The following is a 144,179-nucleotide window of genomic DNA, read 5'->3' on the forward strand; positions in this document are numbered from 1 at the left end:
CATCATCTGGCTAGGTGATCAGCATCTAGATCCATATAAATCTAAACATACCTCAATATGTATATGTCTCCAATATACGAAGGAATATGTGCTAGCTAGTCTGTCAACATATCTAGTTACAAATCTTTTTTCAACACGACTAGTTAAAAAATTCTTATTCCATTAGGTCTTACTTCAAATGATATATTTATATTAAAATTATAAAATAAAAATATATTCGGTTTAAAACAGTAATAGTTATTGTTAGTTATTGCTATTATTATTTAATTTCTTGTTATGGGCACTTTTTTTGCTAAATTAAAAATGAAAGATTGGATTATTTAATTTGGGGTTAAATTATATATAACTTATATATAGTAATATAATTAGTGCAAATAAATTTTCGTAATTGACTACATATTATTGCAATATAAACTATTAAAATATTCTTAATAAAATCTAGCTGAAACATAAAATTATTTATTTATTTCTTAATATATAATTATACAAGCTACCGCTTCCACCACAGATCAGCTTCAAGGCAACTAGGGTGTAATCTAGTCGAGCCACGGCGAACACTGTCTGGCTAGGTTCGAATTCGATTAAAATAGTTCAGACATGAATTTGAGCTCGAACTCGACCGAGCCTTTAATTTCAAGTTCGAAACTCGGCTCGTAAAAAGTTTGGTAAATTCGAGTTCGGCTTGAAAACTCGAATAATTTCACTAAATATTAACAAAAACTCAAAATATGATCCGTTTGACTCCGGTTCGATTCCATAATAAATAATATATAATAAAATATTAAATATTTATATTAAAATATTAAAAATAATAGAGACTCGATAAGGCTCGCGAACCTTACGAGTTGAGTAATTTGAAGCTTGAGCTCGGCTTCATTAAAAATTGGAAAAACTCGAGTTCGAGCTCGACTCAATTATTTTCAACCCGAATTCGAATTTTTTACGAGTCGAGTTCGAATTGTTCATGAACAATTTTGCTCATTTACGTCCCTAATACGCCCCTAATAATAACTAATCATTGTTTCCCGACCCTCTTTATAATATTATTATACTTCACTATTTGTGCATTATACAGTAGCAACAAATTATAGATTTAAGTGATTTACATGTAACAGCTGTATAATCATTTATGATTTGATTTAATCATCATATAAATACACTTAACCTAAAGGTTTTTGATTTTATTTAATTATCACATGAATCCACACTTAACCTTATAATTCTGGACCGGAGTATTTCAAGGAGGTCATACACGAAATAAGGTACACAAACTACATTTTATTATCAGATAAAATATAAATTATGATGATTTAATTTACCTTTAATCACTAACATTTCTCTCTTATATATACCAAGTTGTAGTAGAACCTCATAAACCCAACAAACTAGCAACGATCGAGTTATAGCAAGATAAACTGATTAGTGACCCCCTTTTTATCATATTAGCTACTTTTAAAATGTATCCAAGTAAACCAGATCTTAAGAACATTGGGGCAGAAGAGTCTTTACAAATGCTGCTCTAATTGTTCATATAACTATTTCATCGCAATACATAATAAAATCAATTAGTGATATATGATCGTAAAATACAATTTTTCTTAATTTTTAGGCGCGAATAGTCACCTAACATATGTTGTTTCGTATTGAATTATCTTATAATATTATGAATAAAAAATTTACAAACTCAACAATCTCAAACGCTAATTTGCAATTTATTAAAAATTATTGATAAAACAAATTCTATTCGAAATATGTTAAATTATGAATATATAACATTGATTTTTGTAAAAATTGACCCTCTAAAATTTTGGGCCCCATGTGGTGACTGGCCCCGTAGATATCCACTATATATGTATTGATTATTTCTCTTTAAAGAGGAAAAGATAAGGCCGAGAATTATATATAGTGAATCGAATTCCTCCTATATACATTTGATTCCCCAGCTTCCTCACCTTCAATTCTATCCTGAAGGAATCATACTAAAAGTTAGAAGAACTTTATTTTTGTAGTTCACATTATTGATACGCCTTCTATATATAGGGCTTTGGTTAGTAGCAAGATAAACTGATTAGTGACCCCTTTTTATCATATCAGCTACTTTTAAAATGTATCAAAGTAAACCAGACCTTAAGAACATTGAGGCAGAAGGGTCTGCCATGTTGGATGAGTACCAATATGTAGACAACTACAAGTATCAGCAGCCAAAAAGCCATGTTTATCAGATAATTATTCCCGTAGCGGTTCAGGCTAAGAAGGAGGTTGTATCTATCGATTCTTACCAAGCTGCGCAGAGGTATGGTGGCATTTTGATTGCTGAACATCGCAAGAACAAGAAACCCCTTGTGCGCTTGCCTATGTTTCATAAATAATGCATGCCTAGCAAGCTGTGTTATCAAGTATTGTCTGTATCGAGTGTGTTATGTGTGTAAGTGTGTGCTGTGCTGCTCAAATAAGATTATGTAGCTTGCTTCCTTTATGGTCTTAATGTAATTCAGATGTAAAATCAAGTGTCACTGGTACTGATATTGTGGCAATGTTTATCGTGGTTAGTTTATAACTAATTAACGTTAACAGTTCGGGTTACTGTAAGAACACAAAATACAGAAATAATATTTGACCTTAACTTATAGAAAGCCTAGTAGTTTATAAATTGGCTTATTTAAATATGTTGTGTAATAAATTTATAACAATAATTTATAGAACAATATTGTTTGACTCGAATTCATATTCTTTTGGAGTTGAGAAAAGAGATGATCTATGTATTTTTCAATAAAAGATTGATTAATCGTGGAGAATGAACATGGAATTGGTTATAATTAGAGCGGTTCACGAACCGAGTTGAGTCGAGTTTTGATCGAACTGAGCCGAGCTTTAATTTTTTTTCTGACGAGCCGAGCCGAGCCGAGCTTTCTTAACGAACAAAAACCTGTGTTCGAGCTCGAGCTCGTTAACGAACGTGCCGAACACGAGCTTTTATCGAACAAAATCGAGTCGAGTCGAACACGAGCCGAACACGAGCTTTCTCCATCAAAACGAGCCGAGTCGAGCCGAGCCGAGCCGAGCTTAATTAAAAAATTCTGGTCAAAACACCGGTTGACTGTTAAAATAATAAACCAAATACTTTTATTTTTTTCTAAAAATTTTGTCATATCACTAAAAAATATTGATCTTAACATCCGTACGGTTGGATCATTCATAAATATTTTTTAAAAAATCGAAACATTAATACGATACTAAACACTAATTATAAGTATTGTTCAAACAAGTGGTTGATTGTCAAAATAACAAACAAAATAAATTTATTTTTTCCTAAAATTTTTATCATGTCACTAAAATATATAGATATTAACATCCGTACGGTTGGATCATCTATAAATATTTTTAAAAAAATCAAAACATTAATACGAGACTAAACACTAGTTACAAGTAAAGGTCAAAACACCGGTTGACTGTTAAAATAACAAACCAAATGCATTTAATTTTTTCTAAAACTTTTGTCATGTCACTAAAATATATAGATCTTAACATCCGTACGGTTGGATCATTCATAAATATTTTTAAAAAAATTGAAACATTAATATGAGACTAAACACTAGTTCTAACAACTATTTAAACAATTGGTTGATTGTCAAATTAATAAACAAAATAAATTTATTTTTTTCTAAATTTTTTATCATGTCACTAAAATATATAGATATTAACATCCGTACGGTTGGATCATTCATAAATATTTTTTAAAAATTGAAACATTAATATGAGACTAAACACTAGTTACAAGTAAAGGTCAAAACACCTGTTGACTGTGAAAATAACAAATAACAAATCAAATACATTTATTTTTTCTAAAAAATTTGTCATATTACTAAATAATATAGATATTAACATCCGTACGGTTGGATCATTTATAAATATTTTTTAAAAAATCAAAACATTAATATGGGAGAAGTAATAGTCAAATCACTTGTTAATTATTAAAATATCAAATAAAAAAATTAATTTTTAATATCTGAATTTTTTCAAATTACTAAAATATATATTTTGACATTCGTATAGTTCAATAATTTAAAAATATTTATAAAAAATCTGAATAAAATTCATAATAATTAAATATATAAAAGATAATTTTTTTTTAATTTTTTTTCGAGCCGAGCTCGAGCCGAACATGCCAAAAGCTCGGCTCGAGCTCGTTTTCTTAACGAACACATTTTTGTGTTCGAGCTCGAGCTCGAGCCCTTAACGAACCGAGCCGAACCGAGCCCTTAACGAGCCGAGCTCGAGCTTGTTCGCGAACGGCTCGGTTCGCGAACAGCTCTAGTTATAATGACGTCATTGTGCATATTATATATTATATGCTCTTAATATTTGTTTGAATCACCGAGACATTTATAATAATTTCATTATGGTAGCTGGGAAAGAGCTAATTTTGGTTGATCTGAAGTCAATTATTATAACATTTTATTATTTTGAAGACACTCACTACAAGGGCTTTACCGACCGCCAAATCGGTAGTTATAAGACGGTCAGAAAAAGCCCTGTTTCTTGTAGTGAGTGCCATCCTCTTTCTTGATGGCCAATGTACCTGAAACGTGTACCGATAGCGCAGAAGGGTAATAGACGGCCAATGTGTCCGATATATTGATAGCTGTGGGGGGCAACACTGTGCCAGTAAAACGATCAAGTAATTGTCGGTCTAGATAATATATATACAGGAAGCTGAACTGCGTTCCTATGATAGAAAAGAAGAGGAAGGGAGGAATTCTCGACCTTTTCTCTACTTAAAACTATATTTTCGTCTTGACGTTTCTGCAACTGCTGTTTAAACGATCTTAAGCATAGTTGCTAGATGCATAGAAGGTATCCTATAACAGCTATTATCTATTACTTTCGAATTATTAACCTTTTTTTGCCTACAATGGATATGATTATCAAAAAAGGTGTAGCACATATTGATGAACTCCTATTCTCCTAACATGTTTATTTTCCGCGCATGTTGCATTTTGTGAAAGCATTGCAATAATGCACACTCCACTGATCCACTAATGCAGAGCACTGCAAACACATTGATAGGCAATAAGTAGTTCCCCTCTTTCAGTTAAAAAGGTTAGGGAAAAATGTGTTTCTTTAACCTCCTTTTGGCTTCTTTTTTCCCCCTGTAACTTATTCAAATCTCGCCCTTCATTTCCTTAGACATTTCTTCCTGCACCGTTGATATTAATCTAAGTACACACTTCAATAAAGGATCTCGATTTAAATCCACATTTGATTGCCCAAATTTCCTTGGATTTATACAACTCTTCTGGACTATAAATATATGGACATCTCTCCTCCTCTCTTTACTCCATGCATATCTACAAAGCTCTCTACATCTAAGTATATCTGTAACAGAACATGATCTCTAGCTCGACTGAGATTCGACCATGCATAACTGGACTATATGGCAGCTGGACTGACTGATTTTGATGGCTGGCTCCTGCCTCGGCTCTTATGGAATCGTTTCATTGATGTTGTTGTTTGATAGATCTAAGAACTTGAACCCGGGTTTAGAGGTATATTTTTGATCATATCCTTTCGCATCAGCTATTATCATATCACCATTTGCTAAAATGTAGCCCAAGTAAAGATTACTTGCGTTATGTCACTTGTAATCACGACACTGGAATTTTTCCAAACAAAGACTTGTGTTTTCTGCGATCTGATTTTGTCCAACTTGAGTACTTGAGTGGATGAGTTGTCGAAAATTTATGCAGAAATTTATCGTAGAAATTATCCTTTGAAATTTCAAACTTATTTATCTCAACAATTTGATTTGAGCAATAATCTTTTCCCTTCCGCTAAAGAGCAAATATTTTTTCTTCTGAGTATAGTATACTCCGGTTCTTTGCCAAATTTTAATACGGATGTGGGACTACTTGTCAATTTGAGTTCTAAACTTGATACAGAATCAGATAGTAAGAAACATACTTCTCTTCTTCCACTAATTTTAGTGTCATTACAAGTGAGATTAGTGATCGCTTATTAAACATCAGTAGACTCGTGAAACAATTATGGATGATGCGAAGGATATGAGCAAAAGACCACCTCCAGGGTTTCTGTTCTCCAAGGATCTATCAAACAACAACATCCATGGGAAGATTCTTGCTTTACTAAATTTAGACCGAGTGTGTAATCGAGTTAAAAGGATCCTGTCAGTCAATTGTTTAGTCTCCTTCCACAAAGTCTATAAGGTTTAAACTTTCTAAGCTGCTGGAACCTCTCCTTCAATAACTTATCAGGAGATTTTGATTATGATTCAGATATTGATGAGGCATGTTGTTTTACACTAGGATAAGACCTTGTCTCTGGGTAATATTTTTTGAGATTTTGAACTTCTTTGCATCTCATCAATTCTTGGATGTATATCATCAAGTTTTACTTTGTCAAACAAGTATTTAGCGATAGCGATTGAAATCGTTACATAAGTAACAGGTGAATTTTCTACTTCCCTGCTCAAATGCATAAACATTATAAAGATGTCATCTTAGTCTGGTAAAAAATTTATCTCCTTTTGTTATCTTAATATTCAGTATATTCAGGTTCATCAGTAGCTTAGAGAAAGAGGATGTTGTAACAAACTTATTCGTAACAAACTTTATCTCCTTTTCTAATTCTAAGGATTGACTCTATCCAGTTTATTCGTAACAAACTTTGGAGAGAGAGATGCCAGCTAGCAGTACACGAGGGCATCACAGTCAGCAACACCCAAAACAGCATTTTAGCCACTTTTATCAACAGCCCCCCTCAAGTGAGGTGTGGAAAGAGAAGCGCACACACCTAACTTGGACAACAAAAAATGAAGTTGAGCAGAACAGAGAGGTTTAGTGAACAAATCTGCAGGCTGGTTATGACTGGAGATATGATGAGTAGAGATAAGGCCTGCTCTAAGTTTTTGACGAACTAGATGACAGTCGATTTCAATGTGCTTGGTACGCTCATGAAAGATTGGGTTTGACGCAATATATAGAGCGGATTGATTGTCACAAAAGAGTGGAACAGGTGTGAGGTTTGGGATATGAAGTTCAGTAAGTAATGCCACCAGCCAGGATAATTTACAACACGTATCAGCCATACTACGATACTCTGCTTCAGCAGTCGACCGAGAGACAGTTTGTTGCTTTTTACAGCGCCAAGAAACCAAAGTACCCCCAAACATAATACAGAACCCAGTAAGAGATTGTCGAGTCTGACCACAACTTCCCCAATCTGCATCACAGAACGCTGTGAGCACTGGATTACCTTTTGAAGCATAGAACAATCCTTGAGATACAGTAGTACTCAAATAATGAACAAGTTTAAGTGCAGCATGCCAGTGAACGGATCTTGGAGCATTCATGAACTGAGCAAGAACATGGACAGGATAAGCCAGATTAGGACGAGAGATAGTAAGGTAAATCAGACGACCAACCAAACGTCTATAAGCAGTAACATCACTAAGAAAAGGACTATCAGAATCTTTAAGTAAATTGTGATGTTCCATTGGAACAAGAGCAGTCTTAGCACCAAGATAGGCAAAATCCTTTAAAATATCAGCGACATATTTTTGCTGATTCATAAACAACCCTGCCTTAGTTCGAATCACTTGAATGCCCAAAAAATAATCCAAAGCACCTAAATCCTTGATCTTAAAGTGACTACTCAGAAAATCTGTGACTCGAGACATCACACCAGTGTTATTGCCAGTCATAAGCATATCATCAACATAAATGAGCAGCAAAACAGTAGTACCATTTTTAGTATAAAGAAACAAGCTTGGATCACCATTTGTTTGAACAAAACTGAAAGCCAACAAGGCAGTGGATAAGGCTATGAACCATTGTCGTGGTGCCTGTTTTAAACCATAAAGTGACTTAAGCAAACGACACATCAATTTTTGATTTGGATACTTGGCCAGAATTTCAGCAGGAATTGTATAACCTAAAGGCACAGACATGTACACTTCCTCATCCAGTGTTCCATGTAGAAACGCATTTATAACATCAAGTTGAGTAATGGACCAACAATATTGAGCAGCCAAGGCAAGGAGAAGACGAAATGTAGTCATCTTTGCAACCGGAGCAAACGTTTCAAAATAGTCTATGTTTGCTGTTTGAGTAAAACCTTTTGCTACTAACCGAGCTTTAAAATGATCAATTTGTCCATTTGGTAAGTACTTGACTTTATATATCCATCTGCAACCAACTGCATTCTTGTTAGGAGGAAGAGGTACCACTTCTCATGTATGATTTGCCTCAAGTGCAGCAAGTTCTACATTCATTGCTGTGCACCATTCTGGAATATCAACAGCTTGCTTATAATGTTGAGGTTCATCAACTAAGATTATTGAATGAGAGGTAGAATCAACTGAAGATGAAACAGTTGCCATTTGCATATTAGAAATTTGATTTGCTGAAATAGAACCACACAATATAGGAGGTAGTCCAGTATAGTCAAGAAACTTGGCAGGTAGATGTCTCTGTCTAGAAGGTCGAAGTACTGGAGCCTCATTTATAGGAGGTAGCACATCAGTAATCAAAGAATCGGTAGCTGATGAAGGTTCAGTAATCTCAGCAGACAATGCAGAATCAGTATTATCAAGCACAAGTGGAAATTGAAGTGGCTCATCCTCAACAAACACAGATGAATCGGGAAATAAATGTTGAGGTGGAGTCACATCTATATCTTTAAATGGAAAGATAGTTTCAACAAACTGCACATCTCGAGAAACAAAAATCTTACGTGTATTTAAATCCAAAACCTTGTAGCCTTTCTTACCATATGGATAACCAATAAATACCCCTTTTACAGACCTAGCAGCAAACTTGTCTGAAGAATGAGGTAGCACAGCAGCATAGCATAGACAACCAAAAATGCGTAGATCAGAGTAATCAGGTACACAGTCATGTAGAATCTCATAAGGACTCTTATTATTCAAGGAAGGAGAGGGAGTTCTATTAATCAAATAAGCAGCTGTTAATAAACAATCTCCCCAGAAAACCAATGGCAGATTAGCATGAAAACGTAGAGCCCTTGCACAGTTTAACAAGTGCCTATGCTTGCGTTCTACTAATCCATTTTGCTGCGGTGTGTAAGCACAGCTGGATTGATGTAGAATACCGAAGGAAGTAAAAAAGTTGGTTAGAGAATGGTTCATAAACTCAGTGCCATTGTCTGTTCGAAAAGTTTTAACAACAACATGATACTGATTTCGAATCAGTGTAACAAATTCTTGAATATGCTGAGAAACAGAGGATTTATCAGCCACCAAATATATCCAAGTTGTCCTGGATTTATCTTCAACCAAGGTTAAAAACATAGTACAGGTTCCATGAGTCTTAAACCTATATGGACCCCAAAGATCTGCATGTACTAAATCAAATAGTTGAGCACTGGTGGAAGTACTCAGAGGAAAACTTAACCTGGTTTGTTTAGCAAGGTAACAACTATCACAGACGTCAAGCACTTTTTTATGACAAGTAACAGGTAACATTTGAACTACCTTGGCAGAAGCATGCCCAAGTCTAGCATGCCAAACATCAGAACTATAAACATTTGTAACAAAGACATCAGACACAACAGTAGAAGCCATACCACTAGATTTGAACGGCAAAGCAGTGGAATGAGGATCACTTGTAAGCATATAAAGACCCCCTTCTTCTTTGCCAAGTTCTACTGTTTGCTTCCAATTGTGATTTTGTAGATAACACTTAGCAGCTAAGAAGCTAACTTCATAAGAAGAATCTTGCAACAGCAACTTGGAAAAAGATAGAAAATTGTACGCAAACGAAGAAACACAGAGTACATTAGACAAAGTCAAGAACGGAGTCAGAATCAGACTTCCAACATGACTTACAGCAGCTGTAGCTCCATTAGGTAACTGTAAAGTAACAGCACAAGGATGTACATCATATAACAGATGTAAGAAAGGTGTAATGTGATCTGTTGCACCTGTATCTATAATTCACTTACTCTGTAAAAGTGTCTTATCCAGCACATGAATGTGATTAACAGAATGTTGCTTACTACAAACCATCCCTGAAAACCTTACGGCGTTAGCTGAGGTCATCCAATATGTAGCTTCAGCATCACTGTGTTGAGTAGACTGTATCTGAGGTGATGTTACAGTCAAGTTTTTCTGTAACATAGTAATGAGTTGTCTGCACTGTCCTTCAGACAAGTTTAAACCATCAGAAGAACTTTGTAATCCTGCAGATACAGTGTTAGAAGAGTCATGCACAACGCTGGCCACAACCGACCCTCTAGGTGAGAGCAATTTTGGCTTAGGTTTAGGCTTCCCAAACATTTTATGCCAGGCAGGAAATTCATGAATGCAATAGCATTTATCTCGAAGATGACCCGGCATATGACAATAATCACAAACCATTGAAGTATCACCAGGCTTCTTAACTGAATTTTGAGAGCCTCTAAGCTGTTGCTTAGAAAAATTTGATTTCACTGCCATAGCAACATTATCAGCTCCAAAACTAGAAGAGTTATGTACCTCACATTGACTTTCTTCTTGAAGTAACATAGAGTATGTTTGACTTAATGATGGCAAAGGCTTCATCAACAAGATCTGTCCTCTAATGCCAGTGAATGTATCATTTAGTCCCATCAAAAACTGAGTAAGTTGAATATTCTTATCAAATTCATCAAGCTTGACATTAACAGTGCAGGTACACTTATCACAGGCACATCGAGGCTTAGAATAAAGACACTCAAGTTCATCATGTAAGGTACGAAACTTAGTAAAATAAGCACAAACAGACAATGTACCCTGTGTGAGATGAGCAATCTCTTTCCGTAAATAAAACAATTTTGGAACATTACTTTGAGCATAACGAGGCTCAAGATCTATCCAAATATCACAAGCTGATGGAATGTAAACAACACTACTCCTAATATCAGCTGAAACAGAGTTCAACAACCATGAAGTCACCATGTTGTTACAACGAGTCCAATAAGGTAACATAGGTGATGTAGTAATAGGTTTAGTACAAGATCCATCTACAAAACCTAGTTTCAACTTTGATGATAAAGCAATCTCCATAGATCTACGCCAATGATTATAATTATTCTCACTTAAGATAACAATAGTGATTTGCATACCAAGACTGTCTGATGGATGAAGATAATACGGATGATGAGAATCAAACGCAGATGACCTAGCAGTAGATCCAACAGAATCAAACGTAGATGACGTAGCAGTAGATCCAATAGTTGCAGAAGAGTATGAAGCAATAGTACTCATGATGAATTGAGAGAAGAAAACTTACAGACAGTGAGGAACACGATTCAAGCTTGAGCTAACAGACAATAATGGCGTCAACACGTCTTTTTGATGCGGAAAAAAAAGCTATCAAAGCTCTGATACCATGTTACGACTCATGTACTTCATAATCAGTAACTCAAGATATCAACAATGATCATTAAACTGATGATTTCATCAATAAAACTCAAGATATGATAACGATGGTACTAGAGGTTTTTATGTTTATCTCATAGAGAAAACCCACATTATTCTCAGGTACAAAAACAAAAAGATAACAACTAAAATATATAGAAATAAAATCTCTAACTAATTCTAAGGATTGACTTTATCCAATTTATTCGTAACAAACTTTGGAGAGAGAGATGCCAGCTAGCAGTACACGAGGGCATCACAGTCAGCAACACCCAAAACAGCATTTTAGCCACTTTTATCAACAATCAGCCTTATCTTTTGTAGATTAACTCAAAAAAATTGATTAATTGTCAAGAAACAGAATGATCTAGATTATGTGCAAATTTAAAGGAAATTTTGTGAACAAAAGATGCTGGGTGATTTTGTTTTAATTGTTAGTGACACAACTGCATTATGTATCTTGTTTAATGGCAGAGATGTAGCATTGAAAATCTACATGATGAATGATGCCTAGTTGACTATTCTAATTAAATGGAATTAATTTTTTTTAAATGCAATGGCACAATTTGATCATATAGTAAATCCTATGTAGATGATTAAAGTAATCACATAATTTCTCTTAACTTCATGATTAAGCAAAAAGAGTCCCACTATCTCCCTCAAAAAATAGGTTAGTTCTTTTAAGTGTCAGCATCCATTTTGTGTTGATATTATTATATACTTGTGTAAATATCCATTTGTTCTATTATCATTTGAAGTTAAGTAGTGTGTTAAATTATTTGAGTGGATAAAATTAAATTCTTGTTGACTGCTCAAGTACAAAGATTTGAATTTTTGGGCATTTTTATGGCTATTTTGCCTGATAATTATGGGTTTAATTCCGGCAAAGATTGTATATTTCCGGCTGGTGTAAGAGTTCTTTTTGTGGATCATGACTTTACTTGATTGAAGATTATAGAGCAGATGCTCACAAAATGCAAGTATCTTGGTGAGGAAGGCCCTTACTTGATTTAAGTCTTTACTGCTACAGATAACTTAAATACGTATGTGTTAATGTTATTAGAGAGTGGGCAAATTTATAATGAGTAGTGCAAGATTTTATCGTTAATGGCCTCATTGTCAGGTCTGTGGATAAGGTTATTGAGGATCACGGATGTGCAGGCCTGTTTTCCAGTTAATTGCAATTAAGGTGCTTAAGAATACTGTATACAAAGTCACTGACCTAGCTAGAGGTCTATCTAGTTAGCAAGATTGTCTTTTTCATATGGGCGGTTGTTACTTCTACTGATGTGCAGAAGAAATTGGGAAATGATCTCAGAATTGACAGATTGATTTATGCCTAAATTTGCTTTATGTGTACATTTTAATGCTCTAAATTGTAGTCTGACTTGGTTCAGGTACTTTAGGAGATCCGCTTGAATCATCTCTTCTACCTGTTTATCTCTATGACTACACCCTGGAGATTTTCTTAAACAAGATCTCGATTATCAGAAAGACTTGAGCTACACAAGTCTGCAACTGCAAGACTGCAGTAGATTGATGTTGCAGGGTGACAAAAATATAATATGAAGGTTAAGATAATAAGAGGTTTTGGGAGTAAACTGAAAGAAACATGATATTGATGCTAAATTATAGTTCCAGATTAAGATACAAAGAGAAGACCCCTGAACTATATAGACAACTATACAGACTAGGGGACAAAAGATCTTTAAGAAGATAAAACAACAAGCCATAACAAACTATCCTAATAGAACAGAACACTAGGGACCATTAACCAGCAACTATGTTTGGAAGAGAGTGCTCATTAGCAGGGTTAGACTTATTGCTGCTAACAGAAACTTTCATGTTATCATTGCATAATGTAACACCCCCTTCAAGTTGGATGGTGTAAACAAGTTGCAGACATTCAACTTGGAATTAAAGAATGCTAATTGGGATGCACCAACGGCTTTGGTAAACATATCCGCAGGTTGCACTGATGTAGGAAGATGAAAGGTGGAAATGATTCCTTGTTGAAGTTTTTCTCTAACCAGATGGCAGTCTATTTCAATGTGTTTTGTTCTTTCATGAAAGACTGGGTTATCTGCAATGTACAAGGCGGATTTGCTGTCACAGTAAAAAGGAACAGGAAGTTGTTGAGGTAATTGGAGATCTTTGAGAAGAGCAAGCAGCCATGATACCTCACAACAAGTATCTGTCATTGCTCTATACTCTGCCTCTGCAGATGATCTAGAGACAGTGTGTTGCTTTTTGCATCTCCATGAGATCAAAGACGATCCAAGCATAATGCAGAAACCAGTTAAGGAATGTCTAGTATTAGGACACCCTCCCCAGTCTGAGTCACTGTATGCAGACAATTGAAGAGATTCAGAGGCAGGAATAAGAATACCTTGGCCAGGAGATTGTTTAAGATATCTGAGAACTTTATATATTGCTTGTAGATGATCAATTCTAGGACATGATAAAAATTGAGACAAAACATGAACAGAGTATGATAAATCTGGCCTTGTAATAGTGAGGTAGATTAATCTTCCTACCAGTCTCCTGTAAGTATTGATGCCTGATGCTGACAGAAGGGGAGATTGATTGCCCAGAAGTTGATGATTTTGCTCAATTGGAACCACAGATGGTTTAGCAGCAGTAAGACCAGTGTCCTTTAACAGATCAAGAGTATACTTCCTCTGATTGAGGTAGAAACCTTGAGTTGATCTAGCAACTTCAATGCCCAGAAAGTATTTCAAGGGACCAAGATCCTTGATTTGAAATTGAGAGTGTAGAAACCTTTTCACATTAGTAATCAAGATGTTTGAAGAGCCTGTAATCAGCATGTCATCTACATAGACTAGCACAGCTACAAAACCACCATCTTTTCTTAAAGTGAATAAACTATTGTCACTATGGGATTTTTGAAAGCCAAAAGATAATAGAGCAGTAGAGAGTTTGATATACCAATCTCTGGGGGCCTGTTTAAGGCCATAGATAGATTTCTTTAGGAGACAAACCATTGGGGCAAAACTGTTGGATATAGATTGGGAAGACAAGATTTTAAAACCTGGAGGAAGTCTCATGTACACAGTTTCTTTGAGGTCACCATTTAGGAAGGCATTTGCAACATCCATCTGAGTTAAAGGCCAATGTTTGTAGGCTGCCATTGCTAGAAGTAATCTAACTGTCACCATTTTGGCTACTGGTGCAAAAGTCTCAAAGTAGTCAAGACCAGCAGTTTGGGTGAATCCTTTGGCAACCAACCTTGCCTTATACCTTTCTACAGAACCATCAGGGTTATATTTCACTTTGAAAATCCATTTGCAGTCAACTACATGGTAATGAGGGAGTTGAGGGACAATGGTCCAAGTATTATTGTTTTCTAAGGCTAGGATTTCAGCTTGCATAGCTTTGCACCAGTTGGGATTGGAAACAGCTTGAGAGAAAGTATAAGGTATAGGTATTTGGGAAGTGGCGGCAACATAGGCTTTATGCGAGGAACTGAGATTATCATAAGTTAGATAATTCTGAATGGGGTATGTACAAGCAGCAGCAGAACACATACCTTCACCTATCTTGAAGTGAGAGAGATTGGTGCTGTATGTGGGTAAGGTAGTTGGTAAGCCAACAAAGTCCTTGAACCTGTGGGAAAGATGTTTAGATCTTACTGGTCTGGTATGCATAGGTTCTTGAGGGATATGACTATTTTCTGCAGAGTCAGATTCATCAGTATGATCTTCATGAGAGGGATTTTGATTAGAACTGAGAGAAATTTCTGTATGCTGCATAGGATGAGCATCAGATTGATCAAGAGATGGACTATTAGGAGGATATAGAAAAGTTTTGTCAAAAGGATTGGATGTGTTTGTTTGAAAAGGAAATTCAGTTTCAACAAAAGAAACATCCCTGGACACAACACACTTTCTAGAAATCAAATCAAGAATTTTGTACCCCTTCTTGGCAAAAGGGTAACCAATGAAGACACCCTTGATGCATCTCTGACTAAACTTATCATGAGTTGGGCCTGTGACAGTGGCATAACACAGGCACCCAAAGACTTTAAGGTGAAGGTATTTAGGTGGAGTATGAAACAACATTTCATAAGGGCTTAGATAGTTGAGTTGCTTGACGGGAAGCAGGTTGACAATATGGGTAGCAGTAAGAATAAAGTCACCCCAGAAACTATTGGGCATGTGAGATTGGAATTTTAGAGACCTGGCAATGTTTAACAGGTGTTTATGTTTTCTTTCCACTCTCCCATTTTGTTGAGGAGAGTAGGGACAACTGGTTTGATGCACAATTCCAAGAGAAGACAAATAAGAGCTCATATCAGAATTAACAAATTCTGATCCATTATCAGTTCTTATGGTTTTTACAGTGATTTTGAATTGATTTTGAACATAAGAAACAAAGTGTTTAATCAGATTTGTGACTTGAGTTTTATGAGCAAATAGAAACACCCAAGTGGCCCTTGAGTGATCATCAATAATGGTCAAGAAATAGGAGCATTTATTATGAGTAATTTGCTTATAAGGACCCCAGACATCTATATGAACAAGATCAAAATTGTTAGGACTGTAAGAATTACTATTAGTAAAAGTAGTCCTGTGTTGTTTGGAGAAATGGCAAACATCACAAACTTGATTAAGATCAGAATGAGTTTTAACAAAAGGCAGCTTTTGTAAGACTGCAAAAGAAGGATGGCCCATTCTAAGGTGCCAAAGACTTGAAGTATCAGACTTACTACAATGAGTACTGTGAACCATAAAATTAATAGGGTTTGTTACACAAGTAGTCTGAATAGTATTACTAGAAACAAAAGTAGAACTGGAGTTTGGCTTGAGGCTGATAGGTTGCAACTTGTAAAGACCTTCATGACAATCACCAATCTCTCTCTCCTTCATCAGGGTAAGGTCCTGTATCATACATTTGGTTTTTGAGAAAGATACCACACAAGGAGAGTGAGATGTTAGTTTAGCAATTGAAATAAGGTTGCAATGAAAGGTGGGAACACAAAGCACCTCGTATAAAACTAAGTTAGGAGCAAGAGTAAGATTTCCAATATAAGTAATATTTTCTGTTTCTCCATTGGGTAAGTGAAGGACTGAGTTTATAGGTTTAACATCATGTAAAAGATGCAGTTGAAAGGTTATGTGATTTGTGGCACTGGAATCAATTATCCACAGACTAGAATCAGCTTTATTAAGGAAATGAGTAGTGTTGACCATGACTGCAGAACTAGAGAAATTATTGTTCATATAAGAGAGTTTAGGTATACCAGATAGCTGAAATCCGGATGATGAAGGAGTCATTTTGTCTTGGAGCATCTTTACAATCTGTTGACATTGTACTTCTGAGAGAGTGATATTGCTATCCTTGGAGCTGTTTGCAGAATAGTCAATTGGAGGTCCTTGAGTTCCTTTGGCAGAGACTTGAGCTACTGCTTTGACATCAGTGTTCATTGGTCTTTTTAATTTTGGCTTGGGTTTTCCATAGAGTTTATGCCATTCCGGGTAGCCATGAAGATAGAAGCACTTGTCTTTTAAGTGTCCTGGATTTTGACAAAACTCACAAAGTACATTGTGATCATTAGAAGCTCTTTTTTGCACATTTCCAGTTGGATTAAAAGGTTTGAATTTGTTGTTGAATCTCACATTCATAGCCATATTCTCAGAGATAGGAGGAACACTATTAGCAAACTCTCTTTGAGATTCTTCTTGGAGTAGCAGAGAGAAGGCATGATTTAATGTAGGAGTGGGTCTCATCATAAGAAGTTGACCTCTAACAGCTGTGTACTGATCCCCCAACCCCATCAAGAACTGACTTAGTTTGACCATGTCTTCATACTTTTCCAGTTTCTGGGCATTCTCACAAGCACAGTTACTATTAACACACACACACTTGGGTATAGGAGATAGACAGTCAATTTCAGCCATAAGGGTCCTATATTTGGTAAAGTAAGAAGTAATAGGCATGTTGCCTTGATGCATCGAAGCCAATTCTTTTCTTAACTGAAAAATTCTAGGTAGATTTGACTGAGAGAATCTAATTGCTAAATCATCCCAAATCTGTTTTGCAGTAGAAAAATAAGCAACACTGTTTCTTATTTCAGTAGATATAGAGTTTAAAAGCCAAGAGACTACCATGTCATTACATCTAACCCACAGAGGATATTCAAAAGTGTCATTACTAGGTTTGACAAGAGAACCATCAATCATTCCTAGTTTCATTTTGGCAGATAAAGCAATAGATATAGATCTACTCCGCTGATGGTAGTTTTGCTCAGTAAGAAGTTGGGTTACCAGAGGAATACCTGGGTTATCAGAGTTCTGAATGTAGAAAGGGTGGTTTGAATCAATAGTGCTCACCATGGTTGTGGATGAGCTTGAAGCATTGGTCGAAGCTGTACCTGAGATTGTACTAGCTCCAGCAACAGCAGCAGCATAAGAGTTTGCCATAATAAAGAAAGCAAAGCTCTAAATATCTTAATAATACTTAAGGTTTTAACGGAATTTGGTGAGAACTGGTATGGAGGTATGCTCTGATACCATGACAAAAATATAATATGAAGGTTAAGATAATAAGAGGTTTTGGGAGTAAACTGAAAGAAACATGATATTGATGCTAAATTATAGTTCCAGATTAAGATACAAAGAGAAGACCCCTGAACTATATAGACAACTATACAGACTAGGGGACAAAAGATCTTTAAGAAGATAAAACAACAAGCCATAACAAACTGTCCTAATAGAACAGAACACTAGGGACCATTAACCAGCAACTATGTTTGGAAGAGAGTGCTCCTTAGCAGGGTTAGACTTATTGCTGCTAACAGAAACTTTCATGTTATCATTGCATAATGTAACACAGGGAACTATGGAAGTAATCAAATGCATTGTCCCCCTGCATACATGCAGTTTTATACTTCATCCTAACAAGTTGATTTCACTCTAATAGAAATCTAAATTCATTCATTGATTTGTTCTTTCTGAGTTGTTTTTTTATCCAAAATATCTGCTCAGTTGTGTACTCTTCAATGCAGGTCTCTCATATTGATTCAATATGCACACTGATATAAAACAGACATTAGCAGACAGTTAATATAACTTCAAAGCATAGCGGATTATTTTGTCAATTAATATAACTAATGTGATTGATGTAACTTATTATGGTTACACTGATGAAAGTGTCAATATGATGTTTGATCACAGATGATGCCAGAGAATATGAGTATTAGCTGTAGTGTGTTTTGAAAGTACAATAAACAGTTATTCCTTCACTTGGATAGAAATTGGGACTTGAAGGTTTCCAAAGATAATCCTTTCTCAATGTATTCAATATTAGAAGGGTTGAATGGCCCTTTGATTCTGTCTATTGACTTGATCTCAGCCCTTGCTGGAAGTATACTTCTTGATGGATCTGGACTTGTACTGTGGCTCAAGCTTGATGAGAATCCCTGATAAATAAAGTAAACAGCCATTGACAGTGTCATATATATTCGGAACATAAACACTTAAGAAGAACATCGACAACCTAAAAGAAAACCACACGATAATCAAGGGCACTGGTTAATGCGGTGGATATAATCACATAAATTACGATGAACAGGGACGTTGGTTAATGCATACTCGCGATAAAATCAGTTTCGAGAAATAAGAAGACATGCAGAGAGCCAATGTTATTGGCAGCTACTGACCTTGAAGACAAGAATTTCAACTTCCTGATCATCCACCTCTGCTTTTACAAGAAGTGCTACTTCCCTCACACACTCACTGTAATATTCCAGCATTGCTATATCTTCATTGTTCCCGTAACCAATTCCATCTCCCTCTTCATCATCATCATCCTCATCATATCGAATTCTCCTCCTGGCATGGACAACAATGCAGGAAGCACATCGAATTTTGCCTGATTTGTACAGGCCAAACGACGAAATGCAAGGAGATTTGCAACCAAAATTAGCAGCAACATTATTACATGAAACTGAAGGCAAGAAAAAATCTGAAGATGACTTGATGCTCTTCAACATAGGTACCAAGTGAACTGAACACTGCATAGATAAGGTTTCCATTATAGTGCCTACAAACATTCAATTCATAACCACTCATTTATTTTGCTTGTTTATTACCACAACTTTTGAATCGTGCAAATTTAAATATTTATGTCAAAAAATCCATGAAAAATGTGAAATTCCTGCTTCTCCAAGCTGTAAACTTGAAAAAGAATCACAAATATAGAACCAATAATTTGTTCCTATTTGTAAAAAAAATTGTTCAATAATACACAAAAAATGTGAACAAATATACAAAATAACTTTTATCATTTTTACTCTCTTGTACACATAGTAGAGCAAATAATACTGACAAGGTCCTGACCTATTGAAAATGTGAGTTGTATTATAGTTATATGTTCGATTTCTCTTTCTCTTTATAATTTTTATAAAATACGATTTTGTGATCAAAACAAAACTATCCGAATCAAATTGATAATTTAAAAAATAAATGAACTAGAAATTTAATCACAATTTAACTTTTAAACATAAAAAAGGTTTTGATTACAACTTACAAGTCAAATAATAGTTTGCATAGTCAATTAAATTTGACTGCAGTAAAAATACAGTCAATAATTAACAATAATTTTCCTTTTACTTTCCACGTGTCACACACCTATACATACAAACAAAATGTGATACATACATACACACCTACTTCAATTACACACAACTAACAAATCAAACCACATAACTAACGTGTTCTTCCCTCCCTCCACTTTTTCTCTCTCTAGATCTACTTCAATCAATTACTCAATTATACATACATACATTGTATCTATTATTTTGATTATTCATGTGCTTTTTACTGATCGGAAGTAATGTCGACGGAACGGTTGAATTCCGGCGGTTATTACGTTCAAATGCAATCGGAGGCGACGTCGTTTCGTCATACTGAGTCGACGACTCGGATGTTTGATGAGTTGCCTAGTGCTACGATTGTTCAAGTGTCGCGTCCTGATGCTAGTGATATTACTCCTATGCTGTTGACTTATACTATTGAGTTCTCTTACAAGCAGGTAATTTGTCAATAGTGTATATATATGAGAGAGAGAGGGGGAGGGAGAGAGAGAGAGAGAGTCGTGAGTCAATCTGTGATGAGGGAGGGAGGGAGAGGGGGAGAGGGAGAGGGAGAGAGGGCGGGAGAGAGGGCGAGAGAGAGAGTAGAGAGAGAGAGAGAGAGAGAGAGAGAGAGAGAGAGAGAGTTCTCTTAAAAGCTTTTGTTTGATTGAGGACCTAAATGTGTGTGTGATTAGTTATTGATTGTTTGTGATTAATGAATTCTAGTTTGTAGTTTCACTTTTATGCCTAGTGAAAGTAAAACTGGGAGTTAATTCGGTACTTAGGAGTTTAGATTGCATTTTACATTTAAAATAGTTAATGATCGATGTGTTTTAATCTGCTTACATAATATTTTGCGTTAAACTTTGATGTAATTTGTAGTTGAATCTATGTATATATGTTGCTTGTAACTTAATATGGTATCAAAGCCAAGGGGGAAGAGGTCTCGACTTTGAACCCTCCTACCTTCATTATAGTTTGGATTAGATTACACTACTTTATAAACAGAGATAGTTTAGTTATATGGTATGTATTGGCGAATTGAAGTGTAAAAGATATTTTATTTACATTAAGAGATAGAAAAGTTTTCAACTTCATATTCTTTTACCTTATATTGCTATAATACTTATACTGTTAGGTTGGTAGCCTCATTTGTTTTGTGAGGATGTGTTATACATTATTGTGATTTTTTTGCAAAGTTATAGTGTCGTAACTTTTAACCCTGTAGTTGGAATGTGGTTTTAGTTGTAACTTGTAAGTATATAACTAATTATGCGACATTTTAGTAAATAATGTTACTAAATTATGCGGCTTTTTGTTTTTGTATTTGCTTTATAGTTCAAATGGCAGCTTAAGAAGAAAGCTGCAGAAGTTTTTTATTTGCACTTTGCATTAAAGAAACGTGTGTTCATCGAGGAGATCCATGAGAAGCAAGAGCAGGTACATGACAATGTTACTTTAGACCCTGCCTTGCATAATCGTCAAAGGATTTACTGCATTTGTAATTATGTCACTGTGTTGCAAGGTTAAAGAATGGCTGCAAAACTTGGGAATTGGAGAACACACGGGAATGGTGCATAATGAAAACGAACATGATGATGATGAAACTGTTCCTTTAAATCATGATGGAAGTGTCCGAAACCGGTGAGTGCTGATTAGATATTACTTTTGAGAATTAGTGGGAAATGATTATTGCATCCAAGGGTGGCCCTGATTGCATCTTCTCTCTTCATCATTGATATAGTTCTTACAGGTGCTTTTTTATTCAGAGATGTTCCTTCTAGAGCTGCTTTGCCGATTATTCGGCCAGAACTTGGAAGGCAGCACTCGATATCAGACAGAGCAAGGGTAGCGATGCAAGAATACTTGAATCAGTTTCTTGGAAATTTGGATATCGTTAATTCTAGAGAGGTATATCATTAATTATAGAGTGGTTGCCTTTGATGTCTAACTATATATGCTTCTGCACTTGCTTGCGTACTTCTGTGTTAATGTGATGGAGCGGGAGGCTTTATCAAGATGGCTAAATAGTGAAATGTGGACATGTGCGTGTGTGTGTGTGTGTGTGTTTTTGCTTGCATACTCGTAAAAGTCATATGTGCACCCTTGTTTCATGACTCCTTTGTAGTGATTTCCTTTTATGCTATGATATATACTTAGTTATTAATTTGTTAATATGATGATGTTTAAAAGTATGTAATAATTATCTGTAATAAATTTCATTATCCTGAAGACTTATGTAAAATACTCCATGTAATTGCAATTATTGAAACACTTTGTATTAATACTTAGGAATGTGAATGTAGCAACATGACCGGTAACACATACAAGTTTACCAGGCATTAAGGCAAATGTTGACAGGGCAGATGTAGCTTTTTAGAAGGCAATCGAAGCTGAGTTGGTGGCGGTTTAAAAATGCTATCGTAGAGAACTAGTTGTGAAAGCTTGCACAACGAATCACATGTTGTATTTAGACTGGATCCCAACATATAATGCCAAAAAAGTTGGTAAACAATGTGATGGAATGCAAATGTTGGCCTATTAGTAATCATATATCGGTTCGATTCTGTTGTATTTGCTTTGGTTCTTCTGTGTCTACCTTGAGCTAGTTTTAAATAATATCATAATCAAGCTTCGTTTGGAAAACGCTAATTGACTGTCAGGTATCAGCCTACTGCCTACATACTAAAAATCAATCCAAACTAAATCCGACAAAGGAACCCAAACAATTTCTTACATCGTGTCCGTAATCAGAGTTTTCCAAAATATTAAATTATTCCTTTTATATCTACATATACATCATGATTTGGAGAGGAAAAAGTCAAGAAGGCAAAATTAACAGTAAGCAAGAGAAACCAACCTGCTCTAGTACTTCAGCAGTGGCTATGTAGTTTCTCAATATTAGCCACCATGCTATGGGTTTCAAAAATTATAACCTCTCTAATCTTTTTTCTATATATTACGCCATATCAGCTTTTATATTAGAAATGCATCAAGATTTGGATGAAGAAAGAAACTTCATAATCAATCTGCACGAGCCTGAAATTGCAAGTACATTATTGTGCAGATTTTGTTCTAATATCCGATCTGAGTATCTCATATTGTGATGATGTACTCATTAATTCAAATCATAAAGAAATTATGGGTTTGCGGGATATTGTTTCTTATTCTACTGGTGATTATAGCTGTCCAATATTCTGATGCCTACATTGCAAAATTTATGTATACTGTAGGTTTGCAAGTTTTTGGAGGTTTCTAGATTATCATTTTCTACAGAGTACGGTTCCAAGCAAAAAGAAGACTATGTGATGGTTAATCATTTATCGACAATTCCAGATGATGATGATCACAGGACATGTTCTCCATGTCAATGGTTCAATTGCTGTAACGACAAGTGGCAAAAGGTTTGAAAGTCTAATTTATAGTCATCAACAAGATATGTGTGTGACATATAGTATTGATCTTTAGATTTGTAGAAGGGACAGATATATTATTTGTTCTTGCATAGTCTTATTTACAACTAGTAAATGTTAGGGTAGACAGATCACTTCCCGCTCTTCCTACTTATGGAGGGTGCTTGAGAAAGTAGATTCCACTGGCTTATAGTTTGCAATTGGTAGCTTTTGTCTCCTACCAGTTTCATGTTCAAATACCAACCCTTACCCACATCCTGTGCATTTAATGTATTCGTTTTAGTGTAGTTTGCGTAGAACATACAAATTTATGGCCCTTCCGTAATTAATAGTTAAACAGAATCAGCACTAACTTTGTAAATGCTTGTGTATGGGTTTGACAGCTGGGAACAACCCTTGTGTAAAATAACTGAAGCCGGCTAACTTCTTACTTTTGCCAGTGTTGTTTTTGTTGTGAAAGTCTTGTCCTCTGACTATGATATTTTGGCAGTTTTAGGTAATTTTATTCCCTATTCTTTAGTCCAGATCATTTCAAAATCCATTTCTATTGTTTAGTCCCTGATCAAGAGTTTTTATTACACGTCTTTAGTTGATTGTAGAGTTTGTAGGAATTAATTATTATTTACGCAGTTTTAATCTTCCTTTTCTTGAATATGGTCGTTCTTGTCCATGTGGTAGTGACCGTCTTCCTCTATTTATGTTCATCTGAAATAAATCATTATCTTGTACGTTCCCAAGAAGTTGCACACTCTTTGGAAAAAATCGATCGTATCTGCTTTCAGTCAAGATTTCAATTGTTTATTAACAGCTAGGTTTAGGAATTAAGTAGTTCTTTATAAAGCATATATAGTATTTGATCATTGTTCTATGTTATTGTTTAAAGGTATGAGTATCTAGTAACCTCTCCTAATTACTATGCACAGGTCTGGGCTGTTCTCAAACCTGGATTTCTGGCTCTACTAAAAGACCCTTTTGACCCCGAACCGTTGGATATAATTATTTTTGATCTGCTACCGGCTTCAGATGGGATTGGAGGCAGAGTACCTTTAGCAGTAGACACGAAAGAACGGAATCCTCTGCGTCATTCTTTTGAAGTAATTCTTATATGAATCTTTAACTTCTGAAAACTCTAGTGGCTGCCATCTCTCTGGCTTAATTAAATTTTTGTCTCCTACTTGAGGTTTTAATTTTTGTATTTACAGTCTACAGAAAACTAGGTGAATAATCTGTATTGTCAATTTTTTCTATCAAAACTAAAATATGTGGCCATTAAAATGGAAGTCATACTTTGTTTACCATAACTAATTGTTCAAGTGTCTTCAGCATCGTAAAAGTGGTTAAGCATACACCTCTTGTGTACCAGGTTATGCTTAAGATCACAATTCTTTGTCTGAATTTGATATACTACTGCTGGGCATTAAGCAAATGATATTGATCAAAAAAATTGCTTTAAATATTTGAGCAATTGTTATGTGTTGACTGTTGAAAATCTTATTATACTATGTTACTCCGACTCTTCAGTTTTGGCTGATGTACCCATGTTGAACAAAATGACAGTCTGACACCACACTTATCCTGTGTTAGATCCTTTAGTGTGAGTTTGGATGCTTTGATCAACTGAAATGCCATATGTCAATGAATTTAGGATCTAAAAGAAAGATGAGAAACAAAGAAAAAGGAGGAATAAGGAGAGAGAGAGAGAAGATGCAGTCTCAGTATTGATGTAAAGACGTTCAGTGATAGTAGAAATCACAAAATCATGTTCAATTTGTGATACAGTGTCTTATCTCAGGTACTTGTTTGTAATAAAATTATGTTCATCTTGTACCCTTTTCTAAATTAAGGACAGGGTCCGGTGTCGCCCATGTATAAAAATATTTAATCTTACCCGGATTTGTGTCATGTTCGACACTCGGCATCTGAATTCGGGAAACATAGATAATACTCTTGGAAGGGATATTACGACCCCATGTCTTGGCTGGTAAGCTATACTAGCTTCAGTGTTCAAGGAGTTTCAGCTCATATCTGAGGATTTATTTTTTTGCCCACTAAACTAGGTTTAGATTTCCACTATGGCCAAAGATCTTTACTAGAGACTGCATAAGATAGAGGTAGCTAACATGAAGTTATACATCTAAATTATTTAAGTAAGAAGCTGGAAAGCATTTATGTAGCTCATTCACATTCTACCATCGTGAGTTCTTTGGTTCATGCTGAACTTTCTTTACCACAGTGTACTGTAACTTACTGAAAATAATTTTCTTACTATGTAAATTTAAAACAGGTGTTTTGTGGAAACAGAAGCATACGATTAAGATGTAAAAATACTGCTAAAGTTAAAGAATGGGTTTCCGCAATTAATGATGCTGCCCTCCGGCTTCCAGAGGGCTGGTGTCATCCTCATCGTTTTGGCTCCTATGCACCTCCACGGGGTTTGACTGAAGATGGTAGTGAGGTTCAGTGGTTTGTTGATGGCCAAGCAGCATTTGATTCCATTGCTCTAGCAATTGATGGAGCAAATTCAGAGGTGCAGCTTTAGTTATTTACAGTATCCAGTATACATTTATATTTACTATTTTGATGATTGAGAGTTTCATGCAGATATACATTTGTGGATGGTGGGTGTGCCCTGAACTGTATCTAAGACGTCCTTTTCATGCTCATGCTTCCTCCAAGCTTGATGCTTTGCTGGAAGCAAAGGCCAAAAGAGGTGTTCAGGTACCCAGACTTTTGTATAACACACTATTATTTTCAATTTTAGGTAAACATCTTTGTGTTTATATATATATATATATGGTTGACCAAGTAATCAGCTATTAGTGTGACGGTTAGATAGTAAGGTCCCCCTTTGTTAATTATATCAGGACTTAGATTTTTGTTAGTACGACTCCTTCTCGATTTTATAGTCAACAAATTTCATCATTCTTGTATATGGGTCTCTTCTCTGCCATTCCTTTTGTTAGTATGCTGCCTGGAAAATTTTTGGTGACAAGTCTTATAAACATGGAATTCCAACATTGTTTTTGTAGTTTTTCTTGGGCCGTATGATTCATATTGTCACATAAAATTTATGGTCAGGATGCCAATAATTATTCTTTTTCTATCATTGATCTTTTACTGCAGATATACATTCTTTTATACAAAGAGGTTGCCCTTGCCCTCAAAATTAACAGTATGTACAGTAAAAGAAAGCTTCTTGGCATTCATGAGAATATCAGAGTACTGCGTTATCCTGATCACTTCTCTAGTGGTGTCTATCTATGGTATGTGGCTTAGGTTGAATTAGATATCCTATTTTAACTTGAACCATAACAATGCTGTCAACTGAATCGGTTTTTTTATCTACATGTAGGTCTCATCATGAAAAGCTTGTCATTATCGATAACCACATTTGTTTTATTGGAGGACTGGATCTATGTTATGGCCGTTATGATTCATCTGACCATAAAGTGGGTGATTTACCGGCCAATATTTGGCCAGGAAAGGATTATTACAACCCAAGGTAAATGCCTTTTGGTTCCTAGTCTATAAGATTTCCAATGCATATGTATCATTCGCTTGACGTGACTCAACTAGATGGTTGGTCATCGGCTGCTTTTTTCTTTTGTATAGACTAGGTAAAACTAGGGTTTTTAAATAAGGGTTGATTTAAGTGGTTCAACGCGTCTTTTTTTTAATTTGATAGTTAACTTTTTTTGTATTTTCAACTTCACTGAGCTTGAGCTTAGCTAAGATTAGTTCTATTTTTTCTACTTAAGGGAATCAGAACCAAATAATTGGGAAGATACTATGACAGATGAAATAGATCGTGAACAATATCCACGTATGCCGTGGCATGATGTTCATTGTGCCCTTTGGGGCCCACCCTGTCGTGATGTTGCGCGGCACTTTGTTCAGCGCTGGAATTATGCCAAGGTACCTCGTTATAGTACAAATCATTTGTTCTTTTACAAGTTGTCTGATATACAGATGGTAATTTTAGAAGTGTCTTTTGTTTTAGAGAAGTAAAGCTCCAAACGAGCAAACAGTACCCCTGCTTATGCCTCAGCAGCATATGGTTATTCCACATTATATGAGGAGCAGCAATGAAATGGTGGTAGACAGGAGGAGTGCAATAGACACCTACGTAGATATTAAAAGACAGGATTCTGATTCATCGCTATCATCTTTCCAAGATATCCCTTTGCTTATACCTCAAGAAGCTGATGGGTCGGGTGCTTCTAATGAAGACTCAAAATCAAGGAAATTGGAGATGGGCCATGATTTCGATGAACAATCAAGCAGGGACGGCAAGGTTCCTTTCTCTTTTAGGAAGTTTATAGATGAACCATCAGTTGCAGCTACGCCAATGGAAGGATTTGTAAATGACCTTGATTATTTAGCTCTTAAGCAGGATTTATCTCGGGATGTTCTGCTTTCTGGCAACAGAACAACAGAAAAAGAATGGTCGGAAACACAAGAACAAGATGATCGACTTGTTTCTGCAGATGAACCTATACAAGTTGGTCCTCGTGTTTCATGTCGCTGTCAGGTGAATTATAGAGTTCAAATTCCCAATTCCTCTTTGCTATTATATATAACACTGGGAAATAGTATGCTTTGTTATCTGTGTAGTATGAGTAACATGGACTGCAGCAGTCCGCAGCATTCTTGCATAGGCATACTTCAATAGGTTTGAACTGTATGGTCTAGTAAGAAGAGTTTTTAGATTAATATCTCATAAAGGGGTTTCTTAATCTTGAAGTTATTGGGGAATGAAGGGTTTTTATACGGATAAAAATGTCTTTACAGCACTCCAAATATGTGCGAAGTTAGCTTCTTTTTCTTTAATCTCAATTTGTTTTGAGTGGTCAAACCCATTCACTTTCCCTCTCAAGCTACTATCCTGAAGAGCTAGTGAAATGATGTCACTATATTATAGGTGTGAAATGTTCCATAAAGATAACCTTTAAGAGTTTGGAACGCTTTATTTTTTTTAGTGACTAGTTGATTTCTTATTGTATGCTGTTTTATTTAGCTCAGTCATTTCTATTATTATATGACCGGGACCTCCCGCCTTTCCAGGTCATACGGAGTATCAGTCAGTGGTCTGCTGGGACAAGCCAAGTTGAAGAAAGCATCCACAGAACTTATTGCTCTCTTATCGAAAAGGCTGAACACTTTGTCTATATTGAGGTAATTATAGAAGTGATAGGTAAAACTGTTTATTAGATATAGAGTTAGAGCTGTACATTATATAGGGAGAAGTCCATTAAAAGAGATATTTGGAATTACCTGTTAAAATTTATACCCAGGAAAGTGAACTAGAAGGTTATTAACATTTAGTTCACAGGATGACTTGGCCAAGCGAATAGGCCAATACTCTGGTGATTATAATTTATTAATCCCACAAAACAAGCATATCCTGAAGGTATATCTCTAACAATAAACACATATTAGAAAGTAAGCAACTTATTCAAAGTTTATTGTACTCCGGCATATGTTGTCTGGTCTATGCATATGTCGATAAACTCTGTAGGACTATGTTTGATGAATCCTTCCATTTTTCTTATTTGAATGATGATGGAATTAAAAAAAATAGTTATATATTTGAAACACTAAGAATTTAGCTATTTTTATTTAACAAAACCGAAGGAAATTTTTTCTTGTACCCCAAATTTTCTTGATGAAATTGGTAAAAAGCTGATAGCAATGACTAATGCAATCACATAGTTGATACCTACATATATTTTTCATTATATACGGTTTGCTCCATACTTGGATGGTTTGACAAGCATTCCTGTATTGGAATTAGGTGTTGTCTAACTTCAATTTCCAATTTCAGAATTTCGATAATTCTACTTAAATATTTCTGCCCTGTTCTTTATGTGTATGGGTATCTTGTGCAGAACCAGTTCTTTATCTCAGGTCTCAAGGGAGATGAAACTATACAGAACCGTGTGTTAGAATCAATGTATAGACGTATACTACGGGCACACCATGAAAAGAAGTTGTTCAGAGTCATAATAGTCATACCTCTTCTCCCCGGCTTCCAGGTTAACACAATCAATTGTTCTCCTTAAATTTCAAATCATGGAAAATTGCTAACAAGTGATGTTTGACAGGGAGGTATCGATGATGCAGGTGCTGCTTCTGTGAGAGCAATTATGCATTGGCAGTATCGAACAATATGTAGAGGGCAAAATTCTATATTGCATAATCTTCATGATCTTCTTGGTGCTCGAGTGCATGATTACATATCCTTTTATGGTCTGAGATCTTATGGGAGACTCTCTGACAGTAGTCCAGTGGCTTCTAGCCAGGTATACCTGTCGTCTACTTCTCTGTGCTTAAGTTTTCTTCTTTTTCCCTCTCATTCAATCAAAAGAGATGTTACAAGCATCTCACTTGTGCTTCCCAGGCCAGTCAGAAAATCCATGATTGTAAATATGTGTGCTATCCCCAACAAGTAATGATATCTGTAGTAGCTTGTTTTTACATGACAATAATATCAACATGTAGCTATTGTTAAGATCCTTCTCCGGTTTCGAGTCTGTGATCATATGAAACATGACAGTTAGGAAATGGAGCTTGCTAATACCTAATTGGACGTGGATAAAATAGCAAAATGTAAAATACTAAGTATTTAGGATGTAAAACTGAAAAGACCGAAGGCATCGAAGTGTTTAAGCTATCATCACCTCTTATGAGATGAAACTAAAAAATAGATAACCTAGGAGAATTATGTGTTGTCAGATTTCCCCTATTAAGTTGCAATTAAGCCGTTGCAGTACCCTAAATAAAGCCAGTATTGTACATATCAGGGAACTGTGGGAACTCAGTTGCAATTAAGCCGTTACTGTAGTCAGGTCATATATGTTACATATACTATTAGACACGCTCATATACTTATTTTAATATGTTTTCTGTATAGATAATTCATTTGTTTGGCAGGTCTATGTCCATAGCAAAGTCATGATAATTGATGACTGTGCTGTCTTGATTGGGTCCGCTAACATCAATGATAGAAGTCTGCTCGGATCGAGAGACTCTGAGGTGCTACTTCTAATCTAGTGCTCTTCCTGCATTTAAATTATATTTCTGAATTACATGGCCTTTACTGTGAAAGCAATATGTTTTGCCTCTAGATAGAAATTCTACTGCTCTGAAGTACTCGGTTTGTAGACTTTGGAATATTTTTATCCCTGCCTTTTTTTATTTAATTAACTAAACGGTTCGCGGTTTTAAGGAACTAAGGGTTCATATCCATCAATTCAAAGACCATTTAACTTCTTCTTCCCACATTGAGGTTGTAATATTATGTTGCTTGGTTCTGCATGGGCAATATGGATTTTCAACTTGTAGTGAAGGTATGTGGCAACTGAGTGGGTAGTGGGTTATAGGTAGAGCTACGATATGTGTGTAACTGTAAAATGGTCATCCTTTTAAAATAGTAATTTTTACCTACCATGTGCGTAAGGACTTGTAAACACTATTTGTTATGATCACGTTTTGATATTGAAGATAGTTCTCGATTCTTGATTGTATCAATCTAGTTCAAACCTTGAAATTTGGATTTCATAAATTTACCTCCAAATATCAAACACTGACCTATTTTTGTGCATTTATTACATCTACATAACTGTCACACTAGATTGGTGTACTTATCGAAGATAAAGAATTATTTGATTCATACATGGGAGGGAAGCCATGGAAGGCTGGAAAATTTGCTTCTAGTCTTCGTCATTCACTTTGGTCTGAGCACCTTGGACTTCAAGCTGAAGAGGTTAACAACACTCTCAATATACTTTTTGTGAATCCAAATTACCACAATTGAACATTCAACTAAATACATTATTTATATTGCTTTACCCCTTTTTCCAGTTGAGCCAAATCATAGACCCAGTGATTGATTCAACGTACAAGGATATATGGATGGCAACTGCAAAGGTGTGTAGACATGCTAATCTCACATTTTAGAGCTCTTAGTCATTATGTTGAAATTTTTGCTCTGAGTTCTCTATTTGTACATAAATTCAAGCTAATTTCTCATATGACAGACAAATACAATGATATATCAAGATGTAATCTCATGCATCCCTAATGATCTTGTACAATCGAGGTAAGATTCATAGTTTACATCTTTAGCCAACCTCATTTCTGTGTCTGTCTTCCTAAGCTGTAATAATTTGATACAGGGCTGCCCTTCGAGAAAGCATGACCTACTGGAAACAGAAACTTGGACATACGACAATTGATTTAGGAATAGCTCCCATGACCCTCGAATCATATCAGGATGGAAATATAACGGAAATTGATCCCATGGAAAGACTGAAGTCCGTTAAGGGGCATCTGGTTTCCTTCCCTTTAAAATTTATGTGTGAAGAAGATCTGAGACCTGGATACAACGAGAGTGAATATTACGCATCACCTCAAATTTTTCATTGATTGTGATTCTTGCAATTAAAGACTGCAAAAATAATAGAGGATAGCTGTATATTTTGTAAATATACAAAACACATACTATCAAAGACATATACATGGAGAGAGAGGAGAAGTGTAGACAATTCTTTATGTATAGAGAATCACACTTAAACTGTATATAATGCACATTCATTGATGCAGTTCTGTTCATGCTGCTTATTCCTGGAGATATTCACTCCATATATTGGCATCCCATGTTTGGTGTCCCTATTGATGTAATCTTAATTATTCATTGATTGTTAGTAGTTGATTGTTATGTATAGTTTCTCTTTCTGTTATGCAACAATTTGCAATTTACATGAGCTCTTTATTTTTATATCCAATAGACTGTTGTCAGTTTGTCACACTGACCCGAGTATTGTACACTTGGGGTTCATTTAATTGACGACGGAGTGAGTGCAACAAATTAAACTGTACTACTATGGAATAATGAAAAAATTCAATTTGGCTGCAAAATTTTAAACTATACTTTCAATTATTTAAAAGTTAATATCTTCATTTATTATTTTACAATCACTGCATACTATAAAATATTTTTATATAATGTTAATATGAAACGTGTTAGAATAATATAAGATCCTGGAAGGGCCATTCTGTAATCCTTCGGTATCAAAGTCATGTTGGCAGAGGACTCAGGTTTGAGGTAAACGTTATACCAAACTTTTATAAATATGAACTCACAAGCATATTTTATTTCTAATTTTAGTTAACTCATATGTGTTGTAAACGTTATACCAAACTTTTATAAATATGAACTCACAAGCATATTTTATTTCTAATTTTAGTTAACTCATATGTCTAGTAATTTAAGAATTTAGTAATTTAGTTTAGTAGGATAAGTAGAGTATGTCTAGTAGTTTAAGAATTTATTAATTTAGTGGTTATATAATACTATTTTTTTTAATAATAAGATAAGATGTAGTCGTAGTTTAGTGGGATAATAATAACCAAAATTACGGGATAACCGTTGAACCAAATTATACCATATTCCGGTTATTATAATATATTATAAATAGATAGTATAGATAACATATTATTTTGAAAATCATGGTAAAAATATATTCACCTAAAACCGTCAAAAAAATTATTACTATTATTTTAAGAAGATCGAAAGATATTATAAATGTAGCGTGAAAAAGGTGTTACTTTTATTTTCTTAATAATTTATTGGAAATAAAATATATTAGCAATTACATTTCTCAACATATATAAAGAATGTTTTGGCGCTTCTTTGTAATTGCATCATCGCCGAACAACATACATTGACACTGCGAAAACTTGTAAGTGCTCCTTCATATGTATAGGCTTCTTTGTATGTATTTTTGTGATAAGATTTGTATATATAAATGAAACCCCTTTATGCTTGTTTATACATATGCATAACTTAATTAGGTTTCTTTAAGTCAATTAGCCATAGTTGTGTTATGGTTTAACGAAATTGCTAACCAAGACTCGGGCTTCGATTGAATGTGTTAATACCCAAATGGTTATTTTTTCGGAAAGTTAAGTAATTTGTCGTTTCTCGAAAAATTAGTTTAGGTTATGTACTTCAATTTTGCAAGTCTTTCTGATAAAAGGGTTTGCAATTTTTGGGGTTATTTATCTTTTTGATGTTGGTAATTTTGTTATTTCCGTATTATTGTAAAGCTGTTGAAATTTGATTTGAATGCAAATTTAAAGCTTTAAGGAAAATTATTATGATGAACGAGTCATATTGGGGATAACGTTAACTAAATTATGGGATTTAGTATGTGGATTTTGTCTTTTTGAGATTGGGTCGGGTTTGTGTCAGACATTGCCATATTGGTTGATTACCTTAAGCATTAGGTTATCATTTTACCCGATATATATTGATCTGGGTTTCTTTTAACTAATTTTGATTTTGTATGCTCTGCGTTTTAGACAAGTGTGAGTTGTGAATATTTAATGGCATCCCCTGCAATAAGCTTTGGTGCATTGGTTACTTTGAAAGAACTGACGTCCACAAGTCCACACTTTAAGGAAGGGGCATCTCTTCGAGTTACTGGCAAGTGGGTGGTTCTATTTGTGACTGTTCTTATTTTCTTTTTCGCCATGTTTCTTTGTTTTCTATTTTCTAGAAATATATGTCAGGTTACTACTGGTAAGTACAGTTGGAAGTTGGAAAGCAGTAACGAAGGCTTACTACTACATTCTTATTTAGAGCTTTAAAGTAGCCTCGCAACTAGAGTTTATAAGATTTGAGTTATTTAGTGGCAAGTACTAGATTTTCTATGAATGCCGTGTTCTTCTCAATCTGCGTTTGCGTTTACTTGAAGAAGCGCATATCTATTGCTACTATGGTATGGGAGAATTCTTTAAGCCATGTTGATAGGGAACATGTGTAGATATATCACTTACATTTAGCATTTTAGTTCTTTTCCCAATTATAATTTTCCTTGACTAGCAAACTTACACACAGACACACACACAAAAACGAGTAAATGTTTTTAAGGTGCTGAGGGATGAGGTTCTGTGATATATTAGTTATAGCCTATCAGGATTATTTAATAAGCATTCTATAAGACTTTAGTATTGGAACACTGAAAATAGGTTTAAAGCATATTCTTGTGCTCCAGTCACCAATTAAACTAAACAAAAGCAACGAACTAAGTTGTTACTCTTTGATAATTGCTGTACATGAATAAATTTCATTTCGAATGTATTTGGAGTGAAACTGAGACAAACTAAGCCTATGAAATTATTAGTTATTTTGAGCACTTCAAAATTCAATCGCTTTTGTTTTTTTAGGCTACAAGACTACAATGTGGAGACTGCAATCGCTATAATTAATGATGGAGGTGCCACTCTACAAGTTGATACTCAGCACCTGAAAATTAACTTTCGAATTAGTTCCATCTATCAATTCATCGGCGAACTCCATATTGATTCCCCAGAGGAGGTATGATATCTCTCTTATAATTTAACGAACTTGCAGAACATAAATGAGCAGTACACTTGTACTAGTTCTGTATCATACCATCACTTAAGCCCTCCTCTATTAAGCATGATCCCCTGGCAAATTAAATTTGATCTCAAGTTATATCATAGGAGTTATTGTAGTTTTAAATCAATGTACCTGTGTCATAAATGAGTTATCTCTCATTCCAGGCAGTACTAAAGGCAAGAGTGGGTAGAAACGTAGATGGCATCGATCTTAATCTATATTACCAGTCTCTAAAGCTTTTACAAGAATTCCAATCTGATCAAATCCGTAAGCAGGAAGCATAAAGCAGCATTTTGGCTATAGTTCTGTTGTGTTGGCTCTGGATATGGTGGTAATCTAGTTGGGGTTGCCATTGGACCAGATATGATGAAACTCGGCTAGCAAAATGACTTGATTAAACTAGTGATTGTTTTGTTAACTGAAAAAAGTTTCTACTGGTGATGAAAATCGACAATCAGAAGTCGAGTTGCCTGCTTATGATTCACAGATTCAGAAGCTAATCAGTAATGTTATGTTACATCAAATGATTGTTATTGTTGCTAATTTATGAAGTTCAGTTTGAATACTGTATATTATCTTCTTTTCCATGTGGTGTTATTTCACTCTAATATCTTGCACTGTACATGTGTTTTTTTACAAATGTTTGGTTTTTTATACTATACCATTGTATTCCCCAAATATTTTGCTATCTTGCATACCAAATTCATACATAAGATTTGAAAAAGAATCAAATAATTTCTTGTATAGATGTTGTTAGGTCCCAATGTGTTTGTAGAAGGGGGGTTGAATACAAACAGTACCGAATAATCGAATTAAATGCGGAATAAAAAATGTGAAACAAAATTCAAGTTAAATAAAAATATTATTAAACTTGAAATGTGTTACAACAACTGTATCGATTACAAGGTATTAATCTCAAATCAATTATCACAAATTTAGAATAAATTCGACATGAACTTTTTCTATTTTTGTAATTAAAAGATCAAATGCTAAAAGCGATTTGAGATTAAGTTCTAGGGATTTTAATCCGCTAGATTGATATACAAGAACAAGATAAAGATTTCTAGTGGATTAGATTTAACATTACAATCTAGAAATTATGATCTTTGAAATAAGCAGATGAAGATAAAATGTTTTGCTGCGGCTGCTGTCTCTTGTTCTTGAATAATGATTGAGATTATGAAAGAAAAGTCTTCTGCTTCTTTTTAAATCAGCACAACAATAGAATTGAATTGGCATGACAATCCTATAGCTTGTATGACTTTCGGTAGGACAATTGAATGAACTAGCAAGACAATCTGAATGAACTAGCAAGACAATCAGAATGAACTAGCAAGACAATTACCCTCCTAGAGTAACTTTCGGTATGACAATGGAGAATGGCCTAGCATGACAATCGGTATGACAATCCAGATTGTCATGCTAGTTCATTTCCATTTGTTTTGCTGATTTAAGCCTTGAATTTAATCCAATTAAGCTTCTGAAAATTCCTAAAATTAATTCAGAATTAATTAATCAATTAATTCAATTAATAAATAAATTATTCTTTGCAGATATAATTTATTTTCTTAATTAAATTAGATGAATTAATTAATTAATAGAGAATTAATTCTAGTCTTGAGCAGCGACCATTCTTCTGCAAATCTTCTGAAAATCACTGAAAATTATGAATCAATTCCACCACTTCAACGTTGACACTCGATGTACTGTCTGGTTCATGAGTGACTAACTTCCGTGACGTTTCTTCATGTCTTGACTCTGACACTTTGATTTTCTTCAGATTAAATCCTTGTAATTAATGATACTCTTACGAGATCTCTGTCACTTGATTAAATCCACGATCTTGATTTATTATCACTGAGGCATGATCAACTTCTTGAACTTCTTCCAGTGAATTAACTCCTCAAGTCTGTAGATGAACATTGTCTCTGAATCCTTTGACATATATTACTTTGCGAGATCTCTTTGACGGTCGATCCACTATTTACTTATTACATTCTTATTTGAGTTGAGTTGAATCCTCGAATATACAAATAGGCTATGACATATGACTTACAATCTCCCCCTATTTGTTTGTTAGGCAATAACACACAAATACCTAGAGGATAACTCAACTAACAAATAAGAAAAAGATATAAACATACATGCAAAGTAAATAGCAGAAAAGTTCTGGATGAGATTTAACATTTTCCAGATTCCAAGTAGATGTTCCTCTAGACTGAACATATCTTCAAGTAGTTCCATCTTCATTTGTACAACCACATTTCCTGTTGAGAAGCCCATATCTCTTGCTTCTCCCCCTATGAGAATCAACTGATTAAGGAAGATCACCTTCGTTTTACCACCTCTCCCGTACAATAGGATCCGCAGATAAAAACCAATGGTACTCCCCTAACTGCTTCTTCCCTTATCAGAAAATCACCTTGTGTTTACCACCTCTCCCGTACAATAGGATCCGTAGTTAAAAACAACAATGGTGTGGTGTAGTGTACATTTTTAGAATCTTTTTCTTCCTCCCTGCTATTTCTCCCCCTTAGTTGAGGAATCCTCCAAACTATTTCTTAAGCTTTTATCTCCCCCTTAAAGAAGGAATGTATGCCGTCGTCTGAAGGAGTTCTCATATTTCACTTGGTTGGAAAAGAAATAACAAGTAGTTTCTCTTTCTACCTCACTGTGAGTGTGTGATTCTGTTTAGTGTACCTCACATGTGTTTCACTCTTCTCTCCACTCGTGTTTACACTCATTCTCACAAGTGTATCACTCTTCTCTCATAGCTCCATAATCCAGTTGTACCTGCAAGGAAAATCACCTTAGCCATCCTTAAAGGAGGTCACAGGTGGTGCAATGGGAGTTCACAAATCCCCATCCTTGTTAAACTCGTCAGATAAATCTGAGTCATAATCTACAAGTTGCTAGTTTCCCTTTTAGGGTTCCAGATTTGAATTCTGGGAAGGTAAACAATGATCCAACGATTTTAGCATAAAGATCAAAGTTCCCTTTTAATGTCTGTGAAGACACTTCCTTGTGACTTATCAGGTAATATCTGAATCATTGTCAACAAGTTGTCGATCTGCACCTATGTCAGATCCACTATCCGCAGATGCATCCAGGGGATTTAAGCCTGGGGAGGTAGATACTGACCACTGACATATGGCTTTTGGATCAGTATCCTCTCCTAACACCTGTAAAGGCAATTGGTCCACTAACGAACCTTGAACAATCGAATCTGACCTTAAAATGGTCGAAACTCTTGTTTCCGTCAACTCATCCTTTGTGTGTGTAACCTCTCCTTGTGCATCAAGAATTGATTATGTTTGAAGTGGTGACACTACATCGGATACCTTGGCCGACAGGCAAAATTCAATAGACTCACCCTGTTGAGAGAATGAATCTAGTAACTGTTTTTGTGCCTTTTCAGCCATTACATCTTTTTGAGAAGATGTATGGGGGCTAGCAGTTGTCTCGGTTTAAATACTACTCATCTATGTATGAGACAGAGCTACTGGGTTGACTACAGAACCTTCCTTATGTGGTGCACTAAGGCACTATCTCCCTCACGCTCATTCATACTATATTTAGTGGTAAGAGAGTGTTGGTTGGTTCTGTTTTTGTGTTTGTCTTTACAGTCTGGGATAGATGTTGTGGGTTTTCAACCTCATGACTGTCAATGAAAGAAAGTCATTGGAGACTGAACCTGTAACACAGAACATATGGTAATAGAGAGAAAATGATTTACACTAGTGATTTCAAAAGATTTTACATGAAATAAGAAGTCACTAATGTAGAAAGAAGTTTGATTTTGTTTTTCAATATGAATGAGTTTTTGATAAAACATTGATCACTTAGGGTAAAGTCTAAGTAATTCTCATTCATGTCAAAAGCTTACAAATATCTGCAACATAATGTTAACAAGATATCATTGACCGATACTTGTCAAGTACTTTAGATACTAATTGTTATGTTGCATAATTAATATACCACTGCACATATAAAACAATATGATTGTGCTTAGTGATAAAATAGTTATTAATATGACGACTCTACTTATTCATATAAAATTATAACTTCTGTTAGAGTGCCATACCATGTCCTTGACGATTGCTTGAGCAGTATACTAGTTCATACCAACCTGAAGTGAGATTGTGAAGAAGAGATTGCATAGTCCAATAGATCTGCAACTGCAAAGTCCATGAACTGTGGTGCACTGACTTCCTCTTTTGACTCACCAATCAGGAGTACACTTGTACACATCTTACTAGAGTACAATTCCAAGTGTAATGTGCAGCAGGTGTCTGATATGTCGTAATATTCTCAAGTCTCGTCACTGGTGCTATATGTTAGATACTGCTTCCTGATAATAACCTAGCACAATATACAAAATTACAATGATAACATTCCCAGCTTGTAAACAGCCATATCCCTCAGATAAACCTTTGCTGTTATCTCCAAAGGTAACCAGGGGGCCAGCTTTCTCAACCACATTTGATAGCAGGGCTCTATCTCCGGTCATATGTCTTGATGATCCACTGTCAAGAATCCACACTACCGGTTATACTTGTTTAATGCCCTGCACTACAAATGGATTAGACCTTCTTCGGAACCCAAACTTGGTTGGGCCCGGCATACTTGTAGAACTGTCCTTTGTCAGGCAAAACAACATTTTTAATTTTAATTGCCTCAACTTTCTCAATGACTGAACATTTGACCTTGTAAACAGCGTTAACAAATTTCTGTTTAAGCTTAGGCACAAATGTCTCCTTTCTAGCCTTAGAAGGACTAGCAGTCTTAGACCTATCATGCTTCTTGTTATTCACATGCTGACGAGGAGTAGTCTTATCATTAGACACATGCTTACCATTAAAATAAGCATACATCATATTAAAAGCACAAGACATACAATTAGCAACACCACATGCTTTATGAGAGTGATTAACAGCAGGCAATTTATGCATGGTAGACATGGCATTATTGTTATCCAACTCATGTGTGTCTGAGTTAGTCTCAGTTGCTTTCACAACTTTGACTGGAACTTTCGACTCACTTGACTTGGAAACAATCTTCTCATTAGCATGATCTTCAGCACGTATTTCTTCTTGAATAACAGAAGAGGTCGCATCAAATGGTTCAGCAATTGATGCTTTATAGAGGGGTTCATCAACACCCTTAAGCACATGTGGTACTTCCCTCCCTTTAGCACAGACATGGGGAGGGGAGTTTATGCCTAATTCTCCAATAGCAGCATTGTAATCATATCCTATTCCAGATGTTTGATTAACAGCTTGCTTACTGTAGAACTCTTTAGCCTTCGAACAAGAATTGAAGTAGGCTCTAACCTTAGTCTCAAGACCGGTGATCTTGTCTTTGAGAATAGTTTCGAGTTTTCTATAACAGTCAACTCTATTCTCTAGAAAAGATACCTGTTCTTTTAATTTGTCTTGATTAATGTGCACAAGTCTTAATTCATTGACCACTTTCTCAAGGTCTGTGATCTGTAAACTTAACAGTTCATTATCACGACGTGCACAATCTAAGTTACCTCTTAGATGATAAACCATTTCAGCATCAGAAAGTTTTACCTCTATTCTTGACGATGAAGCTTTTCCATCAATAGCCATAAGAGCAAAATTTCCTTCATCTTCATCTTCACTGTCAGTATCATCCAAGCTTCTTCCCTTTGCCAGATAAGCCCTTTCAGAGTTCTTTCTTACTTGCTTTGGCTTCCTACATTCTGTGGCAAAGTGTCCCAACTCATTGCAGTTATAGCATCTAATGGTGCTTCGATCAACCATCCCTGTTTTGTATCCACCACTGCTGGTGTTAGAGGATGAAGATCCACCTTTCTGGAATTTGTTGTAGTTGGACTTGTACTTAAGCTTGGGATTCCTCTTGAATCTGACATGGGAGAATCTCTTGACAATTTGGGCCATTGACTCGTCTTCCAATTGCTCCAGCTCTTCCAAGGAATAAAAATCAGCACTTGATTGATTTGTAGTAGGAGGATCATATTCTGCTACTAACTCATTTTCCTCACCCTTGGAAAACTGTACCATTCTTTCTAACTGTTGAGATTGTTGTTGTTGTTGACCTTCAGCTACAAGTGCATTAGATGTGCTGACCATTCTATCCTTCCCGTAGACTTCCTTCTGTTGAATCTGCTCCAACTCATAGGTTTTTAACACTCCATAGAGCCTGTCCAAAGAAATCTCACTCAGATTTCTAGCTTCTCTAATGGCAGTGATTCTATGTTCAAGATGAGCTGGCAGTGTTAAAAGGAACTTTTTGTTGACCTCCCTGATTGAATAATACTTTCCATTGATGTTCAGGTTGTTGATCAACGCATTGTACCTCTCAAACACTTCAGTAATTCCTTCTCCTGGATTTGATTTGAAATGTTCATATTCAGAGGTTAGGATTTCCAACTTGTTCTCCCTAACTTCCTCTGTGCCTTCATTAATTACCTCAATAGTTTCCCACATGTGTTTAGAATTTTTACAGTTCATCACATGTCTGTTCATCAAGGGATCAAGGGAATCAATTAATATTAATTGAAGGCTGGCATCCAAGGAGGCTTCTTCCTTCTCAGCAGGAGTAAAATCTTCAGGCTCTTTTGGATAGGTTCTAGCTTCAGTAGTCACCACACCATCTATTATTACCTCCGGTTCAATAACCATCGGAGTTTTTATACCCTTCTTTAACAAGTTTGAATATTTGGGATTTGCAACTTGTAAGAATAATAGCATCTTCTTCTTCCACATGATATAATTCTCTTTATCAAATTGTGGAATTTTAACGGTTCCAACTTTATGTGAAGTCATTATGAATTTTTGAATAAATAAAAATTCAAGGAGTTGAAAAATCACAAAAGTCTAGGATCTTGATTTGTTCGTTAATCAGAAGGCTCTGATACCAATTGTTAGGTCCCAATGTGTTTGTAGAAGGGGGGTTGAATACAAACAGTACCGAATAATCGAATTAAATGCGGAATAAAAAATGTGAAACAAAATTCAAGTTAAATAAAAATATTATTAAACTTGAAATGTGTTACAACAACTGTATCGATTACAAGGTATTAATCTCAAATCAATTATCACAAATTTAGAATAAATTCGACATGAACTTTTTCTATTTTTGTAATTAAAAGATCAAATGCTAAAAGCGATTTGAGATTAAGTTCTAGGGATTTTAATCCGCTAGATTGATATACAAGAACAAGATAAAGATTTCTAGTGGATTAGATTTAACATTACAATCTAGAAATTATGATCTTTGAAATAAGCAGATGAAGATAAAATGTTTTGTTGCGGCTGCTGTCTCTTGTTCTTGAATAATGATTGAGATTATGAAAGAAAAGTCTTCTGCTTCTTTTTAAATCAGCACAACAATAGAATTGAATTGGCATGACAATCCTATAGCTTGTATGACTTTCGGTAGGACAATTGAATGAACTAGCAAGACAATCTGAATGAACTAGCAAGACAATCAGAATGAACTAGCAAGACAATTACCCTCCTAGAGTAACTTTCGGTATGACAATGGAGAATGGCCTAGCATGACAATCGGTATGACAATCCAGATTGTCATGCTAGTTCATTTCCATTTGTTTTGCTGATTTAAGCCTTGAATTTAATCCAATTAAGCTTCTGAAAATTCCTAAAATTAATTCAGAATTAATTAATCAATTAATTCAATTAATAAATAAATTATTCTTTGCAGATATAATTTATTTTCTTAATTAAATTAGATGAATTAATTAATTAATAGAGAATTAATTCTAGTCTTGAGCAGCGACCATTCTTCTGCAAATCTTCTGAAAATCACTGAAAATTATGAATCAATTCCACCACTTCAACGTTGACACTCGATGTACTGTCTGGTTCATGAGTGACTAACTTCCGTGACGTTTCTTCATGTCTTGACTCTGACACTTTGATTTTCTTCAGATTAAATCCTTGTAATTAATGATACTCTTACGAGATCTCTGTCACTTGATTAAATCCACGATCTTGATTTATTATCACTGAGGCATGATCAACTTCTTGAACTTCTTCCAGTGAATTAACTCCTCAAGTCTGTAGATGAACATTGTCTCTGAATCCTTTGACATATATTACTTTGCGAGATCTCTTTGACGGTCGATCCACTATTTACTTATTACATTCTTATTTGAGTTGAGTTGAATCCTCGAATATACAAATAGGCTATGACATATGACTTACAGATGTCCTACTGTTTCACAAATCAATGAATCTACAACTATCAAATCCGAAGTCATGTATCCATGCCATACTAGCTGCGTGTATAGCAATTATAACTCAGGAGCTGATAGTTTGGTCCATTGCCTGATATTCTTGGCTTGAAGATGGAGATTCTTCACCACTTTCTGGAACCTCGGATATAGCAGAAAGCATACGACGTAAGCTAATATTCTGTGGCGGTTTAAAGCTCAAAGACCTGATCATCTTTTTGGTTGAAAATACATCAGATGAATTGGTAAGAATGAAGTAAACCAATGCTTGAACTATCACAAACAAGGTCATTTTGACCAATGTATCTACTTCTTCCAATGCAATTGCCATTCTTCAAAGAATTTTCGAGACTAGTTGTATGTATAATGGTGATACTGATGGAGAAGGTTATGTCTTGTGTAATGAGTATGAACAATGCTGAATGAGGCTTTTATAGAGAGATAGAGAGGGGATATTTCATGCAAATATAAAGAAAGGGGCAGGTTAACTGTGACTTCTGGAAATGGAAAGGAAAGTGCTAGTCTTTGACCTTCTTGAGTGGCTATGGTTGAACACTTGGGTTTTTTTAATTCCAGAAACAGCTTAAGGGGACTCGGTCAAGTAGATGCATAAGCGTATACGTTTATACATCTACCATACTAGAAGATTATATTTGTGGCTAAATGCATTTAAACTAATTCATCCTAGCTCAAGTAGCTCGAGTAGTAAGGTCTTATCTTTTATCGTGTTCTGGGTTTCGGTTCTCGCTCACTCGACATTTGTTTTTTTATTATATTCTGAATTCGGTTCTCGTTCATTCGAGATTTGTTCGAAAGAATACTTATTTATAAGGACATATAAGTCTTTTATTTAAAAAATAATAATAATTCATCTTAATCTCGAATGTATCGTTTTCTATATTAATTAAACATTATTCGTACAAAAACAACTTTAATTTTTATGAAATATGTATATTTATTTTTAAAAAAGGTCTTGTACGGGGCTCCCAGTACTGAACAAAGGAGACTGATTTTGCAGACAAGATATCATCATATTCATACATATTTAAGAAGATAGAAACATTGGTTATAATCTTTACAGGACTGTATACTTGCTAGTCATATCTTTTCAATCTAAATATTACCATGTCATTACACAATTTCAACACACACAAATGGCATGATGGTTAACTAGCAAATACCCAGGATCACATATACTGCACTGATAACATTAACAATCCCCGGCCTCCGGCATCACAGTGCCAGGGAAAGAAACAAGCTGAAAATGAACATCTGAATTGAACGATAAAAACAACAGGAATAACAAGATTAAAACAAGTTCAGACTTTACGCCCATACAGGACTAAACATAACATGCTAAATCTATACTTGGCTCTTCTCTCCCTTAGACAACTTACATATTAAATACACCAGATTATCCCCTCCTTTCCTTTGAAGTATAATTTCATAGATGTCACAGAATCTGCTGCTACATTGCATTCTCGATCTAGAAGCCATCGTCATCATCAAGAAAAGTTGACATCAGCAGCCCTTGCACAAACTGGCTTCTACGGGTTCTCTCCTCAAAATCCTTGTCCGAAAGCACGGGTTGCTGAACTTTCCTGTTATCAAGCACATGCATCATATTAGCGAAACTAGAGAGGATATTAATAGTGATACAAAGCTCTGACTTCAGTAACTAATAAGTTCTGCTCCCATGTTTGGAGGTAAAAACAAAGAGGGGAAATATATATTTAACTGATAAAGCAAGTTGAATTTCGGGTTGTACTTTAATTCTATTGCTTTAAATTACTGAACTGAAATATAGAATTATGAGGCATTTTAGTTATATAAAAGAGAAAATGCTAATTACACTTCCTTTAGGTTTATACCAATTTTAGGAAGAATGTAGGGGCAATTTTCCTTTAAATTTCCTTCTTTTCCTATCAACTTAAACAAGGAGCAGAAAAGTACGTTAAAAAAACAATATCCCTTCTGCTAAAACATAGGAAGCACAAAATAAGGATATGACTGTGTCAATTAGCATAAAATAATTAATTTATAAGCTTAACAAAGAAAATACTATCTACAAAGTACGGTATGAGCAGTAGACCTATCAACAATTAGAACTGACTGTTTTGAACCTTAATGTGAATGCAAGTAACAATCTTAACCATTTTATTACCTACACAAGATCTATAGTCAATGGAAATACCAACCCATGGAAGTAATTAAGAAACATAAATCAAATAGCTCATACCTTTCTGAGGAGCTCGGGATGATGGTTTCTTCTACTGAGGGAGCTTTCTCTGAAGAACGAGGTTCAGTGCTTGTTTGTGCATCATTTTTGGGTGGATTGTACATAAAAGAAGACAACAATGGATCAGCCTTTGTATTAGCAGCAGCAGCAGCAGCCCAATTAGATCCCCCAGCAAGATTATTGATATTTCCTTCCCGCATTCCTTTCCTTATATAGGTCAGTGGCGAACCCTTACGATGATACCTACTACGCTGCACGTAATGTTAGTCAAAGAAATCTGTTCATATAGAAAATGTTATTCTCACAAAAATGACATTAAAAGTAGTGGAACTAGCATTCATAAATATACTGTAGTATAAGTGATTAGAAAGTTTATGGCCAGAAAAGATAATAAATCTTGGAAGCGCTGGCACATTTTTGTGTATGAAGCAACCAACGCATTGCGCGGAACAATGTAATATTTAGGTGAAGCGCAATGCGAGGCATATCTATTACATAGTCCCATCATCCACTCAATATGACATTAATTACACCCTATTCAACGCAATGCGCTGCCCACAAAGGGAAGAAAAAAGAATGTGCTGAAGAACTTTTAAAGAAAATTAAACCTGCAAATATCCATGTAATTATACATAATTTTCTGTCAAAGGACTTCAATTCTATGTTGGCTTGATTCATCTTTTTGTTTCTTTTAAGCTGCTACGCAGATTAAAGAGCATAAATGAAATTTAGAAGGCATCTATCAGCTAAACTATTCCCAATCTCCTGTACCAACAGTGGTTCATCAGACAGTAACTAAATTTATAAGTGCAAATTCGTCAATGTTCAACTCAAGATCTATTTTCAAATTAAAAAATATAAGCAAAGGATATTTTTAGGAGACTGCCATGTTGTGTGGTGATGTGACCAACCATATCCGTTCCCACCTTCTTGTCACAGATCGGACATACCTACATTACACACACAGAAATATTACTGAAATTAGTACTGAAACACAGCAATGAGCAACCCCATTCTAGTCACACACAAATACGATACATAGCACGGCCTAGGCATTTATACATCTTAGGTGCCAATTTAATTGAATGACCATATAGTATACTAATCAGGGTCAGAACAGGTTGAGTTCACAATTAGGGAACCACACAATCTTATAGTTAATATGCAGTGGCTATACCAATGGTTTAGAAATTATAATAACTATCAACCTGAAATGTAGTTGATGTTCACACTGATACACAATATGCATTAGTTTCTGGAAACATGTATAGTACAAACAAAAGTATGTAGTTCATACAAGCAAACTGGTTTTCATCACTACAAACGTGTTTACTCAAATTCCTCCATTCTGATAACTGAAATCCACAACTTCAAAGTTTTTTGACATCTGTATATTACTAAATTACCATCAACAATGAAAATTCCCACACAAAATTGCACAAAAGTCACTTTAATCACAACTTCCATAACTACCCAAACTCCAAATGAAAATCAATACAAAATTTCAGGTTTCTTAATGAAGTACAGTCATCAGTCAATGACTCAAAACCCAAACCATACAACATTACAACATATAACAGATAAATTCAGCTCAAAAATCAAGTTTTCAACTAAGTACAGTGATCTGTCAGTGACTCGAAACCCAAAACCATATAACATTACAACAGATAAGCAAATAAATTCAGCTCCAAAACTAAGTATTAACCAAGTGCAGTGATCTTTCAGTGACTGAAAAGCCAAAACTAACAGATAAATTCAGCTTAAAAATCAAGTTTTTAACCAAGTCAGTGATCGGTCAGTGACTCAGAACCAAATAACATTACAACATATAAGCACATCAGTTTAGCTCAAAAATTAAGTTTTCGACCAAGTACAGTGATCGGTCAGTGACTTAAAACCCAAAACCACACAACATTACAACATATAAGCAAATTAATCCAGTTCAAGATCACATTTAAAACAACTACTTAAACAAACATAAACACATTAAGCAGATAAATTCAGCTCAAGAAACATAACATACCTCATTCTTAGTTTCTGCAGCATGATTCTCATCCATATGACAACAAAGTCCCACCATATCGAAATCCTCCTCGCAAAACGGGCAAGAATACTCTGGCCTCAACTCTTCATTCCCCTCCACATCCTCTTCACCAAAATGGTCTGCAAATTCACAAAAAAAGAACATCGCTTAAACACAATTAAATCCCAATTAAAATTCCATTCCCACCAAGAAAACCAACATAATTCACACACCTTTATATCAAAAACTCAAATTAAATAAAAACCCAAATTCAAAAAAAAACAAGAACTCATTTTCTTGCTACACAACAAATCAAGAACTATATGCATTATTATCAAGAACATTCAAGCATTATTTAGCAAAAAACAACATTTAACCATTATTTAAATATTTAAAAAATTTGAAAAACCACCTGATTGAAATGGAGAGCTCCTAGCAGCCATTGTACAAATATATCAGCAGTGAAGAATCTTGTCTGGGTATTTAAGTAATTCAACTTCTTGAATATAAAGGTCCCTCCTTTATACTCTAATAATTACTTACAAACACTTAAATGTATATTTATATATTAATATAAAATCTCTTTCATTTATTTATATGAAAGTCTTGAGAGAGATAGAAAGCTCTCTTAAGTCTCTACCAAGCTTTCATCATGTCAAGTCTTGAGAACACAAAGACTTGTTTAAGCTCTATATATACTGGTTTTCTGACCACCCTTTTTGTTTAAAAGGTCATCAAGTTGTGGTTTATTACTTGAATGCCACTACTTACTTTTGTTTTCTGTTGGGCATAAGACAAGGGCGTTTTGGGGTGAAAAGTTTGGGATGATGTAATGTCAAGCTTGTCAGGTTTCGCACGTGTGAGAGTTTTCTGTTACAACTGGTGTACGTGTCAGAGTATGAATACTAGGGTGACAAACATTTTTGTGCATCTTTGCTCACCATAGTTGTGTTGATAAGGATGCATGGCAGTTTCGGGTTTGTAACTGATGTTCGGGGAGTTTCGAATTCGTAACTGACTTTAAAATTTTGGCTTTATACGGATTGAGATTTGGGGGTTTCGAATTCGTAACTGACTTTAAAATTTTGGCTATATACGGATTTGTAATGAGTTTGTTTTGTATATTTAGCATAGTTAATAAAGAATACAATTTTGTTTTCATATTTGAACTTATAATGAGTTTATTTTGTACATTCACATAAAAAAATTATTATAAATGTATTAATAAGAATGCATAACAGTTTCGAATTTGTAACCGTTAATATGGAAGTTACAAATTTGTAATTGATATCTAGGAGTTTCGGGTTTGTAACGGATGATTAGGAAGTTTCGAATTTGTAACTGATTTTAAAATTTTGTCCATATACGGATTTGTAATGAGTTTGTTTTGTACATTTTACAAAAGTTAATTTCTTATTGATCGTAACGTGATTAAAAAGGACAATTAAAGTTTCCGATCATATTAGAATTTGTAATGAGCTTATTTTGTACATTTACATGAAAAATTATTATAATTGTATTGATAAGAATGAATGGGAGTTTTGAATTTGTAACCGCTAATAGAGTTCCGAATTTGTAACTGATATATGTGAGTTTCGGGTTTATAAGTGATGATTTGGAAGTTTCGAATTCGTAACTGATTTTAAATTTTATCTGTATATGAATTTTTAATGAGTTTGTTTTGTACGTTTTATAACAGATAATTTCTCTTGTTGATCATAACATGGCTAATAAGGAAAATAAATTTTTTTTCTTAATATTAGAATTTATAATAAGTTTATTTTGTACATTCACATAAAAAAAATTATTATAATTGTATTGATAAGAATGCATAACGTACAGTTTCGACAGTTTCGAATTTGTAACGGTTAATATGGGAGTTTCAAATTTGTAATTGATACATAGGAGTTTCGGTTTTGTTACTGATGATTATGGAGTTTCGAATTCGTAACTGATTTTAAAATTTTGTCCATATACGGATTTGTAATGAGTTTGTTTTGTACATTTTACAAAAGTTAATTTCTTGTTGATCGTAACGTGATTAATAAAGACAACAAAAGTTTTCGTTCATATTAGAATTTGTAATAATCTTATTGTGCACATTCACGTGAAAAAATATTATACTTGTATTGATAAGAATAAATGGGGGTTTTGAATTTGTAACCGCTAATAGAGTTTTGAATTTGTAACTGATACATGTGAGTTTCGGGTTTGAAACTGATGCTTTGGGAGTTTCGAATTTGTAACTGATTTTAAAATTTTGTCTGTATATGAATTTGTTATGAGTTTGTTTTGTGCGTTTTATAAAAGGTAATTTCTCTTATTGATTATAAAATGGTTAATAAAGATAATAAAAGTTTGTATTAATATTTAATAATAGAATTTATAATTAGTTTATTTTGTACCTCCACGTAAAAAATTATTAAAATTGTATTGATAAAATGAATGGGAGTTTTAAATTATTTTTTTTATTGTAGTTAACCGGCAACCGCTACCCTATGGGTGTGTGTTTTAAATTTCTAACTGTTAATATGGGAGTTTTCAATCTGTAACCGACGCCTGGGAGTTTCAAGTTTGTAACCGATGATTTGGAAGTTTCGAATTCGTAACCAAATTTAAAATTATGTATGTATATGAATTTGTTATGAGTTTGTTTTGTAAATTTTATAAAAGGTAATTTCTTGTTAATCGTAACATAGTTGTTAAGGACAATAAAATGTGGGTGAAAAATCAAAATATCCACCATTTGGGGACAAATGCCCAAAATACCAATTGGCGGGAGTGTCCGTCCAAAATACCTGTTGAACACGCATTCTATACATGTGTATTCACTTTTTAAAAAAATAATAAAGGATACGCACTACAGGAATGCGTATTCACTTTTGGCTTTTAGTGAATACACATTCTTGTAATGCGTAACTCTTTAATTTTTTTTTTAAAAATACGCATGTATATGCTGCGTATTCTGTATTAGTTTTTAAAAACTTGAATACGCATGTCCTGAATGCGCATTCAGTGGGTATTTTGGGAGGAACGTACGACCGTAGGCATTTTGAGCAGTTGGAGCTGGAAAGTAGGGTATTTTGGGCATTATTTCATAAAATATTTTGTTCATATTAGAATTTGTAATGAGTTTATTTTGTACATTCACATAAAAAAATATAATTGTCTAGGTAGGAATGCATGGGAGTTTTGAACTTGTAACTGTTAATATAGGAATTTTGAATTTGTAAATGATTTTAAAATTTTGTTCTTATACTAATTCTAATAATTTTAGCTATTATGCTTTGCAAAAGGTAATTTATTGATTACCGTAGTCATGCTAATAAAGACAATAACAGATTTTTCTTCATATTGAAATTTATAATGAGTTTACTTCGTACAATTATATAAACAAAAATAATTTTTATTGTAATTGCATTGATAAGAAACGCTGTAATTTCGTAACTAGTATAAAAAAATACGAATGTAATGAAATTGTTTGATACGTCGCAGAAAAGATAATATCTTGTTTATCGTAATCGTGTTAATGATTATAGTAAAAAAATTGTTCATAGTAGAATTTGCAATGGCGTTATTTTGTATCATTAACATATATAAGTTTCAAGTTTTAATGGAATGGATTCAAAATTTGTAAAATATTTTAAATTTTGTTCACATATGTTGACGGAGGAATCTGGTAACAACAAATATTAAGGTTTGTCCCGGAATTAAGATCTATGACGGTGGTTGTTCGCCGAAAAATCAAGCGGTGTGTGGTGGTTTGTGATTGTTTTAGGCTGAGATTGATCAGAGTAAGTGGTGGCTCTCTTATCAGCTCTCAACTTCTTACCCTTCAATGTGCCTACGTACCCTTTATATAGGGATCAAGCCTGACGTAGTTCTTACGGAACAAGAAGTCTAATGGGCTTAGACTTCTTATTCCTAGGCCTGGTAGAAGCCTATCCAAAGTCCGTCTTCTGCTAGCTTTAGGAATGTCCAACTATGAGGCCCAACCGCAAAGGTCCAAGGCTCGTCCGTAATCGCAGGACTTCACGGATAATCCATCTCCCTGCGCAAGGATAACACTCCGCTACAGCTATTTCCCTTGATTTACGAACGCATGTATAGCCACGGTTCACCCCAAGTGTCGGACGCATCCCCGTCCCCCGAATGAGGATAACCCACCAGATAACAGGACAGGTGATCCCAAACTCTTGGGTGTAAAGTGCAGGATGACTCCAAAGTTCTCCAACGAGGACACCCGTTGAATACAAGAACAGAGTTCCCGAAGCACACACCAATTTTAACCCCGCATCCCCAACGAGGACACCCGTTGAATACAGGAGGAGGCCTTCAATCATCAGGCATACCCCTGGAAGCCTTTAAGCTTTTCACGAACATCCCCCTCCTTGACCGCCTCAAGGAGGGAATTTTTCAAAGAGTACCTGTAACAAATACATTAGTAAAAATAATCTCCACTGCTCTTCTCCATGCAAGCTTTATCCTAAAATCACCATTGAAAATATATTGACCAGGCACTGGACGCGTCCTAAGACCCTGGGTGCGTCCTCTCCTTCATGAAACCCGCATAGCCTCCTCAAAACCTTGGTGCACATCATTCCACTATACAAGGCGCGTCCTAGGCAAGATAGACGCGTCCTCCAACTGTTATTGCTGCAAGACCATGTTTTCCAAATGCCTTCACCAAGGTTGACGCGTTCACGTCTCTTGGGCGCGTCCATCCCAAGCGATGCACTCTCATGCTTCACCATCACCTGCCCATAAAACATCCTCTAACATGTGGACGCGTCCCCGTTACATGGACGCGCCTTAACCCTCCACAATGTAATACCGGTATTGACCGTACTTAATCCGCGTTTGACCTGAGTCACTCCAATGCCAAATTTTGAGTATAACAACATACAAATTTGTAATGACTTTGTTTTGTTTTTCTTATAAAAACATTATTATTGTGTTAATCGAGACAATAACAAAATTGTTCATATTAGAATTTGTAATGTGTACGTTATGTGAAAAGTAATTTCTTGTTCATCATAACCGTGTTACTAAAGACAGTAGTAACTTTTTCTTCATTTTATATTTTGTAATAAAAATTGTGTACCATTAAATAAAAGATAATAAATTTTCCACTATATTGTTATATTTATGAGAAATAGAAATCTAATCCACCCGATTTAGAAGGAATACTCGTTCTATTTCTTCATTATTTTCCTTACAATCCTAGTTAAAGAAAAATTAGACCACCTCATATCCATTCATAATTATCGTATATTTTTTTTCTTCATAAGTGATTTTCAATTTTTTCCTACATTCCATTATGTTGTGTTTGGTTGAGGTTAATGAAATGGAATGAGATTTCATATGTAAAATAATTTAATTTTCAAAATTTTCATTTTTATCTCGTTACATTTCTAATCATCTAAACTATAATCAAACATCTCAATTTAAGATGTAATGGTTCATTCCTTACTAACCTCATTTTCTTCATAATTCTTACGGTAGCAATTTGACATATCTATTTTTTTTCAAATCTTCCTGCCAACTCCAATTTTACTCCTTTATTTTAATTCATTTCATTCACCCCAACCAAACATAAAAGTAAACGCAACCAAAAGAGCCAAGTTCATTTTGGGTACCATATACATCAAAAAGATCATCGTATATCAAAATTTAAGTTAAGACTTCTCTGCAATATCCATCACTCTCCACAAGACTCGATGTGCCTAAGATTACCACTTTTTTTATACAAATTTATGTTCCACTCTGCATCATATCTCTGGATCTTCCATTAGTTAAAGGAATGGAGCGAAAGCCTTAGTTTAAGATAGTACTGCAAACGTTTCATCAGCACCCGGAGATCGAAATCAATATTTTTTAGACATTCTCCAAATGATTTACTTGTAAATGATTAAGCCTCGTTATTTAATCTTAACACTTGCAAAACTATGATATTGGAATATAATTTATGGTTACTTTTATATATTCTTATCCATTTTTATGGTTACTTTTATGTGTTCGATTCTCTCTCATTTTCTTGGATAAATAAAGGGATCAAAGAAGGAGATCAATTATATCTTTTATTATTTGTATGGATTAAAGAGTGAATAACTAATACAAAACCTACTTTTTTTATAATGGGAGTTAAATTAAGTACTTAAGGGTACCTACAACTAATTGGCTACAAATCAGTTAATAATAGTGGATTCCTAGTATTCACATTAATTCCACTAATTATATCATTCCAAACAAAGTAGTCACTTTACGTTTAAAAAAAGATTAAAATTAATCTGTAAAATGCCGTTAGTAGGGCTGTAATTCGAGCCGGGCGGCTCGCGAGCTCGCCCGGCTCGAACTCGTTTAAGTGGGCTCGACTCGGCTCGTTTAACTAAACGAGTCGAGTTCGAGCATAGGTTCTGACTCGTTTAATTACTCGAGCCGGCTCGGCTCGACTCGTGAAATTAAACGAGCAGAGTTCGAGTAGAGGTTTAGGCTCGATTATGTGTAAAATTAAATGAGTCGGTTCGCCCGACTCGTTAAAACCGGCTCGTTTAGCTAAACGAGCCGACTCGACCCGACTCGTGAAATTAAACGAGTCGAGTTCGAGTAGAGGTTTAGGCTCGTATAATTAAACGAGCCGACTCGGCTCGACTCGATTAATCTCGGCTCGAATTACGCCCGCCTCGAAACTCGGCTCGCTCGGCCCGAATTACAGCCCTAGCTGTTAGTATGTTCACGAAGAATATATTCAAAAAATAATATATATGTTGAATGCAAAGTTGAGCAAATATTTTGAGTTTTACTTAAATTAATTATGAGTAATAAGCTATTTTAATACTGAAATCAGTACTAACTTACAAATAACTTGCTCCATTTAAAAAGATTGAAAAGGCATATATAAAGTTATCAAGACTTGCAATCCTAATGTTAAACAAAGTAAATTGTACACATGTTGATTTTAATTGAAAAACATTAGTTTTTGAAATTCAACGTTAACTAAAGTTAGACCAGTATTCTTAGTTTTTAATCTTTTGAACAACTTCCTAACAATATAAAATGTCAGATACTTGGCAATGTCATAAATCATCAATTAAAATTGGCATAATTCACCTAGTTTTTAACACACCGAAAAAAAATCAAAAATCAATTGATCATTCTCACTTTCACCACGTAAAAGACTTTTGTTATTTTTTTAGTGTATTAATAAATTTGAATACAACATTAACATTGAATTTATTACTTTTTCAAAAAAAACATTGAATTTATTACAAATAGTAAAGATTCAGTCATGTGTGTGCATGTGTAACTTATCTTTTTTTTTTATCGTAGGTAACCCGCAGCCGCTACCCTTTGGGTGCGCACTGGGTAAACCCTATGGGTTCACGTAATAGCCTGCAAACCACGTGAACCAGTGTGTGACTTATCTTATGTTATATTATTGAGTAAATAACGATGATCTCGTTTATTTATATGCTAAATATCATGTTAATATCCATGTTTAATCAATATTAACTCCATTGAGTTAATTGATTACTTAAATAACATGTATTTATAATTATTTAAAAATTATAATCATGTAATAAATAAATTAAAATTATCTATATATGATAATCGAAGTAGAGTGGAAGACAATCAATATCTAATGTTTACTCAACCGGGTATCAATCATGATTGTGATATAAAAATAATTAATATATTGTAAAGACTTATTAAATCAATATTCACGACTTTTCTCAAGCATCTAAGAAAAATATAATAATATTGTTATTCAAAATATTTTCAAGTTTTCTTTGTTTATGATTCTAATCTTTATTCATATGATAATTTGATAACATTATTAATTGAAGCTCTTAATCCTTTCAAATGATTGAACTGTATAATTTTTTTCTTTAATTATTGTAAAATGGATTTAATATTTATTTAAATAATTTAAAATATTTGTACGATATTTTTTAGCAATTAATATTGCTTATCTAAATTAATCATTTTTAAAAAGCTAAATTCTTTTTATAAGTGAAAAATAAAAAATAAATTGACTTACTATATCGTCGTAGTTTTAACCAATCTTATGACAACTCATATCAAATTCTGGATATTCTTAAAATTAGGCCAAGTCCCAAAAAAGATAATGCACTACTGGTAAATTAGTACTTTTGATACATATAATCAATTGATTTGATCATATAAAATCTCAAATACATTTACTTTTATTAATATAAGATATTATAAACATTTTGTCTTATTGGTAAGATGTTCACGTCGAAATTGTAATTTAAATTTACTAAACCTAGAATGTGACGATGTATCTTCAGTTGGGTCGTGTAGTCAAATTTCGAGTATGTTTTGAACAGTAAGTCAAGTTCTTATTTCAAATTTGAAATAAACTAAAATACACTAACTTTTATAATTCGAACATATCTAAATATGTTGTACAAATATAGATTATTGTTTATAAGTGATTATTTCTTTTTTTGTATTAAAAAATTGTATTAAAAATTTAAGAGACATGTATTCAAATTAAAAAATGATTAATAAATAAGATAATGGTTCATTTATGTATTATGTCTAACCTTGTATCTTAAATTTTGATTCTTTAAAATTTACTGTACAAATATTCAAATGAATATCTTTGAAGTTAAATAAAATATTCATGTCATTATTTACCATACTCAGATATTATATGTACGATAAAAAATACATGTGACAATATATTATAGTTGTATGAGGGTGTATAGGTGAATTAGATGACTCGAGTTCAAGTCCCGTAAATAATATTTTTTTTATATAAATAATAAAAATATAGGTAATTTAGTCATTTCAATACAATAATAAAATCTCTCAATAATTTTATGCCCATTTTGGTGTATTATATACATAAAGATGCATGGCAATTTTGAGTTTATAACGGGTAAAATGTGATTTTTGAATGTGTAACAAATTTTAGTTTATGTTGGTATTCAAATTCGTAATGAATTTGTTTATATATTACTAAAAAAAACGTAACTAAAAATGGATTATATGTGTGCTGATAAAAAAGTGCTAAAATTGTGATTATATACAAACTAGTTTACTAAAATAAAATAAAATAAAATAAATAATTTATTCTAAAATAATGTTATGATTTCTTTTTGATTTTCGATTTTGTGTTGTCATTTTAAAAATATGAACAAATAAAGAATTCTAAATAAACGCACTCTAATTAAACGTGATTAGAATGAGATGATCTGATCACCGAGCCACCATCACCTCATAGACACCATAACTACTGCACAAAACAAAGTAAGTTGTTACTTTAGCAACGAGAAAATCTTCTTCCAAAATCACTTACCATCCTAGACTTAGCACGAAAAAAATATGACGACTTTGGAGAAGTATTATTGGCTTTTTTTAACTCTGTTACGATTTTCTTGCCATCAAACACTTAATTCTAATCCACTGTTTATCTAGTCTTGCCTTATGGCATGGTGTGAATGTTTCTCTCGTCTTTAGTCATCTCTCATTTCATTCGTATCTCTTTTTTACAGTAATCTTTTTTTCGTCTCTGGATTCAGTATTTCTAAACTATGGCCACAGAAAAGGATAATTTAAAGGCAATGGAAGAAAGTTTTGCTATGATTAGTTTCGAAGAGGAAGAACAGGGGGGCATCACGTATGAGGAAAACGCAGAGGACCTGAGTGAAATAGACACGAGATGGTGTCTTGTTGGACGCTTTCTTACCGACTCTCCAATCGATTTTCAAGCCATGCAACATAAGATGGCATCATTATGGAGGCCGGGCAGAGGAATGTACGTTAAACAACTCGAACCCAATCAATTTTTGTTTCAGTTCTACCACGACATAGACATCAAAAGTGTAATTGAAGGCAACCCTTGGATGTTTGGGAGGTTTCATTTAATTTTCGAAAGGCTGAAAGACGGTGAGAATCCGAAAACAATAGCAATAAACAAACTCGATGTGTGGGTGCAACTTCACGATATGGAGACAGGTTTTATGTCGCTGAGAGTGGTGAAAGATATAGGAGATTATGTGGGTACCTTTCTTGAATCTGATGCAAACAACTTTGTTGGGGTGTGGAGGGAATACCTAAGGATCAGAGTAACAATCTCACTGGAGGGTCCATTAAAACGAAGGATGAAGTTGAGGAAAAATGTTGCTAACTGGTGTTGGGTCAATTTCAAATACGAAGGTATTCCGACCTTCTACTTCATCTGCGGTATGGTGGGGCATGGTGAAAAGTTTTGTGCTCGTTTATTTGATACACCGATAGACCAAATTGAAAAACCTTACGGTTCTTGGATGCGCGCTGATCCCAGAAGACGTAGTCACATTATGGGAAGCAAATGGTTGAGAATGGGAGGTGCAACTCCGGTCAGAAACGCGGCAGAGGCCAGTGAGGATCCTGTTTCCGAGATTGTAGCTAAAGAGATAAGGAAGGGAAAAAAATCAGGGATAACACTAATGGGGGACAAACAAATTACGATAATGAATACGGGAGGAAGTAAAGGCGATACAGGGGGGATACTTAACAAACCCAATCATCTGTTAACAAACTTCCAGGAAAATATTGCTCAAGATTTTGAAATTACTGATGAGGTGGAAAATAGTGAATTACACATCATAGACACGAAAAGAAGAAGAATGGACCAAGATAACGGGCCCAATGAGGATGCCAACAATTGCAGAGAAGTAATAATGAGCCCACAGGAGGAAAATATCCAGAACTAAAAAAATGCGCAACTGGCGGGTGCTGCATGGCAGGCCCGCCATTCCTCATGAATACTATTAGTTGGAACTGCCAGGGGATGGGGTCTCCCTGGAAGCTTCAGTTCCTTAAAGACTTGATCCGTCAAGAAAGACCCGATGTTGTCTTTTTATGTGAAACCCTAAGTAACAAGGTGCAGATGGAAAAAATCAGGCTGAAAATTCAGTTTCAAGGCATGATAGTGGTTGAACCTCAAGGTAGAAGTGGGGGACTAGCTTTGCTGTGGAGAGATTCTGACCAAGCTAAGTTACTGAGCCTCTCGCAAAATCATATTGATGTGGAACTTACAATTAGAGACCTGCCAACTTGGAGATTAACAGGGTTCTATGGAGAGCCAAACAGAAGCTTGAGACGCAGGACCTGGGATCTTCTTAGACATCTTGCAAGGGATTCAAACCTGCCTTGGTGTACAATTGGAGATCTTAATAACATAGTTTCTCAGCTAGACAAAAGGGGTGGTGCTGCATATCCGCAAAATTTAATCGATGGCTTTAACAACGTCCTTTTAGACACTGGACTGTAATATATGGAGCTACATGGCCATCCATTTACGTGGGAAAGAGGTCGTAACACTGATAACTGGTTGGAGATTCGTCTAGACAGAGCACTGGTATCGCCTGATTGGCTGGATCTTTTCCCTATGTTGAAGCTATATACGATTGATGGTTCCCCTTCTGATCATAGCCCAATATTCCTGGATCCTAAAATGATTGAGTCGGTGCGTACAAAAAAGCGCTTTCGCTTTGAAAATGCATGGTTGTCGGAGCCGTTGTGTCTTCAGATTGTAAAGGATAATTGGTACTTCAATAAAGATGACAGAATCACTCATAAGGTTCAACAATGTGGGGAAAAGCTAGAAATTTGGGGAAGAGAGGTAACAGGTTGTTTCAGCAAAAGACTAAAGGAATGTAAAGCTCAAATGAAACTATATCGTAATGGCAGGGATGATCATGCTGTTCAAAGTTATAATGACGCCAAGAACCAACTCCATTTAATTCTAGACCAGCGAGGAGATATTCTGGAGGCAACGATCGAAGCAACTATGGCTCCAATCTGGTGACAAAAACACGAGGTACTTCCACTCGTCTTGTACTGCCAGACGTCGCACAAACAGAATTCACAGGTTGAAAAATGATAATGGAAACTGGGTGGACTGGCAGCAGGGACTGCAGTCACTAATCGTGAATTATTATCAAGACCTGTTTAAATCTGATCAAGCCAATATTGACGAGGTCACCAATTGTGTGCATCCACGCCTTTCTAGTGCTCAGAACATGGACCTCATGAAGGAAATCTCAGATGTAGAAGTCAAGTCAGCAATCTTTCAGATGCATCCGGACAAAGCCCCGGGGCCTGATGGCATGACACCGGCTTTTTTCTAAAAATATTGGAAGGTAGTGGGGGGAGATGTTATTCAAATGACAAGAGATTTCTTTCGTACGGGTGAAATTTTAAATGGGTTGAATGCCACAAACTTAGTCTTGCTGCCGAAAAAGAAAAACCCAACCATGGTGGGGGATCTTCGTCCTATCACACTTTGTAACGTGTTGATCAAAATAATTACGAAGGTACTAGAAAACCGGATGAAGGAGGTCCTGGATTTAGTGGTGTCAGACACACAAAGTGCATTTATCCCGGGTCGTCTCATTTCGGACAACATAATGATCTCTTATGAGGTCATGCATTACCTTAAGCGAAAGAAATATGGTAAGGATGGATATATGGCGTTGAAGCTCGATATGAGCAAGGCATATGACCAGATTGAATGGAATTTTCTTGAAACAATGTTGCGTAAGGTGGGGTTCAATGACTGGTGGGTTCATCTAGTTATGCAGTGTGTCACTACTGTTTCATACTCGATTGTGCACGGTGAACATGAGATGGGGCCAATTATTCCTACGAGAGGTATCAGACAAGGGGACCCTCTATCCCCTTATCTGTTCATAATCTGCGCAGAGGGCTTATCATCTTTAATCAAAAAATATGAGGCTAGGCAATGGTTACATCGTATCAAGGTTTGTCGTAACGCCCCTATTATTTCTCACATGCTTTTCGCTGATGACTCGTACTTTTATTGCAAAGCAGATACAATAGAGTCAGGCAGGGTGATTGAACTGCTAAACGTCTATGAGAGGGCATCTGGTTAGAAAATCAACAGGGAGAAATCTTCTGTTTTTTCAGCACGAATGTTATAGAATATAACAGGAGGTCAGTATGCCAAGTGCTGCAAATGGGAGAAGCTAACGCGAACAGTACTTATTTGGGTTTGCCTAACATGTTGGGAAGGAATAAATCAGCTATTCTTGGGTACTTGAAGGACAGGGTTTGTTCTCAGGTTAACAAGTGGAATGGAAAATGTATCTCAAGGTCTGGTAAAGAGGTGCTCATTAAAACAGCGGTTCAGGCTTTACCCACATACGCAATGAGTGTGTTTCTACTCCCTCAGGACATCACAAAGCATATCGAAAAAACTCCAGCCATCTATTGGTGGAAGACTTCGCAGAACAGTAATTCTCGGTTAAACTGGATGTGTTGGGAGAGAATGACAAGGCACAAGTCTTCAGGAGGCATGAGTTTTCGTGACTTTCGTGACTTCAATATTGCCATGCTTGGCAAGCAAGGTTGGAGACTTGCAACTAATCCAAATAGCCTTGTTACAAGGGTTTATAAAGCCAGGTACTTCGCAAACAGTGATTTCCTAAATTCAGAATTGGGTCATAATCCAAGTTTTATTTGGCGTAGTATCTATGAAGCAAAAAATTTGATTGTAAACGGGGTTAAATGGAAGATTGGAGCGGGAACAGGTATCAGCATATTGGGGCAACCATGGCTTTCGGATAATACTAATCCTTATATTACCACCGTTTCTCAATCTATAGTAGGAAAAACTATAGACTCTCTGTGGCATGTTGATAGGAGGGAATGGGATCTGGATATCTTAAAAGACATCTTCAACGAAAGGGACCAGGGTGCAATCTTAGATATTGTGCTTAATGACAACGGCGGTGAGGATGTGCTTTACTGGAAGTATGAGGTTTCGGGGCAATATTCGGTCAAAAGCGCGTATAAATGGATTCAGCAAAATAAGGGAGCGTGGCATCCTGATGATAAAGACAGTATTTGGTCTAAGATCTGGAAAATAAAGGCACCTCCGAAGGCTATTAACATGGTCTGGCGAGCCCTATCAAATTGCTTACCAACTCTCAGCCAACTGCAACTAAAAAGAGTCCAGGTTAATGCAATATGCCCTTTTTGTCATGAAGATAATGAATCAATTCTTCACAGCCTGGTGCACTGCTCTTATGCTCGCCTATGTTGGTCTCTCACTAATGTTGATACTCAGGTCGGATTGTGCTCGGATTTTAAGTCATGGATGGAAATTGTTATGAGTGTTGCATATGCCAAAAAGCAAGCAGAGATCAGCACTATATGCTGGGCACTTTGGCGAAATCGCAATGATTTGGTTTGGAACCAGAGGCATGCATCAGTCTATAAAACAGTAGCCGCAACTAAGCAGTATCTTTCACAATGGTCGTTAGCCCAAAACAGATCAACCTCGGCTCTTCTCCAGCCGGCATTTGAAGGAGACGGAGCTTGTATTTGGGTCAATCCTCAATATAATTCAGTAAAGATATCAGCTGACGCGGCTGTTTTTGAAGATAAAGATGCGGTGGGTTTTGGTTTGATAGCTCGAGATTCAAATGGAGTACTCATCCAAGCAAAGTCTATCGTCCATAAGAGCTCAGTCTCTCCAGTTCTAGCGGAGGCTATGGCTATCAAGGAAGCGTTAAGTTGGATTGATGAGATGCATTGGAAGGAATGCACGGTGGTGTCGGACTGCCTGGTAGTGGTGCAGGCCATCAGGAGTAAAACACCGATGCGGTCTCAGTTCGGTAGTGTGATTGAGGAGTGTCGTAGTCAACTACGACGTTTAAACAAAGTGTCTTTGTATCATGTTAAACAGTCTGCCAATATGGTTGCCCATCAACTGGCTAGGGAATCATATAGTTACCCAGATCGTAGTTTTAATAGGGATACTATCCCGGTCTCAGTTAATTCTTGAATTGAGATGGATTTGAATAATTTATAAAATCTCAGCTTTCGTCAAAAAAAATTCTAATCCACTGTTTAGTAAACTGCGCTTCACAACTCCCTTATAAATCTCGAACTTTAATGTAATACTCTCGTCATTCTTAAATTTGATTTATCTTTGTGTTTGTGAAGATATTAAATAATAAGTATTAGAAGAAACCTAAAAATAGAACAATAATCTTGAACTTATAGAATAAAAGTACCTTAAATGAACCTAAACCACACACATGGACTTGTAAGCTAGCTGAAACACAAATCACAAAACATAAATATTAGTACATTTACAACTTCAACCACACCGTATAATAAAAAATAAACATAAAATCAAGAGTTTAATTCAGAAACAGCACTTGCATTTGATTTGATTGTCAAGTTCTTAAATAGTTTCTCGAATATTCATGTGATTATCACAAAATTAAATCAATAGATCAATATATCATTATTTACGCATACACATATACATAAAAATATATATCAAAAGATGTAAGAAATCAGCTCACCATTGTTGTATTGATTCATACACATAATTTTAAAATTGTTATTTGACTTGTTGTGCAAGATTTTTTTTTTTGATTTAATGAGAAAATTTAGAAAAATACTAAAATAGATTTTTACTTTCCTCTATTACTAAATATCTGAAAGATAAATTGAAATATTTTTTGAGTTGAAAAGAGAATTTAGAAAAATAATAATAAATATTTTTATTTTCCTATTTTATCAAATATTTGGAAAGTACATGAAGAAAAAAAAATAGAGAGTGATAAATGGTAAATTGAGTTTAAGAAAATAAGTTAATTAAGATTTTTCTATTTAATAATTCAAAAATTTTAGAAATTAGAAAAATTGACTAAGAAGATAGAAGAGATGCCACAAAAATGTATCCGTCTTCTCATTTATATTGACACTAGTCAAATATATCGCGATTCGCGAATGCCATATATAAATTATTGTTTTAAAAATATCATTAAAATTATATAATTGAATATATATAAATAATAAAATAAAATATTTATAAATTTTAATTATATTATAATGAATCCTTTTAAAAAACATTGAGAACTCTCCGATTATTAGCAAAACTCTCATTCCACATTTGGAGCAGGGATCATAGATTAAAGAAATCTCGTTAATAAATCGTGTTGATTCGGGGAACGATACCAGTTTAGGGATCATTGATCAAGGCGAGTATAGTACAAGTATACCTGGCAATTCAGATAACTGGTTCAGCTTCGTATCGGATCAATTTCAGATCGGGTCTACTTACGGATTATGATATATTTGATGACCATTCGGATCGGATCGGATGTGATTCGGTTCGGGTCTAATTCGGATTAAAATTGGATAAAATTTGGATTAAAATCGGACAATATTCTATTCGGATTAAATTCGGTTCGGATATTTTCGGATCATAACTTATTTATTTTTTCAATTTTTGAGATTTAAAAAATATCTTTTTTATTTAATTTAGTATTTTTATTGTAATATAATGTAATTTTATAAAAGAATATGATTAAATAAATATGTTATCATAAACATAAAATTGTTTAAAGTACAAATTTTGCTTATTTCGGGTCATATTCGGTTCGGGTATTATATTATTCGGTTTTAATCGGTTCGAAATTATAATCGGATCTTGTATTTCGGATCATTTTCGGATAAATTTTTGGTTCGGGTATTTTTCGGATCGGTTTAAATCAGTTTTCGAAAAATTATCGGATTGTATGATTTGGATCTCGGATCGGATCTCAGTTTCATGAATTTCGGTTCGTTTCTTCGGATTCAGAACCATTTTGCCAAGTATAACTACAAGTGACCTCATGACCATGTGTAATATCAAAATTAAATATACACTTTATAAAATCATAAACATTAAAAATATAGCTTTATAATCATGCGAGATTTTCTCATGAATCTTTTTTAAGTGTTTGTTATATATTTGTATTTTATTTGAATTTTAATTTTGAATTTTTCACTAGGAGTATTTATAAGTTTCTGTTTTATGAATGATTTTAAAGTTCTTTTTTATCATATTTATTAATTTTATTTTTAATTATTCGTACGTATATCTTTAATATAAACATAAATGGTGTCATTGATTATTTAATGCATTATTTTCACTTGTATTAATAATGTTTTTATTTACTTTATTGTCACATACAATATATTAAACATAAATTGTGTTATTTGTTTGAATACGTAGAAATGTCTTTCTAACTTTATTAAAAATTTCTAGGTACATTTTTATTCACATAAATTTAGTTTTATGTTATTTTTTAAATGTATTATTATTTCAATATACACACTCACATAAAAATAAAATCAGATTATTTATATTATTGTAATATTTATTTATTAGAAGTTGTGTTATTTTTTCAAATACTAAAAAAAATCAATTTTATTGAAAATTTCTTAGAATATTTTTACTTATATAGAATTTATCAAAGAAATAAAACGTAAAATATTAAAGAATAGATAAAAATATATTATTATTCTTTTTCGTGGATAACTAAATATATTAACTTACAATTTCGTATAATTCACAAGTTAAATATATTTAATTATATACATATTTAATAAATATTTTACAAATTATTAAAATTTGCTTAATTAAATTTTGAAAATAAGATTCCCGTAATTTTTGATAAGTGTAACACACATATATGTATATGCAATTAATTAAAAATATTTTTAAAATATAAAAACAAAAAAAAATTATAAAGAATTTTTAATATATTTTTTTAATTAATAATTATTTATTTTTTAAATTTAGAGATAGTAATTTTTGGTATCTACGACAGAGGAAAGTGAGTGATGGGTGAAATGAATAATGATAAAGATAAGGAATTCATACATAGGGGTAGGGCTGTGTAAAAAGTAGAATAAAACAAAAACCAAAATCAAAACCTCTAAAAATTGATGCAAACTGATTTGTTTGAAATCGACCAAAATCGAAACTAAAAAATTACAAACCGAAACCGATTGTTCGGTTTCAATTAGCTGTTAAAATCAAATCGAAAAAATCAATCTGATCATTAAAATAATAAATAATATTTTTTAGAAAATTTATATCAATTTTTAAAATAAAAAAATGTACAAATATAATTTTTAGGTATAAAAATATATTGATCTTATATATATAGTATTACGGGTGGACCTGGTTACCATGTAACCGTGTAAGAATTACGTGTAAGAATTAGGATCCAACTTTGACTCCACATAGTTTTCGTTGAGGATATATATAACATAATTGTATACCTCGATTCTTATACATGAAATAAAAAATGTATTATTATTTAATTTAAGACCGTAAACGTACCGAGTTGATCGTCAAACTCGAGTCGACTCGATTTGTTTAACTCGACTGGTTAAGAACTCGACCCGACTCGATTTGTGAGCCTTAGGACGCGCCTTGGGCAAGGAAGGCTCCTTGGACGGATTGCTTGGACATGATTGCTTTGGCAGACCTACACTTTGGCCTGGACAGAATTGGAGCGAGCCCTAACGATGAATAATTTAGGGCGCGCCCTATGATGTAAAATGATATAGGAAGAGACCAAAGGCTGATGACACAGGGCGGCGCCAACATACAGGAATGTAAGGGCGCGCCCTTAACTTTTACTTGACATATAAATGCAGCTTTGATATGCTACTTGGATGGATTCTCTGGAAGATTCAAGGAAGATGGAGAATGTTATTACTAACCTATTTGATGCAGGTACTCTATTGAAGAACTCCTTCATGTAGCACTTCTACAGGAAAGGCGGTGTCCGTGGTCAGAGACCTCCAGGGGTATGCCTGGACTGAAGGCCTCCTCCTGTAGTCAATGGGTGTCCTCATTGGGGATGTGGGGTGAAATCTGGTGTGTGCTTTGGGAGCTCTGTCTCTGTAGTCAACGGGTGTCCTCGTTGGGAGACTTTGGAGTATCCTGCACTTTGCACCCAAAAGCTTGGGATCACTTGTCCTGCAATCTGGTAGGGGCTCCTTATCGGGGGACAAGGATGCGTCCAACATTTGGGGTGAACCACGGCTATACCTGTGTCCGTGGACTAGAGAAACAGCTGGTAGCGGAGGGTTATCTTTGGCCAGGGAGATGCCTCATCCGTGAAGTCTCGAAGCTGCGGACGAGCCTTGGGCCTTTGTGGTTGGACCTCATCGGCGGACATTCCTAATGCTAATAGAAGACGGTTTCCAGTGGGTTTCCTACTGGGCCTCAGGATAAGAAATCTAAGCCCATTAGGTTTCTTGTTCCCCAAGAACTACGTGGGCTTGATCCCCTATAAATAGGGGTACGTAGGCACATTGTAAGGTGTCAGAAGCGAGAGCGCAAAGGAGCCACCACTAACCCTAAGCAATCTCAGCCCCCAATAATCATCACCACCAAACACTGTTCATCTTTTCCGACGAATACTGTTCATCGGATTCATCGGTTACTGTTCACGTTTCCGACGAAGAACTGCCATCACAGATCTTATTTTCGGCTACTAATCTCAAGTTTGGTTGTTCCCAAATTCCTCCGTCAACAAATTGGCGCTAGAAGGAGGGCTAATCAAGATCTACATATGGGAGGAAGGATGTCTCAATATCATGATGGAAGTTTTTATGATGGAAGTTCTGAAGAAGATTCTGATCATGGCTATGAATATAAACCCTACGTTCCGCCAATGATTGATCATCCCACGCCGGACGTTGGAGGACAGCCACCTGTGCTCATCAACAACGCCGACTTGTTTTAACAACTGTATCGCATGGGCGATGCTTTGAATGGTTTCGATTCAAGGTTGAGCACTGTGGAACGGCGCAAGGCCAGGAGGGGTCTTCGCCACAACCGAGCGGCTCATGCACCTGGAAAAGCACCCATGACGGATAGGGATGTCTCAGCCGGCCATGGCCGCACTGAAGGAGGGCGTGTGCCGATAACCCCGCGACGCCTGGACTATTCTAATGACACGTCCCCAATCATCGAGCTAGTGGAAGAAGATGCTGATGGACGGGAAATTCTGTGGACAGACACCCGGGGAGCCACCCATCCGCACCGGTCTGGACGTAGTCTCGAGGAACGCCGACAGGCGGAGTCGATGCAGGAGAATCAGCAATGAGGCTTCGCAGCTTTGAAAGATCGCTTGGGGATTCGCTTGGGCGATGATGATTTGAGAATGGTGTTACTTGAATGGAAGAAAGAAGATGATCGTGGAGATGTGACGCCCCATGATACAACACGTGTGCCCCTGAATTCCCAGGAAAACCGGGAGTGACACTGCGATCCAACGCGTGTGCCCCTGAATTCCCAGGAAAATCAGGAGCGGCACCGCGATCCAACGCGTGTATAACGACCCGTTTATTTTGAATTATTTAAATATGTGATTATTATGAAAATTATTAAATAAAATATATATTGGTTTTGACCGCTACGTGTTGTTTGATTATTATCTAAGTGTGATTTATGATGTATCGGGTTGTTCGTGTGATTAATTAAGGAATTGTATTGAATTGTTTCACTTTTAAAGTGGATTTAATGCAAATTTATTTGTATGAATATTTGAAGTGTCTCTAAAATTGTTTTTATGATTTTATAATGATTATAATTATTTTTAGGAGTTTATAAAATTGAGAAATCAATATTTTATTGATTATTTATTTTTAAATGATTTTCTGATTTCTTTTACTCGTAAAATCCGTAATTAATTCCAGAGTTTCTCAAAAATCACAAAATTCATATTCTCCTAAGTTTATAATATTCTGAGAATTTTAAAATTATTTAAAAATTTTCGGGATTAATTTCACCCGCGTGTTGTTTCGTTTAATTGTTAAAAAGCGGATATAAAGTGCACTTCTAAAATTGTTCTAAAATTTTGAAAATTATGTTTTTATAAACTTCAGGATATTTCTAACATTTTAAGACTGTTTCCGTGATTTTCTGAAATTATTTTAAGTGCAGCTTGGATCATTAATTATTAAATGCGGATATGAGTTATGTTCCAAATATACTTTGAAAATTACGAAAAAATTATTTTAATAATTATGAATTATTTGTGATATTTTAAAAACTATTTTGGTAATTTTAGGGTAAAATTTTACCAAATAAAGTTGTTCGTTATTTTGTAAAACGCGAACAAAATCGGTGACTACAATACAAACCAGGACACGTGTTAAATTTTTGTGGGATTGCAGCAACGTGGTAGTAACAGAATTATTCGAATAAGAAATATAATCAAGCAGATAAATAAAAGCAAACACAACCATCCCCTGTATCAATTTCAGTCTCATCTCTCTCTCTTTGTCTCGCTTATCTCCTCTCTCTGTGCTCTCACCTTTCCTCATTCGTGTACTCTCGATCCCCTCTCTTCGTTTCTCTATTTATGGCGTTTCGCCGCTCCTTCCGCCGGTACCCGGTTTCCGGCCACTGCCATATTTTTCTGGTGAGCCGCCTTGTATTTTCCGGCCTGTTCCTGCTTACAGTTTGATGTGTGTGCGTTTAGGTGTAAACTGTGTTGTGCGGATGTGTATTTGTGCTGTTACCGCCCTGTTCCATCTCTTCCTCGCCACCAGCATAACTTTTCCGGCGAGGCTGTGCTTGTATCTGTGCTTTAGTGGTGATGTTGTGATTGCTGATGAAATTGAATCGTGGACTGTTCCTTTGATTCAAGTGGATATTCTGAAATTAGTTCGGATTGTTTATTGAATTTGTATAATTTGAATAATTTCTTTGAATAATTCGAACTAGTGATTATTGAACCATTCGGGGGTTTTTTTTTTAGGGCGAAACTCTGACAGGACGCCTGTACGGGAACCGTTGGAGTTATGCCGCCGTCAGCGATGAACTCGTTGAGCTGACGGATAAATGGCAATGATGATTCTTGAGCCTAATAATAATTTGTAAATTTTATTTTTAGAATATTTGAAATAAAAGTAAAAGTTAAATATTCGGTTTTGAAATTGTTGGATGCATGATTAGTTTGGACTAGAATTGATTGATTGTTGGGTTGTGGTTGATTGAGACGTCGATATTGTGTTCGACGGGTAGTCCGATAAATAAAGGAGACGCTGCCCGATTTCCGGAAACTGAACTACGTAAATACAGGAACGTATCCGATGATTATCGGGACGTCGAGTGACTATATATGGTATATCTGTGTGTTTTATATGAAACTTGATTATACGATGTGATAAAATACTTTACCAAATCGATAACCCTGATATCATAAAATAAAGTATATATGTATTTTCCAAAAATGAACACCGAACCGATCTTCGAGATTTTTAAACCCTATTTGCTGTGTGTGTGTTATTATAATATTCATAATTACGAGTCGGGTTTGAATATCGTTGGGTAAGAACTAGTATCGAGGATATGTCAAGCATACCTAGACGTCTAACGTAGGGTATTTTGACCCTGTAGGTTATAATCGGGAACCTGTAAGTGGACGATGGACTAGAGATGACCTGGTAGTCAGTCGGCGAGCTCAATAGAGTTTCAACAAGAAAAACTTGAGTATCAAAGTCGAATCTAATGGGATCTAGTGATTGGACGTAAAAGCCTAAGCGGCAGAAGTGGCCCAGAATTGATCAGTAATAGTTATAAAGCCTTGTAAGGCAAGTATTTCTAAACTTTTCTTCAAGACATATTACCAATGTTTTCGAACTGTTTCATAACTTGTTGCTATTATTAAACATAACTCATGTTTTATAATGCAAGTGTTTTAAACTACTTACCCTTGAACCCTGATTCTTTCTTGATCTTGAGCCGTAAGCCTTATTCTTTGTAAACCATCCTTGGTTGATTCTCAGATATCAAATCACACCAATATGATACTACTCCCCAAAGGTACAACTACCAAACACCAAACACTAAAACAAAATTGTTTGAAAACACATAAACTTTTATACTGCAACCATTATTTATAACATCAAAGAACTATACCTTGAAAAATCACTTCTGACCTAATACCGGAGACTGATACAAATTGAAAACAATTTCTTATACATACCCTGAAATCCACTTGAGATATCCATAAGCTTCTTTATGCTTTTATTCAAGTGTTTAACTATCGTTGATTATGAACTTGTTTTATTGAATTATATCGTTTATTATATTGAACTGCTTTAGGATTGGATAGTTTTTATATATGTGGACCAGATTCGTGGTCAGACCATATAATGGTCAAATTAGGCTAATGTGTGTCTTGGATCCAGTAATTAGAGCAGTGTTGTGTGCTTGCTCGGGGTTAGTGCGTGACTGATCAGCAGCCTAACCTTGGTTTAAAACTTAAAATGAATATCCAATTCTAATGATGAGTTAAAAATAACTTGATTCCTGTGAATCATCTCATTTGATCATTGTTTAACTTCAGTTATCGTTATCGTGACTTGCTGAGCTAGTTAGCTCACCCTTGCGATTCTTTATATATTTTACAGTTGAAAAGAATATGGATGATAGTGAAGTTCCTCAGTCCAAGGTGTGGGCTAAGGTTCCAATCGAGTTGGATCGAGCTAGTAGAAGTTTCATGCGGTAAAGAGATAGTTAGATTGTAAGAATGATTTTATTATCAATTGTAAGTTAAATTAGTTGGGGTTTGGTACAATGTAATAAATTAAGGTTGTGGCTTGTTTTCATACTTTAACCTGTTGCGATCCGTGGTTTTGTGAAGCAGGGTCATTTTAAATAATATTTCTTATACAGGTTGATATATTGTGTTTGTGTTGTGGACCCCAAACTTCTGACCCGGGTTTGGAGGATGCCACAGGTTGGTATCAGAGCTACAGGTTATAAGTCACTGAAACAAGCCTAGATTGTTGGGTTTGGGTAGAGGGTTAGGATTAGGAATAGGAAATATAAAGATAGGATGTTGTGAGGTTGAGTGTGACTGTATAGTAGGACTCCGATACGGTTTGTGTTGCGATTCGGGGATCCTAGCTTGTGATGTGATTTCCAGACAACGGCAATGGCATATCCTGATTTCCCGGTATCCTCTGATCATTTGGAGCCTTCCATTCGAGGATCGTCATCTTCTATCAGATTTGATTTACACCTTGTTCTTCCATCAGTATTAATGGTACTACCTTCCGTTATGACAGTTGCACCTCTTCAAGCTATTCTACGCTATTCTACTATCTTTTGATACGAGACTACCTATTCAAGAACCTCCATCTGTTTAATTTTGTTTTACTGGACATTTGGCTGTGAGTGTATCTCTTTAGTTTACCCTACACCCTATTTTATACCCTCAGTTTAAAACTTGTCCTTTGAAACAATTGTATTTATGAGGATGGATGCGGGAGTCGCAGTAAATGGTGAGTATCGAGATACAAATAAAGGTGAGAAGAAGTTTAGAAAGAAGATTCAAGTGTTTCGGAGGATAGTTGTTACCAGATTTAAAGAAGCCCTTAGTGATTAGTCCACCCATGACTAGCTTGTGAAATGGATTAGATAAGTATTGAAAAGAGAGTTAAAGAAGATTATGGTTCTGGAGCTTTCTTGAAGATAATTAGTGGTGTTATGACAATGTGATATATTTATAGTAACAAGGTGATGTGACATCAACCGATTTATTGACTATTGGATAGCCTGTTCTACTTAGCTACTGCAACGAACGCAGGTATAGCCACGGTTCACCCCAAGTGTCGGACGCATCCCCGTCCCCCGAATGAGGATAACCCACCAGATAACAGGACAGGTGATCCCAAACTCTTGGGTGTAAAGTGCAGGATGACTCCAAAGTTCTCCAACGAGGACACCCGTTGAATACAAGAACAGAGTTCCCGAAGCACACACCAATTTTAACCCCGCATCCCCAACGAGGACACCCGTTGAATACAGGAGGAGGCCTTCAATCATCAGGCATACCCCTGGAAGCCTTTAAGCTTTTCACGGACATCCCCCTCCTTGACCGCCTCAAGGAGGGAATTTTTCAAAGAGTACCTGTAACAAATACATTAGTAAAAATAATCTCCACTGCTCTTCTCCATGCAAGCTTTATCCTAAAATCACCATTGAAAATATATTGACCAGGCACTGGACGCGTCCTAAGACCCTGGGTGCGTCCTCTCCTTCATGAAACCCGCATAGCCTCCTCAAAACCTTGGTGCACATCATTCCACTATACAAGGCGCGTCCTAGGCAAGATAGACGCGTCCTCCAACTGTTATTGCTGCAAGACCAGGTTTTCCAAATGCCTTCACCAAGGTTGACGCGTCCACGTCTCTTGGGCGCGTCCATCCCAAGCGATGCACTCCCATGCTTCACCATCACCTGCCCATAAAACATCCTCTAACATGTGGACGCGTCCCCGTTACATGGACGCGCCTTAACCCTCCACAATGTAATACCGGTCTTGACCGTACTTAATCCGCGTTTGACCTGAGTCACTCCAATGCCAAATTTTGAGTATAACAACATACAAATTTGTAATGACTTGTTTGTTTTTCTTATAAAAACATTATTATTGTGTTAATCGAGACAATAACAAAATTGTTCATATTAGAATTTGTAATGTGTACGTTATGTGAAAAGTAATTTCTTGTTCATCATAACCGTGTTACTAAGACAGTAGTAACTTTTTCTTCATTTTATATTTTGTAATAAAAATTGTGTACCATTAAATAAAAGATAATAAATTTTCCACTATAGTTGTTATATTTATGAGAAATAGAAATCTAATCCACCCGATTTAGAAGGAATACTCGTTCTATTTCTTCATTATTTTCCTTACAATCCTAGTTAAAGAAAAATTAGACCACCTCATATTCATTCATAATTATCGTATATTTTTTTTCTTCATAAGTGATTTTCAATTTTTTCCTACATTCCATTATATTGTGTTTGGTTGAGGTTAATGAAATGGAATGAGATTTCGTATGTAAAATAATTTAATTTTCAAAATTTTCATTTTTATCTCGTTACATTTCTAATCATCTAAACTATAATCAAACATCTCAATTTAAGATGTAATGGTTCATTCCTTACTAACCTCATTTTCTTCATAATTCTTACAGTAGCAATTTGACATATCTATTTTTTTTTTCAAATCTTCCTGCCAACTCCAATTTTACTCCTTTATTTTAATTCATTTCATTCACCCCAACCAAACATAAAAGTAAACGCAACCAAAAGAGCCAAGTTCATTTTGGGTACCATATACATCAAAAAGATCATCGTATATCAAAATTTAAGTTAAGACTTCTCTGCAATATCCATCACTCTCCACTAGACTCGATGTGCCTAAGATTACCACTTTTTTTATACAAATTTATGTTCCACTCTGCATCATATCTCTGGATCTTCCATTAGTTAAAGGAATTGAGCGAAAGCCTTAGTTTAAGATAGTACTGCAAACGTTTCATCAGCACCCGGAGATCGAAATCAATATTTTTAGACATTCTCCAAATGATTTACTTGTAAATGATTAAGCCTCGTTATTTAATCTTAACACTTGCAAAACTATGATATTGGAATATAATTTATGGTTACTTTTATATATTCTTATCCATTTTTATGGTTACTTTTATGTGTTCGATTCTCTCTCATTTTCTTGGATAAATAAAGGGATCAAAGAAGGAGATCAATTATATCTTTTATTATTTGTATGGATTAAAGAGTGAATAACTAATACAAAACCTACTTTTTTTATAATGGGAGTTAAATTAAGTACTTAAGGGTACCTACAACTAATTGGCTACAAATCAGTTAATAATAGTGGATTCCTAGTATTCACATTAATTCCACTAATTATATCATTCCAAACAAAGTAGTCACTTTACGTTTAAAAAAAGATTAAAATTAATCTGTAAAATGCCGTTAGTAGGGCTGTAATTCGAGCCGGGCGGCTCGCGAGCTCGCCCGGCTCGAACTCGTTTAAGTGGGCTCGACTCGGCTCGTTTAACTAAACGAGTCGAGTTCGAGCATAGGTTCTGACTCGTTTAATTACTCGAGCCGGCTCGGCTCGACTCGTGAAATTAAACGAGCAGAGTTCGAGTAGAGGGTTTAGGCTCGATTATGTGTAAAATTAAATGAGTCGTTCGCCCGACTCGTTAAAACCGGCTCGTTTAGCTAAACGAGCCGACTCGACTCGACTCGTGAAATTAAACGAGTCGAGTTCGAGTAGAGGTTTAGGCTCGTATAATTAAACGAGCCGACTCGGCTCGACTCGATTAATCTCGGCTCGAATTACGCCCGCCTCGAAACTCGGCTCGCTCGGCCCGAATTACAGCCCTAGCTGTTAGTATGTTCACGAAGAATATATTCAAAAAATAATATATATGTTGAATGCAAGTTGAGCAAATATTTTGAGTTTACTTAATTAATTATGAGTAATAGCTATTTTAATACTGAAATCAGTACGTAACTTACAAATAACTTGCTCCATTTAAAAAGATTGAAAAGGCATATATAAGTTATCAAGACTTGCAATCCTAATGTTAAACAAAGTAAATTGTACACAGTGTTGATTTTAATTGAAAAACATTAGTTTTTGAAATTCAACGTTAACTAAAGTTAGACCAAGTATTCTTAGTTTTTAATCTTTTGAACAACTTCCTAACAATATACAATGTCAGATACTGGCAATGTCATAAATCATCAATTAAAATTGGCATAATTCACCTAGTTTTTAACCACCCGAAAAAAATCAAAAATCAATTGATCATTCTCACTTTCACCACGTAAAAGACTTTTGTATTTTTTTAGTGTATTAATAAATTTGAATACAACATTAACATTGAATTATTACTTTTCAAAAAAAACATTGAATTTATTACAAATAGTAAAGATTCAGTCATGTGTGTGCATGTGTACTTACTTTTTTTGTTTATCGTAGGTAACCCGCAGCCTGCTACCCTTTGGGTGCGCACTGGGTAAACCCTATGGGTTCACGTAATAGCCTGCAAACCACGTGAACCAGTGTGTGACTTATCTTATGTTATATTATTGAGTACAATAACGATGATCTCGGGTTTATTTATATGCTAAATATCATGTATACTACCATGTTTAATCAATATTAACATCCATTGAGTGAATTGATTACTAATAAACATGTATTTATAATTATTCAAGAAATATAATCATTGAATAAATAAATAAATTATCTATATATTGATAATCGAAATAGTACGAGTGGAACGAACATACAATATCTAATGTTTACTCACACGGGGTATCAAGCATGATTGTGATATCAAATCATTAATATATTGTAAAGACTTATTAAATCAATATTCACGACTTTTCTCAAGCATCTAAGAAAGAAAATATAATAATATTGTTATTCCAAAATATTTTCAAGTTTTCTTTGTTTAGGATTCTAACTCTTTATTCATATGATAATTTGAATAACATTCATTAATTGAAGCTCTTAATCCTTGCAAATGATGTAGAACTGTATAATTTTTTTCTTTAATTATTGTAAAATGGATATTAATATTTATTTAAATCATTTAAAATATTTGTACGATATTTTTAGCAATTAATATTGCTTATCTAAATTAATCATTTTTAAAAAGCTAAATTCCTTTTTATAAGTGAAAAATAAAAAATAAATTACTTACTATATCGTCGTAGTTTTAAACCAATCTTATGACAACTCATATCAATTCTGGATATTCTTAAAATTAGGCCAAGTCCCAAAAAAGATAATGCACTACTGGTAAATTAGTACTTTTGATACATATATCAATTGATTTGATCATATAAAATCTCAAATACATTACTTTTATTAATATAAGATATTATAAACATTTTGTCTTATGGTAAGATGTTCACGTCGAAATTGTAATTTAAATTACTAACACTAGAAATGTGACGATGTATCTTCAGTTGGGTCGTGTAGTCAAATTTCGGAGTATGTTTTGAACAGTAAGTCAAGTTCTTATTTCAAATTTGAAATAAACTAAAATACACGTAACTGTTATAATTCGAACATATCTAAATATGTTGTACAAATATAGATTATTGTTTATAAGTGATTATTTCTTTTTTTGTATTAAAAAATTGTATTAAAAATTTAGAGACATGTATTCAATTAAAAATGATTAATAAATAAGATAATGGTTCATTTATGTATTATGTCTAACCTTGTATCTTAAATTTTGATTCTTTAAAAATTTACTGTACAAATATTCAAATGAATATCTTTGAAGTTAAATAAAATATTCTGTCATTATTTACCATACTCAGATATTATATGTACGATAAAAAATACATGTGACAATATATTATAGTTGTATGAGGGATGTATAGGTGAATTAGATGACTCGAGTTCAAGTCCCGTAAATATATTTTTTTTATATAAATAATAAAAATATAGGTAATTTAGTCATTTCAATACAATAATAAAATCTCTCAATAATTTTATGCCCATTTTGGTGTATTATATACATAAAGATGCATGGCAATTTTGAGTTTATAACGGGTAAAATGTGATTTTTGAATGTGTAACAAATTTTTAGTTTATGTGGTATTCAAATTCGTAATGAATTTGTTTATATATTACTAAAAAAAACGTAACTAAAAATGGATTATAGTGTGCTGATAAAAAAGTGCTAAAATTGTGATTATATACAAAACTAGTTTACTAAAATAAAATAAAATAAAATAAATAATTTATTCTAAATAATGTTATGATTTCTTTTTGATTTTCGATTTTGTGTTGTCATTTTAAAAATATGAACAAATAAAGAATTCTAAATAAACGCACTCTAATTAAACGTGATTAGAATGAGATGATCTGATCACCGAGCCACCATCACCTCATAGACACCATAACTACTGCACAAAACAAAGTAAGTTGTTACTTTAGCAACGAGAAAATCTTCTTCCAAAATCACTTACCATCCTAGACTTAGCACGAAAAAAATATGACGACTTTGGAGAAGTATTATTGGCTTTTTTTAACTCTGTTACGATTTTCTTGCCATCAAACACTTAATTCTAATCCACTGTTTATCTAGTCTTGCCTATGGCATGGTGTGAATGTTTCTCTCGTCTTTAGTCATCTCTCATTTCATTCGTATCTCTTTTTTACAGTAATCTTTTTTTCGTCTCTGGATTCAGTATTTCTAAACTATGGCCACAGAAAAGGATAATTTAAAGGCAATGGAAGAAAGTTTTGCTAGATTAGTTTCGAAGAGGAAGAACAGGGGGGCAATCACGTATGAGGAAAACGCAGAGGACCTGAGTGAAATAGACACGAGATGGTGTCTTGTTGGACGCTTTCTTACCGACTCTCCAATCGATTTTCAAGCCATGCAACATAAGATGGCATCATTATGGAGGCCGGGCAGAGGAATGTACGTTAAACAACTCGAACCCAATCAATTTTTGTTTCAGTTCTACCACGACATAGACATCAAAAGTGTAATTGAAGGCAACCCTTGGATGTTTGGGAGGTTTCATTTAATTTCGAAAGGCTGAAAGACGGTGAGAATCCGAAAACAATAGCAATAAACAAACTCGATGTGTGGGTGCAACTTCACGATATGGAGACAGGTTTTATGTCGCTGAGAGTGGTGAAAGATATAGGAGATTATGTGGGTACCTTTCTTGAATCTGATGCAAACAACTTTGTTGGGGTGTGGAGGGAATACCTAAGGATCAGAGTAACAATCTCACTGGAGGGTCCATTAAAACGAAGGATGAAGTTGAGGAAAAATGTTGCTAACTGGTGTTGGGTCAATTTCAAATACGAAGGTATTCCGACCTTCTACTTCATCTGCGGTATGGTGGGGCATGGTGAAAAGTTTTGTGCTCGTTTATTTGATACACCGATAGACCAAATTGAAAAACCTTACGGTTCTTGGATGCGCGCTGATCCCAGAAGACGTAGTCACATTATGGGAAGCAAATGGTTGAGAATGGGAGGTGCAACTCCGGTCAGAAACGCGGCAGAGGCCAGTGAGGATCCTGTTTCCGAGATTGTAGCTAAAGAGATAGGAAGGGAAAAAAATCAGGGATAACACTAATGGGGGACAAACAAATTACGATAATGAATACGGGAGGAAGTAAAGGCGATACAGGGGGGATACTTAACAAACCCAATCATCTGTTAACAAACTTCCAGGAAAATATTGCTCAAGATTTTGAAATTACTGATGAGGTGGAAAATAGTGAATTACACATCATAGACACGAAAAGAAGAAGAATGGACCAAGATAACGGGCCCAATGAGGATGCCAACAATTGCAGAGAAGTAATAATGAGCCCACAGGAGGAAAATATCCAGAACTAAAAAAATGCGCAACTGGCGGGTGCTGCATGGCAGGCCCGCCATTCCTCATGAATACTATTAGTTGGAACTGCCAGGGGATGGGGTCTCCCTGGAAGCTTCAGTTCCTTAAAGACTTGATCCGTCAAGAAAGACCCGATGTTGTCTTTTATGTGAAACCCTAAGTAACAAGGTGCAGATGGAAAAAATCAGGCTGAAAATTCAGTTTCAAGGCATGATAGTGGTTGAACCTCAAGGTAGAAGTGGGGGACTAGCTTTGCTGTGGAGAGATTCTGACCAAGCTAAGTTACTGAGCCTCTCGCAAAATCATATTGATGTGGAACTTACAATTAGAGACCTGCCAACTTGGAGATTAACAGGGTTCTATGGAGAGCCAAACAGAAGCTTGAGACGCAGGACCTGGGATCTTCTTAGACATCTTGCAAGGGATTCAAACCTGCCTTGGTGTACAATTGGAGATCTTAATAACATAGTTTCTCAGCTAGACAAAAGGGGTGGTGCTGCATATCCGCAAAATTTAATCGATGGCTTTAACAACGTCCTTTTAGACACTGGACTGTAATATATGGAGCTACATGGCCATCCATTTACGTGGGAAAGAGGTCGTAACACTGATAACTGGTTGGAGATTCGTCTAGACAGAGCACTGGTATCGCCTGATTGGCTGGATCTTTTCCCTATGTTGAAGCTATATACGATTGATGGTTCCCCTTCTGATCATAGCCCAATATTCCTGGATCCTAAAATGATTGAGTCGGTGCGTACAAAAAGCGCTTTCGCTTTGAAAATGCATGGTTGTCGGAGCCGTTGTGTCTTCAGATTGTAAAGGATAATTGGTACTTCAATAAAGATGACAGAATCACTCATAAGGTTCAACAATGTGGGGAAAAGCTAGAAATTTGGGGAAGAGAGGTAACAGGTTGTTTCAGCAAAAGACTAAAGGAATGTAAAGCTCAAATGAAACTATATCGTAATGGCAGGGATGATCATGCTGTTCAAAGTTATAATGACGCCAAGAACCAACTCCATTTAATTCTAGACCAGCGAGGAGATATTCTGGAGGCAACGATCGAAGCAACTATGGCTCCAATCTGGTGACAAAAACACGAGGTACTTCCACTCGTCTTGTACTGCCAGACGTCGCACAAACAGAATTCACAGGTTGAAAAATGATAATGGAAACTGGGTGGACTGGCAGCAGGGACTGCAGTCACTAATCGTGAATTATTATCAAGACCTGTTTAAATCTGATCAAGCCAATATTGACGAGGTCACCAATTGTGTGCATCCACGCCTTTCTAGTGCTCAGAACATGGACCTCATGAAGGAAATCTCAGATGTAGAAGTCAAGTCAGCAATCTTTCAGATGCATCCGGACAAAGCCCCGGGGCCTGATGGCATGACACCGGCTTTTTTCTAAAAATATTGGAAGGTAGTGGGGGGAGATGTTATTCAAATGACAAGAGATTTCTTTCGTACGGGTGAAATTTTAAATGGGTTGAATGCCACAAACTTAGTCTTGCTGCCGAAAAAGAAAAACCCAACCATGGTGGGGGATCTTCGTCCTATCACACTTTGTAACGTGTTGATCAAAATAATTACGAAGGTACTAGAAAACCGGATGAAGGAGGTCCTGGATTTAGTGGTGTCAGACACACAAAGTGCATTTATCCCGGGTCGTCTCATTTCGGACAACATAATGATCTCTTATGAGGTCATGCATTACCTTAAGCGAAAGAAATATGGTAAGGATGGATATATGGCGTTGAAGCTCGATATGAGCAAGGCATATGACCAGATTGAATGGAATTTTCTTGAAACAATGTTGCGTAAGGTGGGGTTCAATGACTGGTGGGTTCATCTAGTTATGCAGTGTGTCACTACTGTTTCATACTCGATTGTGCACGGTGAACATGAGATGGGGCCAATTATTCCTACGAGAGGTATCAGACAAGGGGACCCTCTATCCCCTTATCTGTTCATAATCTGCGCAGAGGGCTTATCATCTTTAATCAAAAAATATGAGGCTAGGCAATGGTTACATCGTATCAAGGTTTGTCGTAACGCCCCTATTATTTCTCACATGCTTTTCGCTGATGACTCGTACTTTTATTGCAAAGCAGATACAATAGAGTCAGGCAGGGTGATTGAACTGCTAAACGTCTATGAGAGGGCATCTGGTTAGAAAATCAACAGGGAGAAATCTTCTGTTTTTTCAGCACGAATGTTATAGAATATAACAGGAGGTCAGTATGCCAAGTGCTGCAAATGGGAGAAGCTAACGCGAACAGTACTTATTTGGGTTTGCCTAACATGTTGGGAAGGAATAAATCAGCTATTCTTGGGTACTTGAAGGACAGGGTTTGTTCTCAGGTTAACAAGTGGAATGGAAAATGTATCTCAAGGTCTGGTAAAGAGGTGCTCATTAAAACAGCGGTTCAGGCTTTACCCACATACGCAATGAGTGTGTTTCTACTCCCTCAGGACATCACAAAGCATATCGAAAAAACTCCAGCCATCTATTGGTGGAAGACTTCGCAGAACAGTAATTCTCGGTTAAACTGGATGTGTTGGGAGAGAATGACAAGGCACAAGTCTTCAGGAGGCATGAGTTTTCGTGACTTTCGTGACTTCAATATTGCCATGCTTGGCAAGCAAGGTTGGAGACTTGCAACTAATCCAAATAGCCTTGTTACAAGGGTTTATAAAGCCAGGTACTTCGCAAACAGTGATTTCCTAAATTCAGAATTGGGTCATAATCCAAGTTTTATTTGGCGTAGTATCTATGAAGCAAAAAATTTGATTGTAAACGGGGTTAAATGGAAGATTGGAGCGGGAACAGGTATCAGCATATTGGGGCAACCATGGCTTTCGGATAATACTAATCCTTATATTACCACCGTTTCTCAATCTATAGTAGGAAAAACTATAGACTCTCTGTGGCATGTTGATAGGAGGGAATGGGATCTGGATATCTTAAAAGACATCTTCAACGAAAGGGACCAGGGTGCAATCTTAGATATTGTGCTTAATGACAACGGCGGTGAGGATGTGCTTTACTGGAAGTATGAGGTTTCGGGGCAATATTCGGTCAAAAGCGCGTATAAATGGATTCAGCAAAATAAGGGAGCGTGGCATCCTGATGATAAAGACAGTATTTGGTCTAAGATCTGGAAAATAAAGGCACCTCCGAAGGCTATTAACATGGTCTGGCGAGCCCTATCAAATTGCTTACCAACTCTCAGCCAACTGCAACTAAAAAGAGTCCAGGTTAATGCAATATGCCCTTTTTGTCATGAAGATAATGAATCAATTCTTCACAGCCTGGTGCACTGCTCTTATGCTCGCCTATGTTGGTCTCTCACTAATGTTGATACTCAGGTCGGATTGTGCTCGGATTTTAAGTCATGGATGGAAATTGTTATGAGTGTTGCATATGCCAAAAAGCAAGCAGAGATCAGCACTATATGCTGGGCACTTTGGCGAAATCGCAATGATTTGGTTTGGAACCAGAGGCATGCATCAGTCTATAAAACAGTAGCCGCAACTAAGCAGTATCTTTCACAATGGTCGTTAGCCCAAAACAGATCAACCTCGGCTCTTCTCCAGCCGGCATTTGAAGGAGACGGAGCTTGTATTTGGGTCAATCCTCAATATAATTCAGTAAAGATATCAGCTGACGCGGCTGTTTTTGAAGATAAAGATGCGGTGGGTTTTGGTTTGATAGCTCGAGATTCAAATGGAGTACTCATCCAAGCAAAGTCTATCGTCCATAAGAGCTCAGTCTCTCCAGTTCTAGCGGAGGCTATGGCTATCAAGGAAGCGTTAAGTTGGATTGATGAGATGCATTGGAAGGAATGCACGGTGGTGTCGGACTGCCTGGTAGTGGTGCAGGCCATCAGGAGTAAAACACCGATGCGGTCTCAGTTCGGTAGTGTGATTGAGGAGTGTCGTAGTCAACTACGACGTTTAAACAAAGTGTCTTTGTATCATGTTAAACAGTCTGCCAATATGGTTGCCCATCAACTGGCTAGGGAATCATATAGTTACCCAGATCGTAGTTTTAATAGGGATACTATCCCGGTCTCAGTTAATTCTTGAATTGAGATGGATTTGAATAATTTATAAAATCTCAGCTTTCGTCAAAAAAAATTCTAATCCACTGTTTAGTAAACTGCGCTTCACAACTCCCTTATAAATCTCGAACTTTAATGTAATACTCTCGTCATTCTTAAATTTGATTTATCTTTGTGTTTGTGAAGATATTAAATAATAAGTATTAGAAGAAACCTAAAAATAGAACAATAATCTTGAACTTATAGAATAAAAGTACCTTAAATGAACCTAAACCACACACATGGACTTGTAAGCTAGCTGAAACACAAATCACAAAACATAAATATTAGTACATTTACAACTTCAACCACACCGTATAATAAAAAATAAACATAAAATCAAGAGTTTAATTCAGAAACAGCACTTGCATTTGATTTGATTGTCAAGTTCTTAAATAGTTTCTCGAATATTCATGTGATTATCACAAAATTAAATCAATAGATCAATATATCATTATTTACGCATACACATATACATAAAAATATATATCAAAAGATGTAAGAAATCAGCTCACCATTGTTGTATTGATTCATACACATAATTTTAAAATTGTTATTTGACTTGTTGTGCAAGATTTTTTTTTTTGATTTAATGAGAAAATTTAGAAAAATACTAAAATAGATTTTTACTTTCCTCTATTACTAAATATCTGAAAGATAAATTGAAATATTTTTTGAGTTGAAAAGAGAATTTAGAAAAATAATAATAAATATTTTTATTTTCCTATTTTATCAAATATTTGGAAAGTACATGAAGAAAAAAAAATAGAGAGTGATAAATGGTAAATTGAGTTTAAGAAAATAAGTTAATTAAGATTTTTCTATTTAATAATTCAAAAATTTTAGAAATTAGAAAAATTGACTAAGAAGATAGAAGAGATGCCACAAAAATGTATCCGTCTTCTCATTTATATTGACACTAGTCAAATATATCGCGATTCGCGAATGCCATATATAAATTATTGTTTTAAAAATATCATTAAAATTATATAATTGAATATATATAAATAATAAAATAAAATATTTATAAATTTTAATTATATTATAATGAATCCTTTTAAAAAACATTGAGAACTCTCCGATTATTAGCAAAACTCTCATTCCACATTTGGAGCAGGGATCATAGATTAAAGAAATCTCGTTAATAAATCGTGTTGATTCGGGGAACGATACCAGTTTAGGGATCATTGATCAAGGCGAGTATAGTACAAGTATACCTGGCAATTCAGATAACTGGTTCAGCTTCGTATCGGATCAATTTCAGATCGGGTCTACTTACGGATTATGATATATTTGATGACCATTCGGATCGGATCGGATGTGATTCGGTTCGGGTCTAATTCGGATTAAAATTGGATAAAATTTGGATTAAAATCGGACAATATTCTATTCGGATTAAATTCGGTTCGGATATTTTCGGATCATAACTTATTTATTTTTTCAATTTTTGAGATTTAAAAAATATCTTTTTTATTTAATTTAGTATTTTTATTGTAATATAATGTAATTTTATAAAAGAATATGATTAAATAAATATGTTATCATAAACATAAAATTGTTTAAAGTACAAATTTTGCTTATTTCGGGTCATATTCGGTTCGGGTATTATATTATTCGGTTTTAATCGGTTCGAAATTATAATCGGATCTTGTATTTCGGATCATTTTCGGATAAATTTTTGGTTCGGGTATTTTTCGGATCGGTTTAAATCAGTTTTCGAAAAATTATCGGATTGTATGATTTGGATCTCGGATCGGATCTCAGTTTCATGAATTTCGGTTCGTTTCTTCGGATTCAGAACCATTTTGCCAAGTATAACTACAAGTGACCTCATGACCATGTGTAATATCAAAATTAAATATACACTTTATAAAATCATAAACATTAAAAATATAGCTTTATAATCATGCGAGATTTTCTCATGAATCTTTTTTAAGTGTTTGTTATATATTTGTATTTTATTTGAATTTTAATTTTGAATTTTTCACTAGGAGTATTTATAAGTTTCTGTTTTATGAATGATTTTAAAGTTCTTTTTTATCATATTTATTAATTTTATTTTTAATTATTCGTACGTATATCTTTAATATAAACATAAATGGTGTCATTGATTATTTAATGCATTATTTTCACTTGTATTAATAATGTTTTTATTTACTTTATTGTCACATACAATATATTAAACATAAATTGTGTTATTTGTTTGAATACGTAGAAATGTCTTTCTAACTTTATTAAAAATTTCTAGGTACATTTTTATTCACATAAATTTAGTTTTATGTTATTTTTTAAATGTATTATTATTTCAATATACACACTCACATAAAAATAAAATCAGATTATTTATATTATTGTAATATTTATTTATTAGAAGTTGTGTTATTTTTTCAAATACTAAAAAAAATCAATTTTATTGAAAATTTCTTAGAATATTTTTACTTATATAGAATTTATCAAAGAAATAAAACGTAAAATATTAAAGAATAGATAAAAATATATTATTATTCTTTTTCGTGGATAACTAAATATATTAACTTACAATTTCGTATAATTCACAAGTTAAATATATTTAATTATATACATATTTAATAAATATTTTACAAATTATTAAAATTTGCTTAATTAAATTTTGAAAATAAGATTCCCGTAATTTTTGATAAGTGTAACACACATATATGTATATGCAATTAATTAAAAATATTTTTAAAATATAAAAACAAAAAAAAATTATAAAGAATTTTTAATATATTTTTTTAATTAATAATTATTTATTTTTTAAATTTAGAGATAGTAATTTTTGGTATCTACGACAGAGGAAAGTGAGTGATGGGTGAAATGAATAATGATAAAGATAAGGAATTCATACATAGGGGTAGGGCTGTGTAAAAAGTAGAATAAAACAAAAACCAAAATCAAAACCTCTAAAAATTGATGCAAACTGATTTGTTTGAAATCGACCAAAATCGAAACTAAAAAATTACAAACCGAAACCGATTGTTCGGTTTCAATTAGCTGTTAAAATCAAATCGAAAAAATCAATCTGATCATTAAAATAATAAATAATATTTTTTAGAAAATTTATATCAATTTTTAAAATAAAAAAATGTACAAATATAATTTTTAGGTATAAAAATATATTGATCTTATATATATAGTATTACGGGTGGACCTGGTTACCATGTAACCGTGTAAGAATTACGTGTAAGAATTAGGATCCAACTTTGACTCCACATAGTTTTCGTTGAGGATATATATAACATAATTGTATACCTCGATTCTTATACATGAAATAAAAAATGTATTATTATTTAATTTAAGACCGTAAACGTACCGAGTTGATCGTCAAACTCGAGTCGACTCGATTTGTTTAACTCGACTGGTTAAGAACTCGACCCGACTCGATTTGTGAGCCTTAGGACGCGCCTTGGGCAAGGAAGGCTCCTTGGACGGATTGCTTGGACATGATTGCTTTGGCAGACCTACACTTTGGCCTGGACAGAATTGGAGCGAGCCCTAACGATGAATAATTTAGGGCGCGCCCTATGATGTAAAATGATATAGGAAGAGACCAAAGGCTGATGACACAGGGCGGCGCCAACATACAGGAATGTAAGGGCGCGCCCTTAACTTTTACTTGACATATAAATGCAGCTTTGATATGCTACTTGGATGGATTCTCTGGAAGATTCAAGGAAGATGGAGAATGTTATTACTAACCTATTTGATGCAGGTACTCTATTGAAGAACTCCTTCATGTAGCACTTCTACAGGAAAGGCGGTGTCCGTGGTCAGAGACCTCCAGGGGTATGCCTGGACTGAAGGCCTCCTCCTGTAGTCAATGGGTGTCCTCATTGGGGATGTGGGGTGAAATCTGGTGTGTGCTTTGGGAGCTCTGTCTCTGTAGTCAACGGGTGTCCTCGTTGGGAGACTTTGGAGTATCCTGCACTTTGCACCCAAAAGCTTGGGATCACTTGTCCTGCAATCTGGTAGGGGCTCCTTATCGGGGGACAAGGATGCGTCCAACATTTGGGGTGAACCACGGCTATACCTGTGTCCGTGGACTAGAGAAACAGCTGGTAGCGGAGGGTTATCTTTGGCCAGGGAGATGCCTCATCCGTGAAGTCTCGAAGCTGCGGACGAGCCTTGGGCCTTTGTGGTTGGACCTCATCGGCGGACATTCCTAATGCTAATAGAAGACGGTTTCCAGTGGGTTTCCTACTGGGCCTCAGGATAAGAAATCTAAGCCCATTAGGTTTCTTGTTCCCCAAGAACTACGTGGGCTTGATCCCCTATAAATAGGGGTACGTAGGCACATTGTAAGGTGTCAGAAGCGAGAGCGCAAAGGAGCCACCACTAACCCTAAGCAATCTCAGCCCCCAATAATCATCACCACCAAACACTGTTCATCTTTTCCGACGAATACTGTTCATCGGATTCATCGGTTACTGTTCACGTTTCCGACGAAGAACTGCCATCACAGATCTTATTTTCGGCTACTAATCTCAAGTTTGGTTGTTCCCAAATTCCTCCGTCAACAAATTGGCGCTAGAAGGAGGGCTAATCAAGATCTACATATGGGAGGAAGGATGTCTCAATATCATGATGGAAGTTTTTATGATGGAAGTTCTGAAGAAGATTCTGATCATGGCTATGAATATAAACCCTACGTTCCGCCAATGATTGATCATCCCACGCCGGACGTTGGAGGACAGCCACCTGTGCTCATCAACAACGCCGACTTGTTTTAACAACTGTATCGCATGGGCGATGCTTTGAATGGTTTCGATTCAAGGTTGAGCACTGTGGAACGGCGCAAGGCCAGGAGGGGTCTTCGCCACAACCGAGCGGCTCATGCACCTGGAAAAGCACCCATGACGGATAGGGATGTCTCAGCCGGCCATGGCCGCACTGAAGGAGGGCGTGTGCCGATAACCCCGCGACGCCTGGACTATTCTAATGACACGTCCCCAATCATCGAGCTAGTGGAAGAAGATGCTGATGGACGGGAAATTCTGTGGACAGACACCCGGGGAGCCACCCATCCGCACCGGTCTGGACGTAGTCTCGAGGAACGCCGACAGGCGGAGTCGATGCAGGAGAATCAGCAATGAGGCTTCGCAGCTTTGAAAGATCGCTTGGGGATTCGCTTGGGCGATGATGATTTGAGAATGGTGTTACTTGAATGGAAGAAAGAAGATGATCGTGGAGATGTGACGCCCCATGATACAACACGTGTGCCCCTGAATTCCCAGGAAAACCGGGAGTGACACTGCGATCCAACGCGTGTGCCCCTGAATTCCCAGGAAAATCAGGAGCGGCACCGCGATCCAACGCGTGTATAACGACCCGTTTATTTTGAATTATTTAAATATGTGATTATTATGAAAATTATTAAATAAAATATATATTGGTTTTGACCGCTACGTGTTGTTTGATTATTATCTAAGTGTGATTTATGATGTATCGGGTTGTTCGTGTGATTAATTAAGGAATTGTATTGAATTGTTTCACTTTTAAAGTGGATTTAATGCAAATTTATTTGTATGAATATTTGAAGTGTCTCTAAAATTGTTTTTATGATTTTATAATGATTATAATTATTTTTAGGAGTTTATAAAATTGAGAAATCAATATTTTATTGATTATTTATTTTTAAATGATTTTCTGATTTCTTTTACTCGTAAAATCCGTAATTAATTCCAGAGTTTCTCAAAAATCACAAAATTCATATTCTCCTAAGTTTATAATATTCTGAGAATTTTAAAATTATTTAAAAATTTTCGGGATTAATTTCACCCGCGTGTTGTTTCGTTTAATTGTTAAAAAGCGGATATAAAGTGCACTTCTAAAATTGTTCTAAAATTTTGAAAATTATGTTTTTATAAACTTCAGGATATTTCTAACATTTTAAGACTGTTTCCGTGATTTTCTGAAATTATTTTAAGTGCAGCTTGGATCATTAATTATTAAATGCGGATATGAGTTATGTTCCAAATATACTTTGAAAATTACGAAAAAATTATTTTAATAATTATGAATTATTTGTGATATTTTAAAAACTATTTTGGTAATTTTAGGGTAAAATTTTACCAAATAAAGTTGTTCGTTATTTTGTAAAACGCGAACAAAATCGGTGACTACAATACAAACCAGGACACGTGTTAAATTTTTGTGGGATTGCAGCAACGTGGTAGTAACAGAATTATTCGAATAAGAAATATAATCAAGCAGATAAATAAAAGCAAACACAACCATCCCCTGTATCAATTTCAGTCTCATCTCTCTCTCTTTGTCTCGCTTATCTCCTCTCTCTGTGCTCTCACCTTTCCTCATTCGTGTACTCTCGATCCCCTCTCTTCGTTTCTCTATTTATGGCGTTTCGCCGCTCCTTCCGCCGGTACCCGGTTTCCGGCCACTGCCATATTTTTCTGGTGAGCCGCCTTGTATTTTCCGGCCTGTTCCTGCTTACAGTTTGATGTGTGTGCGTTTAGGTGTAAACTGTGTTGTGCGGATGTGTATTTGTGCTGTTACCGCCCTGTTCCATCTCTTCCTCGCCACCAGCATAACTTTTCCGGCGAGGCTGTGCTTGTATCTGTGCTTTAGTGGTGATGTTGTGATTGCTGATGAAATTGAATCGTGGACTGTTCCTTTGATTCAAGTGGATATTCTGAAATTAGTTCGGATTGTTTATTGAATTTGTATAATTTGAATAATTTCTTTGAATAATTCGAACTAGTGATTATTGAACCATTCGGGGGTTTTTTTTTTAGGGCGAAACTCTGACAGGACGCCTGTACGGGAACCGTTGGAGTTATGCCGCCGTCAGCGATGAACTCGTTGAGCTGACGGATAAATGGCAATGATGATTCTTGAGCCTAATAATAATTTGTAAATTTTATTTTTAGAATATTTGAAATAAAAGTAAAAGTTAAATATTCGGTTTTGAAATTGTTGGATGCATGATTAGTTTGGACTAGAATTGATTGATTGTTGGGTTGTGGTTGATTGAGACGTCGATATTGTGTTCGACGGGTAGTCCGATAAATAAAGGAGACGCTGCCCGATTTCCGGAAACTGAACTACGTAAATACAGGAACGTATCCGATGATTATCGGGACGTCGAGTGACTATATATGGTATATCTGTGTGTTTTATATGAAACTTGATTATACGATGTGATAAAATACTTTACCAAATCGATAACCCTGATATCATAAAATAAAGTATATATGTATTTTCCAAAAATGAACACCGAACCGATCTTCGAGATTTTTAAACCCTATTTGCTGTGTGTGTGTTATTATAATATTCATAATTACGAGTCGGGTTTGAATATCGTTGGGTAAGAACTAGTATCGAGGATATGTCAAGCATACCTAGACGTCTAACGTAGGGTATTTTGACCCTGTAGGTTATAATCGGGAACCTGTAAGTGGACGATGGACTAGAGATGACCTGGTAGTCAGTCGGCGAGCTCAATAGAGTTTCAACAAGAAAAACTTGAGTATCAAAGTCGAATCTAATGGGATCTAGTGATTGGACGTAAAAGCCTAAGCGGCAGAAGTGGCCCAGAATTGATCAGTAATAGTTATAAAGCCTTGTAAGGCAAGTATTTCTAAACTTTTCTTCAAGACATATTACCAATGTTTTCGAACTGTTTCATAACTTGTTGCTATTATTAAACATAACTCATGTTTTATAATGCAAGTGTTTTAAACTACTTACCCTTGAACCCTGATTCTTTCTTGATCTTGAGCCGTAAGCCTTATTCTTTGTAAACCATCCTTGGTTGATTCTCAGATATCAAATCACACCAATATGATACTACTCCCCAAAGGTACAACTACCAAACACCAAACACTAAAACAAAATTGTTTGAAAACACATAAACTTTTATACTGCAACCATTATTTATAACATCAAAGAACTATACCTTGAAAAATCACTTCTGACCTAATACCGGAGACTGATACAAATTGAAAACAATTTCTTATACATACCCTGAAATCCACTTGAGATATCCATAAGCTTCTTTATGCTTTTATTCAAGTGTTTAACTATCGTTGATTATGAACTTGTTTTATTGAATTATATCGTTTATTATATTGAACTGCTTTAGGATTGGATAGTTTTTATATATGTGGACCAGATTCGTGGTCAGACCATATAATGGTCAAATTAGGCTAATGTGTGTCTTGGATCCAGTAATTAGAGCAGTGTTGTGTGCTTGCTCGGGGTTAGTGCGTGACTGATCAGCAGCCTAACCTTGGTTTTAAAACTTAAAATGAATATCCAATTCTAATGATGAGTTAAAAATAAACTTGATTCCTGTGAATCATCTCATTTGATCATTGTTTAACTTCAGTTATCGTTATCGTGACTTGCTGAGCTAGTTAGCTCACCCTTGCGATTCTTTTATATATTTTACAGTTGAAAAGAATATGGATGATAGTGAAGTTCCTCAGTCCAAGGTGTGGGCTAAGGTTCCAATCGAGTTGGATCGAGCTAGTAGAAGTTTCATGCGGTAAAGAGATAGTTAGATTGTAAGAATGATTTTATTATCAATTGTAAGTTAAATTAGTTGGGGTTTGGTACAATGTAATAAATTAAGGTTGTGGCTTGTTTTCATACTTTAACCTGTTGCGATCCGTGGTTTTGTGAAGCAGGGTCATTTTAAATAATATTTCTTATACAGGTTGATATATTGTGTTTGTGTTGTGGACCCCAAACTTCTGACCCGGGTTTGGAGGATGCCACAGGTTGGTATCAGAGCTACAGGTTATAAGTCACTGAAACAAGCCTAGATTGTTGGGTTTGGGTAGAGGGTTAGGATTAGGAATAGGAAATATAAAGATAGGATGTTGTGAGGTTGAGTGTGACTGTATAGTAGGACTCCGATACGGTTTGTGTTGCGATTCGGGGATCCTAGCTTGTGATGTGATTTCCAGACAACGGCAATGGCATATCCTGATTTCCCGGTATCCTCTGATCATTTGGAGCCTTCCATTCGAGGATCGTCATCTTCTATCAGATTTGATTTACACCTTGTTCTTCCATCAGTATTAATGGTACTACCTTCCGTTATGACAGTTGCACCTCTTCAAGCTATTCTACGCTATTCTACTATCTTTTGATACGAGACTACCTATTCAAGAACCTCCATCTGTTTAATTTTGTTTTACTGGACATTTGGCTGTGAGTGTATCTCTTTAGTTTACCCTACACCCTATTTTATACCCTCAGTTTAAAACTTGTCCTTTGAAACAATTGTATTTATGAGGATGGATGCGGGAGTCGCAGTAAATGGTGAGTATCGAGATACAAATAAAGGTGAGAAGAAGTTTAGAAAGAAGATTCAAGTGTTTCGGAGGATAGTTGTTACCAGATTTAAAGAAGCCCTTAGTGATTAGTCCACCCATGACTAGCTTGTGAAATGGATTAGATAAGTATTGAAAAGAGAGTTAAAGAAGATTATGGTTCTGGAGCTTTCTTGAAGATAATTAGTGGTGTTATGACAATGTGATATATTTATAGTAACAAGGTGATGTGACATCAACCGATTTATTGACTATTGGATAGCCTGTTCTACTTAGCTACTGCAACGAACGCAGGTATAGCCACGGTTCACCCCAAGTGTCGGACGCATCCCCGTCCCCCGAATGAGGATAACCCACCAGATAACAGGACAGGTGATCCCAAACTCTTGGGTGTAAAGTGCAGGATGACTCCAAAGTTCTCCAACGAGGACACCCGTTGAATACAAGAACAGAGTTCCCGAAGCACACACCAATTTTAACCCCGCATCCCCAACGAGGACACCCGTTGAATACAGGAGGAGGCCTTCAATCATCAGGCATACCCCTGGAAGCCTTTAAGCTTTTCACGGACATCCCCCTCCTTGACCGCCTCAAGGAGGGAATTTTTCAAAGAGTACCTGTAACAAATACATTAGTAAAAATAATCTCCACTGCTCTTCTCCATGCAAGCTTTATCCTAAAATCACCATTGAAAATATATTGACCAGGCACTGGACGCGTCCTAAGACCCTGGGTGCGTCCTCTCCTTCATGAAACCCGCATAGCCTCCTCAAAACCTTGGTGCACATCATTCCACTATACAAGGCGCGTCCTAGGCAAGATAGACGCGTCCTCCAACTGTTATTGCTGCAAGACCATGTTTTCCAAATGCCTTCACCAAGGTTGACGCGTCCACGTCTCTTGGGCGCGTCCATCCCAAGCGATGCACTCCCATGCTTCACCATCACCTGCCCATAAAACATCCTCTAACATGTGGACGCGTCCCCGTTACATGGACGCGCCTTAACCCTCCACAATGTAATACCGGTCTTGACCGTACTTAATCCGCGTTTGACCTGAGTCACTCCAATGCCAAATTTTGAGTATAACAACATACAAATTTGTAATGACTTTGTTTTGTTTTTCTTATAAAAACATTATTATTGTGTTAATCGAGACAATAACAAAATTGTTCATATTAGAATTTGTAATGTGTACGTTATGTGAAAAGTAATTTCTTGTTCATCATAACCGTGTTACTAAAGACAGTAGTAACTTTTTCTTCATTTTATATTTTGTAATAAAAATTGTGTACCATTAAATAAAAGATAATAAATTTTCCACTATAGTTGTTATATTTATGAGAAATAGAAATCTAATCCACCCGATTTAGAAGGAATACTCGTTCTATTTCTTCATTATTTTCCTTACAATCCTAGTTAAAGAAAAATTAGACCACCTCATATTCATTCATAATTATCGTATATTTTTTTTCTTCATAAGTGATTTTCAATTTTTTCCTACATTCCATTATATTGTGTTTGGTTGAGGTTAATGAAATGGAATGAGATTTCGTATGTAAAATAATTTAATTTTCAAAATTTTCATTTTTATCTCGTTACATTTCTAATCATCTAAACTATAATCAAACATCTCAATTTAAGATGTAATGGTTCATTCCTTACTAACCTCATTTTCTTCATAATTCTTACAGTAGCAATTTGACATATCTATTTTTTTTTTCAAATCTTCCTGCCAACTCCAATTTTACTCCTTTATTTTAATTCATTTCATTCACCCCAACCAAACATAAAAGTAAACGCAACCAAAAGAGCCAAGTTCATTTTGGGTACCATATACATCAAAAAGATCATCGTATATCAAAATTTAAGTTAAGACTTCTCTGCAATATCCATCACTCTCCACTAGACTCGATGTGCCTAAGATTACCACTTTTTTTATACAAATTTATGTTCCACTCTGCATCATATCTCTGGATCTTCCATTAGTTAAAGGAATTGAGCGAAAGCCTTAGTTTAAGATAGTACTGCAAACGTTTCATCAGCACCCGGAGATCGAAATCAATATTTTTTAGACATTCTCCAAATGATTTACTTGTAAATGATTAAGCCTCGTTATTTAATCTTAACACTTGCAAAACTATGATATTGGAATATAATTTATGGTTACTTTTATATATTCTTATCCATTTTTATGGTTACTTTTATGTGTTCGATTCTCTCTCATTTTCTTGGATAAATAAAGGGATCAAAGAAGGAGATCAATTATATCTTTTATTATTTGTATGGATTAAAGAGTGAATAACTAATACAAAACCTACTTTTTTTATAATGGGAGTTAAATTAAGTACTTAAGGGTACCTACAACTAATTGGCTACAAATCAGTTAATAATAGTGGATTCCTAGTATTCACATTAATTCCACTAATTATATCATTCCAAACAAAGTAGTCACTTTACGTTTAAAAAAAGATTAAAATTAATCTGTAAAATGCCGTTAGTAGGGCTGTAATTCGAGCCGGGCGGCTCGCGAGCTCGCCCGGCTCGAACTCGTTTAAGTGGGCTCGACTCGGCTCGTTTAACTAAACGAGTCGAGTTCGAGCATAGGTTCTGACTCGTTTAATTACTCGAGCCGGCTCGGCTCGACTCGTGAAATTAAACGAGCAGAGTTCGAGTAGAGGTTTAGGCTCGATTATGTGTAAAATTAAATGAGTCGGTTCGCCCGACTCGTTAAAACCGGCTCGTTTAGCTAAACGAGCCGACTCGACTCGACTCGTGAAATTAAACGAGTCGAGTTCGAGTAGAGGTTTAGGCTCGTATAATTAAACGAGCCGACTCGGCTCGACTCGATTAATCTCGGCTCGAATTACGCCCGCCTCGAAACTCGGCTCGCTCGGCCCGAATTACAGCCCTAGCTGTTAGTATGTTCACGAAGAATATATTCAAAAAATAATATATATGTTGAATGCAAAGTTGAGCAAATATTTTGAGTTTTACTTAAATTAATTATGAGTAATGAGCTATTTTAATACTGAAATCAGTACTAACTTACAAATAACTTGCTCCATTTAAAAAGATTGAAAAGGCATATATAAAGTTATCAAGACTTGCAATCCTAATGTTAAACAAAGTAAATTGTACACATGTTGATTTTAATTGAAAAACATTAGTTTTTGAAATTCAACGTTAACTAAAGTTAGACCAGTATTCTTAGTTTTTAATCTTTTGAACAACTTCCTAACAATATAAAATGTCAGATACTTGGCAATGTCATAAATCATCAATTAAAATTGGCATAATTCACCTAGTTTTTAACACACCGAAAAAAAATCAAAAATCAATTGATCATTCTCACTTTCACCACGTAAAAGACTTTTGTTATTTTTTTAGTGTATTAATAAATTTGAATACAACATTAACATTGAATTTATTACTTTTTCAAAAAAAACATTGAATTTATTACAAATAGTAAAGATTCAGTCATGTGTGTGCATGTGTGACTTATCTTTTTTTTTTATCGTAGGTAACCCGCAGCCGCTACCCTTCGGGTGCGCACTGGGTAAACCCTATGGGTTCACGTAATAGCCTGCAAACCACGTGAACCAGTGTGTGACTTATCTTATGTTATATTATTGAGTAAATAACGATGATCTCGTTTATTTATATGCTAAATATCATGTTAATATCCATGTTTAATCAATATTAACTCCATTGAGTTAATTGATTACTTAAATAACATGTATTTATAATTATTCAAAAATTATAATCATGTAATAAATAAATTAAAATTATCTATATATGATAATCGAAGTAGAGTGGAAGACAATAAATATCTAATGTTTACTCAACCGGGTATCAATCATGATTGTGATATAAAAATAATTAATATATTGTAAAGACTTATTAAATCAATATTCACGACTTTTCTCAAGCATCTAAGAAAAATATAATAATATTGTTATTCAAAATATTTTCAAGTTTTCTTTGTTTATGATTCTAATCTTTATTCATATGATAATTTGATAACATTATTAATTGAAGCTCTTAATCCTTTCAAATGATTGAACTGTATAATTTTTTTCTTTAATTATTGTAAAATGGATTTAATATTTATTTAAATAATTTAAAATATTTGTACGATATTTTTTAGCAATTAATATTGCTTATCTAAATTAATCATTTTTAAAAAGCTAAATTCTTTTTATAAGTGAAAAATAAAAAATAAATTGACTTACTATATCGTCGTAGTTTTAACCAATCTTATGACAACTCATATCAAATTCTGGATATTCTTAAAATTAGGCCAAGTCCCAAAAAAGATAATGCACTACTGGTAAATTAGTACTTTTGATACATATAATCAATTGATTTGATCATATAAAATCTCAAATACATTTACTTTTATTAATATAAGATATTATAAACATTTTGTCTTATTGGTAAGATGTTCACGTCGAAATTGTAATTTAAATTTACTAAACCTAGAATGTGACGATGTATCTTCAGTTGGGTCGTGTAGTCAAATTTCGAGTATGTTTTGAACAGTAAGTCAAGTTCTTATTTCAAATTTGAAATAAACTAAAATACACTAACTTTTATAATTCGAACATATCTAAATATGTTGTACAAATATAGATTATTGTTTATAAGTGATTATTTCTTTTTTTGTATTAAAAAATTGTATTAAAAATTTAAGAGACATGTATTCAAATTAAAAAATGATTAATAAATAAGATAATGGTTCATTTATGTATTATGCCTAACCTTGTATCTTAAATTTTGATTCTTTAAAATTTACTGTACAAATATTCAAATGAATATCTTTGAAGTTAAATAAAATATTCATGTCATTATTTACCATACTCAGATATTATATGTACGATAAAAAATACATGTGACAATATATTATAGTTGTATGAGGGTGTATAGGTGAATTAGATGACTCGAGTTCAAGTCCCGTAAATAATATTTTTTTTATATAAATAATAAAAATATAGGTAATTTAGTCATTTCAATACAATAATAAAATCTCTCAATAATTTTATGCCCATTTTGGTGTATTATATACATAAAGATGCATGGCAATTTTGAGTTTATAACGGGTAAAATGTGATTTTTGAATGTGTAACAAATTTTAGTTTATGTTGGTATTCAAATTCGTAATGAATTTGTTTATATATTACTAAAAAAAACGTAACTAAAAATGGATTATATGTGTGCTGATAAAAAAGTGCTAAAATTGTGATTATATACAAACTAGTTTACTAAAATAAAATAAAATAAATAATTTATTCTAAAATAATGTTATGATTTCTTTTTGATTTTCGATTTTGTGTTGTCATTTTAAAAATATGAACAAATAAAGAATTCTAAATAAACGCACTCTAATTAAACGTGATTAGAATGAGATGATCTGATCACCGAGCCACCATCACCTCATAGACACCATAACTACTGCAGTAAGTTGTTACTTTAGCAACGAGAAAATCTTCTTCCAAAATCACTTACCATCCTAGACTTAGCACGAAAAAAATATGACGACTTTGGAGAAGTATTATTGGCTTTTTTTAACTCTGTTACGATTTTCTTGCCATCAAACACTTAATTCTAATCCACTGTTTATCTAGTCTTGCCTTATGGCATGGTGTGAATGTTTCTCTCGTCTTTAGTCATCTCTCATTTCATTCGTATCTCTTTTTTACAGTAATCTTTTTTTCGTCTCTGGATTCAGTATTTCTAAACTATGGCCACAGAAAAGGATAATTTAAAGGCAATGGAAGAAAGTTTTGCTATGATTAGTTTCGAAGAGGAAGAACAGGGGGGCATCACGTATGAGGAAAACGCAGAGGACCTGAGTGAAATAGACACGAGATGGTGTCTTGTTGGACGCTTTCTTACCGACTCTCCAATCGATTTTCAAGCCATGCAACATAAGATGGCATCATTATGGAGGCCGGGCAGAGGAATGTACGTTAAACAACTCGAACCCAATCAATTTTTGTTTCAGTTCTACCACGACATAGACATCAAAAGTGTAATTGAAGGCAACCCTTGGATGTTTGGGAGGTTTCATTTAATTTTCGAAAGGCTGAAAGACGGTGAGAATCCGAAAACAATAGCAATAAAAAAACTCGATGTCTGGGTGCAACTTCACGATATGGAGACAGGTTTTATGTCGCTGAGAGTGGTGAAAGATATAGGAGATTATGTGGGTACCTTTCTTGAATCTGATGCAAACAACTTTGTTGGGGTGTGGAGGGAATACCTAAGGATCAGAGTAACAATCTCACTGGAGGGTCCATTAAAACGAAGGATGAAGTTGAGGAAAAATGTTGCTAACTGGTGTTGGGTCAATTTCAAATACGAAGGTATTCCGACCTTCTACTTCATCTGCGGTATGGTGGGGCATGGTGAAAAGTTTTGTGCTCGTTTATTTGATACACCGATAGACCAAATTGAAAAACCTTACGGTTCTTGGATGCGCGCTGATCCCAGAAGACGTAGTCACATTATGGGAAGCAAATGGTTGAGAATGGGAGGTGCAACTCCGGTCAGAAACACGGCAGAGGCCAGTGAGGATCCTGTTTCCGAGATTGTAGCTAAAGAGATAAGGAAGGGAAAAAAATCAGGGATAACACTAATGGGGGACAAACAAATTACGATAATGAATACGGGAGGAAGTAAAGGCGATACAGGGGGGATACTTAACAAACCCAATCATCTGTTAACAAACTTCCAGGAAAATATTGCTCAAGATTTTGAAATTACTGATGAGGTGGAAAATAGTGAATTACACATCATAGACACGAAAAGAAGAAGAATGGACCAAGATAACGGGCCCAATGAGGAAGCCAACAATTGCAGAGAAGTAATAATGAGCCCACAGGAGGAAAATATCCAGAACTAAAAAAATGTGCAACTGGCGGGTGCTGCATGGCAGGCCCGCCATTCCTCATGAGTACTATTAGTTGGAACTGCCAGGGGATGGGGTCTCCCTGGAAGCTTCAGTTCCTTAAAGACTTGATCCGTCAAGAAAGACCCGATGTTGTCTTTTTATGTGAAACCCTAAGTAACAAGGTGCAGATGGAAAAAATCAGGCTGAAAATTCAGTTTCAAGGCATGATAGTGGTTGAACCTCAAGGTAGAAGTGGGGGACTAGCTTTGCTGTGGAGAGATTCTGACCAAGCTAAGTTACTGAGCCTCTCGCAAAATCATATTGATGTGGAACTTACAATTAGAGACCTGCCAACTTGGAGATTAACAGGGTTCTATGGAGAGCCAAACAGAAGCTTGAGATGCAGGACCTGGGATCTTCTTAGACATCTTGCAAGGGATTCAAACCTGCCTTGGTGTACAATTGGAGATCTTAATAACATAGTTTCTCAGCTAGACAAAAGGGGTGGTGCTGCATATCCGCAAAATTTAATCGATGGCTTTAACAACGTCCTTTTAGACACTGGACTGTAATATATGGAGCTACATGGCCATCCATTTACGTGGGAAAGAGGTCGTAACACTGATAACTGGTTGGAGATTCGTCTAGACAGAGCACTGGTATCGCCTGATTGGCTGGATCTTTTCCCTATGTTGAAGCTATATACGATTGATGGCTCCCCTTCTGATCATAGCCCAATATTCCTGGATCCTAAAATGATTGAGTAGGTGCGTACAAAAAAGCGCTTTCGCTTTGAAAATGCATGGTTGTCGGAGCCGTTGTGTCTTCAGATTGTAAAGGATAATTGGTACTTCAATAAAGATGACAGAATCACTCATAAGGTTCAACAATGTGGGGAAAAGCTAGAAATTTGGGGAAGAGAAGTAACAGGTTGTTTCAGCAAAAGACTAAAGGAATGTAAAGCTCAAATGAAACTATATCGTAATGGCAGGGATGATCATGCTGTTCAAAGTTACAATGACGCCAAGAACCAACTCCATTTAATTCTAGACCAGCGAGGAGATATTCTGGAGGCAACGATCGAAGCAACTATGGCTCCAATCTGGTGACAAAAACACGAGGTACTTCCACTCGTCTTGTACTGCCAGACGTCGCACAAACAGAATTCACAGGTTGAAAAATGATAATGGAAACTGGGTGGACTGGCAGCAGGGACTGCAGTCACTAATCGTGAATTATTATCAAGACCTGTTTAAATCTGATCAAGACAATATTGACGAGGTCACCAATTGTGTGCATTCACGCCTTTCTAGTGCTCAGAACATGGACCTCATGAAGGAAATCTCAGATGTAGAAGTCAAGTCAGCAATCTTTCAGATGCATCCGGACAAAGCCCCGGGGCCTGATGGCATGACACCGGCTTTTTTCCAAAAATATTGGAAGGTAGTGGGGGGAGATGTTATTCAAATGACAAGAGATTTCTTTCACCGGGTGAAATTTTAAATGGGTTGAATGCCACAAACTTAGTCTTGCTGCCGAAAAAGAAAAACCCAACCATGGTGGGGGATCTTCGTCCTATCGCACTTTGTAACGTGTTGATCAAAATAATTATGAAGGTACTAGAAAACCGGATGAAGGAGGTCCTGGATTTAGTGGTGTCAGACACACAAAGTGCATTTATCCCGGGTCGTCTCATTTCGGACAACATAATGATCTCTTATGAGGTCATGCATTACCTTAAGCGAAAGAAATATGGTAAGGATGGATATATGGCGTTGAAGCTCGATATGAGCAAGGCATATGACCGGATTGAATGGAATTTTCTTGAAACAATGTTGCGTAAGGTGGGGTTCAATGACTGGTGGGTTCATCTAGTTATGCAGTGTGTCACTACTGTTTCATACTCGATTGTGCACGGTGAACATGAGATGGGGCCAATTATTCCTACGAGAGGTATCAGACAAGGGGACCCTCTATCCCCTTATCTGTTCATAATCTGCGCAGAGGGCTTATCATCTTTAATCAAAAAATATGAGGCTAGGCAATGGTTATATGGTATCAAGGTTTGTCGTAACGCCCCTATTATTTCTCACATGCTTTTCGCTGATGACTCGTACTTTTATTGCAAAGCAGATACAATAGAGTCAGGCAGGGTGATTGAACTGCTAAACGTCTATGAGAGGGCATCTGGTTAGAAAATCAACAGGGAGAAATCTTCTGTTTTTTCAGCACGAATGTTATAGAATATAACAGGAGGTCAGTATGCCAAGTGCTGCAAATGGGAGAAGCTAACGCGAACAGTACTTATTTGGGTTTGCCTAACATGTTGGGAAGGAATAAATCAGCTATTCTTGGGTACTTGAAGGACAGGGTTTGTTCTCAGGTTAACAAGTGGAATGGAAAATGTATCTCAAGGTCTGGTAAAGAGGTGCTCATTAAAACAGCGGTTCAGGCTTTACCCACATACGCAATGAGTGTGTTTCTACTCCCTCAGGACATCACAAAGCATATCGAAAAAACCCCAGCCATCTATTGGTGGAAGACTTCGCAGAACAGTAATTCTCGGTTAAACTGGATGTGTTGGGAGAGAATGACAAGGCACAAGTCTTCAGGAGGCATGAGTTTTCGTGACTTTTGTGACTTCAATATTGCCATGCTTGGCAAGCAAGGTTGGAGACTTGCAACTAATCCAAACAGCCTTGTTACAAGGGTTTATAAAGCCAGGTACTTCGCAAACAGTGATTTCCTAAATTCAGAATTGGGTCATAATCCAAGTTTTATTTGGCGTAGTATCTATGAAGCAAAAAATTTGATTGTAAACGGGGTTAAATGGAAGATTGGAGCGGGAACAGGTATCAGCATATTGGGGCAACCATGGCTTTCGGATAATACTAATCCTTATATTACCACCGTTTCTCAATCTATAGTAGGAAAAACTATAGACTCTCTGTGGCATGTTGATAGGAGGGAATGGGATCTGGATATCTTAAAAGACATCTTCAACGAAAGGGACCAGGGTGCAATCTTAGATATTGTGCTTAATGACAACGGCGGTGAGGATGTGCTTTACTGGAAGTATGAGGTTTCGGGGCAATATTCGGTCAAAAGCGCGTATAAATGGATTCAGCAAAATAAGGGAGCGTGGCATCCTGATGATAAAGACAGTATTTGGTCTAAGATCTGGAAAATAAAGGCACCTCCGAAGGCTATTAACGTGGTCTGGCGAGCCCTATCAAATTGCTTACCAACTCTCAGCCAACTGCAACTAAAAAGAGTCCAGGTTAATGCAATATGCCCTGTTTGTCATGAAGATAATGAATCAATTCTTCACAGCCTGGTGCACTGCTCTTATGCTCGCCTATGTTGGTCTCTCACTAATGTTGATACTCAGGTCGGATTGTGCTCGGATTTTAAGTCATGGATGGAAATTGTTATGAGTGTTGCATATGCCAAAAAGCAAGCAGAGATCAGCACTATATGCTGGGCACTTTGGCGAAATCGCAATGATTTGGTTTGGAACCAGAGGCATGCATCAGTCTATAAAACAGTAGCCGCAACTAAGCAGTATCTTTCACAATGGTCGTTAGCCCAAAACAGATCAACCTCGGCTCTTCTCCAGCCGGCATTTGAAGGAGACGGAGCTTGTATTTGGGTCAATCCTCAATATAATTCAGTAAAGATATCAGCTGATGCGGCTGTTTTTGAAGATAAAGATGCGGTGGGTTTTGGTTTGATAGCTCGAGATTCAAATGGAGTACTCATCCAAGCAAAGTCTATCGTCCATAAGAGCTCAGTCTCTCCAGTTCTAGCGGAGGCTATGGCTATCAAGGAAGCGTTAAGTTGGATTGATGAGATGCATTGGAAGGAATGCACGGTGGTGTCGGACTGCCTGGTAGTGGTGCAGGCCATCAGGAGTAAAACACTGATGCGGTCTCAGTTCGGTAGTGTGATTGAGGAGTGTCGTAGTCAACTACGACGTTTAAACAAAGTGTCTTTGTATCATGTTAAACAGTCTGCCAATATGGTTGCCCATCAACTGGCTAGGGAATCATATAGTTACCCAGATCGTAGTTTTAATAGGGATACTATCCCGGTCTCAGTTAATTCTTGAATTGAGATGGATTTGAATAATTTATAAAATCTCAGCTTTCGTCAAAAAAAATTCTAATCCACTGTTTAGTAAACTGCGCTTCACAACTCCCTTATAAATCTCGAACTTTAATGTAATACTCTCGTCATTCTTAAATTTGATTTATCTTTGTGTTTGTGAAGATATTAAATAATAAGTATTAGAAGAAACCTAAAAATAGAACAATAATCTTGAACTTATAGAATAAAAGTACCTTAAATGAACCTAAACCACACACATGGACTTGTAAGCTAGCTGAAACACAAATCACAAAACATAAATATTAGTACATTCACAACTTCAACCACACCATATAATAAAAAATAAACATAAAATCAAGAGTTTAATTCAGAAACAGCACTTGCATTTGATTTGATTGTCAAGTTCTTAAATAGTTTCTCGAATATTCATGTGATTATCACAAAATTAAATCAATAGATCAATATATCATTATTTACGCATACACATATACATAAAAATATATATCAAAAGATGTAAGAAATCAGCTCACCATTGTTGTATTGATTCATACACATAATTTTAAAATTGTTATTTGACTTGTTGTGCAAGATTTTTTTTTTTGATTTAATGAGAAAATTTAGAAAAATACTAAAATAGATTTTTACTTTCCTCTATTACTAAATATCTGAAAGATAAATTGAAATATTTTTTGAGTTGAAAAGAGAATTTAGAAAAATAATAATAAATATTTTTATTTTCCTATTTTATCAAATATTTGGAAAGTACATGAAGAAAAAAAAATAGAGAGTGATAAATGGTAAATTGAGTTTAAGAAAATAAGTTAATTAAGATTTTTCTATTTAATAATTCAAAAATTTTAGAAATTAGAAAAATTGACTAAGAAGATAGAAGAGATGCCACAAAAATGTATCCGTCTTCTCATTTATATTGACACTAGTCAAATATATCGCGATTCGCGAATGCCATATATAAATTATTGTTTTAAAAATATCATTAAAATTATATAATTGAATATATATAAATAATAAAATAAAATATTTATAAATTTTAATTATATTATAATGAATCCTTTTAAAAAACATTGAGAACTCTCCGATTATTAGCAAAACTCTCATTCCACATTTGGAGCAGGGATCATAGATTAAAGAAATCTCGTTAATAAATCGTGTTGATTCGGGGAACGATACCAGTTTAGGGATCACTGATCAAGGCGAGTGTAGTACAAGTATACCTGGCAATTCAGATAACTGGTTCAGCTCGTATCGGATCAATTTCAGATCGGGTCTACTTACGGATTATGATATATTTGATGACCATTCGGATCGGATCGGATGTGATTCGGTTCGGGTCTAATTCGGATTAAAATCGGATAAAATTTGGATTAAAATCGGACAAAATTCTATTCGGATTAAATTCGGTTCGGATATTTTCGGATCATAACTTATTTATTTTTTCAATTTTTGAGATTTAAAAAATATATTTTTTATTTAATTTAGTATTTTTATTGTAATATAATGTAATTTTATAAAAGAATATGATTAAATAAATATGTTATCATAAACATAAAATTGTTTAAAGTACAAATTTTGCTTATTTCGGGTCATATTCGGTTCGGGTATTATATTATTCGGTTTTAATCGGTTCGAAATTATAATCGGATCTTGTATTTCGGATCATTTTCGGTTAAATTTTTGGTTCGGGTATTTTTCGGATCGGTTTAAATCAGTTTTCGAAAAATTATCGGATTGTATGATTTGGATCTCGGATCGGATCTCAGTTTCATGAATTTCGGTTCGTTTCTTCGGATTCAGAACCATTTTGCCAAGTATAACTACAAGTGACCTCATGACCATGTGTAATATCAAAATTAAATATACACTTTATAAAATCATAAACATTAAAAATATAGCTTTATAATCATGCGAGATTTTCTCATGAATCTTTTTTAAGTGTTTGTTATATATTTGTATTTTATTTGAATTTTAATTTTGAATTTTTCACTAGGAGTATTTATAAGTTTCTGTTTTATGAATGATTTTAAAGTTCTTTTTTATCATATTTATTAATTTTATTTTTAATTATTCATACGTATATCTTTAATATAAACATAAATGGTGTCATTGATTATTTAATGCATTATTTTCACTTGTATTAATAATATTTTTATTTACTTTATTGTCACATACAATATATTAAACATAAATTGTGTTATTTGTTTGAATACGTAGAAATGTCTTTCTAACTTTATTAAAAATTTCTAGGTACATTTTTATTCACATAAATTTAGTTTTATGTTATTTTTTAAATGTATTATTATTTCAATATACACACTCACATAAAAATAAAATCAGATTATTTATATTATTGTAATATTTATTTATTAGAAGTTGTGTTATTTTTTCAAATACTAAAAAAAATCAATTTTATTGAAAATTTCTTAGAATATTTTTACTTATATAGAATTTATCAAAGAAATAAAACGTAAAATATTAAAGAATAGATAAAAATATATTATTATTCTTTTTCGTGGATAACTAAATATATTAACTTACAATTTCGTATAATTCACAAGTTAAATATATTTAATTATATACATATTTAATAAATATTTTACAAATTATTAAAATTTGCTTAATTAAATTTTGAAAATAAGATTCCCGTGATTTTTGATAAGTGTAACACACATATATGTATATGCAATTAATTAAAAATATTTTTAAAATATAAAAACAAAAAAAATTATAAAGAATTTTTAATATATTTTTTTAATTAATAATTATTTATTTTTTAAATTTAGAGATAGTAATTTTTGGTATCTACGACAGAGGAAAGTGAGTGATGGGTGAAATGAATAATGATAAAGATAAGGAATTCATACATAGGGGTAGGGCTGTGTAAAAAGTAGAATAAAACAAAAACCAAAATCAAAACCTCTAAAAATTGATGCAAACTGATTTGTTTGAAATCGACCGAAATCGAAAATAAAAAATTACAAACCGAAACCGATTGTTCGGTTTCAATTAGCTGTTAAAATCAAATCGAAAAAATCGATCTGATCATTAAAATAATAAATAATATTTTTTAGAAAATTTATATCAATTTTTAAAATAAAAAAATGTACAAATATAATTTTTAGGTATAAAAATATATTGATCTTATATATATAGTATTACGGGTGGACCTGGTTACCATGTAACCGTGTAAGAATTACGTGTAAGAATTAGGATCCAACTTTGACTCCACATAGTTTTCGTTGAGGATATATATAACATAATTGTATACCTCGATTCTTATACATGAAATAAAAAATGTATTATTATTTAATTTAAGACCGTAAACGTACCGAGTTGATCGTCAAACTCGAGTCGACTCGATTTGTTTAACTCGACTGGTTAAGAACTCGACCCGACTCGATTTGTGAGCCTTAGGACGCGCCTTGGGCAAGAAAGGCTCCTTGGACGGATTGCTTGGACATGATTGCTTTGGCAGACCTACACTTTGGCCTGGACAGAATTGGAGCGAGCCCTAACGATGAATAATTTAGGGCGCGCCCTATGATGTAAAATGATATAGGAAGAGACCAAAGACTGATGACACAGGGCGGCGCCAACATACAGGAATGTAAGGGCGCGCCCTTAACTTTTACTTGACATATAAATGCAGCTTTGATATGCTACTTGGATGGATTCTCTGGAAGATTCAAGGAAGATGGAGAATGTTATTACTAACCTATTTGATGCAGGTACTCTATTGAAGAACTCCTTCATGTAGCACTTCTACAGGAAAGGCGGTGTCCGTGGTCAGAGACCTCCAGGGGTATGCCTGGACTGAAGGCCTCCTCCTGTAGTCAATGGGTGTCCTCATTGGGGATGTGGGGTGAAATCTGGTGTGTGCTTTGGGAGCTTTGTCTCTGTAGTCAACGGGTGTCCTCGTTGGGAGACTTTGGAGTATCCTGCACTTTGCACCCAAAAGCTTGGGATCACTTGTCCTGCAATCTGGTAGGGGCTCCTTATCGGGGGACAAGGATGCGTCCAACATTTGGGGTGAACCACGGCTATACCTGCGTCCGTGGACTAGAGAAATAGCTGGTAGCGGAGGGTTATCTTTGGCCAGGGAGATGCCTCATCCGTGAAGTCTGTAAGCTGCGGACGAGCCTTGGGCCTTTGTGGTTGGACCTCATCGGCGGACATTCCTAATGCTAATAGAAGACGGTTTCCAGTGGGTTTCCTACTGGGCCTCAGGATAAGAAATCTAAGCCCATTAGGTTTCTTGTTCCCCAAGAACTACGTGGGCTTGATCCCCTATAAATAGGGGTACGTAGGCACATTGTAAGGTGTCAGAAGCGAGAGCGCAAAGGAGCCACCACTAACCCTAAGCAATCTCAGCCCCCAATAATCATCACCACCAAACACTGTTCATCGGATTCATCGGTTACTGTTCACGTTTCCGACGAAGAACTGCCATCACATATCTTATTTCCAGCTACTAATCTCAAGTTTTGTTGTTCCCAAATTCCTCCGTCAACAAATTGGCGCTAGAAGGAGGGCTAATCAAGATCTACATATGGGAGGAAGGATGTCTCAATATCATGATGGAAGTTTTTATGATGGAAGTTCTGAAGAAGATTCTGATCATGGCTATGAATATAAACCCTACGTTCCGCCAATGATTGATCATCCCACGTCGGACGTTGGAGGACAGCCACCTGTGCTCATCAGCAACGCCGACTTGTTTAAACAACTGTATCGCATGGGCGATGCTTTGAATGGTTTCGATTCAAGGTTGAGCACTGTGGAACGGCGCAAGGCCAGGAGGGGTCTTCGCCACAACCGAGCGGCTCATGCACCTGGAAAAGCACCCATGACGGATAGGGATGTCTCAGCCGGCCATGGCCGCACTGAAGGAGGGCGTGTGCCGATAACCCCGCGATGCCTGGACTATTCTAATGACACGTCCCCAATCATCGAGCTAGTGGAAGAAGATGCTGATGGACGGGAAATTCTGTGGACAGACACCCGGGGAGCCACCCATCCGCACCGGTCTGGACATAGTCTCGAGGAACGCCGACAGGCGGAGTCGATGCAGGAGAATCAGCAATGAGGCTTCGCAGCTTTGAAAGATCGCTTGGGGATTCGCTTGGGCGATGATGATTTGGGAATGGTGTTACTTGAATGGAAGAAAGAAGATGATCGTGGAGATGTGACGCCCCATGATACAACACGTGTGCCCCTGAATTCCCAGGAAAATCGGGAGCGACACTGCGATCCAACGCGTGTGCCCCTGAATTCCCAGGAAAATCAGGAGCGGCACCGCGATCCAACGCGTGTATAACGACCCGTGTATTTTGAATTATTTAAATATGCGATTATTATGAAAATTATTAAATAAAATATATATTGGTTTTGACCGCTACGTGTTGTTTGATTATTATCTAAGTGTGATTTATGATGTATCGGGTTGTTCGTGTGATTAATTAAGGAATTGTATTGAATTGTTTCACTTTTAAAGTGGATTTAATGCAAATTTATTTGTATGAATATTTGAAGTGTCTCTAAAATTGTTTTTATGATTTTATAATGATTATAATTATTTTTAGGAGTTTATAAAATTGAGAAATCAATATTTTATTGATTATTTATTTTTAAATAATTTTCTGATTTCTTTTACTCGTAAAATCCGTAATTAATTCCAGAGTTTCTCAAAAATCACAAAATTCATATTCTCCTAAGTTTATAATATTCTGAGAATTTTAAAATTATTTGAAAATTTTCGGGATTAATTTCACCCGCGTGTTGTTTCGTTTAATTATTAAAAAGCGGATATAAAGTGCACTTCTAAAATTGTTCTAAAATTTTGAAAATTATGTTTTTATAAACTTCAGGATATTTCTAACATTTTAATACTGTTTCCGTGATTTTCTGAAATTATTTTAAGTGCAGCTTGGATCATTAATTATTAAATGCGGATATGAGTTATGTTCCAAATATACTTTGAAAATTACGAAAAAATTATTTTAATAATTATGAATTATTTGTGATATTTTAAAAACTATTTTGGTAATTTTAGGGTAAAATTTTACCAATAAAGTTGTTCGTTATTTTGTAAAACGCGAACAAAATCGGTGACTACAATACAAACCAGGACACGTGTTAAATTCTTGTGGGATTGCAGCAACGTGGCAGTAACAGAATTATTCGAATAAGAAATATAATCAAGCAGATAAATAAAAGCAAACACAACCATCCCCTGTATCAATTTCAGTCTCATCTCTCTCTCTTTGTCTCGCTTATCTCCTCTCTCTGTGCTCTCACCTTTCCTCATTCGTGTACTCTCGATCCCCTCTCTTCATTTCTCTATTTATGGCGTTTCGCCGCTCCTTCCGCCGGTACCCGGTTTCCGGCCACTGCCATGTTTTTCTGGTGAGCCGCCTTGTATTTTCCGGCCTGTTCCTGCTTACAGTTTGATGTGTGTGCGTTTAGGTGTAAACTGTGTTGTGCGGATGTGTATTTGTGCTGTTACCGCCCTGTTCCATCTCTTCCTCGCCACCAGCATAACTTTTCCGGCGAGGCTGTGCTTGTATCTGTGGTTTAGTGGTGATGTTGTGATTGCTGATGAAATTGAATCGTGGACTGTTCCTTTGATTCAAGTGGATATTCTGAAATTAGTTCGGATTGTTTATTGAATTTGTATAATTTGAATAATTTCTTTGAATAATTCGAACTAGTGATTATTGAACCATTCGGGGGTTTTTTTTAGGGCGAAACTCTGACAGGACGCCTGTACGGGAACCGTTGGAGTTATGCCGCCGTCAGCGATGAACTCGTTGAGCTGACGGATAAATGGCAATGATGATTCTTGAGCCTAATAATAATTTGTAAATTTTATTTTTAGAATATTTGAAATAAAAGTAAAAGTTAAATATTCGGTTTTGAAATTGTTGGATGCATGATTAGTTTGGACTAGAATTGATTGATTGTTGGGTTGTGGTTGATTGAGACGTCGATATTATGTTCGACGGGTAGTCCGATAAATAAAGGAGACGCTGCCCGATTTCCGGGAAACTGAACTACGTAAATACAGGAACGTATCCGATGATTATCGGGACGTCGAGTGACTATATATGGTATATCTGTGTGTTTTATACGAAACTTGATTATACGATGTGATAAAATACTTTACCAAATCGATAACCCTGATATCATAAAATAAAGTATATATGTATTTTCCAAAAACGAACACCGAACCGATCTTCGAGATTTTTAAACCCTATTTGCTGTGTGTGTGTTATTATAATATTCATAATTACGAGTCGGGTTTGAATATCGTTGGGTAAGAACTAGTATCGAGGATATGTCAAGCATACCTAGACGTCTAACGTAGGGTATTTTGACCCTGTAGGTTATAATCGGGAACCTGTAAGTGGACGATGGACTAGAGATGACCTGGTAGTCAGTCGGCGAGCTCAATAGAGTTTCAACAGAAAAACTTGAGTATCAAAGTCGAATCTAATGGGATCTAGTGATTGGACGTAAAAGCCTAAGCGGCAGAAGTGGCCCAGAATTGATCAGTAATAGTTATAAAGCCTTGTAAGGCAAGTATTTCTAAACTTTTCTTCAAGACATATTACCAATGTTTTCGAACTGTTTCATAACTTGTTGCTATTATTAAACATAACTCATGTTTTATAATGCAAGTGTTTTAAACTACTTACCCTTGAACCCTGATTCTTTCTTGATCTTGAGCCGTAAGCCTTATTCTTTGTAAACCATCCTTGGTTGATTCTCAGATATCAAATCACACCAATATGATACTACTCCCCAAAGGTACAACTACCAAACACCAAACACTAAAACAAAATTGTTTGAAAACACATAAACTTTTATACTGCAACCATTATTTATAACATCAAAGAACTATACCTTGAAAAATCACTTCTGACCTAATACCGGAGACTGATACAAATTGAAAACAATTTCTTATACATACCCTGAAATCCACTTGAGATATCCATAAGCTTCTTTATGCTTTTATTCAAGTGCTTAACTATCGTTGATTATGAACTTGTTTTATTGAATTATATCGTTTATTATATTGAACTGCTTTAGGATTGGATAGTTTTTATATATGTGGACCAGATTCGTGGTCAGACCATATAATGGTCAAATTAGGCTAATGTGTGCCTTGGATCCAGTAATTAGAGCAGTGTTGTGTGCTTGCTCGGGGTTAGTGCGTGACTGATCAGCAGCCTAACCTTGGTTTTAAAACTTAAAATGAATATCCAATTCTAATGATGAGTTAAAAATAAACTTGATTCCTGTGAATCATCTCATTTGATCATTGTTTAACTTCAGTTATCGTTATCGTGACTTGCTGAGCTAGTTAGCTCACCCTTGCGATTCTTTTATATATTTTACAGTTGAAAAGAATATGGATGATAGTGAAGTTCCTCAGTCCAAGGTGCGGGCTAAGGTTCCAATCGAGTTGGATCGAGCTAGCAGAAGTTTCATGCGGTAAAGAGATAGTTAGATTGTAAGAATGATTTTATTATCAATTGTAAGTTAAATTAGTTGGGGTTTGGTACAATGTAATAAATTAAGGTTGTGGCTTGTTTTCATACTTTAACCTGTTGCGATCCGTGGTTTTGTGAAGCAGGGTCATTTTAAATAATATTTCTTATACAGGTTGATATATTGTGTTTATGTTGTGGACCCCAAACTTCTGACCCGGGTTTGGAGGATGCCACAGGTTGGTATCAGAGCTACAGGTTATAAGTCACTGAAACAAGCCTAGATTGTTGGGTTTGGGTAGAGGGTTAGGATTAGGAATAGGAAATATAAAGATAGGATGTTGTGAGGTTGAGTGCGACTGTATAGTAGGTCTCCGATACGGTTTGTGTTGCGATTCGGGGATCCTAGCTTGTGATGTGATTTCCAGACAACGGCAATGGCATATCCTGATTTCCCGGTATCCTCTGATCGTTTGGAGCCTTCCATTCGAGGATCGTCATCTTCTATCAGATTTGATTTACACCTTGTTCTTCCATCAGTATTAATGGTACTACCTTCCGTTATGACAGTTGCACCTCTTCAAGCTATTCTACGCTATTCTACTATCTTTTGATACGAGACTACCTATTCAAGAACCTCCATCTGTTTAATTTTGTTTTACTGGACATTTGGCTGTGAGTGTATCTCTTTAGTTTACCCTACACCCTATTTTATACCCTCAGTTTAAAACTTGTCCTTTGAAACAATTGTATTTATGAGGATGGATGCGGGAGTCGCAGTAAATGGTGAGTATCGAGATACAAATAAAGGTGAGAAGAAGTTTAGAAAGAAGATTCAAGTGTTTCGGAGGATAGTTGTTACCAGATTTAAAGAAGCCCTTAGTGATTAGTCCACCCATGACTAGCTTGTGAAATGGATTAGATAAGTATTGAAAAGAGAGTTAAAGAAGATTATGGTTCTGGAGCTTTCTTGAAGATAATTAGTGGTGTTATGACAATGTGATATATTTATAGTAACAAGGTGATGTGACATCAACCGATTTATTGACTATTGGATAGCCTGTTCTACTTAGCTACTGCAACGATAATGTCAGGAATATTACCAGTATAGAAGCTTTGATGTGGAACTACAAATGCGATAACATTCGACGATAATTGAAGGGATCGTCGATTAAGGAAAGCAAATGGACCCCATAAAGGAAAGAAGGTAGATTAAAGTGAACGGACTTGTATGTGATCGTTTCTTTAATTTGGTACCTTGTTATAGGTCGGAAGGGCAACAACCAACTCGTATAGTAAGGACAACCAGATTTGTGATTTTCAAAAAATAAAAATAAAAATTCTAAACAAGTTTTCGAAAAAGATTTATCTTACAAAATTCCTAAAAGCCTTTTTGAATAAATGAGTTTTAAATATTGGTTGTCAAGTTATTACTTGAGTTTCTTGTTTGCTAAAAGACCCGGATCACTTGGAAGGATGCTTGTTTCAGATTTAGTATTGTTAATTCAGAGAACAAAGTAACCCGCGATTATGAAGAAGTTGATTATTCCTAACGGTAAGGTGCAAATATTGTTTGACAAGATTAATACCAGAATCTGTGTACAGAGTAATTATTCATCCAGTTGCAGAGACCATTAAAGTTTAAAGAATTTATTTGATTTAAAAAAAGGGGGGGCTTGGGCATTATCGCAGAAGATTGGGAAGATTTCTAGATTTTTCTAAAAGAAGAATATTATTAATAAAAGGATCGTTATATTGAATGATTCATGGTTATTCTAAATTAAAAAGAGGAAACTCGAACTTATCTGGTGGGAACGCCATTATGATTGAATTGTTAAAGTATTATACGTGTAGGTGCGATGTCAGGGATGCAAGACTTAACAAGTAAGAATATACCATAATGCTTAATTTGCGATGACATTTCAGCGTACTTTCTAAAATTATTATATGGAACAATGGGAATAGGACCGAACAAGCTCGAAAGATGAATACAAATGAAATGTGGATGGTGACCAATGGTATCGTTCTTGCCTTCAATATTATAGCGTATATTCCTTTTAATTCTTAAATAAGTATAAACTTATTTCCTTAAAAAAACTCTTTGCTATGATATGGAAAAGGAGGATATTGCATTCCTCTCAAATTTAATTGTTTCCTCAAGTTTTGCTTTCTGATTGGGACAAACAGTGCTATGGTGAGACACTTTGTCGGAATGACGAAGAGTCGGGTGGGACGCCACCTAATCATGTGCTGTATGCTACATGGTATAAAAGACTGGCCATCTTAAGTACCAATGTGGTTGTCTCATTCATATTCAAATCCTTGTTTCTTCTCTCTCTTCAATTCTAAATTTTGTTGAATTGTGAATCATTCCAGTTGCTTCGTTGTACTGTCGTTCTTTGTAAGAGTTTTTCAAACAGAAATCAACGAATTATGGACCAAGCGGGCAAAGTTCCATCTACTTCTCACACATGGGAAGCAAACACGGGCATATGGCGAGAATTGCAAATCACTAACCCAGTCAGGGATGCACTAAGGACCAAAGGAATCTACTCTAATAAGGAATACGTCTTTGAGAACGAGAATATGCGGTTTTCCTGTGAAATATGTTGTTCAAATTACGGGCATGATAACATGGATGATTATGGTAAATACCTCATGCGTTAAAAAAAAATGCGAGACAAACTTAATTGTTTATATCCTAAGGTTTTGTCGATAAGATGAATTACCCTGTTGAATTAAAAAGATTATGGTTAAAAGGATTAGTAAGTCAAGAATGTGTAGTTGTTAAGTAAGTAAGTACTAATGGTGGAGTTGAAATTTCTGGCAATAAGTTGTGAAGAATTGATACCATGGAAGATAAGAGGATTTGACATTATTCTAGGGAATGGATTAACTTTTAAAGCGTGATGTCCAGACAGACCGTCGTGATGAAAAGATAATTCTGAGGACGCCAAATGAGAAGGTGATGAGGTTCAGAAGATGAAAGAAGGTAAAAAATTTGTTAATGATGATTATGGTGATCAAGATATGAGCATTATGGTAATTATGAGATAAATAAAAGTTAGAAGCAAACAAAACTTGAAGATTTTATAGCAATTAAGGAGTTTCAAGATATGTTTCCTGATGAGTTATCGATATTCCTCCAGATAGAGAAATGAAGTTCGTGATTGACTTAGCACCTGAGACGAAGCCAGTGACCAAGGTCTTATATAAAATGGCACCAGTTAGAATAAGGGAGTTAGCAAAGCAGATGCAAGAGATGCTAGAAGAAGAAGTGATTAAACCCAGTGGATCTCATGAGGTGCACCGGTACTAATTGTTAATAAGAAAATGGAAGTATGAGATTATGCGTCGACTAAGGAAAGCTTAACAAATTTACTATCAAGAGTAAGTATCTGTTACCTCGAACTACTGATTTGTTGATCAAACAGAAGAAGCAAAGTATTTTCTAAAATTAATTTAAGATTTGGGCGTTACCAATTGGAGATTGAACCTATGGACATAATCTTTAAGGAATATCTAGATGAGTTGTAATTATGTTATTTAAAGTCAACGGAGGACCACGCAAAGCATTTTAATGACAACTGAGGAGTCGGAGATGAAAGAAGTTGTATATAAAGTTTGCAAGGTGAAAGTTTTGATGATAGAAAGCATAAGTAATCAGTGAGGAGGAGACCAAAGTAGATCCAGTAGAAATTAAAGTTACTATGAATAAAGAAAGGCTAAAAGCACCAACAAAAGTAAGAAGTTTTACCATGGACCGGTTATATTGCAAATTTGCGTAAGATTTCTTGAAAGCTGCAATACCTTTGATGAAGCTAATCAAGAAAAGCAAGAAGTTTTGTGAAGTGGAGAAGGGTGAAGGAAAGTTTTGCGAAGTTAAATGAAAGAATGGTTACAACACCTATTTTATCAATTTAAAAGTATCAAGGAGGTTTGATAGTTTATAGTGATGCTTCTCATTAGGAAATAGGATGTGTGTTGATGCAGCATAATAAAGCTATTGTATATACATTCGGACAACCGAAACCTTATGAGCAGAAGTACCCTACTCATAATGTGGGATTAACAGTAATAATATTTGCTTCGAAAGATTGGGAAACATGAGATGTATGGAGAAAGGTGTAAAATCTATACGAACCATAAAAGGTTGAAGTATGTATTCACGAGGAAAAACAAAGATAGAGGAAAGCGATAAGCAAAAAGGAGAAAGCGAACATAGAAACTGTATCAGAAGAATTTTCTATAAAATTTTAGAAGCTGGAATTGGGAGTCAGAGTTATAATCCAAAAAGGAGCAAGGATGGATAGTATGACCTTTCAGTCGAAGTTGTTAAGGGAGAGATAAGGAAATGTCAAGAGAAGTTAATGGATCGCGATGTTAGCGATTAGAAAAAGGAAATTTATGTGCCCAGGAGAACGATTACGATATTCCTAGGTTTTCTTCCAGCACCTGGATGCTATAAGTAAAAGGATTAAGAAATGAGATTCCACAGGGAATTCACAATATAAAGTATTTAATTTATCGAAGAAATGCCAAGATATACGGAAATTTCAAGAAAAATAGTGATAACCAGGTATAAGAAGGAAATTTCAAGATAGATCAGGAAGTGTTGAACATGTCAAAGGATTAAGATGCAGTATTGGAAGGCCTAGTAAATAAGGCAGACCCAGGAAGTGGTTTTACAAGAAGCGAATCGTGAATTGTACCAGTGATGTTAAGGGAGAAAAAGGAATGAAAGTATAAGAGTATGTACTGATTATCAGGAGGTTAACAAAACAACGAATAAGGAGAAGTGATACCCTGTAAATAATTGATTACTTACGAGACCTAATTCAAAAAGTATGTTATATCTCGGGGATTAACTTAAGATCCGACCTGAGAACATATCAGAGATTATGATTAAAGTAAGTTAAGAGCATTGCAAGCTCTGGTGATATTATGTGAAATAACAAGTGTATCAGGTGATTATAAGGAATTAAGGATCATGGTGTATAAGGAGTACTGAGATAAGCAAATTGTATTTATTGATAACATCCTCAGCTACTCAAAGAATAAGAAAGCCTGCGTGGAATGCCCAAGATTTTTTTTTCTCCAAGGATCAGAAGGAAAGCAACTATGCGTTAAGTCTTCAAGAATGAAATTTTGACTAAGGTTAACAAAAGATTCTGAATTGATCCATTAACAACTACCTAAGCAAAGCCGTATGATAACAGATGCCTTATGGAGAAAGAAAGGATTGGATGTAATTAAGACCATCGAGGATTTAATAAACGAATAGGAGATGTTTAAATATTTGAAAGCTAAAGTTGAAAATAAGCACCGCCTATTATCCTTAAACGGAAAATTAAAGTGAGGAAGCGATTCAGGAAAAACTAGATATGTGGAGAAGTTGAGTTTTAAGGAAAACTGGGATAATCAGTTGTCATCAATGTCAGCTTTGGAATGCTAGTTTACCAAGCTTCACGTGAACGCAAGTGTAGGTCCCCATTTTTATTGACATAGAATGGGAGAAGAAAGTTGTCTAATTCTAAGATAATTCAGCACACCAAAAGCATAGTAATATCGATTAAAGCAGCTCGGAGTAGACAAAGAAAGAAGACGAAAGTGTATCGAGAGAGAATATGAGTATAGAAATAGGACCAGTAGTATTAATACGAGTTTTACCTTGAAAGAGGTTGGATAGGTCTGAATAGAAGGGACATGCTGAGTCCTAAATTTAGTAAACCATTCGGGGTATTGATAAACATAGATAAAGTTGTTTATGAGTTGATGTTACTGTCGCAACAGTTCATACATATAGTGTGTTTGGCCTGTTAAAGTTAAAAATAATAAGTATTTGATTTAAATTAAGTAATTGATCAGGAGCCAATGGGGCTCTTGTCCAAGTTTGTTTTACATAGGGTGATCAATCCAAACTCTTGATCGTCAGAGGCGAGTCTTGGGAAATGAGTATATATCTATAGTAAGCACGTTCGAAATCTTCAAGTAGAAGATTCTACTTGGAACTAGAGTCAGATATGCTTGACAAATATCCTCACATGTGTAATTAGACCAGATTCTGAGGACAGAATCTTTTTAAGGAGGGAAGGATATAACGACCCGTGTATTTTGAATTATTTAAATATGTGATTATTATGGAAATTATTAAATAAAATATATATATTGGTTTTGACCGCTACGTGTTGTTTGATTATTATCTAAGTGTGATTTATGATGTATCGGGTTGTTCGTGTGATTAATTAAGGAATTGTATTGAATTGTTTCACTTTTAAAGTGGATTTAATGCAAATTTATTTGTATGAATATTTGAAGTATCTCTAAAATTGTTTTTATGATTTTGTAATGATTATAATTATTTTTAGGAGTTTATAAAATTGAGAAATCAATATTTTATTGATTATTTATTTTTAAATGATTTTCTGATTTCTTTTACTCGTAAAATCTGTAATTAATTCCAGAGTTTCTCAAAAATCACAAAATTCATATTCTCCTAAGTTTATAATATTCTGAGAATTTTAAAATTATTTGAAAATTTTCGGGATTAATTTCACCCGCGTGTTGTTTCGTTTAATTGTTAAAAAACGGATATAAAGTGCACTTCTAAAATTGTTCTAAAATTTTGAAAATTATGTTTTTATAAACTTCGGGATATTTCTAACATTTTAAGACTGTTTCCGTGATTTTCTGAAATTATTTTAAGTGCAGCTTGGATCATTAATTATTAAATACGGATATGAGTTATGTTCCAAATATACTTTGAAAATTACGAAAAATTTATTTTAATAATTATGAATTATTTGTGATATTTTAAAAACTATTTTGGTAATTTTAGGGTAAAATTTTACCAATAAAGTTGTTCGTTATTTTGTAAAACGCGAACAAAATCGGTGACTACAATACAAACCAGGACACGTATTAAATTCTTGTGGGATTGCAGCAACGTGGTAGTAACAGAATTATTCGAATAAGAAACATAATCAAGCAGATAAATAAAAGCAAACACAACCATCCCCTGTATCAATTTCAGTCTCATCTCTCTCTCTCTCTCTTTGTCTCGCTTCTCTCCTCTATATGTGCTCTCACCTTTCCTCATTCGTGTACTCTCGATCCCCTCTCTTCGTTTCTTTATTTACGGCGTTTCGCCACTCCTGCCGCCGGTACCCGGTTTCCGGCCACTGCCATGTTTTTCTGGTGAGCCGCCTTGTATTTTCCGGCCTGTTCCTGCTTACAGTTTGATGTGTGTGTGTTTAGGTGTAAACTGTGTTGTGCGGGTGTGTATTTGTGCTGTTACCGCCCTGTTCCATCTCTTCCTCGCCACCAGCATAACTTTTCCGGCGAGGCTGTGCTTGTATCTGTGCTTTAGTGGTGATGTTGTGATTGCTGATGAAATTGAATCGTCGACTGTTCCTTTGATTCAAGTGGATATTCTGAAATTAGTTCGGATTGTTTATTGAATTTGTATAATTTGAATAATTTCTTTGAATAATTCGAACTAGTGATTATTGAACCATTCGGGGTTTTTTTTTTAGGGCGAAACTCTGACAGGACGCCTGTACGGGAACCGTTAGAGTTATGCCGCCGTCAGCGATGAACTCGTTGAGCTGACGGATAAATGGCAATGATGATTCTTGAGCCTAATAATAATATGTAAATTTTATTTTTAGAATATTTGAAATAAAAGTAAAAGTTAAATATTCGGTTTTGAAATTGTTGGATGCATGATTAGTTTGGACTAGAATTGGTTGATTGTTGGGTTGTGGTTGATTGAGACGTCGATATTGTGTTCGACGGGTAGTCCGATAAATAAAGGAGACGCTACCCGATTTCCGGGAAACTGAACTACGTAAATACAGGAACTTATCCGATGATTATCGGGACGTCGAGTGACTATATATGGTATATCTGTGTGTTTTATACGAAACTTGATTGTACGATGTGATAAAATACTTTACCAAATCGATAACCCTGATATCATAAAATAAAGTATATATGTATTTTCCAAAAACGAACACCGAACCGATCTTCGAGATTTTTAAACCCTATTTGTTGTGTGTGTGTTATTATAATATTCATAATTACGAGTCGAGTTTGAATATCGTTGGGTAAGAACTAGTATCGAGGATATGTCAAGCATACCTAGACGTCTAACGTAGGGTATTTCGACCCTGTAGGTTATAATCGGGAACCTGTAAGTGGACGATGGACTAGAGATGACCTGATAGTCAGTTGGCGAGCTCAATAGAGTTTCAACAGAAAAACTTGAGTATCAAAGTCGAATCTAATGGGATCTAGTGATTGGACGTAATGGCTGAAGTGGCCCAGAATTGATCAGTAATAGTTATAAAGCCTTGTAAGGCAAGTATTTCTAAACTTTTTTTCAAGACATATTACCAATGTTTTCGAACTGTTTCATAACATATTGTTATTATTAAACATAACTCCTGTTTTATAATGCAAGTGTTTTAAACTACTTACCCTTGAACCCTGATTCTTTCTTGATCTTGAGCCGTAAGCCTTATTCTTTGTAAACCATCCTTGGTTGATTCTCAGATATCAAATCACACCAATATGATACTACTCCCCAAAGGTACAACTACCAAACACTAAAACAAAATTGTTTGAAAACACTGAAACTTTTATACTGCAACCATTCTTTATAACATCAGAGAACTATACCTTGAAAAATCGCTTCTGACCTAATACCGGAGACTGATACAAATTGAAAACCATTTCTTATACATACCCTGAAATCCACTTGAGATATCCATAAGCTTCTTTATGCTTTTATTCAAGTGCTTAACTATCGTTGATTATGAACTTGTTTTATTGAATTATATCGTTTATTATATTGAACTGCTTTAGGATTGGATAGTTTTTATATATGTGGACTAGATTCGTGGTCAGACCATATAATGGTCAAATTAGGCCAATGTGTGCCTTGGATCCAGTAATTAGAGCAGTGCTGTGTGCTTGCTCGGGGTTAGTGTGTGACTGATCAGCAGCCTAACCTTGGTTTTAAAACTTAAAATGAATATCCAATTCTAATGATGAGTTAAAAATAAACTTGATTCCTGTGAATCATCTCATTTGATCATTGTTTAACTTCAGTTATCGTTATCGTGACTTGCTGAGCTAGTTAGCTCACCCTTGCGATTCTTTTATATATTTTATAGTTGAAAAGAATATGGATGATAGTGAAGTTCCACAGTCCAAGGTGCGGGCTAAGGTTCCAATCGAGTTGGATCGAGCTAGCAGAAGTTTCATGGGGTAAAGAGATAGTTAGATTGTAAGAATGATTTTATTATCAATTGTAAGTTAAATTAGTTGGGGTTTGGTACAATGTAATAAATTAAGGTTGTGGCTTGTTTTCATACTTTAACCTGTTGCGATCCGTGGTTTTGTGAAGCATGGTCATTTTAAATAATATTTCTTATATAGGTTGATATATTGTGTTTGTGTTGTGGACCCCAAACTTCTGACACGGGTTTGGAGGATGCCACATCGTGCGCCCCTGAATTCCCAGAAAAATCAGGAGCGGCACCGCGATCATGAGAGAGCTCATCCCCGCAGATCGCTGGATCGATATGGGCGTGGGTATGGAAACGATCGTTGGAGAAGGCCTCAATGGAGAGGAAGAGGTGGAGGCCGAGGTAGATATTTAGAGGGATACCGTCGCGATAATTACCGCGGTCACCTTGATTCCCGCTGGAATAACCAAGCAGATGGCTATGATTATGCGGAACATGATGATCACAGAAATGTAGGAAACTATGATCGCGGTACGGCCCGGGGCCGCGACCAAGGTGGAGAAGAGAATCAAGGGAGAAATCAAGGACGAAATCCTGAAGTAATTGTGATACCCGAAGACGCCCAGAATATGAACCAGCAGCAAGCCCTCCCCGGAGGGAATCAAGTGGAGGTACCTCCATTACAGCCCCAAGGTCCGCAGCCTCAAATGCAGACCATCCCAGGCGTGGGAACATTCAATGTGGGAGACTTAAAAAGGCTACTTAACTACCTGGAAGGTAGGGTGACGATCACAACCGATATCCCTTCCCCATTTTCGGTGGCAGTAAGAGAGGCACAATTGTCGGCCGGATATCGCAACACTACCAGCGATCTCCGTTTCCATGGAAACTCAGATCCGGTGGAATTCCTGGGCCGTTTTAATATAGAGATGGATGTGTACCAAGTCCCGGACTTGGCTCGATGCCGTCTCTTGGCGGCAACCTTTAGAGAAAGTGCCCAGCAGTGGCTTCAAAAGCTCGGGCCAGGAGTGATCACCTCATGGGATCAAATGAAAACTTTGTTCTTAACTAAGTTCCAAGCCTCGGTGAGATACGCGCCCTCTGTCACAACTCTTGCCAATGTTAGGCAAAGAGAAAATGAAAGCTTGACATCGTACTTCAAGAGGTTCAACGCTGAGTCTACTAGCGTGAGGGGGGCATTAGACGAAGCCCTGAAAAGCTTCTTGATCGCAGGATTAAGGGTTGGCTCGGACTTTTGGAAGCACTTGCAAGGGAAAGACCCGACTACTCTGGCAGACGTCTTCACTTTGGCAAAATCTTTTAAAGCTATAGAACAATCTCTGGCAGAGATGCAACCGACTTCACAGTCAAGTCAGAGAAGCAAAGGAAGGAAGAGAGATAGGTCTCCAAGCCCAAGGTACCGAATAAGTAGTCGAAGCCCAGACCGAGTGAATACAGCAAGCACAAGGAGGGGATGGAGTCCTCCCTCAAACTACGATTACAGGACAAGACAGTACACACCTTTGGTCGCATCTATCGAGCATATGTACGAAGTAAACAAGAATAAAGGGCTATTTAGAAAACCTGAAGCTTTATCGTCATGGCAAAGCAAAGACAAGAAAAAATATTGTGAATACCATGAATCATCTGGACATAACACACATGAGTGCCGACATCTAAAGGATGAAATCGAAGTGCTTATCAAGGAAGGATACCTCGGAGAATGGGTAGTCAAGGAAGTAAGGAAGCACAAGGATGACATAACAAGGGAAGAGGAAAGAAGAGCCCCGCGCGGGGCAAACAATGATACCCTGGAGGAAAATAAATTTGTCAGGGATGGCAGTATCCGAACAATCTATGGGGGAGATCCCGAGATGGAATGCAGCAACTGAGCCTTGGCAAAATACGCTAGGGAAGCTCGGTTCAGGCCTCTCACAGACATTCATAGGTTGGAAACTCGGCCACCCAAGGTGTTTAAGGGTGAGTCCATGGATATCACCTTCAGAGAAGCAGATGCCTGATGGGTACATCATCCCCACAATGATGCGCTGGTTATTTCCATCCAAATCGGAACCAAAAACGTCCATAGAGCCTTCGTGGATAATGGAAGCTCAGCAAACATCCTCTATTACAGCACCTTCAAAAAGATGGGACTACCTGATCAGGATATGTCTGGGGAAGACTCGTGGGTCTATGGTTTTTCAGGCGCAGGAGTTAGAGTCATGGGGTCGATTCGGCTGCCATGTACTCTTGGGGAAAGCCCATTATCGGTAACAAAGATGCTTGAATTTAAGGTCCTGAATCAGGAATCGTCCCACAACGTGTTATTGGGACGACCTTTTCTGTGGGAGATGAGAGTCATCACTTCAATTCATCACTTAACTATCAAATTTCTAACGCCAAATGGGGTGGGAAGTATAAAGGGTTCCCAGTATGACTCTCGGGAGTGCTACAGGAAAGCTATGAAAGGCTTTAGAAAAGACTCCCACGCCGAAGATACTCCGGACGTAGATCGGGAGAAAAGCATTGAGCAACCAACCGAGGAAATCCGAGTCCACTATTATGTTGAGCAAGAAGATGAACATCCCTATGAGTTGCCCCCGACAATGTTGTACTTGGAAGACGCAATCAGAATTGAGATGTTGGAAGAAGAGGAGGCGATGGATACCATAGTCCAAACATATTTCCATGGGGAACATTTAAAAGGAAGATTCGATGTCTTGCAAAGCCTCCAACGGGGTGATGCCCTTCCCCCTGCAGGAGCACCCTTGCCCGCAAAACATACTGAAGAAGTTGATGCCTCTACTACGCAAGGCGCACCTCCTAAAAGGGATGCACCCTCTCTACAAGACAATGAGATCTATGATTCGCCTGACTTGGATCCCCGGATACCAATGCCGATGGAAAAGATGGGGCCAGCAGAGGACACGACTGAAATCCCTGTTGATGAAAAAGACCCGAGTAAGGTTTTGAGAATAGGGTCCCAGTTAGCACCAAAGTTAAAGGAAGGTCTTTCAATATTTCTGTTGGCGAACCTTGATGTATTTGTATGGAGCCATTCTGATATGGTGGGAATTGATCCAGAAATAATGTGCCACTGATTGAATATCGACCCCAATCATAAGGGGGTTCGACAAAAATGAAGGGCCGTAAGCGGAGAGAGAGCTATAGCCCTGGCAGAGGAAGTAGAGAGGCTCCTAGACGTCGGACTAATTCGGGAATCTTTCTACCCAGAATGGCTAGCAAACCCGGTGTTGGTAAAAAAGCCCAACGACAAATGGAGAACGTGCGTGGACTTCACCGACCTGAATAAAGCATGCCCGAAAGATAGTTTTCCCCTACCAAGAATTGATCAGTTGGTCGACGCCACGGCAGGACATGCTCTGCTTAGCTTCATGGATGCATACTCCGGGTATAACCAGATCCTTATGTATGAGCCTGACCAGGAGCACACCTCTTTCATCACTGATAGAGGGCTCTACTGCTATATCGGAATGCCATTTGGTCTGATCAACGCCGGTGCCACTTATCAAAGGTTGGTAAACAAAATGTTCAAGAAGCAGATTGGGAAAACAATGGAAGTGTATGTGGATGACATACTCGTAAAATAAAAAAGGGCGGAAGATCACATCGCCGACTTAGCTGAAATGTTCCATATTCTGAGGAAATATATGATACAACTAAATCCGCAGAAGTACGTGTTCGACGTAGAGTCGGGGAAATTCTTGGGGTTCATGGTTAACCACCGGGGGATTGAGGCTAACCCGGCAAAAATAGAAGCCCTGCTAGACATGAAATCTCCCACTAGCGTCAAACAGGTACAGAGTCTGACAGGAAGGATCGTGGCCCTAAATCGATTTGTGTCAAAATCGTCGGATAGGTGCAAAGAATTCTTCAAGGCAATCAAAGGAAGAGAGAAGGATTTTCTGTGGACTCCTGACTGTGAAGAAGCTTTTCTGAAAATCAAAGAACAATTGGGAAATCCTCCGATGTTGGCCAAGCCAGAAGACGGAGAAACTTTGATTCTGTACTTGGCGGTGTCTGGATATTCCGTCAGTGCCGTATTGGTAAAGGAAGAAGCAAGCCACCAGTGGCCTGTATATTATGTAAGCAAAAGGTTGTTGGACGCGGAAACCAGGTATACCAACATGGAAAAACTAGTATACGCTCTTATTCTTGCGGCACGAAAGCTAAGACCGTATTTTCAGGCTCACCGAATAGAAGTTCACACCGCTTATCCGCTTCGGCATATTCTACATAAAACCGAATCGTCAGGGAGAATATTAAAATGGGCCATGGAGCTAGGGCAGTTTGATTTGGAATATTGTCCTCGCACGACAATCAAAGGACAAGCATTGGCCGATTTCGTACTTGAGTTCGATGAAGAAGTTGATGATAAGGCCATAGTGTTGGCAGAACCAACCTCGCAAGAGAGTCATCAGGATGAAAAGAAGCAAGAACTCCCCCACCCTTGGTGGACATTACATGTGGACGGGGCCGTAAACAACAACGGGTCAGGTGTCGGGATTGTCTTGATCACTCCGGAGGGGCACCGCTTGATGAGTGCTATCCATTTCAAGTTTTATGCTACCAACAATGATGCTGAGTATGAAGCCTTGATCAACGGTCTGAAATTAGCTCTGGAGGTAGGGGCCGTGAATTTGATAGATCGGAGTGATTCCGAATTAGTTGTGAACCAGGTCAATGGAGGATTCCAAGCCCGGGGACCGCAGACGGAGCTATATATGAGACATGCAAAACGCCTACTGGAAAAATTTTCAAATGCCAGACTAGAAAGTGTTCCGCGAGAAGAAAATAGTAATGCGGATGCTTTGGCCAAGATGGGTTCACAAATGGACAGCGTTCAACTTGGACAAATCTCTTTGGGAATCCAGGAAATTCCAAGTATTCCGGAGGTGGAAGTGCTTCAAATGCAAGAAATCCCACAAGAAAACTGGATGACTCTCATCCATAACTATATTCAGACAGGAGCTGTACCAGAGGACAAACTACAGGCTCGACGCCTTCGGTACCAGGCCGCAAAGACGTCGAATATGACGGGGTACTATACAAGAGGGGATTTGACCAGCCACTGTTACGTTGTGTGGACATGGAAAAGGGAAATTATATTCTCAGAGAGGTGCACGAAGGGATTTGCGGCAATCACTCGGGGGGTGGTTCTTTAGCATTAAAAGTGCTCAGACAAGGATACTACTGGCCGACTATGAGGGAAGATGCATTTAATTTTGTTCGGGCTTGTAATCCTTGCCAGCGGTTCGCCAACTATTCCAACACCCCGACATCCACCATTACCTCATTGACAAGCCCTGGCCTTTTTCCATGTGGGGAATTGATCTCATTAGAGAGTTACCCAAAGCAAAGGGGGGTGTGAAGTACGCCGTGGTGGTTGTGGACTACTTCACCAAATGGGCAGAGGCTATGCCACTAGCCACGATCACGGCAAAGAAGATAAGAGATTTTGTGTTCAATTCCATAGTATGCAGGTTCGGCATCCCCTACAAACTCATCTCAGACAATGGGAAACAATTTGATAGTAAAGAGTTAAGGAAGCTTTGTGAGGACTTAAAGATTAAAAAAGACTTCGTCGCGGTTTATCATCCGCAGAGTAATGGTCAGACAGAAGCCATAAACAAAATCATAAAACATACCTTGAAGGCAAAATTAGAAGAAAAAATAGGGGATTGGCCAGAAGAAATGCCCATGGTCCTTTGGTCTTACAACACGACACCTAGGTCAACCACAGGTGAAACCCCTTTTCTGCTGATCTATGGGTATGAGGCCATGGTTCCTGTGGAGGTAGGAGCAGGATCTCTACGGAGAGATACGTTCATCCAGGAAGATGCGGAAGTTAACCAGATGCTCCACTTGGATCCGTTAGATGAAGCCCGGGCGAACGCTCAATTGAAGCTCGCTGCGTATCAGCAGAGGGTCGCAAGATATTTCAATAAAAAGGTAAAATCCGTACCGTTCAAGGTCGGAGATCTCGTATTGCGAAAGGTTATGCCTAACACTAAGATAGCTCGGCACGGGGTGCTTGGAGCTAATTGGGAAGGACCGTACAAAGTTAAAGCTATACTCTGGAAAGGGACCTATCGCTTAGAATATCTGGATGGTAAACTTATTCCTCAAGCATGGAATGCAGAACATTTGCGGAAGTATTATCAGTAGGGTGTGGTTGTGTCCCCCTTATTTTCTTATTTTGATTCTTATATAATAGGCTAGTAGCAAATAAATTCCTCCTAGCCTAGGGGGTAGTACATGTCACTGCAAACCTTGGAACTAGCAGAAGGAAGAAAAAATTTTCAAATAATTTCCACATAGAGCATAGTAGCCATGGAACTGGTGTAATTTACACACTAGAGCGCATTATCAATAAAAGAGAAAAGTTACTTCAAATTACTATATTTGCTTGACATGAAAATTCTCATTTGAAAAACATCAAAGGCGCGCCCTATGTTGAGGTGCGCCCTATCTGATAACTTCTGCTTCATAATCAAGATAGACATAGTAGACGAGGATGAAAGGAATAAATGCACATGGCCAGCAAAATAAGCTAAGGCAAAAGCTCCCCAAATTAAGGCGCGACTTTGGACTAATAAGTAAATTAAAATATTGCAAAGGTACTACTGGTAAGAAAAAGTACATATTATTTGCAATACGGCGCGCCCTCATATCTAAGCACTACAATAAGAAGGACGATAACAACTTCGAGATCACATAAAAAGAAATCACCCACAAAGCATTATAAATAAATAAGCTCAGATACCAAAAGGCGCGCCTTGTAGCAACATCAGACATAATGAACTAACAAGATTTATGGTGATGCGAGGGCGCGCCATCGTGAAAATATAAGTCATGGCCAAGGAAAACATCAAAGTGCTTTAACAAACTTTTATGAGTACGAGAAAAGATAAAACTAGCGTTGAGCCATACATGCAAAAGTCAAAAAGTAGCAGAAAAGTAAGTCATACAGCTTTGCACAGCATCAAAAGAGGTCTGGCTCCTCAAAAGTATTCAAAATTTAAACTAAAATAAATCAAGGCGCGCCTTGAGACTGGTTTGTTGGAGGAATAACTTGAAGAGGGATAGTGGGATCAGCTTCAGGCGCGTCCTTGGGGATTTCCTCTTGTGGCGCGCCCTCACCTTCTTCCTCCTCCAACCCAAGTTCTATTCTCCTTGCCTTGATTTCAGCAGCATGCTCTTTCTTAAATTCCACCATCTAAGCAACAGTCTCCTCCCCAAACTTCTCAAAGGAGTAGTCAGGATCATTGGCCACAAAGCCAACTCTGTAGAAGTGAAAACCATTGGAAAATGCCTCATCAGATATTTCCCTCTTCTAATCAGGCCAACCTAGTTTCTGCTGCTCCTCCAGATACTCAATCCTCAAGTTGGCTGCACCAAGCTCAGTGTGGAGAGATGTAGCCTTTTTGTTGGCAATCTATAGCTGAGAAGTAAGATTGGCCACCTCATCCTTGAGAAAAGAGATCTCAGAGTCCTTAGCTTTAATGTCCTTGGCGTGCAGAAAGTCTTTGTCTTTGAGGGTATTCCTCAAAATATTGTTGTCACCCTGCAGCCTCTCCAGGCGCGCCCCCTCTTCCAGTAGCTTGTCCACCACTCGAGTGGAGTGGATGAACAATTGGCAAGATGCCTTTATTGAAGCACGAGCGGCATCTCCCAAATCCATGGCTTGCCACTGCTCCACTTCTTCATCCGAAACATGAAGGGAACCCATGGGGCCAAGAGCATTCAAGGCAGCAGAAGAGCCAGATGGCGCGCCCTCTGCTCTATGCCTCTTAGGCGCGCCCTGTTTCTCTGTAAGATCAATTGTGGGCCTTTTCGGAGCAGGTGTTGTTTGAGGAATGTGAGCAGAAGTTGGGATGGATGTTTGTGTTGCAGGAGCATCTTTCTTTGACTTAGGCCTAGGCTTGTCACCAGGACGCACCCCAAAAGATTTAGGGATTCTAGGAGGGGCCATTTCTGTATAAAACATGGAACATATTAGTTAAGCATGACAGTTAAGTATGTTGAACAGGGCAATAAATGAAAACAATGGATAAAGGCAATATTGATAAACATGTATAAAATGCTACGCCTACACTAAAAGGGAGCGCCCTGAAAGGTGGAGAGATTAAATGAACAAAAATTTATATCCAGTGTGATAATTAAAAAGCTTACAGAAGAGAAGTAGGACGCGCCAATAGTAGAAGGGCGCGCTGTTAAATTTTACGATTAATGAACCTGAAGGATCTTGGCCTTGTAAGGAGCCATCCTCTGTCTCTTCTTCTTCTTCTTCTTCAGCTTCTTCTTCACTGTCTAAATCAACAACGCGAGAAACAGGAGCACCCTTCCTAAATTTTACATATTTACACTTCATTCCTACTTGATCAGAAAGGATTCCTACTCGCATCAAGTTGGTCCGGGTGACTAAGGTTTTTAAGTTCCACCCGGTCAGCAGCCACTCTAAGGAGGGCTTCAGCTCATTTTTTGGGCCCGCCCTTAAGAGGTTTCGCCACTGGTCTGTCTGAAAAAGTATAAGGATGAGAAAAGAAAGAAAAAACATAGATATAACGCAAGGAAAGAAACGAAAGGGCGCGCCCTTACTTGGTGACTTGTTAAATCTTATCCTTATTCTGGGAACGTCGTACAGATAAAAGTAGTTTTCCTTCCAACCTTTTTCATGGCTAAGCTTGCCTGAGGAAAAACCCTTCTTGTTGTGTTGCTTGTCCACCACCAAATAATAGTACCCATGGTCAGATTTTCTTAGATTGAAAAAATAAGCAACTTCTGCCATTGACGGTTGAGGAAAACCCAAGTCCATGTAGAGGATGAATAGAGCCAGGATAAACTTATAGCTGTTGGAAGAAAGTTGGAGTGGAGCCACGTCGTACAGTTCTATCACTTCCCTAAGGTAGGGATGTAAGGGCGCGCCTATACCAAAAGATACCAGCTTGGGGCTGGTCACCATTGTGGGAATTTTAAAGTTTCTCTCTTAATTGAAGATATGGGGCCGCATCATGCTTAAAGGCCCATATGCCCTCCATGTCATAAAATTCCATGACCCATCCCAGTTGCTCATCTGAACAAGCTGAGGACAGGCCCACGCAGAAAAGCTTCCCGTGCTCCTTCCTGAAACGTTTTTTCACAGCTTCATTGCATGGCTCGAATTCGTCCCAATCAAAGTCTAATTCACTATCAGAAACTTCCCAGTGTTGGAAGGGAATTGGAGAAGGCTCAGGAGAGGTAGAAAATTGGAAGGAGTCCTCGTCAAAGAAATTTTCTTCATCACGTAGAGGTGACACACTTACTTCAGGCGCGCCCTCGGGGACGGGAGAAGTAGGCTTGCCTTCTGTTTGTTGAGGAGATGGGCTTGGGGATACAGCTTTGTAGGATACTTTGGAAGGTCCTGCACCTACGTTGACACCCCTCTCAACGCCTCTATATCTGTCGGCATTTAAACTCTCAAACCAATCGTCATCGTCTAGTTCTGTACTAATAGGGGCTGGAGACCTCTCTTTTTGGACTAGTTTCTGTTTCCCGTGTCTACGAGATAAAGGAGTGTTGTCCGTGGACAAGCTGTCTGAAAAATCCGCCATTAAAAAACCCTTTTTAGAATCTTGAAGAAGGCGCGCCACCCGGTTCAGGAATGCGGGAGTGTGGTGAGCGTCTGGAGGCTGGGGGTCGAAGTAAGCGTTTGGGGGAGAGTAGATCCCCAAATTGGTAAGGAAATCCTTGAAAGGGTGAAAAGGAGAGGACGCGCCCTCGTCTTCCAGCTGTCAAGAAAACCAAAAGAAATTTTGAGGGGGCGCCCCATACGAAAGAATGAGATACAAAAGTATAAAGGAAATGGGATAGATAGGTGGGGGTGTAAGAGAAGAGTACTTTCTATGATCTATGTCAGCTCCCTTCTAAGATAAGCCTTCTAACAAGGGGCGCGCCATCAAGAAAATCTTAGCCTATTAATAAGAGTCTTTTTTATTACAACAGGCACGCCCTATTCTGGTCATGAACAGATTATAAGCCAAAGATAGGGCGCGTCCTAAGTTGCTGGTGGATTCTAAAAGCACAGATGGTTATGTGCAAATTGTCAGTAATGATTGAAATTTTCAAAAACACAAATTTAGAAGTTAGACCCATTGATTTTGGATCTAAAGCAATAAAATTTGAAATTACACATATACATACACATATACATACAGATATACATACACCATTTTATGTACATTATCAAGAACAGAAATAGGAACATGACATGCAGAGTGATTTACTTAATGAAATTCAGAAATACGAGAGGCTAGTTATACCTTTTCGAATGGGGAAGAAGTTGGCTGGAAAAAATTTGGAGAATGGTAACAGAGAAGACTGGTTCCGGATGAAACAATGTTGTTGGTTTTTGGAGCCTTCGGGAGGAGAGAGAAAGTAAGAAAAAGGGGGGAGAGTAAAAGTAAAAGAAAAATGACTGATTGAGACTAGTATTTATAGTAAAAAGGTGACAGCTGTCAAAATGGTCACATCAATTATGAATCCCTAAATACTGAGGAGAACTGCTTCTAAATCGTTTAAACTTCTAGGACGCGCCATATTCAAGGCGCGCCTTATTATATAATCATTGAAACTTTAAAGGGAAAAATTGGAAGATCCACCCTGATTAGGGCGCGCCCTATAATAAAAATATATATATTGGAAGATTTGTTTATATGAATTTTGATAAAGATGAAGAGAAATTCCAATCCCATTTTCAATAGCATATGGAATTTGGGGGGTAGTTGTTATGCCCAAAAATTGGTATAAACAATATTCAGATTAAGATTAATAAAATGAGCAGAATCAAAGGAGAAGCGCCTGAAATCTAGGAAAAAGATAAGATTGACTTTCCATAAATAGAAGGCGCGCCCAAAGATTGCGCCCCATTGACTGAGTAGCTGATTAACGGTTGTGATTATCATGTATTGAAGGCGCGCCCTCAAACATGGTAGAGGAGGCGCGCCCAATTATCGAAAAGGAGGAGATAAATTTCTTAATTGAAACCGGTTCTGTGGTGAGCCTTAGGGCGCGCCTTGGGCAAGGAAGGCTCCTTGGACGGATTGCTTGGACATGATTGTTTTGGCAGAACTACACTTTGGCCTGGACAGAATTGGAGCGAGCCCTAACGATGAATAATTTAGGGCGCGCCCTATCATGTAGAATGATATAGGAAGAGACCAAAGGCTGATGACACAGGGCGGCGCCAACATACAGGAATGTAAGGGCGCGCCCTTAACTTCTACTTGACATATAAATGTAGCTTTGATATGCTACTTGGATGGATTCTCTGGAAGATTCAAGGAAGATAGAGAATGTTATTACTAACCTATTTGATGCAGGTACTCTATTGAAGAAGTCCTTCCTTTAGCACATCTACAGAAAAGGCGGTGTTCGTGGTCAGAGACCTCCGGGGGTATGCCTGGACTGAAGGCCTCCTCCTGTAGTCAATGGGTGTCCTCATTGGGGATGTGGGGTGAAATCTGGTGTGTGCTTTGGGAGCTCTGTCTCTGTAGTCAACGGGTGTCCTCGTTGGGAGACTTTGGAGCATCCTGCATTTTGCACCCAAAAGCTTGGGATCACTTGTCCTGCAATCTGGTAGGGGCTCCTTATCGGGGGACAAGTATGCGTCCAATATTTGGGGTAAACCACGGCTATACCTGCGTCCGTGGACTAGAGAAACAGCTGGTAGCGGAGGGTTATCTTTGGCCAGGGAGATGCCTCATCCGTGAAATCTCGAAGCTGCGGACGAGCCTTGGGCCTTTGTGGTTGGGCCTCATCGGCGGACATTCCTAAAACTAGTAGAAGACGGTTTCCAGTGGGTTTCCTACTGGGCCTCGGGATAAGAAATCTAATCCCATTAGGTTTCTTGTTCCCCAAGAACTACGTGGGCTTGATCCCCTATAAATAGGGGTACGTAGGCACATTGTAAGGGGTCAGAAGCGAGAGCGCAAAGGAGCCACCATTAACCCTAAGCAATCTCAGCCCCCAATAATCATCACCGCCAAACACTGTTCATCTTTTCCGACGAATACTGTTCATCGGATTCATCGGTTACTGTTCACGTTTCCGACGAAGAACTGTCATCACAAATCTTGTTTCCGGCTACTAACCTCAAGGTTTGTTGTTCCCAAATTCCTCCGTCAACAAATGTTAAGGTAATCGAGTTTGGCTCGACTCGTTTAAACAAAACTCGAACTCGATAAGAAAAATTCGATTCAGCTCGGTTCGTTTACACTATTACTTTCATTACATTTTTTTATACTTATACAAAGTTAAACTACTGCGAATGTTTTTATTTGGTAAATTTTGTGTGATGCAGTTTTACAATCGAAATCGATCTGATTATAACTTAACCAAAATTTAAAAAAAACTGAACCGGTGATTGAGGTTGTGGTTTTTATTTTTAATTTCAATAAACCGAGCATATTAGATTTTGGTTTCATCCAAAAACCGCTCAAAATAAATTGTGATCTACCCTACATAAGTAAAATAGGGCCACGAGGGAATAGGTAAACACAAAAATAAAAAGTGGGACACAGAAACACAAGTATCATAAGACAAGATAAATAGTACAATATTAACTAACAAAGGGATTCAAGACAATTATTTTCCTTTGCCTTTACTAATTACCCCCAATACTACCTAATTGTATATAGGATATAATTTTAAAATTTAGCTTTACTAATAACTAAATTGGATTCGTTGGAATCCATATTGTAATTAGCATTTGCTGCTGCAGAGTAAACCAATTTCAAAGGGAAGCTCCAATAGAAAAATATTGGAAGGAAAAAATACTTCGAAGATGAACCTGTTCCATTTACTTAGACGTAGTAATGTATGAAATATCATTTCATATTTATCTATATTTTTCTTCAGGTTATTTATATAAACTAACTCTATAACCCGTGCAATGCACGAGCATACTCTAAATTGTGCTAATCGAAACTATTTTCGCTGTAATGGTTGAAGATATATTTATGTTGTTATCGAATGGATGAATAATTTATTTGTTTATGAATATGAGCACGAGTGATTGAGGTATGTTTGCAATGGTGCATTCGCAGGAAATAATAAATTATGCTAGTATACATTTTTGTCACTTCATAATTAAATAATATTTGTAATATGTTAATGCATCGAATGTAAAATAAATACAAGTGATTATGTGTGCCTGATATATATCGATCACTCTAAAAATAAAATAATTATTAATTTTTTTAATTATTTTATGTGTTTATTTGTTAGAAATGTGATTGATGAGGCATACTATATAGGCAATGGATGTCAGTATTGTAAGTTTACTCACTGAATGACATATAATACTTTTCGTCCCAATAACTTTCTATTTTTGGATGTTCCAATAAATTGTTAACATTTCCTAAAATATCATATTATCTTTATAATGGCTCCAAAATTTATCTCCGCTTTCTTAATTTTTCTTCAACATAATTCATTTTTTTAATTTATGTGTCTAACAACGATTTTAACAATCAGTGAGACGGTGGGACTATATGATATATGTCATCGAATGATTAATAGTGAAGTATAAATCATACATATCTGTATAAATAGTTTATTATATTTTTATTTCGTTGAATTTAAGATAATATTTCGCCTTTTCATTATGTTGGAGGACGAGTTTAGATTGATGACAAATAAAAATATACGAGTATGTTTGTATGTGTGTGTATGTCCCTATAATATATATATATATATATATATATATATATATATATATATTGTATGTACATATTAATTTTACAACTTTTGATAATTTTTAATAAATGAATGATGAGGTGAATTAAATATTATATAGATATTAATGTAAAGGTATAATTGTCATATGAATTAATTTGTTTAACAAACCTCTTTACGATGTTAACAACCTATGGGGCGGTGAGAGTATACGATACATGTCCCATAATTATTAATAGTGTAGTATAAATCGTACATATGTTTATAAATAGTTTATTTTATTTTTTATTTCATATAATTTAATATAATATTTGGTCATTTCATTGTGTTGGAGGACGATGTCAAATTGATGACGAATAATAATATATGAGTATGTATCTATGTATGTATGTGTGCATATGTGTGTGTGTATGCATGTATGTATGTATGTATATATGTGTGTGTGTGTATGTCTGCATGCATTAATTTGTATGTATGTATATATTTATTGTATGTATGTATGTATGCACATATTAATTATAAAATAACTAATAATTTTTAATAAATGAATGATGAGGTGAAATAAATATTAAATAGATATTAATGTAGGGGTATAATTGTCATATTAATTAAATTGTTTATCAAACACCCCTATTGTTGTAATATATAATAGATTTATTACTTAAAATTTATAAGACGTACATAGAATTGAATTGCACTTAAAAAAAACACCTTTTATAGAGAATAATAAAAAACACTATCGTAATATTTTAATCTTCATAATGAAATGATTTGGTAAAATCAAAATCATAATAATAAATAACAATTAAACTTAACCATATTGAATTTAATGTGATATAAAGAATCATTTGTTAAGATTAAAATTACAGCATTTAACCATACTCAAGTATAACATATCGAATCTAATGTAGATACTCATCTAAAATTTAAATTAATTGTAACATAGAATTAAAAATGTAATAATGTTATATTTGATTCTATTTTTTTGTTAAATTCTATTTTCAATCTTAAAAAATTATTTTTGGTGTGAAATTAGAATCTAAATGTAATTTTTTGTAATACATAAGGTATTCTTTATCATCATTTTATATATAATAGTGTTATTTTTGAAGTATTCAACTATATATACACGTATGAATGAGAAATAATAATTTATAGGTTATTTATATCTTAAATTGAACAAAATTTGAGATGTGATAAATTTTTGTTGGGCTTTTGTAAGAAAGATGTTGAGCTGTCTGGTTCAATAATGTGGGATTGCAGGTCTCTGAAGAATACAGATCAGACTAATATCGAAGCATTGGGCTTTATGATGTGATCTTTCTAGCTTGTAGCCCATTTGCTACATAGTTGCATCTTGTAGAAGTAAGAGTTATGGACTTGCAAATAAAAAGTTGACATTAATATATTTTCCTAATTTTATTTCCACCTTATTTCTTATTTTGTTTGTCCAAAAAACATTTATGCATAAAAATTGAATTTATTATAAAATGAATATAGTTTTGGTTGAGCATTCATGTAAAAAATAAAACTTTTTTAGATCGGGAAAAAAATATCGTTTAATCAATGAACAAATAAATGGTACGAAATTTATCAAAAATATAGAAAAAATGTTATGGACGGAGAATATTATTTGATCAAATAGTCCAATCTACGAATTGTTAAAATAAAAAAATACAAGAATATATCTCTTGCAATATGATAAATAAAAAATTGATTTAAGAGACTTTTTAGAAAAAAAATAAAGAAGAAACTATGACATTCTAGTTATATATATACTTTTACACATAACATAAATAAAAAGGGCTCCTAGTTGAGACACGGTTTATAAATGAACATACTCGGATTTATTAGCCGGGCCTAATAATAATTAAAATATCAAACTAGAGCATAAGTGGTCACCTGATAATTTTGGTACACCTGATAATTTTGGTACACGATTACTCAAATAATTAGTGTTTAATTTTGAAATATTACTATACGCATATGAAAGTACACAAATACGAAAAAACGTGAATATAATTAATGTCAGATTTAATTTTTCGAAACAGGTTCACGACATGAAATGAAATTATGCGGAATAAATAAACAAATAATAACTTTTAAATAAATTAAATATTTTAAAGATAATTTATATATGTTATTCTAATACTAAATAACAAATATGCATATTCTATATTTATAATTTATGTATTCGGAATTTAGTTGTTTAATATTTTGGGCAATTATTTTCTACCAATTAATTTTTTCATATATAATTAGTGCACTCTTGTGTATTAAATTTATTAATTTCGGGTTATTATCAATAAAATGATATACGAATATAAATTTGGGTCGAACTCCAATTTATGATTTTGACACGAAAATACGAAAATACTTCGTCCATTGTCAGGTCGAGGTCCAGTCCAGTAGTAGGTAAACAAAACAGCATCGGTTGTAATTACCCCAACATCAAAGTATGTAACAAACATTAACCTTTTAATACAAATTTGACCCATGGGTACCATTTGCATATGCCATGTCCGGAATGGACCATATCTATTACAAGCCCATGTTCAGTTTTCCATGTCCAGGGCTCACCTATATTACAACTCAGCTCATCATTTCTATCTATAATAATAATAATAATAATAATAATAATAATAATAATAATAATAATACATAAATTTTACAATTGTATAATATTATTCGTTCCTTAAATTTTTATTTTATGGATAGAAATAGGGGTGCAATAAATATATATTTTCATTTTAATATAGCTATGTGATATAAAAATATTGACCTTCTAGAGATGTTACCAAGTCTTATATGAAATTGCAAATCATGTTTAGTTGTTTAGTATTATTTCATTTTAATACAAGTTCATGACAACAACCAACCTAGACAAATATCAAGGAATAAACTAAGATAATTATCCTCATAAGCTTATATTTTATTACATCCAAGAACTCGAGGCAAATAATCAATCATTTTAAATGAAGTGCAGTTGTTTAAAGTAATTGACATCCAACAAAAAAGAAAGGTTTGAGTGTGACCTTTGTGAGTCCAAGCTCCCAAGTTAATGCTTATATATGTGTATACATACATACAATAATTAAATGTGAGTGCATCTTAAAGACACATCCACTTTGTTGTTGTTCTCGGCAGCCTTGGTAGCTTTGCTAATTGTTAGTCAATTTTACACCATGCATGTAACATGTTCATGCCAACAAATCTTTATAAATTGCACATATAGTTGTTAATAATGATATCCCCAAAGACACACAGAATTCAGTAAATGTAAGCTAGCTTGTACTGCAATATGAAAAAGTTGAGTTTGAGCAAGTTGAAAAGTAGGTCCAAGTTGTTCCTAAAATAATACTCCCTCTGTCCCTCCCATTTGTTTACGCTTTCCTTTTTTGTATGTGCCTTCCAATTGTTTACATTTCAAAACTTTCCAAAAATAGTAAGGTTTTTATAATTTTTAAAATAACTACATCCACTACTTCTCTCCACTATACCCACTTTATACATATAATATTAATCGGTCCCACTACTTTACTCAATTTTTTAACTTTCCTCCACTATTTTATCATTTTTCTTAAACTCCGCGCCTCACTCAAATGTAAACATTTGGAAGGGACGGAGGGAGTATTATGTCAGTTCTAATTTATTTGTCTTATTTGATTTTTAACGATCAAACTTAATTTTAATCGTAAATTAAATATTATTCTTTCATTATTTTTAAAAATTTTAAAATATATATTAGAAAAAATTACATGTATTTTTTAATAATATATATATTTTTTAATTTTTTTATTATATATTATATGAATTTTTTGGTCAAAACTGGGTCAATTTGAACATAAAAAATCAAACATGACAGATCAATTTGGGACAAAGAGAGTACTATTAATATAATAATTAATGAGTAATGTTAGGTAATTTAAAATTTATAAAAAAATATTTTTATAAAATTACATATCATAACACGTATTGAAATTTAATTAATGAGCGTTTATGAATATAAGCGGGATCCTATATTATTATTAAAAAAGTTATCACATATAAAATATTTGAAAAAAATTATAACATTATTTGAGATTTCTTGCATTTTTCGTAATTAATATGAACTCCTGGGATGGCCACAAATGTGATGGTGCGATGCACACCAACTGTGTTTATATTTTAGATACATATATAAAGCCTAAAGGTGACACTTTAGCAACTTATCATGTCAAACTTGAACTCTTTGGTCTATACCAAGTCCCCAAAGTGTAACTATCTTGAGGGACCAATAAATGGTTGGTTCTACTTTAGTGGTGCATTCTTTAATCTCTATTTAATTCTTCCAATATTAATAATAACTATAAATTACTACTACTATTTTAATACGTACACCAATTATATTCTGAAAGCAAACAAGAGCAAGGCACGAGAGTTCTATCTGGAAATTCCAATGTTTGTGGAGGTGTTGTGGTCTTTGTTACTTATAAAATGTGGTTCTAGTTCCTACAAAATTTCAAAATTTCTTTTCAGATCATGTTTAGGAGTTTTTTCGTGAGAAGAAAAAGGAGAGATTTGAAAAAAAAATCAACTTTCTCTACATTTTTTTCCCGAAATTGTATATTAAGGACAGATATATTTCTTATTTCTTTTCTTTCACCTTAGCTTTTTTATTTTATTTTCTTCGCCGTAACGGACACAAAATAAATAATTTTCAAAAAAGTTATCAGCTTCCGATTAAAAAACTTATAACCATAATTTTCTATGGCTTACCAATATTGTTTGCCATTTGACAATATTCAAACTGAAAATAGATTGAACCGGAGTTTATTATAAATTTATAATTGAATATATGAATATAGAAAAATAAGTTGTAACACTGGGGATGTTTGGATGGTGGTTAACGAGAGATCTTTGGATGTGATTAATGAGGTCGGTTAATGGCAATCGGAACTTGAGTCTCATTTTATAATATTTAAATTTGACGATTTAATGATTCGGAATGAGAATTCCATTCTCGTTATATTATTAAATCATGGATTTATCTATTGTGTACATGAACACATCTTAAGCATTAAAATTTATATGCTTTGAGTGTTTTGGTTGATTAGCTAGTGTTGTAAAAGAAATAATTCGGATACGGATATGTTTATATCCGTATCCGGATTCGAATCCGAAAATTCGTATCCGTATCCAAATCCGGAAATATTTAAAGAATAATATATGAATTCGGACCGAGATCCGACGGATACTATCTGGATACGAATAATATCCGGATCTAAATCTGATTTTCAATCAGATTTTTTATTTTTATATTAAAAATTCAAAAAAAATAAAAAATACACTAAAAATTAAAATTTCATTTTTAAAAATTAAAATAAGAGTTAAAACGATTTAATCCTATTTTAATTTATTCAAAAATTAATTTTTATTTATCTTTTCAATATATTTATTATTTTTAAATTCTTAAACTCAAATAATTTTTTATATATATGTCAATATTATTTTTACAATTATATAAAATTTGTATAATCATAATATTTATATATGTGTGTGTGTTTATATACACATACACACACTATATATTTAATATAATGAATTTTAAATTATACAAATATTTAAAAATAATATATTTATTCGGATTCGGATATTGTCGGATACGAATATGCCTATATCCATATCCGTATCTGCAATTGTAGAATTCGAATACGAATAATATCCGTTTTGTTTCGGATACAAATGCAGATGTTTCGAACGAATATCGTATTTTTGGATTTTTTCCTCTATCCACCAATAAATTTACCATTTTATTCTCATTTTCATTAAACTCCATTCTCACACGGCCATACCCCTATTTTACCCCTAATGACATGTTTGAGAAACTGGATTTAATTTGAAATTCTGGATTTAATCAGAGAAGTTGTTTGAGAATTTGGATTTGGATTTCATTTAAAATCCAGGACATTCAGATATTAGTATAAACATGAGAATTTGATTTGACAACTCAAATCCTGTCTTTTAAAATCCCTCATTTAAAATAAAATATAAGTTTCCAAAAGCCCTCTAATTTTATTTCCAATCTCATTCTCTCACCATCGAAACGCCACCGGGAATTTCCATACCCGCGCACATTCCTGATTGACTAATTGAGTGATGAACATCTCATACAAGGATGGCTGCGTGCACGATAAAACTGTACGTGCATTGAGCCTACCATTTTTTTTGTTTCCATCACAAAAAATATGGGAACAAAGAAATAACATCATCCCAAAAGTCGCTATTATATCATTTGTGCTTTCTGGTCTTTGTTATATCAATCGACCGATTTTTATAAATCGTCGATAAATCGGTTAAAAATATTTGTCCGATTTGACCGATTTTCGATAAATCACAGATTAATCATCCGGTTTTTAAAAATCGTCCGATAAATCGTAAATCGGCATCTCAACCAAATAATTCTGATTTCCGAAATTCGTAATACTGTTTCTAGTATATTAAATTTTCAATTCTGTATTTTACTCTGAATTATATTAAAGCCTTTACAGAATCTTCACGGTATTTTTAAATTTGTCAGCTAAAATAATTTGAAATAGAGATTATGTAAAAATTTAGTGGAATTATTACGGTGGAGTTAACTATAATAATCAGTGTTTTAAAAATCGGAAATCGGGGAAGATCGGTCGAGCTACCGATTTATGATTAATTGAAAATCGAGGATTAATTGGAAGGATTAATCGGAGTAAAAATCAGATGTATTGTATTATTAAATAATATTTAATATATTATTATGATTATATTAGTTATTTATTAACAAATATATATTTATTATATCATAATTTATATAAATATTAATTTTTAATTTTTTAATTAATATAGTATTTTAATTTTAATAAATAATTATATATACTGCAATAAAGAAAAATTCATAAAAATAAATCAGATTTCAAATATCGAATCGGTCGAATACTTTGTAGGGGAATAATCGGGGATTAATCGGGAATTTTTAGAACACTGATAATAATTGGCTATATTTTAAAAATAATATGTTATTATTATCTGAGATTGTTATAAATAGAATGTATTATTTGAACATTATAACATATTATGTGTAATTATAGGTTCGACAAATGTAGTCAATCTAAAGAGATTGACTAAATGTTTAACTAAGAAAAATGCCCATTGGAGCAAATAATTTTTTATATATATCTAAAATATCTATATCTATACTATATTATAATAGACGAAATATTAAAATTTTGGTAGTCGGTCGGTCGATACTTGCTGAAATTACTAAGTTACCCTTACTCAATTATTCTGATTTTAATTGGTCGGTTGGTTGGTCAATTAATTCTAATTATAATTGACATTGAAGTCATATTACTCTAAAATTTTAAATTCTATTTCATATATAACTCTATATAATTATAATTGATAGTAAAGTTAACTTTTTTTTTACAGATTTAACTTCTAATACATTAAAAGTTTGGTAGTCGGTCGGTCAGTACTTACTGAAATTACTAAGTTACCCTTACTCAATTATTCTCATTTTAATTGGTCGGTTGATTGATTAATTAATTATAATTCTAATTGATATTGCAGTCAAAATACTCTAAAAATTTAAATTATATTTCATATACAACTCTATATAATTATATTTGATAGTAAAGTTAACTTTTTTTACCAATCTAACTTCCAATCCATATTAAGTTGTATATTTTTTTAATTGATATTTCGGGCTAAAATCATATTATCTTATTCATCCGGGCTTAAAAAGTCGGAATAATGGGTCTCGGACTATAAACAGAATATTTATAAGTTTTGTAGTCGATCAATATTTACTAAAATTACTTAATTACTATTATTTAATTATTCGTGCATCGCACGGGTTTTAAACTAGTATATTTAATATATGTTTGACACATTTTTAACTAATGACTTATCCTCATTGAAGATGCTCTTACGAGAAATATAAAAATATTTCAGACGCGTCAAAATTTTGTTTCTCATTAAAGAATAAAATACCTTTTACTCATAAAATAACAAATACGTGTATTAGATTGGTTCATATACGAAGTTGTATGTATTTTATATAAGTATATATTTAACAAAAAAATATAAGTAATTATAAAAAAATGGTCGAACTCCGCTATTTCAAAAAATAAATAATTAAAAGTATAAGTTAGAAATAAATAATGATGAAATTCGAAATTTTAAGAAAATTTGACTCCGAATTCAAAAAAGGGATACTGTCTAAGGCCCCATTGTATAATAGATTTTTTCCGTTAGTACACTCAGTATATTGAGTTCTACCCGTGGTAATCATGTATAATTTAGTTTTTCACTTTGGATATCCCTTATTAAGTAAAATGTAATAAAATTGATTCCGGTGTTGAAAACAATTAATATATTTGATTTTTTTATGAACAATACATAAAACAAATTTTAAATCATGTAAAATGGAGTAAATATAAATAAAATATTAATGGTCAAAGTTTGATCGTGAAGTTTAAATATATCTTACTCATTTTAACACCGTTTTACATGATTTAAAAGTCCATTTCATATATTTTTTATAAAGATTCCAAAATATACAATTTGTGCTCAGTTCGAAATCAATTGTATTACATTTTATTTAACATGAGTATCTAAAGTGAAAAATCTAATTTATAAAATTACTGCTAATTGAATGTATAAATTGATGATATCTACGAAAAAAATCAATTTTACGGTGGTATCATATCGCATGTCCCTTCCAAAAATTCAAATACTTTCAAGTCCACTGCAAATTATATCTAATCTTATTTTGATGCATCTCCGATATATCATTCACATCGCTCTCGTAGTCTCGTTAAATAGTTAAATAACTCTCTATGTCCCATTTAAATTCATACATTTTCTTTTATGAACCTAACTCTCAATTTTATATACTTTAAAATTATCAAAATTAATAAAAAAATTAAAATTAAAATTAAAATTAATTCAATTATAACATTATTTCACTACACATCTTTTATATATTAAATGTTAATTAATTTCAATACTGATTTCTTACTTTCTTTTACTAATTTACATTTTCTTAATTAATCCAAAATAATTTGGATAAATAGGAGGGAGGACGTTTTTAGGCACAAATTATGATGAAAATGCTCAGACCGGCCGGAACTGAGTAGTACTCCTACTAGTTATCATTTGCACGTACATAACAGCTGCGGGACCCACAGTCCTCCTGAATCCAAAGTGAAGAGGTGTGGGGTCCAGTCCAAACTTTTTGAACCGCGTTGGCCCACTAATTCTGCATACTAGTGGGCTGGCTAACTGGCAACTGGCCCACAATTTATAAATAAAGACAATCGCACGTGTCGGTCCAGTTACATGCTCATCTAACACGTAGCCTTCTGCTTCATGACTTGGGCTCCACATATATTTTAATGTGAATATAAATTTTATTCTCACCGTAATTTATTTTTTAAACTTTTTTTTATTCAAAAAAAATTTAAAAAAATTATACAATTATACTTTAGATAATCATTAAAATGTTTGACGAACTTCTCGTCCCAATGAAAGTGGGGGAGTATTTTTTTTTGTCTAGGAAAATGTTTTAATTGGGGATTTGAGTTTAGAAGCCGGCAAAATATTGCTTCAAATTAATTAATAGAGGCTAAAATTCTGTAATTTGATTCATTGGGAAAACAAACTGAGTTCTAGTCAGTATTGTGAAAAGCGCATTAAGCGGACGTTTAAGCGGAGGTTTAAGTGTAATTGGAAATAAAAGCGCTTGGATTAGTGCAAAATCGAATATTTAAGCGTTTAGTAAAGTTTAAGCGAGTTTA

At 35.3% G+C, this 144,179-nt stretch overlaps 9 protein-coding genes across 12 annotated transcripts; 5 read left to right on the forward strand and 4 right to left on the reverse strand.

The window, feature by feature from the left end:
• Positions 1 to 15,989: 15,989 nt before the first annotated feature.
• LOC141677941 (uncharacterized) lies at positions 15,990 to 18,214 on the reverse strand. Its single transcript, XM_074484096.1, has 2 exons — positions 16,680 to 18,214; positions 15,990 to 16,317 (listed from the first exon to the last, which is right to left on the reverse strand). The coding sequence occupies exons 1-2, from the start codon at positions 17,857 to 17,859 to the stop codon at positions 16,283 to 16,285; spliced, it is 1,215 nt and encodes a 404-aa protein (XP_074340197.1). The 5' UTR covers positions 17,860 to 18,214; the 3' UTR covers positions 15,990 to 16,282.
• A 290-nt stretch (positions 18,215 to 18,504) lies between these two features.
• LOC141677950 (uncharacterized) lies at positions 18,505 to 19,492 on the reverse strand. The gene is made up of 2 exons (XM_074484107.1): positions 19,098 to 19,492; positions 18,505 to 18,857 (listed from the first exon to the last, which is right to left on the reverse strand). Exons 1-2 carry the CDS (start codon positions 19,488 to 19,490, stop codon positions 18,678 to 18,680), a joined length of 573 nt encoding a protein of 190 aa, XP_074340208.1. The 5' UTR covers positions 19,491 to 19,492; the 3' UTR covers positions 18,505 to 18,677.
• Positions 19,493 to 20,114: 622 nt separating this feature from the next.
• LOC141677960 (phospholipase D zeta 1-like) lies at positions 20,115 to 32,133 on the forward strand. 4 transcript variants are annotated; one of them, XM_074484128.1, is made up of 21 exons: positions 20,115 to 20,470; positions 21,351 to 21,452; positions 21,538 to 21,656; positions 21,782 to 21,923; positions 23,246 to 23,416; positions 24,349 to 24,519; positions 25,710 to 25,952; positions 26,027 to 26,143; positions 26,549 to 26,688; positions 26,778 to 26,927; positions 27,184 to 27,340; positions 27,426 to 27,719; positions 27,819 to 27,956; positions 28,490 to 28,600; positions 29,314 to 29,460; positions 29,530 to 29,727; positions 30,359 to 30,460; positions 31,059 to 31,190; positions 31,289 to 31,354; positions 31,465 to 31,526; positions 31,603 to 32,133. In XM_074484128.1, exons 1-21 carry the CDS (start codon positions 20,273 to 20,275, stop codon positions 31,850 to 31,852), a joined length of 3,210 nt encoding a protein of 1,069 aa, XP_074340229.1. In that variant the 5' UTR covers positions 20,115 to 20,272; the 3' UTR covers positions 31,853 to 32,133. The 4 variants fall into 4 exon arrangements, with proteins under 4 accessions (XP_074340229.1, XP_074340221.1, XP_074340234.1 ...); XM_074484120.1 differs by having other exon boundaries at positions 27,426 to 27,956; XM_074484133.1 differs by lacking the exon at positions 20,115 to 20,470 and having other exon boundaries at positions 21,757 to 21,923; positions 27,426 to 27,956.
• A 932-nt stretch (positions 32,134 to 33,065) lies between these two features.
• On the forward strand, positions 33,066 to 35,438 carry LOC141677983 (CST complex subunit TEN1). Its single transcript, XM_074484154.1, has 4 exons — positions 33,066 to 33,168; positions 33,791 to 33,918; positions 34,658 to 34,808; positions 35,018 to 35,438. The coding sequence occupies exons 2-4, from the start codon at positions 33,815 to 33,817 to the stop codon at positions 35,135 to 35,137; spliced, it is 375 nt and encodes a 124-aa protein (XP_074340255.1). The 5' UTR covers positions 33,066 to 33,168; positions 33,791 to 33,814; the 3' UTR covers positions 35,138 to 35,438.
• Positions 35,439 to 44,201: 8,763 nt separating this feature from the next.
• On the reverse strand, positions 44,202 to 48,024 carry LOC141677990 (protein DEHYDRATION-INDUCED 19 homolog 4-like). Its single transcript, XM_074484164.1, has 4 exons — positions 47,773 to 48,024; positions 47,361 to 47,500; positions 45,338 to 46,287; positions 44,202 to 44,699 (listed from the first exon to the last, which is right to left on the reverse strand). The coding sequence occupies exons 1-3, from the start codon at positions 47,801 to 47,803 to the stop codon at positions 46,186 to 46,188; spliced, it is 273 nt and encodes a 90-aa protein (XP_074340265.1). The 5' UTR covers positions 47,804 to 48,024; the 3' UTR covers positions 44,202 to 44,699; positions 45,338 to 46,185.
• LOC141716276 (protein DEHYDRATION-INDUCED 19 homolog 4-like) lies at positions 44,585 to 45,537 on the reverse strand. The gene is made up of 2 exons (XM_074518768.1): positions 45,338 to 45,537; positions 44,585 to 44,699 (listed from the first exon to the last, which is right to left on the reverse strand). Exons 1-2 carry the CDS (start codon positions 45,535 to 45,537, stop codon positions 44,585 to 44,587), a joined length of 315 nt encoding a protein of 104 aa, XP_074374869.1.
• Positions 48,025 to 58,650: 10,626 nt separating the features above from the next.
• On the forward strand, positions 58,651 to 59,506 carry LOC141716292 (uncharacterized). The gene is made up of 2 exons (XM_074518769.1): positions 58,651 to 58,998; positions 59,126 to 59,506. Exons 1-2 carry the CDS (start codon positions 58,651 to 58,653, stop codon positions 59,504 to 59,506), a joined length of 729 nt encoding a protein of 242 aa, XP_074374870.1.
• Positions 59,507 to 78,995: 19,489 nt separating this feature from the next.
• LOC141716338 (uncharacterized) lies at positions 78,996 to 79,850 on the forward strand. The gene is made up of 3 exons (XM_074518771.1): positions 78,996 to 79,187; positions 79,250 to 79,342; positions 79,470 to 79,850. The coding sequence occupies exons 1-3, from the start codon at positions 78,996 to 78,998 to the stop codon at positions 79,848 to 79,850; spliced, it is 666 nt and encodes a 221-aa protein (XP_074374872.1).
• A 44,448-nt stretch (positions 79,851 to 124,298) lies between these two features.
• Positions 124,299 to 125,813, forward strand: LOC141716430 (uncharacterized). Its single transcript, XM_074518772.1, has one exon. It carries the CDS (start codon positions 124,299 to 124,301, stop codon positions 125,811 to 125,813), a length of 1,515 nt encoding a protein of 504 aa, XP_074374873.1.
• The last annotated feature ends 18,366 nt before the right edge of the window (positions 125,814 to 144,179 follow it).

Source organism: Apium graveolens, chromosome 1 (genome assembly GCF_009905375.1).
Source record: "Apium graveolens cultivar Ventura chromosome 1, ASM990537v1, whole genome shotgun sequence".
In the NCBI taxonomy this organism is placed as follows: Eukaryota; Viridiplantae; Streptophyta; class Magnoliopsida; order Apiales; family Apiaceae; genus Apium; species Apium graveolens.

Coding starts and splice junctions, on each gene's coding strand:
- LOC141677983 (XM_074484154.1), top strand. CDS start 33,815: ATGGCATCCCCTGCAATAAGCTTTGGTGCATTGGTTACTTTGAAAGAA. Junction 33,919..34,657: donor TCTCTTCGAGTTACTGGCAA/GTGGGTGGTTCT, acceptor TTGTTTTTTTAG/GCTACAAGACTACAATGTGG. Junction 34,809..35,017: donor ATATTGATTCCCCAGAGGAG/GTATGATATCTC, acceptor CTCTCATTCCAG/GCAGTACTAAAGGCAAGAGT.
- LOC141677941 (XM_074484096.1), bottom strand. CDS start 17,859: ATGGCAAACTCTTATGCTGCTGCTGTTGCTGGAGCTAGTACAATCTCA. Junction 16,318..16,679: donor ATCCGGATTTCAGCTATCTG/GTATACCTAAAC, acceptor TGTATGATACAG/GACCTTACCCTGATGAAGGA.
- LOC141716338 (XM_074518771.1), top strand. CDS start 78,996: ATGGAGCTACATGGCCATCCATTTACGTGGGAAAGAGGTCGTAACACT. Junction 79,188..79,249: donor ATCCTAAAATGATTGAGTCG/GTGCGTACAAAA, acceptor TTGTGTCTTCAG/ATTGTAAAGGATAATTGGTA. Junction 79,343..79,469: donor TAGAAATTTGGGGAAGAGAG/GTAACAGGTTGT, acceptor ATTTAATTCTAG/ACCAGCGAGGAGATATTCTG.
- LOC141716276 (XM_074518768.1), bottom strand. CDS start 45,537: ATGCGGGAAGGAAATATCAATAATCTTGCTGGGGGATCTAATTGGGCT. Junction 44,700..45,337: donor ATCCCGAGCTCCTCAGAAAG/GTATGAGCTATT, acceptor GCTTGATAACAG/GAAAGTTCAGCAACCCGTGC.
- LOC141677960 (XM_074484120.1), top strand. CDS start 20,273: ATGTCGACGGAACGGTTGAATTCCGGCGGTTATTACGTTCAAATGCAA. Junction 21,657..21,781: donor GATGGAAGTGTCCGAAACCG/GTGAGTGCTGAT, acceptor TTTTTTATTCAG/AGATGTTCCTTCTAGAGCTG. Junction 29,461..29,529: donor CTCTTCTCCCCGGCTTCCAG/GTTAACACAATC, acceptor GATGTTTGACAG/GGAGGTATCGATGATGCAGG.
- LOC141677990 (XM_074484164.1), bottom strand. CDS start 47,803: ATGGCTGCTAGGAGCTCTCCATTTCAATCAG. Junction 47,501..47,772: donor GAGCTCTCCATTTCAATCAG/GTGGTTTTTCAA, acceptor GTGAATTTGCAG/ACCATTTTGGTGAAGAGGAT. Junction 46,288..47,360: donor CTGCAGAAACTAAGAATGAG/GTATGTTATGTT, acceptor TGTGTAATGTAG/GTATGTCCGATCTGTGACAA.
- LOC141716292 (XM_074518769.1), top strand. CDS start 58,651: ATGGAGCTACATGGCCATCCATTTACGTGGGAAAGAGGTCGTAACACT. Junction 58,999..59,125: donor TAGAAATTTGGGGAAGAGAG/GTAACAGGTTGT, acceptor ATTTAATTCTAG/ACCAGCGAGGAGATATTCTG.
- LOC141716430 (XM_074518772.1), top strand. CDS start 124,299: ATGATACAACTAAATCCGCAGAAGTACGTGTTCGACGTAGAGTCGGGG.
- LOC141677950 (XM_074484107.1), bottom strand. CDS start 19,490: ATGTTTGTAGGCACTATAATGGAAACCTTATCTATGCAGTGTTCAGTT. Junction 18,858..19,097: donor TTGAAATTCTTGTCTTCAAG/GTCAGTAGCTGC, acceptor TTTATTTATCAG/GGATTCTCATCAAGCTTGAG.